This window comes from Arachis ipaensis, chromosome B7, assembly GCF_059453495.1.
Source record: "Arachis ipaensis isolate K30076 ecotype BB chromosome B7, ASM5945349v1, whole genome shotgun sequence".
NCBI lineage: Eukaryota > Viridiplantae > Streptophyta > Magnoliopsida > Fabales > Fabaceae > Arachis > Arachis ipaensis.
The window spans coordinates 131,177,332-131,317,445 of NC_142442.1; the positions used below are offsets into that span (position 1 = coordinate 131,177,332).

The 140,114-nt window shown below is 34.5% G+C and overlaps 12 protein-coding genes and 3 pseudogenes across 17 annotated transcripts; 10 read left to right on the forward strand and 5 right to left on the reverse strand.

The window, feature by feature from the left end:
* Positions 1-4,851: 4,851 nt before the first annotated feature.
* LOC107605919 (RING/U-box superfamily protein) lies at positions 4,852-7,776 on the forward strand. Of its 2 annotated transcripts, XM_088492470.1 has the most exons (3): positions 4,852-5,654; positions 6,718-7,196; positions 7,690-7,776. In XM_088492470.1, exons 1-2 carry the CDS (start codon positions 4,943-4,945, stop codon positions 7,149-7,151), a joined length of 1,146 nt encoding a protein of 381 aa, XP_088348596.1. In that variant the 5' UTR covers positions 4,852-4,942; the 3' UTR covers positions 7,152-7,196; positions 7,690-7,776. The 2 variants fall into 2 exon arrangements, with proteins under 2 accessions (XP_088348596.1, XP_016163352.1); XM_016307866.3 differs by lacking the exon at positions 7,690-7,776 and having other exon boundaries at positions 4,853-5,654; positions 6,718-7,336.
* On the forward strand, positions 7,563-11,397 carry LOC107605921 (GHMP kinase family protein). 2 transcript variants are annotated; one of them, XM_016307869.3, is made up of 11 exons: positions 7,581-7,793; positions 7,871-8,021; positions 8,093-8,193; positions 8,294-8,403; positions 8,485-8,537; positions 8,688-9,062; positions 9,436-9,540; positions 9,660-9,887; positions 10,301-10,423; positions 10,541-10,831; positions 11,161-11,397. In XM_016307869.3, exons 1-10 carry the CDS (start codon positions 7,786-7,788, stop codon positions 10,805-10,807), a joined length of 1,521 nt encoding a protein of 506 aa, XP_016163355.1. In that variant the 5' UTR covers positions 7,581-7,785; the 3' UTR covers positions 10,808-10,831; positions 11,161-11,397. The 2 variants fall into 2 exon arrangements, with proteins under 2 accessions (XP_088348595.1, XP_016163355.1); XM_088492469.1 differs by lacking the exon at positions 11,161-11,397 and having other exon boundaries at positions 7,563-7,793; positions 10,541-11,073.
* Positions 11,398-11,415: 18 nt separating this feature from the next.
* LOC107605920 (uncharacterized) lies at positions 11,416-15,280 on the reverse strand. Its single transcript, XM_016307867.3, has 2 exons — positions 15,077-15,280; positions 11,416-13,699 (listed from the first exon to the last, which is right to left on the reverse strand). The coding sequence occupies exon 2, from the start codon at positions 13,640-13,642 to the stop codon at positions 11,810-11,812; it is 1,833 nt and encodes a 610-aa protein (XP_016163353.1). The 5' UTR covers positions 13,643-13,699; positions 15,077-15,280; the 3' UTR covers positions 11,416-11,809.
* Positions 15,281-21,901: 6,621 nt separating this feature from the next.
* On the reverse strand, positions 21,902-23,650 carry LOC148554151 (uncharacterized). Its single transcript, XM_088495013.1, has one exon. The coding sequence runs from the start codon at positions 23,231-23,233 to the stop codon at positions 21,902-21,904; it is 1,332 nt and encodes a 443-aa protein (XP_088351139.1). The 5' UTR covers positions 23,234-23,650.
* Positions 23,651-26,567: 2,917 nt separating this feature from the next.
* On the reverse strand, positions 26,568-31,482 carry LOC107605923 (S-adenosyl-L-methionine-dependent methyltransferases superfamily protein). Its single transcript, XM_088493937.1, has 10 exons — positions 31,344-31,482; positions 31,100-31,273; positions 30,363-30,431; positions 30,088-30,197; positions 29,241-29,363; positions 29,071-29,163; positions 28,787-28,855; positions 28,555-28,643; positions 28,350-28,447; positions 26,568-27,135 (listed from the first exon to the last, which is right to left on the reverse strand). The coding sequence occupies exons 1-10, from the start codon at positions 31,434-31,436 to the stop codon at positions 26,959-26,961; spliced, it is 1,095 nt and encodes a 364-aa protein (XP_088350063.1). The 5' UTR covers positions 31,437-31,482; the 3' UTR covers positions 26,568-26,958.
* A 368-nt stretch (positions 31,483-31,850) lies between these two features.
* LOC107607702 (3-oxoacyl-acyl-carrier synthase-like protein (Protein of unknown function DUF455)) lies at positions 31,851-33,620 on the forward strand. The gene is made up of 4 exons (XM_088493938.1): positions 31,851-32,036; positions 32,151-32,270; positions 32,526-32,756; positions 33,104-33,620. Exons 1-4 carry the CDS (start codon positions 31,851-31,853, stop codon positions 33,479-33,481), a joined length of 915 nt encoding a protein of 304 aa, XP_088350064.1. The 3' UTR covers positions 33,482-33,620.
* Positions 33,621-33,854: 234 nt separating this feature from the next.
* On the forward strand, positions 33,855-37,596 carry LOC107605922 (LEAF RUST 10 DISEASE-RESISTANCE LOCUS RECEPTOR-LIKE PROTEIN KINASE-like 2.5; annotated as a pseudogene). The gene is made up of 3 exons (XR_015891957.1): positions 33,855-34,949; positions 35,916-35,963; positions 36,231-37,596. The product of XR_015891957.1 is annotated as an LEAF RUST 10 DISEASE-RESISTANCE LOCUS RECEPTOR-LIKE PROTEIN KINASE-like 2.5 (transcript).
* On the forward strand, positions 37,485-68,275 carry LOC107608246 (uncharacterized; annotated as a pseudogene). Its single transcript, XR_015892437.1, has 5 exons — positions 37,485-37,540; positions 37,840-37,918; positions 38,031-38,144; positions 50,844-51,074; positions 67,898-68,275. The product of XR_015892437.1 is annotated as an uncharacterized LOC107608246 (transcript).
* A 447-nt stretch (positions 68,276-68,722) lies between these two features.
* Positions 68,723-72,068, forward strand: LOC148554152 (LEAF RUST 10 DISEASE-RESISTANCE LOCUS RECEPTOR-LIKE PROTEIN KINASE-like 2.1). Its single transcript, XM_016307871.3, has 3 exons — positions 68,723-69,681; positions 70,393-70,434; positions 70,693-72,068. Exons 1-3 carry the CDS (start codon positions 68,862-68,864, stop codon positions 71,820-71,822), a joined length of 1,992 nt encoding a protein of 663 aa, XP_016163357.1. The 5' UTR covers positions 68,723-68,861; the 3' UTR covers positions 71,823-72,068.
* Positions 72,069-72,498: 430 nt separating this feature from the next.
* Positions 72,499-74,321, forward strand: LOC148554153 (uncharacterized). Its single transcript, XM_021106291.2, has 3 exons — positions 72,499-73,228; positions 73,545-73,586; positions 73,968-74,321. Exons 1-3 carry the CDS (start codon positions 72,499-72,501, stop codon positions 74,219-74,221), a joined length of 1,026 nt encoding a protein of 341 aa, XP_020961950.2. The 3' UTR covers positions 74,222-74,321.
* A 10,725-nt stretch (positions 74,322-85,046) lies between these two features.
* LOC107605924 (rust resistance kinase Lr10-like) lies at positions 85,047-88,492 on the forward strand. The gene is made up of 3 exons (XM_016309627.3): positions 85,047-85,928; positions 86,689-86,730; positions 87,174-88,492. Exons 1-3 carry the CDS (start codon positions 85,109-85,111, stop codon positions 88,301-88,303), a joined length of 1,992 nt encoding a protein of 663 aa, XP_016165113.2. The 5' UTR covers positions 85,047-85,108; the 3' UTR covers positions 88,304-88,492.
* A 409-nt stretch (positions 88,493-88,901) lies between these two features.
* LOC107605926 (rust resistance kinase Lr10-like) lies at positions 88,902-91,542 on the reverse strand. Its single transcript, XM_016307873.3, has 3 exons — positions 90,779-91,542; positions 90,483-90,518; positions 88,902-90,121 (listed from the first exon to the last, which is right to left on the reverse strand). Exons 1-3 carry the CDS (start codon positions 91,503-91,505, stop codon positions 88,989-88,991), a joined length of 1,896 nt encoding a protein of 631 aa, XP_016163359.1. The 5' UTR covers positions 91,506-91,542; the 3' UTR covers positions 88,902-88,988.
* Positions 91,543-106,512: 14,970 nt separating this feature from the next.
* On the forward strand, positions 106,513-110,489 carry LOC107607706 (LEAF RUST 10 DISEASE-RESISTANCE LOCUS RECEPTOR-LIKE PROTEIN KINASE-like 2.5). The gene is made up of 3 exons (XM_016309628.3): positions 106,513-107,348; positions 108,903-108,944; positions 109,194-110,489. The coding sequence occupies exons 1-3, from the start codon at positions 106,538-106,540 to the stop codon at positions 110,327-110,329; spliced, it is 1,989 nt and encodes a 662-aa protein (XP_016165114.2). The 5' UTR covers positions 106,513-106,537; the 3' UTR covers positions 110,330-110,489.
* Positions 110,490-113,786: 3,297 nt separating this feature from the next.
* LOC148554154 (LEAF RUST 10 DISEASE-RESISTANCE LOCUS RECEPTOR-LIKE PROTEIN KINASE-like 2.5) lies at positions 113,787-116,945 on the forward strand (annotated as a pseudogene). Its single transcript, XR_015892067.1, has 3 exons — positions 113,787-114,865; positions 115,408-115,449; positions 115,695-116,945. The product of XR_015892067.1 is annotated as an LEAF RUST 10 DISEASE-RESISTANCE LOCUS RECEPTOR-LIKE PROTEIN KINASE-like 2.5 (transcript).
* A 681-nt stretch (positions 116,946-117,626) lies between these two features.
* LOC107607707 (rust resistance kinase Lr10-like) lies at positions 117,627-118,724 on the reverse strand. Its single transcript, XM_021107935.2, has one exon. It carries the CDS (start codon positions 118,662-118,664, stop codon positions 117,801-117,803), a length of 864 nt encoding a protein of 287 aa, XP_020963594.2. The 5' UTR covers positions 118,665-118,724; the 3' UTR covers positions 117,627-117,800.
* Between the last annotated feature and the right edge of the window lie 21,390 nt (positions 118,725-140,114).

Sequence of the window (140,114 nt, forward strand, 5' to 3'; positions counted from 1 at the left end):
ACTATATAGAGAAGCAGAATCATGAATCATAGTTAAAAGGCTTAATTTATTGGTGCATCTTAATTTGCAAGTTAACTTTCTAGATCGGTCCAACTAGTGTTAATGAATTTGGCGACAGATCTACATCCAGAATCAAAACACCTTATTCTTGATTTTATAATAAGGCTAGCACCTTATTTAAATAAAATAAATAATCAAAACACGTTATTCTTGCAACAAAACAACATAAAATATCAACAATTTAGTCAAGTAGTTTCCAAACAAAATCAGCAGCAATGTTCAGCAATTCAGATTAACAATCTAAATATTTCTCAGCTATTCAGAATCAAAACCTAATATAATCAAAACCTAAAAATTCACTAATCAAAAAACAAATCTCACTAAACTAATTACTAAAATCAAACTAACTAAACAAAATTAATTGAATTTAACATAAATTAAAAGAATTTTGAAACCAAAACCTGGAAGCATTGACTGTAGGAGATGATGGCTGCGGCACTGAGAAGATATGCGAGCCAGAACTGAGGGTGGATAAAAGGAGAGAGAGAGAGAGAGAGAGGTGTGGCGGTGGTGGGGCAGACGCTGCTACAGGTGGCACCGCGCGTGCTGGAGCTCACCTGAGACAAAGAGAACAAGAGTTTGAGCTTGATTTGTTCTGCGAACGAAAAAGAACGAGAGAAACAAGGGCTGTGTTCTACTGGTTCAGTGTTTAAAAGAGATGAGAAGAATGAGAAGGTAGCTCCGGTGGTTAGGGTGGCCGGCGGTGGCGCTGTGAGTGAGGAAAGGAGAAGAAGAAACTCGTGCGACAGAGAGAAGAAGCAGCTCGTTGAAGGAGAGAGGATCAAGCTCGTTTGATTTGTGATTTTGTGTGTGTGTGAAAGAAGCTCGATAGGGGGCGCGGGGTTGGTGTTTTTAGCCATAAAAATCGACGGTATATTTGTTGATTTTAATTTGAAAAAGAAGCAACGTCTTTAGCGTCTATTTTATACATTAAATTCACACTATTTATTTGGTTTCCAAAAGCGATTTGGACTGTTTAAATTTATTAACGGAAAGGTTGTCGATATTTTAAATATAAAAATAGACGTCATGTTCGTCGATTTTAAAATAAAAGTATTTTTGACTCCTATTTCGCCGACAATATGACGATAGTTAAAAGGGATTTAATGCATCATCAAAAAATCGACGATCAGGCTGTCGATTTTATTATTTTATTTTTAATTATTTTTTTAAACTATCGACAGCAAGCCATCGAAAAATATTGACAGGAGAGATAGCCGTTAATTTTTTGCGTCGATAAATACGCTTTTTCTTGTAGGGTGAGAGAGGCATACATCAATGGTCTCACCCGTACCAAGAGAATCAGTCAGGTATCTATTTCACCCGGAAGAGTGTTGCTTGGCGGGGTTGGCAACGTGTTGCGTGGCGGCGGCAGCAGCAGGTTGCGCGGCAGCGGAAGCAGGTTGCAGCGGCGATGATAAGCGAACAAGAGATACAACAAAGGAAGAGGATGAGAGAATGACAGTAATTGAAAGAGGAGAAAAAATCCTATTAGACCAAATGCTTCTCTTCTCTAAATCTGAAATTAAAAAGAAAATAGAAAAAAAGTGTAAAAAGCAAAAATTAGATGGATTAATATCTAATATTAATTTTTTTCAAAAAAAAAGGATGGGATATATTTTATAATTATTTTATGAGAAAATTCCACTCCCCTCCCTTGCGAGATGCTAAAATGACACTCCCCTCCCCTCTATTTTATAAATGTACATTCTCCTCCTTTCTAACTTTTAAAAAACATCATCTTTAATCCATTTTAAATTTTTTGTGTTAACTAATATTAACTTTATCCATTTTTTAAGAAAAAATAAATTATTTTTTGAAAAAATACTCATAGCAAAAATTTTATTTTTTATTATTAAATTTTTCTTACCAAAATATCTTTTAATAATTTTTTTATTGATTAAATTGTATTTCTACTAAAATATTTTTAAAAAATTAATAATTAAATTATTTTTTTCTAAGATACCTACCCTCAATAATTTTTTAATTATTAAATTATGATTTTACCAAAATTTTTGTTAACAATTATTTTTATATTTTACTATTAATTTTTTGATATCAATATATATTATTTTAACATTAAATAAAAAAATCTTACCACTGTTAATATGTTAATATGTATAACAACTAATATATATTGATATTGAAAAATAATCTTACTAAAATTTTTTATTTAATGTTAAAATAATATATATAAATATCGAAAAATTAATAGTAAAATATAAAAAAAATTGTTAACGAAAATTTTGGTAAAATTATAATTTAATAATTTAAAAATTATCGAAAGATATTTTAGAAAAAAATAATATAATTATTAAATTTTTTTAAAAATACAATTTAACCAATAAAAGAATAATTTATTAAAGGGTATTTTGGTAAGTAAATTTAATGATATAAAATAAAATTTTTGCTAATGCGTATTTTTTCTTAAAAAATGGATAAAGTTAACATTAGTTAACAGTTAACATTAGCTAACACAAAAAATTTAAAATGGATTAAAAATGAGGTTTTTTAAAAATTAGAAGGGATGAGAATGTACATTTATAAAATAGAGGGGAGGGAGTGTCATTTTAACATCTCGCAGGAAAGGAAAGTGGAATTTTCTCTTATTTTATTGATGGTTAATCATACTTTTACATAAAAGTAGGAGTAAAGAATTCATGGCCAATTTTTATAAGTATTTTTAACTTTTCAAAACTATAATTACCTATATATATTTTTTTTTATAGTTGACATGCAACTATCTTAACTTTACATGAAAATAACTACACGTAAATTTTTATTTTTTTGAATTTACCAAATTAAAAAAAAACTATTTAAAAACTTAAGGCTAGTTTAATTTGTATTTTTATTTTTAGTATTTTTTATTTTCTGGATTTTATAAAAAAAATGAAACATGATGTGAAAATGAAAAATAAAATTTTATTATTTTTATTTTTTCACAAAATTAAAAAATAAAAAATACTAAAAATAAAAAAATGAACCAAATACACTTTTAATATTTTTAAAAAGTATAAACACTTCTCTAAAAAGCTATACGAACCCGTGGTGCCCACGCATTACCTGAAATCACCCGATATATTCCATCGTTTCTTAAATACATTTAAAAGGTTAAAATTAAATACTACCTGCTTCAAGTCATCCTAATGAGCTCACTAAATTTATTATTTTAGTTTACAACTAAAAAGACAGTGACGTTCCAGTGAAGCCCTTCCCCAGAATATCATCCGCCTGAACAACATTTTTAATTGATTGGAATCCACTCTAACATATTTAGTCAGACTATAATATTTGGGAGATCAAAGCTAAAAAAATCTAAATTTATCTTATTTAGTATATATTAATTATTGTTAAATTAATAAATAATAAATAAAATAAATTTGAGTTAATTTTTTTATCTTTATAGTATTACTGTTCTTATTTTTTGACTCTTCTTACATTTACCATTTAAGTTAAGTTCTTTTGTATCTATTATTTTAGGATTAAATATGATTTTAATTTTCAACGTAGAAGTAAAAAATTTATTTCGTTTTTGGTCTTTTTTTCGCTACAAAATAATTCCAAAGATTTCAATTAATTTTAAAATCATCTTTTTTATCAAATTTTTAATTTTTATTCCAAAAATACCCTTAACTAAGAATATTTCATTTTGTAAGTGGGGAAAGGGGAAAGGGGGAAGGGATTCGCAGGGAGAAGGGGAAAGGATCTCGCCGCTCCAATTCGCCGCCGCTGCTCCAATCCCATTGCCGCTTCTCGTTGTCGTTCGGTGGCTGGATCTCGCCGCTGCTCCTCTGGTCTCGGTGGAGGTGCTCGATGGTGGTGGGTTCTGGTTCGAGGCAAGAACAGGACCGTCGCTGCTCTTCGTCGTTCAGTGGCTGGATCTCACCGCTGCTCCTCTGGGCTCGGCGGAGGTGCTCGATGGCGGTGGGTTCTGGTTCGAGGCAAGAACAGGGGAAGGCTTCGGTGGTGAGCCGAGAGAGGAGAAGAGCTCGCGCTGTGACGGTGCGCTAGGGTAGCGCGAAGAGATAAGAAGAAAAGGGTTGCGGCGCTTTGATGGCAGATCGGCCCTATGATGGCTGTGATGGCGGTTTCGGGTGGCTCGCCGGCATCTGCTTCTGCTTCCATTCTTCTTTTGCTTTTGCTTCTATTCTACTTTTGCTTCTATTATGTTGTTATTTTTTATTATTGTTGTTTCTGGTTGCTTCTGCTTCTGATTGATTATGTTGTTTCATTGTTGTTGTTGTTTTGCTCCTGCTTCTGTTTCTGCTTGATTCCATTGTTGATACATTGGTAATTCATTGTTGTTGTTGTTGTTGTTGTTGTTGTTGCCCTGTTCCTGCTTCTGCTTGATTACATTGTTGATTCATTGTTTATGTTACTTCTGGTTCTGTTTCTGCTTGTGTTTGTGCTTCTGCTGGTGCTTGATTTTGGGAAAAAAAGGGAAAGGGGTATTTTGGTTCGAATGACGGTTTTAAAACAAATTGAAACTTTCGAGACCATTTTATAGCAAAAAAAAAGTCGAAGACGAAATAAATTTTCGACCTCTACGTTAGGAACCAAAATCATAGTTAACCTATTATTTTATTTATCACTTTGAACACATCTTAACTATGATGTCTATACATCTATTCACTATTCAGCAGCATGGATATAAATAATATTTCACATTTACATAATATCCACCACAGTTACCTCATCATATTTGGTGGCAAAACAAAAGTTGCTTTCTGTGGTGCACCCCACTAATAGGTTCAATCATGCACCCATTTGCATTAAGGGAGGTGCACCTAAGTGCAGATGCACCTAAGACAACACCCCCAAAGTAATAATACCGAAAGAAGCTAAGGTTAACCCAAACCCCAAAACCCAATTAACTCCAAACATGAGCTTTCCCATAATCCTCCTCCTTCTTTTCTTCGTCTCCTTCAAGCCTCCTCAAAAACACGTTATTGTGTCATCAACCACACAAGACACATGCTTGGATGCTGTTTGCAATCTAAGGGAGCCAGTAATTCGATTCCCTTTCCAAATAGAACCAAACTCATCATCATCATGTGGGTACCCAGGTTTCACAGTAACATGCAACAACCGTGGCCAAACACTCCTCAACCTACCTCATTCAGGAGGAGAATTCAGCATCAAAGGGATAGACTACGACACTCAACAAGTGTGGGTAAACGACCCTGACAATTGCCTTCCAAAACGCATACTCTCTCTCAACCTCTCTTCATCCCCATTCGAAGCCGTTTACAACCAAGAATTCACGTTCTTCAACTGTTCCATGAACTTGGAGTATCTCAAGCATAGGTACAATCCCATAGCTTGTCTCAGTGATCCAAAGCACGTGCTTTTTGCAACGTCTTCGTCAACCGTTGTTGTTTACTTGTCGTCGATTTGTAACGTGGTTAAGAGGGTGAAAGTGCCGGTTGGGGTGCCGTTTTACGAACATGTTGTGTCGTCTAACCTCAGCGATGATTTGAGGTTGTCGTGGGAATGGCCAGAGTGTGGGAGGTGTGAGTTACACGGTGGAAGATGTGGCTTTGAGAGCAACACCACTTCGCATGTTGTGTGTTTCAACGATTTCCCTTCAAAAGGTACCACACTGCCACACACACTCCATTAACTATTATATTTGTTGTTTGGTTTGAGTTTTTTTTTTTCTTTCCAATTTTAAAATTTTATAAAAAAATTAAATCAACAACATTGTTACGTAAAAAAAAAAAAGTATAGATTTTGCTAGGTAGATAATAACTTTTGTAAATAATTTTTGTAAATACTCCATTCCAAATTACCTCCTAAACCTAGTATTAGAATAACAATCTGTACACTTGGTGAATTAAACATCCAATTATGGTTAATTGTGTATGAGTAAATCGAATCAAAAGAAATAACTATCCAATTAAAAATAATAAACATAATCATCTGCATACCTATTAAATTTAACATCTGACAAATCTATTGTTCATATTATTTAGTATTCTCATTGTTTATCTATATTTTTTCAAAAAATATATACTAAATTAGACATTCGTATAGTGTATGTATTAATATATAAAATATATATTAAAAATAAATTATATAATATATATTTACAAATAAATACATAATAATTAATTTAATAGTTAATTTTTTAATGTTAATATAGTATTTTTGTGAAATCAAATAGGCCCTTAGAATCTAACTCATTTCATGCAAGCTTCAACTTTTTTATGCATTTATTGCCTATGCTTAATTACAATTTGATTTTCCTAGGTAAATTTTGAACTCCTTTCCTCTAGGAGATCTATAATTTAATTCGAGAAAATATTAGTATTTGTGTTTAAATAATTCATGGTTGGAAAAACTTGTGGTGGTGGGTGATTGGGTTAGTGGTCACGTCAAAGGGGTTAGAATAGGAGTATAATTTCTTTTTTCTTTGTAATATCCATGTTATGAAAATATTATTATTGTGGTCATTATCAACATTAAACAATGGAGACGTGGACATGTAAACAAAAACAGATGAAATAATGCAAATAGAACGGTTCCACTCAGCTTATAAAATGTAAAAGGATAATAATATCTATAAAATGAAACATGAAGTACAATTAAACATGAAAATTTACAAAATTTGCCACGGATTTTTCTCTCTTATTTATATATTTATTTTTTTGACAGGGTTTTCTCGTTGTGCACAATATGCAATAGTTATAGGCTTAGGAGTACCAGCATTATTGTGCTTCATTGGGATATTGAGTTGCCTGTGCAGCAAGCTCAAAATCTTAGCCCACCGTTGGGTCTGGGACCGTCAAACTGTACCAGATTTCGAGCCCCTTATTAGCCCACAACAAACTATCATTTTGGGCCTAGATGGGCCAACTATTGAGTCGTACCCAAAAATGGTTGTGGGGGAGAGCCCAAATATTCTTCCGAAGCCCAATGACAACACATGCCCAATATGCTTGTCGGAGTACAAGCCCAAAGAGACAGTGAAAAGAATACCTGAATGTCTTCATTGCTTTCACGCTCAATGTATTGATGAGTGGCTTCCATTGAATGCTTCTTGCCCAATTTGCCGAACTTCTCCCAACAAGTTACCTGCAGCAGCTTAATCCATCATTAGACTCTCATACTTAATAGTTAATACTAGTTTACCAGTAATTAATACTTCTACCACTTCAATTCTTTGTCTCTCCCTACTCCCTAGTTTTTTTGCTTCAAATTTGTAGCATGTGTAATACTTTCTTTTTTGCTTTAAATAAAATGTTGAAACTAACCAACCCCTGAACTACCTAAACTATTCTAGTGTTTGTAATCAGCTGGAGATTGGAGAGCAAATTAGTATGAACAGATTTTAGAACAGTTTGAAAAATTTTTACATGTACACAAAAGATTAGTCACTAATCAGTTACGATGATGTATCTACATTGATTTAAATATTTTATATTGAGTTACATATTTTTTCAAGTAAATAATTAATTATCGAAATAATTAAACCTAATATAATAGAATAAATCCTACACACATTTGCAGATCTTACTGCATGCAGGGAACACGTGCAACGCGAGCCCAATATTACCATTTACTAATTATTTATTTTTAATATTTATAATTGATTATCTTTCATTTACATTTTCTGAAACAAAGCAGAATGCAAGAGATCGATCGCATTAATGACTGTGTAGAAGATCACTGATCCGCACTCATAAATCATAATTGAGGCATTCCGAATTCCGCACTAACACGATGGCCGTGTAAGTTAATCCACCACTTCTTCCCAACTTACCAACTAAACTTGGCTTAATTAAGTTTGTTTATTCACTAATGACAGGGTTGCATCGGCACCTGGGAAGGTGTTAATCACCGGTGGTTACCTGATTTTGGAGAGACCCAACGCAGGTCTCGTGCTTAGTACGAATGCTCGCTTTTACGCCATCGTTAAGCCTCTTCACAACGAAATCCAACCTGATAGCTGGGCTTGGGTGCGGTTTAATTCCTTAATTTTAATTAAATTACTTAATTAAGTTAATTAATTGGTTCTTTCTTCGTTCAGGCTTGGGCAGACGTCAGATTAACGTCTCCGCAGCTCGGCAGAGAAGGACACTACAAGCTCGCGCTCAAGAATCTCACTGTCCAAAGTGTTTCTTCCTCAAGGCACGTTTTTTATTTTTTTATTTCGCATTATTATATTTGTTTGATTAGTGGCTTCAGTGGAATAAATAGTTAGGTGCTTAATTTGTTTTGTTTTTTTCAGTGAAGGGGGAAATCCTTTTGTGGAATATGCAGTGCAGTATTCTGTGGCTGCTGCTTATGCAACATTGGATAACAATAAAAAGGAAGTGTTGCACAAGCTTCTCTTACAAGGTAGTAACCGGTGCTGATTTTGTTAACTCTTTCAGTCAACTACTTCACATTTCAATTTTTGTAACTGAATTGGTCTTGTAGGACTTGACATCACCATTTTGGGTTGCAATGATTTCTATTCATATAGAAATGAGGTAATTTACCCCTACCCAATTTTGTTTGTACGTAATTTCTACCATTAGATGTGTTTAACACTTGATTTAAGGATTGAATGATGTGTGCTAGCTTAGTGTACAAAGTAGAATGATCATGAGTGAAGTTTTGATGTTGCAAAACTTGTGCAGATTGAGAGACGTGGACTCCCTTTGACACCGGAGTCATTGGCGAGTATTCCTCCTTTTGCATCCATAACATTCAATACTGATGATGGTGGAGATTGCAAGCCTGAAGTAGCTAAGACTGGTTTGGGCTCATCTGCTGCTATGACAACTGCTGTAATTGGTGCTTTACTTCATTACCTTGGTGTCATAAAGCTTTCCTCTTCTAAAGATCAACAGGATAGGAAGGATTACACAGATATTGATTTGTTGCATAAAATAGCTCAAACTGCTCATTGTATTGCCCAAGGAAAAGTTGGCAGTGGGTTTGATGTCAGTTCAGCTGTGTATGGCAGTCAACGTTATGTGCGGTTTTCACCGGAAGTGATTTCCTCCGTACAGGTATTCAGCACTTACCCTTTTAATGTGTCTTGTGTTTTAGGCAAAAAATGCTTTAATTATGTTGATTCCTGTTGCACACTTTTGTGTGTATATATATATATATATATATATGCATTTCAACTGGTCATGCTGGTATTGTGAATATTTATCGACTAAATATGTAACTGGTATGAATGACTCTCCAGATTTGTTTGGCCTAAATATACTCAATTACAAGAACATTAGTTTTCCTTGATGTACAACAAAACTTGAGCTCTCTAACTCTTGCTACTAGCCCCATCATTTTAGTTTGCCATTCCAGTTGCTAAACATGTTAGGATCTTCTATTGGTTATCTCTTACAGTGACTAGATATTGTTTTGCTGACATTGCAGGTTGCAGCACAAGTATTGCCTGTACCAGAAGTTATCAGTGACATTCTGAATGGAAACTGGGACCATGAGAGGACTGAGTTCTCTTTACCACCTTTGATGACTCTGGTAAGCAATTTAAATCTCTTATACCCCCACATTTTCCTTTTACTTCAGGTTGAATGACTTTCTTATCAGAAGAATATGAAGTCTATTGGTTAATATTCTGACTATATATCGTTTTTTAGTTACTAGGAGAACCAGGAACTGGTGGTTCATCTACGCCATCAATGGTTGGTGCTGTAAAAAAATGGCAAAAGTCTGACCCTCAGAAATCCCTGGACACATGGAGAAGACTGTCAGAGGCGAATTCGCAGTTAGAAATTCAACTGAACTTTTTGAGTAAATTAGCAAAGGAACAATGGGATGCATATAAATCTGTGATTGATAGCTGCAGCAAGCTCAGATCAGAAAAGGTATTTCTTTCAAATCATTTGTGGTTGTTTAATTAATGGAAGTAACATCAAAATTAGAATTTTTACTCCTGTGGATGTAGAGTAAACTGATTGATAATGCTCACTGTTAAATAACTAGAACATTTTGGCCTTATGGTATGCCTTGCATTAGATTAAATTTCTACATTCCTGTTTATTAGTTATTTTAATGAGATAGGACATCTTTACTATTAGACTTATACAATTAAGTTGACTTTTGATGGGTTTGAAAGAGATTATATATCCAATTTTACTGTTTGCCTGGTTTTCAGTTTCAAGTGGTGTGACTGAATTTCTAATGCACATATGTGATATCATGTTCTTGAGACTATACTTCAGGCTCTCATGTTCTTGCTTTTCTTCTTGTGTTGATGTTGAAAATACAATTCTCACAGTGGATAGAGCAAGCTTCTGAACCTAACAAGGAAGCAGTTATTAAAGCATTGCTAGGTGCAAAAGAAGCTATGCTTGGGATTAGATATCATATGCGCCTAATGGGTGAGGCTGCAGGTGTTCCTGTAAGTTCCTTTCATTGATTTGGCACTTATTATTAGGCTTCTTCTGTTTGAAAGATGTTGATTATAAATTATATCTGCTGGTAGAATATCACTACTCTTTCCTTGCAATTCATGCAGATTGAACCAGAATCACAAACAAAACTTTTAGATGCTACACTGAACTTGGAAGGAGTGTTGTTGGCTGGAGTTCCAGGAGCAGGAGGATTTGATGCTGTCTTTGCTGTTACTTTGGGAGATTCAAGCAGCAATGTGTCAAAAACATGGAGCTCACTCAATGTTCTTGCCCTTCTGGTTAAAGAAGATCCTTGTGGCGTTTCTTTAGAAAGTGCTGACCCAAGAACAAATGAAATCACTTCAGCTGTATCTTCAATTCATATTGAATAATTTCATTTCCATCAATTAAATATTGTAAGTCACCATAAAATTAAATCGTGTAATGTGTCTTATAGACTAGGCTTAGTTTCTTTTCAATTTCAGGCTGGGGAAAAAAAATTTAGTGGACGATTTAAAATAATAAGGCTGTGTGTATTATTTTTTCTTTTGGTTTCAGTGTCCGCCACCAATTTGTCTGTATTGCTGAGTAGGAAATATTTTAAACTTAAAATTTTTCTACAACCAGAGGAAAATAAAAAGGATTATAAAGTCTCCAATTCATTGCTTATTAGAATGTTTCTGTTTCTATATTGCTGGTTGAGAGCATATGTTAAATAACACTCTGTTCCTCGCTTTATTTGCAGATGAAATGATTATTGCATCTCCCAAGATACAGATTCCCTTTGGTACCCAGAGCCCAGAGGATTTGTTTCATTTGATAAATTTACCTAAACCGTAAATTGAGTTATCATTTTTGACAAGTTTTATGTGATGTAATTGGGATTATTAAATTTTATGTAAAACGTAACTTGGCACATTAGTGTTTGTTATATTTTAAGGGAGCCATGAAAAGCTAAAAAAGTATAGTATTTATTTACCATAAGTACTATGACAAAGGCTTTTCATTCCTGACAATTCAGAAGATATTATATTTGATAAATAACCATTCACCATTGTGTAATAGAACTATACAATTAAGTACGCAAACAATGCTCATTAATATACACACCCTAAACGTCTTGTAGGAGCTCAGCAAAGGTACGAAGAAGAGTAAAGGGAGCAGCTTTGCAAAGATGAAGCAGTCATCTAAAGTTCTATCTCGGAACTCATCAAAGAGAATAAAGTGACTGTAAAAAAAATCCCTCACCATCAACTCATTCTGATAATTTAGTTGTCGTGAGTGTGGTACTTCTTTCATACTTGAGCTAGCATCTGATTCACACTGATTTTGGTGTTTTCTGCAACGAACTGGACTCATGTTGGAAATGGCTGAGACCAAAACTGAGAATTGTGCTATCCACCCAGATTAGGATATTCATTGTCTATCCTAAAACTGACACACTCTGCCAGAGCTTTTGCATTCAGCTCCCTAGCATATCTCCAGACATAGTTCAGACCTACAAGAAGCTCAGTGATTGCTTCTTCTGTCTTCTCTTGATCCGCAAAGTAAAGGGTTTGTACGAGAAGCACGTTTGTCCGGGAAACAAAGCTCTGCTGTTCGAAACTTCTCTCAGACTGCCATCTTATCATATTATGAGCAAGTGGTGCCAGCCACTCCAATATGCTTGTCATTGCTTCATTCCATTCTTCAGCAAGACTTGTGTCATAGACCAATGATGACGCCGACATAGACTTGGTATACGGCTTTAACTTCGCTCTAAGTGCAGTTCTAACACGACCAGGGAGCATGCTGTATAGGTCATCTCTTGCATCAGGACCAATCAGGTTGGAAGAAGCTGCTAGCTTCTCAATCACAATGATAACATTTGCATAGTGCAACGCCAATGCAGCAGCACCAAGAGTTTCGGGTGGAGGCTTTAGTAGCTTGCATAAGGATTTGAAGACTGATTGACCATGATGAAATAGTCTTCCAGGGAGAATATTTGAATGAGCCTCTTTGGGATTATTGGTTCCATAAAGAACACTCTTTGTGCTTGAGTGGCATTCGGAAACTGAAGTGTCTGAAGCCATGCATCCTTTGAAAGGTCCTACTTGAGTCAGTCGACTTGGTCGTGAGTGACTTTCCTTCCCAGTTAAAGCTGCCGAGTGTCCATAAAACTTCCAAATCTTGCTCTTTTTAGTTTTTCCAGAAACTGGGGCTGATTGATTCAGATTCCTTCCAAGAGGACCTGAATAAAAATTAACACTTGGATGCTTTGCTGAAATTGGTCCTGATTTTGTTGACGAGTCACCAAGAGGACCGGAACGGAAAATGCTGGTTTTGTTTGTTCCACCAATTGGACCTGATCTACCAATAGGACCTGATCTAGCAGTAAGAGCATGGAGATTAAGGGGCCCTGAAGAAAATCTTGGAATGCTGTTCTGCGATGGGTTGCCTGTAGATTGCAACAATGTAGAAACTGATTGACTTCTATAAATAAACTCTGAATTCAAGACACCTGAATTATTGGTTCCATCAGCTTCTACCACCTCTTGAATTCCAAACACCTGGTTGATCCGATGGAATATCGTGAACAAGGATCTTGCTAAAAGATTTATCGTGTAGTCATATGTCCTGTTCCATAAAGAAACCTCCCGTAACTCCTTTAACTCCTGCCTCTTCCACCCAACCTTCTTTTGAAACTCAATTAAAGTTATGGCATCTGACTCACCGCTCGCCTTCATTCTTGTAAGAGTTTGCTCAAGATCAGCAAGCACTTCCATTTCTTGATACAAACTTGCATTAGCTGATATGAACTTCTCCATCCTTTTGATCTTTTTTTCCATCTTCTTGAAAGAGAATTCCCACCCATATGGATCGAAACTCATAACGATGAAGTCATAAAAGGCATTCTCAAAACCTTTAAGTCTCGGATCACTGCATTTCTTACCAAGTCTGGACACAGATTCAGCCACATGTGCCATGTTCTCGAGTATCTCTGCACAGATCAAACGTTCAATGAAATGATCATCCTCAGAAACTAGCTTTCTTATGCCAACCGAATTTGTGATCTCCTCTCTCAACTTAGCAATCTGTTTATCACTCAAAGTCTGCCATAGATTAACCAGCTTGGACATCAAGCTTGCCACTTCAAATGCTAATACTTCAACCACAACCTTCTCAGCATTAGCATCATGCTTCCGAGGAACCTTCCAGAGAGTGCGAAACCATGATTCTGCAACCATTTTTTACGAAAGAATGGTAAAACAATGCACTCTTAAGACAAATCCTTCGTCATAGCTCTGTATTACATGGAAAATAAAATACAAAATGAAGATTGTTAAAATAGGCATTAAATATGCAATACATTTATCAGATAAATTTCAACAAGTATCAAATAATTTCATATTCTCAGTGCAAAAACCTCAAGAAAAAGAATACTAAAGAAGCACTTGCCTGCTACTCCAAGTGTTTTAGTGGGAAATAGTTTCACATTATTATTTGTATTATTGAAAGACTTGCATGTTTCAGGTACAAAACTAGATGATTTATTAAATCAAAAGCATGTGTTTCCTAGTCTTTACTATTCTATTTCTATCTTTGCTCCCCCTTTTTTTATGTGGTTCATATTTATTCCCCATGTTATGCAAATAATGGATAGATGAAAAGAACAAAATATTTGAAGTTTGAAATGCATATATCACAGGGAATGATGAAGTGACAATTTATCAATTAGAAAAATTGTTTTAGGAATTAAACAGGGATACAATGCACCAAAAGTTTTTGACTATGTGACATCAAATCTATCTTGGTTGATGAAAACTTCGACTGAAAATACAACTAAAGAAAGCTTAACTTTATAAATTAAAAAAATAAGGGAAAAAAGAAAACGAAGACAAAAGTTTCATGTTTAACTGAATTTGTCAAAGAATATAATTCTAACAGATGTATTAATTCCTTGAATCAAATCTTCAAAATCAAACAAGCATAAGCTGGGTCCAGTGCCTCTGAAAAAACTACATATGATAAGTAAAAAAATAATGTTTATATTCCCCCTCCTTCTTACTCTCTTTGGGGCTTGTCCTAGCTCCTCTAATTTCTGATGGATTGAAATGCTTAGTTGAGAAGCTAGACAAAAAGAGAATATGAATTTTCTTTTATGGTACACATTGCTGAAGAATATATACCGAGGAGAAAGAAAGCTACATGACATAAAAACCTAAATCTGGATCCTATTCTCTACTTACTCATTCAATAAATCAAGAATCAATCAAATTTCAAAGTTGAAAGAGACTCCAATTTTTTCCCTTTCCTTCTCTTGGGGTCAGTTTAAAACTTTAAAAATAGTTTCATATCCATTCACACAACTAAAAGGAAAACGACATTTTAAACCAAATCAATCCTTAGCAAAACCCAGATTCCAAAATTATTTATTTCCTTGAAAAACACACAAATTTACAATCTTTTTGGCAAAATGACCACACTTTATATCACTTCACCAGCTTGTTTGCTTATTATATAGAGAAAAAAAAATGCTTTTGCAATCAAAACTCAAATCCTAGCAGCATAAAGTGATTCTATTTAGAAAAATGGCACACAAAAAATATAATCAATAAAATCAAAGGAGGAGCATGATGAAGTGAATAGAGTTGCATACAGGGAGGCCCAAGGAAACTCACCAATCACAGAAGGCAGAACTATCCCAAGAATCTTTGAGCTGGGAACAACACAATAGAGCAAGAAGATGAAGAGAGAGAGAGAGAGAGAGAGAGAGAGAGAGAGAGAGAGAGAGAGGTTAGATGGGAAGCTGCAGTGTAAGGAAATAAGGTGCACATGGAATGGAAACAAAGCATGAATTGGACAGACACATATGCAGAGAAAGCGAGTGAAAAACTAAGGACATCCTAAATAAATGTAACATAATTTTTAATTTTTTAACAAATTTTCATACCTCATTCTAAATAATATTAATATAAATATTTAATTTATATGTACTTTCTTGTGTAAAACAATTTAGACAGATTTTAATTATGAATTATTATAGCAATATAAATATTTAACTCAAACATCTATTATAATTGTAAAACAATTTAATTAAATAATAGTGTATAAATATGATTAAATAAGGGTGTAATTATATAACGATTAGTAAACTCTTAATATAACAATAAATGTATCAACTCTTGTTTTTAAGTTGTTAACTTATTATTACTATATGTGGAAAACTTGGAAACCAATCCTGATTTGGATCCCCTAAGGATTTTAGTTAGTGAATACTAGAACTAGATGATGGTCAATTGTTGTTGAAATTTGTCCTTTTAAGAACTAGGAAGTAAGAGTTGTTAGAATTGTAACTATTTTATGTTAATTATTTCTGAAGTTTTCAGTTCAATAGTGAATGAAATATCGGACTACTAAAAAAAATTAGTGTGTTTTCTTTTTTATTTTTTTTCTGTTTCGGGTTATATGGTTGGTCTTTTATTTTTCATATTTTAAAACATCTTTTTATGTGAAGGCTATGCAGCTTTAAATAAGAAAAATACAAACTCTATTATAGGATTTATAGAGGAAATGGATCCTCTCCAGTTTTTTTAACACTTGAGAGAATAAAGTGTGATATCTCACCTTTAACTTTACAAATGGGACTAAAACTAAAGAGGAGAGAGAACAATAAAATGTGAGATTAAACACTGGATACCATCCAGTTTTTTTCTACTGGAGAGAATCCACTCTCATTTATAGGTACGTCAACCTAACCATTTACGTTGTATTTTCTAAAATCACTTTTTTTTGTGACTAAACAGAAAAAGAAAAACAGAGACAAAATCAAATTAATTGGTTAGATTCATATCTAAATTTATTAGACGTTGAAACTCCCTCCATAGTTGACTTCAATTCCAGTGAATGTTCGCACCAGAAGTAGCTGCTCTAGCCATACAATTTGTAGCACTATTTGTATTCCTTTGAATCAAAAGAATAGAAACTCTCCAATTTCAATTCATAACCTCATGTATATGCTTTGTCAAATTTCATTCTGAAATATCCTTACCAAGAAAAGAGCTTCTAAACCGTCTGTTTTACAAATAACATCACGAAATCCACTATCCCAAACTAGAAATAAACCTCTCCAAATCGCATACAATTCAGCAAAAAAATACTGCACACTTCAATTTTTCCAGTACAACCTTTCAACCAACATCCATCAGAATTGCGAATGATACAATCAAAACCAGCATAGCCAAAAGGAGCAAAATAACTAGCATCGCAATTCAATTTAACAGAATGAATTGGAGGTGGAACCCAATGCAAACAAAGCGAAGGAGGAGACAAAGATTGATGCATAGCAAAAATAGGGTGGAACTCCCTTACTGAACTACGAATCAAACTCACCACTTTACTAGCACTCCAAGAGTCATCTGTATTAAATAAGTTATGATTCCTGCTTCTCCAAAGAAACCAGATGGTCGAAAAGAAAAGAAAAACATCTCCACTCCTTGTACCTCTGTAGAGCCAATCACGTAAATCCGAGTTATCTGAATACAGGCCTAAAAGGTTCCAGACCTCCTTGGCACTAGGGCACTCATGAAGACAATGAAGAATGGATTCAAAACCATTTTGACACCGATGACAAGTGCTAGATAAAGTTAAGCCACGACTCAAACGAAACTTTGCCGTAGGAATAGCGTTATGAAGACTGAGCCAAATCAAGAACTTGTACTTCTTAGGAATATGCAGTCGCCATACCCACAACCAATTATCACGCTCATTCCAGTCAAACTTTCTTTTGGTTAGCCAACTGTACCCACTCCTAACTGAGTAGAGTCTAGAAGATACCACACCCCACGACCAACCCGAACTCTCTCCAGCATCCAAATCCGGATTATAAGCATTCAAATGCTGTTTGACATCTTCTGAAATGTTAGAGAAAACATCATGGAGATTCCATTGACCATCTTTTCAAACGTTTCTAATAGTTAATCAGAGTCAGATATATGTATAAAAGGGACATCTTGAGCAATTGGACCCTCAATACTCCAATTGTCAAACCAAAAAGAATGATCAAGTGATCCAATACACCAAGAGAAGGCATCCTTAAGAGTACCAAAAGCCTTTGAGATACTCTTCCAAACATGAGAAGCGTTGCAAGGGATAGGGCCATCTAAAATTCTCTCATTCCTCAGATACTTCAACCTCAATAGAACAACCCAAGGCTTGTCCTGACAATGAAAAAGTTGTCAAACCAATTTACCAAGTAAAGATATATTAACACACGCAGGATCTCTAACACCCAGTCCACCAAATTTCTTTGGAGTGACCACGGTCCTCCAATTAACAAGAGAAAGACCTCTGCTATTAACTTGACCCTTCCAAAGGAACTGTCTCATCATAAAAGACAATTTATCGCAAACCCAATTTGGGAAAAAAAGATACCTGCATACGATAGACAGGAATGGATGCTGCAACAGAATTGATCAGGCAAAGTCTCCCTACTTTATTTAAAAGCCTTCCTTTCCAATTAGCTAATCTTCCACTCACCTTTTCAATCACCGAATGAAAAGAAGCCCTACTTGTATAGGAATGATTAAGGTTAACTCCAAGATATCGTCTTAAGTCCAAAGCAAAACGTATTGAAGAAACACTAATAAAAATATCTCTTCTACGAGTAGTCACATTTTTTGAACAAAAAGCTTTAGACTTTTCAAGATTTACTTTTATGTCAGATGTCTTACAAAAAATGTTAAGAGAACGCATGACCATTTAAACCTGACTCTTTGTAGCCTGACAGAAAAGTAAGAGATCATTTGCAAGCATCAAATGAGAGAATTTCGGATCACCCCTAGTGACAGAAAATGGTTTCACACACTCTCAACCACCTTATGAAATATATAGTAAACCAGTCTTTTCATACAAAGCACAAATAAGTAAGGAGACATTGGATCATTCTGTCTAAGCCCCTTTATAGGAGCAAAATTATCCAATCTATTCCCATTTCACATAATAGAAAGAGATGATGCACGGACACAATTCATAATCAAATTATCAGTAATGATAGAAAAATCAAAAGCAATGAGAGTACTCTCCAAAAATTTTCAATTCATCTTATCATAAACTTTTTTAAGATTAATTTTAAAAGCAAGAATACATTTTCTTAAATTTTGTGTGCTTCATAAAATTCAAAATTTTTTGGACCACAATAATATTATCAGGAATATCACTACCCAAAATAAAACTTTCTTTTTAAGGACTAAATCACTTTAATTATGTTGTTGCATTGATTCATCAGCATATACATATTTATTTATGAAATTGTATAATTAAAAAGGAAGATGTTTAGCGTATGCATTTCAAGTTGTATAATTAAAAGCCATTTAATTCACATAAGGCTTTTGAAAGTTATTGTATTGGAAAAAGATGACATAGTTTTTTTTTTCTTTTATGGAAACTGACATTGTATTTTTTTTCCCTAAAACAGTACACTAATGTAACGAAAAAATAAAGGTTTAATTATTACGTTAGTTTTTATAGTTTTATCAAATTTTTAGTTAAATTTTTATAATTTTTTTAATTAAATTTTTATATTATTTTTAATTTTATAATTAAATCTCTTTTATGTTAAAAATATTAAAATTAATAGAATATTTATTTTAAAATATATGTGTTCAAAAATCTAATTAAATTTTTAATTATGAATATCTTTAATTTATAAAAAAATATTTAATTAATTATAACATTTTTTATATTAAAAAAAATTTAATTATAAAATTAAAAATAATATAAAAATTTAATTAAAAAAATATAAAATTTAATTATAAATTTAATAAAACTACATTTAAAAACAAAATAATTAAATAAAAAAATAAATAAATAAACAGTACTCTAATATAGTTCCAAAACATATCACCTGTCTATAACTTTCTATTTTTAAGACCAACTTAGTATTTTGGTAATCTTTCAAACGCCAAGTTTAGAGTTTACTCTAAAATAGGTTTTCAACAAATATAGAGTAAAATTCTTCTTAAGTCCCTAACCATTTATGAAATTGACCTAGCGTCTCTTCACCATTAGAAATTAACAACGCAGTCCTTATCCATTCTTTCGGTGTGACCAAAAAGACCCTCTTACCGGTACTTCCAGTTATTTTTTACTAAGAGGTCCTTTCGGTCACATGGAGAGAATGGATAAGGACCGTGTTATTATTTTTTAATGGTGAGGAGACGCCAGATCCTTTTCTAAATGGTTAGGGACCAAGGAGGGATTTTACTTAAAATTCAATTACATATCCATAAATAATAAATTAAACTGTTTTTTTTATTAGTGGAGTTAAATTCATCAACCATAATTTTAATAGTAGGGTTACACGTAGAGACTAAATATTCTTTTTAGATTTTTAGAAGTGATATTTACTTCATCCAAATGTTCGTGATATGACGAATTAATTTTAATTTAATTTTATGTATTTTAATTTTATTTATTTAGTTACTAATTTGAATTTTATGTCAGAGGATTTAGAATTTATTTTATTTAACTTAAGTTGATTGAGTTTTTTCGATTTAATTTTCAAAACAGTGAACAAATTAGATTGAGGTATTTCTTTTTTGTTGCATCGAGAAATTGAATAAAAAGTCAACTGATTCTCTTTGTATTCAATTTTAAGTAAAATTTTTTCCCGATCCCTAACCATCTAGAAAAGGACCTGGCGCCCCCTCACCATTAGAAAATAACAACACAGTTCTTATCCATTCTCTCCGTGTGACTGGAAGGACCCTCTTATCGATTTTTGGGTAAAAAGTAACCGAAAGTACCAGTAAAAAGGTCTTTTTGGTCATACAAAAAAAATAAATAAAGACTGCATTGTTAATTTCTAATGATGAGAGAGTGATAGGTCAATTTCATAAATAGTTAGGAATAAAAAAAAATTTTACTCACAAATATATTGCTAACGAGAATTCTTGTTTTCTTATACTCATTTGTTTTCCTTATTTATTATTATTTTTTAATAGGTTAGCCCTTCCACTAAAACAATTTACGTCGGTTAATAAGTTGAATTTGACTACGAAGATGGTTCACAAGGCAAAATTATTCATCCCATTATTAGTTTATTACATAATAAACAAATTAAATACTTCTACTAAAATATGTTTTTAATTTTTTTTTATTGATAGAGTTTGCAATGGATAAAGTAGGGGTAGAATTTGGATTCTATTTTAATTCTATTCGCGAGTTGTGTATTAAAATTTTATCCTATTTTATTTGCGGATTGAAAATCTTTCAACCCTAATTACCTGTACCTTAAAGTTCTAAATTCTACCATATCCTATTCTACCTGTAGAAATATTAAATTTTTTCAAAACAAATATAAAACTCAACTATTTCAAATTTCATACATATTAATAAAATAAAAAATTAAAAATTAAATTCAAATTAAAATTAAAAACAATAAAATCTTTAAAAAATTTATATGGTTGCTTACTTATTGCAAATTATTACAAAAAGAAGACTGTGAATTTAATTCTCACTTTCTTTATTATATATCTAATTTTTATAAAATAATATGTGCTATATATTAAGTGCGGGTAGAAAAAGATAGGTTACACCCTAAATCCGTATCCTATCCTATGCACAGATATATCCGGATCGATCTCTACTATACTTACAGTGGATCGGGTAGTCTATCCTATTCGAACGAATTGAGTCAAATTAAGTATTCACGGGTAGAATATATATTGACAGTCCTAAATTCATTGACCTGCCTCGTTGAGTGAATTTGTATTTCTTGAGTAGAAAGTATTTCTCATGGAATTAAGAAGAAATCCTTGTTATATATATATATATATATATAAAGAAAACAGATACTTGGAAGTGAGCTGGTACTGCCTTTGTAAGGAACTTAGTTTTTAGAGTAAAAGACATATCGGTCCCTGACCTTTTTAAAATTGGACATTTTCGTCCCTTAAGATTTGAAAATACTTTTAACCCCCTCACCTTGTAAAATCTGGGACAATTGAACCCCTCCGTTGATTTGGGTTGGAAAACGTCACCAGAGAAGGCTGATGTGGCTGGAGGGAGTGTGACCTGTCCGTTTAGGTTGCTGAACTGGATGAGATACTAAAATTCGTAGGACAGATCGATCCCTCACACATAAAACGACGTCGTCCCCTTCCACACTTCGCACATATTTTTGAAAACAAATAAACACCAACAACTAAACACAATTATAGCCTACCCTAACAAACCCTACAACTAAACACATTATAGCCTACCCTAACAAACCCAACAACTAAACAGGGTATATGCTAATTCAATAAACACCAACAAATAAACAGATTATAGGCTATCTCAATAAACACCAACAACTAATCATATTATAGGCTATTTCAATAAACACCAACAACTAAACACATAAAGGAAAGTAAGAGTCTTACCTTTTGCTGGTCGGACATAAAATTCTAACCGAATTGGGAGGCATCACCCAGATCTTCCTAAAGTAGTGTCAGGAACCATTTCTATGACTCTTTGGTCTCAGATCTTGCAACAGCAAATGCCACAACATAGAACTGGTTGTTGGCATGCTGGGTCACTACTGACAGTAACTGGCCTCCATGGTATGTCTTAAGAAAGGCTCCGTCTAGATGGATGAAAGGCCTACATCCATTCTTGAAGCCTTGCTTATAGTCCTCGAAGCAGATATATATCTTGTCAAAGACAGGGAGGGACTGAGGGATAGGCTTCACATCAATTCTTGCTATCGACCCAGAATTACTCTTGAGAATCTCCATCCCATAATCCCTGAGCTTTTCATATTGTTCTTTTTCGTTTTTCACTAGCCTTTCCTTTGCTTCCTTTACTGCTCTATATACCATCTTTGGATGCACAACTAAGTTAAACTCTTCTCTGAGGAAATCAATTGCCTCATCAGTTGTCATATGAGGTTGACTTCCCTTTCTCTTTTCCACCTTCTTACTGATCCAGTGTTGATCAGCAGCATTACTATCCAGATCTCTTGCGCATGTGTGCTCAGACTTGTAAGTCTTAACCTGGAAGCATAGCAGTGTCTTGTTGTAAGATAGATGTGCCAGCCATGGACAGCTTTCACCTCTGCAGGCAACTCTCACCCTTTCCTTGTCATTTTTTATCCACAACAGTTCTCTCCCCTCAGCTATGAACATATCTTTGACAACCTCTTTGAAGCCATCAATGGTTGCAAACTTGGTACCCACCTCAAATCTCCCCTTTCCAAACTCATACTCTTCATTAAAGATTGGAAATTCATGCTTGTCTCCCTTATCCTCTGAGGATACTGGTGTGTGAAGGTCCTCAGATGCATACTCATAAACCGGGTCATCATCATCTGAATCCTTCTCATTCACATAGAGCCCTATTGGAGGCTTGTCATTGGGCTGCACAGATGGGACATCTTCTTCAGCATGCACAGCAGCACCAGTTCTTTGGGGATTGACATTAGGCACACTTCCTTTGGGCTTGGCTGTAGGCCTGTTTCTTTTCGGCTTCGCACTAGGCCTAGTTCCTTTGGGCTTGGCAGCTGGCCTGGTACCTTTGCCATCAGGCACACCTGCAGTCTTTTTTCCAGCACCTCTCTTGTTCCCACTTGACTCTGTCCCTAGCCCTTCCTTGACAGTGACCCTTCTTTTTGGCAGCATTTTCTCCTTTCCTTTCAGAGTTCTTCTTTTCTTCATAACATCATTCTCCTCATCACAGCTAGAAGAGTCGTCATCAGAAATAGTTCCAGTGCCATTCGGAGGAGGTTTATACAGCTCGTCCTCCCCACTACCATTCCCATCCCCTGCTGTTGATGGTGATGAGTGAAGCTCCCACATGATACTGTCCACATCAACTGCATCATCAAATTCTTCCAGCCCCTGTTCGGCAGCAGCATCTTCTTCCACAATCTATGGCTCATCAACAGGGTGATCGAAGTAAATGTAGAACTCGTTGCTAGTTGAATTCCTCATCTTGTTCTCTCGCATTTCATTGATTCCTGCATCCCCTCTCAGAATGTGCAGTCCAGACTCAAGATCATTGCTGGTTGGGTCATATCAATACACTGCCTTGTATGTTGCATAGCCTAGACCCTTAAATAGTGTAACCAAATCCCCAAAATTCACAAAGTCCAAATCCATCTCTGGAAAATTTTCAACCTTCCCACCAATATACTGAAGAGTGCCACTGGGTCTTCTACCAAAATGACCTCCATGGTGAAAAACAGGTACAACATATATATCAACCATCTGCATTATGCACAGATATAGCAATCACACATACCCTAGATCAAGTGCCTGAGAAATTTAAATCAGTTAAATCCTTATAGAATTTTTTCCAGTCTCATCCCCGAAACAGAGCATGCGATCATGACTAACCCCAACCCCATGCATTATATTCTACCAAATAGTTAAACACGAACAAACAGTATATTCCACTAATACCCTTACCTCTGTAGCAGACGGCAGCTTCTTGCCAGACGAAGCATGTCAAACCCTTCGCCACCCGCAACGTCCACTGAGCACACAACACCTTCTCAACGAGTTGAAGACGTTCTTTTTTCAGAGGGAGAAAGAAACTGTTTGTCTTCTGATAGGGTTTTCAGTAATTACAGGTGTGGCTTCTGGGTGTTATGGGAATAACATTATCTGAATAGGAGTAAGGGAAGGGGACAACGTTGTTTTGTGTGTGAGGGATCGATCTGTCCTACGAATTTTAGTATCCCATTCAACTCAGCAACCTAAACGGACAGGTCACACTCCCTGCAGCCACATCAACCTTCTCGGGTGATGTTTTCCAACCTAAATCAACGGAGAAGTTCAATGATTTTACAAGGTGAGGGGGTTAAAAGTATTTTCAAATCTTAAGGGACGAAAATGTCCAATTTTAAAAAGGTCAGAAACCGATATATCTTTTACTCTAATTTTTAAGATTTTCATCCAACTATGATTTCAGAGAACATAATTTCCCTTCCTATTTGTCATTTTTTTCCCTTTCTTTTCTTTTTAGTGATATAATTTTCCTCCCCATTTTCATGGCTTTACCTATATGGCTTTATGATTTTTTATCTTTCGGAAAACATAAATAAGTAATCAGTGTTATCTATCATATTATATTTAGAATTTAATTAGTATATGTTTTAATTAAACAAATTATTATAAAACAATGCATAAAATTTAATTTTAAAATTAATAATAAAAAATTTAATTTAAAACACATATTAATTAAATCTAGTATATTATTCATATATTGTCAACATAAATACGATTGAAAAATCTAAATTATTTTTTAATTATTTTTTAATTATAAATAAAAAATTAAAATTTTATTTTGAATATTTTTTAAAAATAATATATATTTAACATTTTATTCTTTTAAACATTAAAAAAATAAATTAAAACTCTAAATCATTATTCTAATGATTTAACCAAAAAGGAGATCGGATTTGGTTGGAAGATTTTCTTCAATTTAAGGACACATTCACCGAAAAGCCTTAAAGGATATCACACAACAAATGACATGAATTTTAAGGGCAGCAATTTGGTTCCTCAGCAATGGAGAGAGTCCCATCACAATCATTAATGCCAACCACGCGCAATTGCCCTGATTTACCAATATACCCTTTGATCTGCATTATTAACTCTGATCTAAAAACATTACAATGAAAATCTTCCAAAACGATTATACCCCACTACCCTCTAACACGGGCTTGGAAAGAAGAAAAAGTTGAGTGATTGATTGTGAAATTGTTATTAATAAGTGTACTAAAATATTAACAAACTTGAATTGACTTAATAATTAGTTCACTAATTCATTTAAATAAATATCAGGATTTGATTTTCGTCTTGTGCATCTAACAATTTATTAGTCAATAACAAATTCTTAAATAGAATTTCGATCTGTGACGTCTTAATCAGTTGGACTGAAGAATACCATGAAAAATAAAAAAAAATGTACTAAAATATTTATTTTAAAATTATTTAAGATATACAATTTTAGAAAAAAATGTATTTTTTAACAATGTTTTTATGTTAATCCACTTATTAACTACGTTGTGTTTTTTTAAGTCTTCAACTAGCAAATTGGGTTGTTAGAGTAACATTTATCTATTTATTTTTATTGACTCAAGAATCAACCAGGAGTTTGGATATGTTGGTTGATTTCTCACCCATGTACATGCCTATGTGTTTATGACACATTTCTTATTCTTTAGTCTTTTTTATTTTATAATTTTTTTAACCAATGTTTGTAATGATTAGCGTACAGCTGTTTGATGACAAGAATTTCATTAGCTTTGACTAAATTAGGTGGGTGTTAAAGCAGTCTTGGCATTTGCTTTGGCAATTTCCTTTACCCAACTAAATCAACCCAAGTAAATAATGAATAAAAAGAATAAACAAATTACACTGTGCAATTACTAACATAGTTATGAAAATTATCTTTATACAGAGGTAAACATTTATCTAAAGAGTCTCAATGAGCTTATGCTATAAATAAGAGTCAAATTATTTTATAATCTATAAACATGATTCTTTTTCGTTCACTGTATAATTCATTCAAACTCGTGCCTCATATTTCTAACACTTTTAGAGTCTGACACAATGGGGACAGAAAAACCCAACAAAAAGCTAACAAGCACAATATGCAAATTAACGATAAACTAAACCCCGGCATGATGATTACATAGTAAACAATGTTAGTAATGGAAACCTAACTGCAATTTCTACTTTAGCCAATATATAGTATGAACACTAAAAAACAAAGAAAGGCAAATAGGGTTAGGGGTGCACATGGGCCGGGTGAAGCCGGGTTTGATGTGACCTAGACCCGACTCGAAATATACACCGGGTCTATTTATTAGACCCGAACCCGGCCCTAGACCCGATGAAACCAATACACTTTCGGGCCACAATTATACTGGGTAAAAACTGGGTAAAAACCGGGCCGTTAACATTACATTACGTTGATACCTTCTTGTAAGCTAGCATGTAAAAATATCCAAATTTCCAAGACTCCAACCATTATTTAACATGGTAAAATTCACTTAGAAAAATATAACAAGAACCAACCATTCTTCAAAATTAAAGCATAACCACAATCAATACTAAAGTATAACCACAATCAATACTAATATTATCTAATAATACCAAATATTTAAATCAATACAAATAACACAATATTATGCATTAGTCTAAAGTCTTATACATTTTAAATATAAAACATTAACTTATAGTTTTATAATGACTAATAACACAAAATATTAAGATTTATAATACTTAAATTCCACATAAGAATAGTCATGATCCATCACTAATAACACAAAATATTAATTGTGTATGATGACCGGGTCACCGGACCGACTTCGGGTGACCCGAGCTATGGCCCGGACCCGACCCGAAATAATGACCGGGTCTATTTTTGAGACCCTTACCCGGCCCTAAACCCGATGAAATCACACCAAATTAGCCCCAAAATTGTTCGGGACCGGGACGGGCCTTCGGGCCGGGCCGGGCCGGGTCTGTGCACCCCTAAATAGGGTAAACCCCCCAGACCATAGGATTAGTCAAAGTGCCTCTGGAAAACGTAAATCAGGAGGGCCAGGGCCCAATATCCCTTTTTGTTCGCTAATCATGCCCAGCCCAAGAGTAGGAGGAGGAGGCGGTGGTGGAGGTGGTGGTGGTGGTGGTGGAGGTGGTGGCTCCATCTGTGCATTTATTTCATCATCTCTCCAACTTGTTCCCTGTAAAATAAAGGATGACTACCACTCTCCCTCCAAAGTATATTATTATTACAAATAAGAAAATGGATGCCAAATAATAATATTTTTTTAATTGCAAAATGAAATGAGTAATTTAATTAGAAGTCACATCTACACAAATGAGAAGAAATTTCTTGTATGTCATTCTGAAAACGAAATAAGGTCAGTAGTTGCTTTCGGTGTGGAAAGTATTGGGATCATACATGAACATAGGATGTACTGATGTAGCTTATAGCCTATGGGTCACAGCTTCAGTTGATTATTATTTATTTTATAATTTAGGTTGATGAAGTAATTACTTCTTAACTAATTTATCGCTCTTGGGAGGAAGCTATGCCACTTATTATTACCGACTTTAAGACTTTATGCTTTCTTTAATTATGTATTTATGTTGAAGTCAAAATAGTGTGACACCACCCACCAGGCCACTGGAACTTTACTTTACGTTTTCATTTTTGACATTTTATTATAGTTTAATTTATATAAATTTTTTGAAAGTTTAATTAATTTTTTCATGTTTCTTTAAGGTATGTTCCCACTTCCCAGCATGTACGACACGCCACAAAACATGCAGAAGAGGATTCATTAAAAGCAAAGGAATAATTCATACACTTTTTAAAAATATCGGTGTTAAAAAATGGAAACTTTTTACTGATACAAAAAAGGTTTTAAACTATGACCACAAAACATGTTCATCATAAGCTTTTTCCTTTAACCAGAAACCCTTTTAAAAAGCAGGGTATGAACGAGTTAGAATAAGGGCCCAAAAAAAAAAGAATAATATCTAAAGTCAGTTCTCAAGAAATTTTTAATATAACATTTTAATCCTCTATGAATTTTGATCACCAAATCAGTCTCTAATCTTCTATTTTGTTAGACAAATCAATCTTTACATCAAATTTTGGTAAAAAGTTAAACAATTCACTCCCTATCATTATTTCATTATTTAATAAAGACATATCAGTTCCTAAAAACTTTTAAAATTCTCAAATTAGTCCCTCCGTATAAACGAAAAACCTAATGTGAAGGCTGATTTGTCAAACGTAATAAAGTTTGGAGACTAATTTGATAATTAAAATTTGTAAAGTGTCCGACTAAATATTTCCAGGGACTAATTTAGGGTATTACTCAAAATAATAAACAAAACCTAGCGTGACATATGCTGAAAAATAATATTCAAAATTATTGATAATTACCTCATCAAGATTATAAATTGGTTCTTGGATTAATGGACTGGCAATTGGAGGTGCAATATCTGGATCAGGCTTTTGAAATATAAATGTTGTATAGAGACCTGCATTTGAATGGAAACTCAGTTCTCCGTTTAACTACAGGTGAAAGTGAAACCAAGAAACTTTGTACTAGGTAATTCATGGTCAAGAGAAACAACTAATGCATTACCTAGAGCATCATATGATCGAGGAAGAAGTCTTCCCCTAGGATCCAATAGGCTTGGAACATAGTTCATTAGCAACCCTGCCAATTGTGCTCTTTGAGCAATTAGAAAGATGAAGAAGGAAGTTATATAAACAAAACAGTCTTAACTACAAAATTGCGAATAACACACTATGTATACTACAGTTGAAGGATTTGGAAAAATCATTATTCCTACATACAAGAATGCAAAGCCAACCTGTTGTCATCATAAAACTCGGTTAGGTTTTGTATCTCCACATACTCAAGACCAGCTTCTCTGGCCAACCTGAGTTTCATAAGAACACAAGTCGAATCAGTCTAAAAGTGGAAATTGATTATATGAATGTAACAAGTACAAAAAATACTGAAGTCAATGTTGTTCCTTCATGAAAACAGGTTTGGTAGGTAGTATTAGAGATTGACATCAATATGGTGCATTGGCAGCAATCAATGCAACAACTCACAGAGTATCAATCTTAGGTTATTAAGTAAGATGAAAACCTGATGAAGCTTGGAAAATGAACCAAGCAATGGGTTTCAGCAGAGGCATCACTGGCAAATTTCAGCTGGTATTTCTTCCCAAATAAGGGAAACCTGGAAAGATCGGACAGGTTACATAGCGAAAGAGAAGAATTGGTAACATAAAGTTGAACAATTGTGGAGATATATACTTTTCTTCTTCAACCTCAAAAGTGATCATGTAATTCTCTGTCCGAATGCAATTGGGAACAATATTTGGCTTCATGCTGCTGCCTTTGTTGTGATATGCTTCAACATTCTTCTGATACTTGGCCCTATATGGCTACAATGTTACCAGAATCCAGCATATTTTGGTATAAAGACCTCATGCAGACTTCAATCAATGCTCAGAAATGTCATACATGGATGGAAGTATGGAAGCACCATAAGAAAATAGACGGAAGCAACTACAAATAGAAGAAAACACAAATGTCTCATAAATAAATCATTCATTGTCTAAATCTGGACCTCTTCTGTGCACTTCTCCTAGACACTAGATGATTCTTCTCCTTTTCTATTAGGCAGAGAGTTTTCATCATATGTATAAAGGTTGAAACTAATTAAGGTTGAAACTACTTAGAGCATTTATAAGGGCATAATAAAGAAGAAAGAAGACTGAGATATCTAGGACATAATTGTTGCAAACCAAAGACACGGTTTATAGACCTACTATTTATTGTCACTGATAAACAGGTACTCCAATGCTGCTACTAGGAAAATCAGGCCAAACAATCTAGGCGCAATTGCGCAAACATTAGACCAAAGACAAGGAAATATTAGTGTTCTCAGTAACAATCTAAGAGCAGATATGTCGGTGAAAACTTCATAGGTGTTTTGGCTTCACTTAATAACTACTTAACACATCAAATCACCAATCCAGTTCTCATATTGTGTGAATTTCATTTGGACAGCAGACCAAATAAAAAAATACAAAACAAGAAAGAGAGCACATGCAATTACATTCAAGAATATTAGACCGTTGACAAATAAGTCTCATACCATATGGTAGATGAGTCAGGAGTAATACCAAGAAAATAACCCCCTGGCTTCAGTAGAGATGACACATTATGCAGGAGTCTCCGTGCTTTCTCTTCAGTTTCAAAACACAGCTGCATTAGAGATATTAATCAGAAGTGGAGCAGCAACTAAATTTTAGTGGAATAACTAAAATAGAAATAGTGTAAGGACAAATGTTAGAAAATAAGATATCATCCATAATGATCCAATCAGCAACTATAATGCTTCAAACCATCATTTGGGAGTGAATATCAAACCTGCAAATGCTGCAAACAGCAGACAAAATCAGCCACATTGGTCTTCTCCAAATGCACTTCTAAATTCTCCTGTTAGAAAAGAAAATGCACAATATAAGATCAAAAAGACTAATGGATTAGGCTCATTTTTACTCCAACTTAAGGTGGTAAAATAAAGTATGAAACAACCTCAGGAAAAAGGTGTCAAAAAGCACATATCTCACACAATACAGATCTTAGCAACAATTAGCTTTTATCTGTCCTTTTAAATTCTGCCTAGTTTACACCCTTTAGAATCACAGTTGCCTCAGTGCACTCAACCACACTAGTTCAATTTTTTCCTTTGGCAATTTATCCGTGTGCTCCACATAAAAGTTTGTAGTTTTGAAATCCTCATATATCATACATACTAAAACAAAGTTCCATTCTGCTTATACATTGACAACATTATCCTATAGAACCACAAAATTCCCCCCTAAAAGGGAAATATGAATACGCAACACAAAAAATATACTCTATGCAACAAAACAAAGATGAAAATCAAATTCAACGAAGAAGGTAAGAATACATGTTCCCCCTGGCTTCTCAGCTGAAAAAGGTTACTACAAAATTACTATGAGAAAGGAATAAACAGTGACAATTCCGTGTGCCCTAAATTCATGTACCATGTAAACAGCTCAAATGAAAGCTATGCTAAATAAGCGAGAATAAGAAACATACAAACATAACTGTGTAGAAGAAGAAGAAAGAAAGCTCACTGTGCAAGGGTCAAGGTCAAAGAACTCGGCAGTGAAGGATTTGCGGTGAGAGTCCCAGGCTTCCCGCAAATTGTCGAGAGAAGAGGAAGAGGCATCGATTCCAATGTAGTGGCCAATTTGTGCCTCCATCCATTTCTCAGAGTCGCCGCCTCCGCCGCAGTACAAGTCACAGACCTTCAACGAAGAGAGCGAGTGAGTGATGAGAGAAAGAGAATGATGAGAAAGCGAGTGAGAGAATGCTAACCGTGGCGTAGGGGTGAGCGAAGATCTTGATAAGAGCCATCTTCGCAAAATCGTAGAGGCGTTGCAGCGTCGACTCGCTCCTCGAAGAAGTCATTCTTCATCCACCATGCAAAAGGAACCACCACTCTCTCCCCCACCAGTCCACCACCCTCCACCGCCAAGCACTTTCCGGTTACCGGTGTGTTTTGTGCCTTGTAGTCAAACACCTTCAAATATATTTACTTATTGTTTAGTGAATTAGGTAATATTGAATCAGGTATTAACGTAATTTCAAATATTTTATTATTTTAATCTATAAAAAAATGATTAATAAACATTTTAATACCAATAAAAATTAGAATGAAAAATCGAGATTCAAACTTACACAATAAAAAATTCACTTTAAAAGTTTACCTCATGTTTTGACTCAACATCACCGTCGTAGTGAGACGTTGACGAAGCATATTATTTCCCAGAACGAAGCTAACAAAACTCGAAATTTGATTGGCAACGAAGGAGGAGAAACCAGATGAGCTCGCACGAAGAAGAAACCTTAGTGGAAGCAGCGCTTCGAGTTCTGAACACTGCCGACCCTTTCGAGAAGGCTCGACTCGGCGACTCCGTCGCTTCACGGTGGCTCCACGGTGCCATCGCTCTTCCCTACCACCCTTCTCGAAACCTACCCGTCCCTGATCGCCCCGCAAGGCTATCCAATGTAAGGGTTCTCTCGTTCTTCTGTTTTTGGGGTGCCACTGCCATGTGTTTGATGAAATGCCTCACTCGTATTACGTCGCTGATTTTGTTTCTTTTGTTTGATTATTGTTGGCAGGTGAAGTTGGTGGCGCCGAGTCTGATGCCGAAGCTTGGCAAAGCCGGCAGCTTGCAGAGCAGGATAGCCATTGTGCATAGTCTTGCTCACACTGAAAGCTGGGCCATTGACCTCTCTTGGGTATTCTTCTCTAACTTCTTCCATTGCCTTATCTTTCATTTTAGAGTTTAATTAACTTTTTATGTGGCAGAATATGTATGTTCACGGTAGATAATATACGTTATAAACTTTGTGACACTCAGTTTATGAATATTTTATATTTAACTAAATGTGTTTCACCCTCCTTCCAAAGCATTTGTTATTGTGTTTTCTGGAAGACATTTGCTTTGAGTTTGCACGCAGCTGCGAAGATATATATAAAATTATTTTTTGCAGGATATAATAGCTCGATTTGGCAAACAAGAAGCGATGCCTAGAGAATTCTTCACAGATTTTGTGAAGGTCGCACAAGATGAAGGGCGACACTTCACCCTTCTTGCTGCAAGACTTGAGGAGCTAGGGTCTTATTATGGAGCATTGCCAGCTCATGATGGCCTTTGGGATTCTGCTACTGCTACTTCCAAGGATTTACTATCACGATTAGCAGTTGAACATTGTGTCCATGAGGTGTGTCTCACATTGAGCTGTGGTATTTTATGGATATGTTTTATATTTGATGCTTGGATTTGTCATTCTAGAAACCAAGATTGAGTCAATAGGTCGCTTATGAATAATTTTGTTGGCAGGGGAGTGATGGAGTGCATGAGGAATCATCAGATTTATTTATTTTTATTGTATTTTTATTTTATTTTTCTAATTTTAGCAGCTCTGACTATATATTTTTTTAATTAAATTGGTGTTTCAAATAGTTTGTTAATGCCTGTAGTGATATGTAGGTTTGTCCTACTTCCTTTATTTATATCTCCCTCTCCCTTTCTATCTAAAATATAGTACCTTTGTGAGTTTGAACACAGGCCAGAGGACTTGATGTGCTGCCTACAACAATCTCTCGTTTCCGCAATGGTGGGGATGACACTACAGCAGAGCTACTAGAAAGAGTAGTTTACCCAGAAGAGATTACACATTGTGCTGCTGGAGTGAAGTGGTTCAAGTATCTATGCCAGAGGTCCAGAAAGCTGGCCCCAGACACAGAAGAGCAAGAAGTTTGTTCATTACAAAATGAAATGACCACAGAGCAGAATGAAGTGATTCAAAAGTTTCATGAAATAGTGAGGACATATTTCAGAGGACCTTTAAAACCACCTTTTAATGAGACAGCAAGAAAAGCTGCTGGATTTGGTCCAGAATGGTATGAACCGCTTGCTGTTAAAGAGGCCAACCAATCATTGTAACCAACATATTTCCTGATTTAATTAGGTTTCTTACTGTTTATATTTGGCAGGTAACTGTGAATCTTATAACACATAAGGTCATTTATGTGCTTTTCTTTTTCTGTTTCTTTTATTCATATATTGTATTTTGAATTTGCCCTGATTCTGCCTTCTCTTTAACTTAAGTTTTTAATCCATAAAATTAAGAATGCTGAATTTTTATTTTATTTCCTCCAAAATATGTTCTAAAAGCTAAAAAGTCAAAGGATAAGTAAAAGTCAGTATCATAAGCTTAAAAGATAAGAATACTTAATGGGACATACCTAGAACGAGTCCAAATTATGTATATGTCAATGTACAAAAGAGTGATACATATTGTGTGATTAGATTAATTAAAGTAGTTTCTAGGAAATTTCTGAAGCTGGAAGGTCTCATAAGTCACATTACAAAATATGGTCAAAACAACATATGTATGATGACTTGTGAATAGAGTTGTGAGACAGTGATGGTCAACTCCTCTGTGGAGCACATACGTTTCCCGGAGACTTCGTTGTAAGTCCTTGTGAATAAGTGGTGCTGCGATGTGAAGCAAGTGAATTCTTGTTATATATGTTTTTAAATCTATATCTGTAGTCTATTGTTATTGATGTGTACACCAAATTAAAGAAAATGTTATCCCTTTGTTCATTTTTGTTACCCCTTCTACTGCTGCTGGGGATCTCTTTATATATTTTCAATAATATTCATTACTCCCGGTGGGATAGCAAGGTGGCAATTGATGCAGACAAAAGAATGTGTTCATCTGGGTGGTGTGGGAGGCATGACATAAGGTACCCTTTCAGGCTGAATAATAGTAGTCCAAGCCACTGTGGTGATCACAGGTACACCCTCTCTTGCGAGAATGATAACCAACTCTTTCTCTATCTCAAATCAATCAAGCTCAAAGTGCAGTCAATTAACTACAACAACTACACAATCCGACTAGTAGATGCCAATGTTGCCCTGCATACCCATAATCACTCTTCTCTCCTTCCTTATTCTTTGACCTCCTCCAATTTCAGCAGAATGGGTTATGAGCAATATCAATATCGGTTCTATACACACCATTTTAATGATGGTATAAGCTTGATAAAGCAGATGTTATATGTGAGGTGCCCACCATATGGAGTAGAATCTTCTGCTGCTGCAAGCTGCATGAATGGATCTTATGCGCTTGGGAGTACAATCTATGTCAGTGATATTGATAAAACTCTCCAGGATTTGGCATTCGGAGACTCGTGTCAGATAGAGTGGATATATCTGACTTCATGGCCTACCGAAATCAAACACAAAAACATTTCATGCACAGACATCCATCATATGCTGCTTTCTGGCTTTGAACTGTCTTGGTTGCAAGCATATTGCAATAATGAGACATTCTTTGCCATGCTAGGTGATCATAACAACATCGTTTGTTTTAACAATCACATAAGCTCTCTGCATCAAAATTGTAAGTGTGTTTCTACTAATTTAACTAATATCTACTTATTCGTATATTTGATTTGTTATAGTATTCTTGTATCTTCTTTTTATAAAGTTTCTCATACTTTTAATTTAATCATTGGTTTAAAATTTGTTTTCATTTTTTTTTATCTAAATTTTGAAAGTATTAAAAAAAAGGCAGCTTAATGCACAAGTATCCCGCGTTAACGCAGAATTTGAAAAAGGACTGCACCCAAATAGTATAATGTATGCAGCCTAACTTAATAACCACGACTTGAACCCGATCATAGGGAGTTGCTCCAAGGCTCCCAAAATTTTAAAAGTAACTAATTTTAGTTAATAAGACACCTACCAATTTCACAATAACAGATTATGTGAATACTCATTCTATAATCTTATAACGTATCGTAACAATTCCCTTTTTGTACAAGTTCTCTTCTGTGCTGTTGTTCAACATTGCCTTGTCTAATTTTCTTCTTCTACATTTCTAAGAAAATAAAAAACTTCATATTCCTTGTACTAAACAATTCACGAGTATGTTGATATAATGATGAAACGAAAGTGTAACTTTTGTATTCGCATGTATTGTTTATTTATTGAAAAAGTAAACTATAAAATATGAGAACAATGTCTTCATTTAAACTTAATTTCTTAAACTAAATTATCCTTTTGACTCATAGCTGGATAATTTTTGCTAACACGTGATAAGGTATGTGTTTTTCATTACAAAAACAATTAGCCATTAAATTAGCATTATTATATAATTGTATATATTCACACATTTTTTAATTAAACAATCAGCTACTAGAATAATTAAACTTGCTAAAATAGAATAATTAAACATGTATGTAGTAGTATACTAAAAATTTTGTATAAAATACAAAATCTATATATTTATAAAATAGTTAATAGATGATTATTTTTTATGTATATTTAATTTGATCGTTTATCTTTTCACTTTTTATTTCTACAGTTGCAGTTGTACTTTCAATGATTGCTTTTGGTCTAGCGGATGGAGCGAGTAAGCCTTGCTTTCCCTTTGCGGCTTGAACCTACGTACTTATTTTGTTTTATTTTATGCATAGGTTTATAATGACATCGTGGAATTTATGAAGGGAACACCATTAGAATTTAGCAGTAAAAATGAGAGAGGAAAAAAAAAACTACCATAGTTTTAAAGGCTTTTCTTAAAATAGCATATTAAGTTTAAAATCTTGCCATTCAAATTTAAACGTGTTAAACTGAGCGAAGTTATGATTTCTCAACTATTTTTCCATCTTCTTTACAGTTTTGTTTGTTCTTGCCAAATTTGTACTTGGAGCTCCATGCATTGTTATCTTCTGCATATATAAATGGAGACGAAGACATTTATCGATATATGACAGTATCGAAGATTTTCTGCGAAGTGACAACAACATCATGCCAATTAGATACTCCTACAAAGAAATCAAGAACATAACTGGAAAATTCAAGACTAAACTAGGAAATGGAGGCTATGGCTCTGTCTTCCAAGGAAAACTTCGAAGCAGTCGTCTTGTAGCTGTTAAGGTATTGAATAAGGCCAAATCCAATGGCCAGGAGTTCATCAATGAAGTTGCTACCATTGGAAGAATTCACCATGTTAATGTGGTGCAACTCATTGGTTTCTGTGTGGAGGGATCAAAGCATTGTTTGGTGTATGAGTTAATGCAAAATGGCTCTTTAGAAAAATACATATTTTCACCTCAAGAGAGTGCTTTAAATTCCTTAAGTTGTGAAAAACTGTACAACATTTCTCTTGGAGTGGCACGTGGTATTGAGTATCTGCATAATGGTTGCGACATTAAAATTCTGCACTTTGACATTAAGCCTCATAACATTCTTTTGGATGAGAAATTCAATCCAAAAGTCTCTGATTTTGGACTTGCAAGGCTTTATCCCACTGATAAAAGCATTGTGTCTCTGACCGCAGCAAGAGGAACCATAGGGTACATGGCTCCTGAGTCTTCTATAGAAACGTCGGCGCAATCTCATACAAAGCAGATGTTTATAGCTTTGGGATGTTGTTGATGGAAATGGCTAGTAGAAGGAGGAATTTGAATGCTTTGACTGAAAATTCCAGCCAAATATATTTCCCTTTCTGGGTTTATGATCAATTGCAAGATGGGAGGGAAATAACAATAGAAAATGACACAGATGAAGAGATGAAGTTGGCAAAGAAAATGATGATTGTGGCATTGTGGTGTATACAGACAAAGCCTAATGATCGACCTTCAATGAAGAAAGTTGTAGAGATGCTGGAACAAGATGAAGAGTTATTAGAAATACCCCCTAAGCCTTATTTCTATCCACTTGATGAACCTGCCCATGAAGTTGGAGAAGATAGCAGTTCAAGGGTATCCTCTGATATGTCATCAGTTGGTGGTTCCAAAGAATAGAACTGTTCTGTTTGGACTCTGATCCGATATAAATTTGCAGGATCTGCATCTATCTTTTTTCCTTGGCTTTCATATATATGTGTATTTCTGAGGTATATGACAGAATCAATTGATTTGATTACTATATGTTGAATTTGATAGAATCAATTGTTCAAGAGGTTTGTGTTGGTCTCAGATTTTGGTAATAAAAACTCACTACTTATAAGAGACCAAGTACAAAATTAAATTATGTATTAGGATTCCCCATTTCTTCCAATAAATGTATTTTCTTTTGGATTCAATGCTACTAGGATTATGATTTTATTTAATTTGTTGCTAGCTAGGCTACCGGCAGAGTTGCTAGAATTAGTAGTTTACACAGAAGAAATTACAAATTTGTTGTATTAAAGTGGTTCAAGTATGTATCTCAAAGTTTCATGCAATAGCGAGAACAAATTTTGGAGAACAAAGTTTCTGAACACTGCCGACCCTTCCGAGAAGGCTCGACTCAGCGACTCCGTCGCTTCACGGTGTCATCGCTCTCTCCTACCTCCCTGATCGCCCCGCGAGGCTCTCCAATGTAAGCATTCTCTCGCTCTTCTGTTTTCGGTTGCCACTGTCATGTGTTTGATGAAATGCCTCACTCATATTACGGGATAATATTTTTTCTTTCCTTTGATTATTGTTGGCAGGTGAAGTTGGTGGCGCCGAGGCTGATGCCGAAGCTCGGCAAAAAGCCGGCAGCTTGCAGAGCAGGATAGCCATTGTGCCTAGTCTTGCTCGCCTTGGCCATTGACCTCTCTTGGGTATTCTTCTCTAACTTCTTCTATTGTCTTTCTATTGTCTTACCTTTTGTTTTGTTGATTTTTAGTAAATCGATAGTTTTTCCATATCTAGTGGTCTAAACCTACTCCTACATACGAGTACCAGTTTTTTAAAAGTGTATCAAAGCGTCTTCGATTAGACAAGTTTTGACAATAAAAATAAAATAAATTTGTAAAATATTAAATGAAATTTAAAAATAAAAGTTTTCAAAAAGTAAAGACATGATAAATGAAAAGGCTTGTACCAAAATCAAAAGGGAATAGTAAAAGCGCCTTCAATTAAATCAAAGAACTTTAAAGTAAGTAATAGAATGTTAAAAGATAAATTAAACAGGGAAAATAAAGAATGTAAATAACATAAGATTAAATGAAATATGAAGTTTACAAACATAATTAAAATTAAAAGAAAGAAGAAGGTGGAAGGAACCATATAAAAAAAGGAAACTCGATCGCAAACTCAGGGATTTGCTGGGATGTGAGAGTGCTAGAGTGTTTTTCTGAGTAAAAGTTTCAACCCTTATTCCCTAACACTTCATAGTATTTATAGATTATCTTACATAACGGTTAATTTGACTACAATTAATTACAATTAAATGAAGAATTATAAATTTGAAATACAATCACTCTTGATAACCGTTCCTACTGCGTGATTGTAGATATTTTCAATATTTTCCTCGTGTGATTTAAGCCACAAACTTTCCTGCTTCCACAATTATTCGATCAACTTTTCGAAAGCTTTATTCGATTTTCTCGAATCGAATCTCTTACTCGATTTAGCTTACTCGATCGAAATCCAACTTGATGCTAATTACTTCCAATGTTGTACCCACATGCGTGTAACCTTCGAGAAACTACACTTAACTTTTTAATCCAACTCATTCGTATCGAGAACATTTTTCGATCAACAAATTGTCCCATTGAATTAATGTGATTGTTTTCGACAATATTATCGAAAAAATAAAGCACTTAATCCAAAAATAAATTAGCAATAATTATCATTAAAACCTCCATTACTACTGTTTAACTCGACACGTCTCCCGAGGCTTACGCTCTCTCTCTCACCACTTCATCTTCCCCACGAAGTTACTTTTATTCACATTTCCTCTACAGTAACGACTACAGTGACACTTTAAATCCATCATTCTTACCTTCGTTCAAACTTCCTGAACCCCATCATTCTCTGAGTTTTCTCTATACCCTAAGATTTCTTCACAAAATCTTCAGTCTTTATTCTTGCTGAAAATGCCTGGTTCTTCTTCTCAAACTACCACCCAAGATAAGGGAAAAGGACACGAAATAATACCGCCATTCCCACCAGCTCTTCGCATTCTCAACCAAGTCAATGACGAAGTCATCGACGATCCTCATTTATCATCCAAAGACACCAGAATCCTAATCCCTTTCACCATTGGAGCCGAGACACACTGTTTTCTTGGACCAATTGAATCTCAAGAAAGGGCAAACAAAAAACTCTCTTTCTTCCCAAGTGCCAAAGAGGAAGATTTGTTGATAAACCAATCTTTCAATATTTCTCATTTTATCAACCAAAAAACTTTCAGGAATAATCCGAAGATTAGTCCTAGTGGCTACGATTTCACAGCCTGGTATCGACGTCTTGAGCCCACTAAAAATGATGATTGGAGATCTTCAGGAATTCATGAACTACTAAGCCTCTCCCACTTCTCACTTATCACACACCCTTGGATGATTGGGGCTGCGACCTGTTTCTGGAATAGGACAACTAACAACTTCCACCTTCCATATGGAATGATTGGAATGTCCCTTCTGGATGTGGCTGCTATTACAGGGCTTCCGATCAATTCCCCAGACTGTACTCCTGACATGCAGTCAAAGCGTCAATACAATGTGGTCCTGACAAACTCTTACAGTGACTTCATTGCCCACAACATGGGTGCAGAAGGTACAAAAATCACTGATAATGAACATGTTGCCTTCTTATTTTACTGGTTGAATGCTATCTTATTCTGCTCTCAAAGTATCCAAATGTCGAAAATTTACCTTCCTTTAGCCATTCTTCTTCACGAAGGAAAAGCCCTCAATTTGGCCAAGCTTATTCTAGGACACATTTTTTAAGAGCTTGGTCAATTTGTTTGTGACCTCCGAGATAATAAAATCATGAGTGCAGGAGGCCCTCTATGGCTTCTCCAACTATGGCTTAACGCCATTTTCGAAAATTTTATGACAAACAATACATTGATGGTTTTCGATTGTCTGAATACAAACCAAATTTTCCAGACACTGAATCAGATGAAGATAGATTTTGGGCTGTTTTCTCCCTTCTCTATTCTTGCAAAGATTTCGACAATAACCAACTCAATTTCACTCCCTTCTTGCGTCACAACCGTGGTCCTGCTTGGTTGGACCGTTTACTCTTCCGTGACACCAATGAAGCAAATGAACTTGCAAATCGAAGTTGGAAAAACATGCTGGCTCTACAAGTAATACCAATAGGATTACCTTTACACAAAAAGGAAAAATTCAAAATCACCATGTGTGCTCCGAACATGACAGCCAGACAGTTTGGATTTTCTCAAGCCATCCCAACACCACAACCTCGAAATGATGAGCCTTTCTTCCACTTTGCTTTAACCACTCAAGAGGATTTTGATTCTTGCCTCTTAAAGAATCAACAGCGTAGGGACCGTTTCAATTACGTGGTGTACAATCGCAGCTTCTATATCACCAAATCCTGTTTTGAGTGGTGGGCTGCTTATTACTCCAGGTACACTCGTTTCTTTGAAGAAATCCAACAAACTGCGATTCGAACTACCCCTGTTGCTGAGGGTTCTTCGAAAAGAACTCAAAAAAGAAAAGCCGAGGCTGCTCGACCACCACCATCTAAAAGTAAAAGAACTCCTACCAGAACTTCTCGAAAGGTGATTTTATAATTCCCATCTTTAACTTAAGATGTACTTTAACTTATATTTTTTAACCATACTTAATTTTGGATTTCTTATTAGCTGATATTGCCATCATCAATTGAGAGTTCTGAAGAAAGTGAACCGGTCAACAAGGACACTCCTACTATCTCCTCTCAATCGGAAGATGTAGCCGACTCTGACTCTAGCTCCCAATTAAGACAAAGGTCCAGAATCTCCCAGGTAACACAACCATCACTACACACTTAATTTAAAATAAAGTTTAAACTCAAAACTGATGTGTACCTTTTGTACTAGTTTGTCCATGTTAGCCACTCGATTCCAACTGCTGAAGCACTTGGCCAATCAATTTTGCCACAACAACATGGTCAAGAACAATCCACATCACATGACTCCATTCAATTCACAGGACCCACTCAACCAATTCCGGCTGCTTTTCCACCTGCTTTTCATTCAACACAGGTGATTGATTCCACAACAAATCCCCTGCAGCATTTTCTAGAAGAAAGCCATAGACTTGAGTCATCCTCACCAAATCATCAAGTTGCCTTTACTGAAGAAAATCAAGCGATTCCAGATTCTGATTCTGCTTCTAAAGCCGCTGACACTACCAACTCAGATTCCTCTCGATCCAAAGTTTTTGAAATCCCTCCAGAATTGCAACCTGATCCTTCACTCCAGGCTAATCTCCAGACTCCTCTAGGGCCAAGACTGGATACATCGAATGCTCTTACAACTCCAACCAGTGCTACCTTGGATGATTTGATTTCTGTTTTGAATAAAGTTATTCAAGAAAACAAAGTACCAGTGCCTGCACCAGCAATCTCTAGGCCTACTATATCAAGGTCTTCAGTCGAATTAGATCCTAATACTCGGGAGCAACTTCGATCGCTTATCAAGCTCTTGGATCATCCACCTACCACATGGGTCAATGATCCAATTCTCAACAAACTCCTGGAAGATTGTTTGAATTCTTCTTTTGAATTCCCAACCAACACACCATATTCTGCTTCCATCCAAGAATTCAGACAACTACTCAATGATAGCGTTGCATCTCAGTTTCAATTTCAAGAAACTGAAAATGAAGAAGCCACAGCCAAATCAAAAATAGAAAGTTGTCTTGCAACTGCTCAACCAATCCAATCCTCACGTGAGGAGTTTGATGTAAGAATCTCCCTCATGCCATTTCAGTTCAGGCTTTCCATGATCAAGAGGAAGCGAGAATCGAAGCAGAATTGGCTCAACTTCAAAAACAACTTGCCACCATATGCCAAAATCGAGCCACCTTAGCCAAACCTCTGGCTGCAGCCCAACAGGAGCAACATCTTCTTATCCAGAAACTTGTCTCGATTGACATTGAACAGGGAGAATATGAAAAACAACTCGAGAAAATTCAGGCTGACAAGTTCAAGCAAATTGAAATGCTTACAATTCTGGAAAACAAAAGGACAAAGCTGCGCTCTGATTTGGCAAAACTATTGGCATCTTGAACTTTTTTTTTTAACTTTTGTAATGACTATTTCCTTCTCTGAACTTGTGCCTGTTGAATTTCTATATTTGCCAACAATAGAAATGTTTCAGATATTTTCCATTAATCGAATTAACTACTTTTTCTGACTCAATGTCTTTAATCTTATAGGCATTTTCAGAAAATACCCTTATCACTTGAAAGGGACCTTCCCAGTTATGGGATCATTTACCAAGAAATTTTGATTTCTTTTCCATTAGTAAAATAACTTTCAAAACTAACTCACCTATCTTGAAAGATTTCTCCTTAATTCGACGATTATAACTTCGAGCAATACTTTCTTTTTGTCGAATTACGTTATCAAGTGCTAGAATTTGCTCTGAATCTAACTCATTTAATTCATCAAACATGGTATTCCAATAGTCATCGACTGGAAACTCACTCTGTTTCGATACTCTTAGGGTATTCAAATTAATTTTCAATGGTAGTACTGCATCATGACCATAGACCAACTTATAAGGTGAAGTTCCTGTCGAACCTCTTGGTGAATTCCGATAAGCCCATAACACTTGACTTAAGGTCTCATGTCATGTTCGAGGCCTATTCCCGATATGCTTTTTAATCAAGCCAATTAATATTTTATTTGCTGTCTCCACTTGCCCATTAGCCTGTGCATAATAAGGAGTTGAAGTAACCATACTAATGTTTCTTGAAACCACAAAATTTTTGATTCGCTGACCAATAAATATAGTTCTCTGGTCAGTACTTAGCGCCTGAGGAATTCCAAATCGATGAATGATATTTTTCTCGACAAAATCAATTATCTCTATTTGACCAACTTCTATCAAAGGAACTGCTTCAACCCATTTCGTGAAATAATCAATGGCTACTAAAATAAATTTATGCTACTTCGATGAAGGGGGGTGAATTAATCCAATTAAATCTAAAGCCCAACCTCTAAATGGCCATGTCTTTATTATCGAATGTAATTCAGCCGCTGAAATCTGTTGTATCGAACCACGTTTTTGACATTCTTGACATGCCTTTGCATAATCAATATAATCTTTTATCATAGATGGCCAAAATACATGGTTATGATATAACACCCATCTCATTTTCTTTCCTGCCTGATGAGCACCACATATTCCATTATGAACTTCCCCCAAAGCAATATTTTGATCTTCTCGACTCAAGCATCTCAACAAACTTCCATCAATCCCTTTTTTGTATAACTCATCGGCCAATAAAACGAAGTTCATTGCTTTTAACTTTAGTTTTCTATCAACTGTAATATTGGAATCTTTCAAATATCGAGCAATAGGTTTTCTCCAATCGGAATCATCCCATTCGCTCATGCATAGCACCTCTCTCTCATTTGCTGGTACCAAAATTTGATGGATACTAGATAATTTCTTAATAGTTTCTGGACCAATCCGATACTTCGAAGCAATTTGGGCTAACTCATTAGCAATCTCATTATGAACTCGAGGGATATGCACTTAAGAAACTTTTCGAAAAGACGTCAATAACTCCCAAGCAGTTACTAAGTATTTTTGTAACGTCTCATTATTACACTTAAACTCCTTCGACAACTGCTTTAAAACTAACTGTGAATCCCCCAAAATTTGAACTTCTAAAGCTCCTTTGTCGATTAAAATTTCTAGACCCAGAATCAAAGCCTCATATTCTGCTACATTATTGGAACAATGATACTTTAATTCGAACAAGAATTCTGATGGAATACCCTCTGGTGAGATAATAAGGATTCCAACCCCCGCGCCATCTTTATGTTTGGATCCATCGAAATACAATTTCAAATAATTAACTTCTACATCGACTATATTTGTCCCCTGGTCATTCAGATCTTTCGAATTGTCTACAAGAAAATCTGCAATGACCTGTCCTTTCACAGCCTTAGCCGGGACATATTGTAAATCAAATTCCATTAATGTCAGCATCCATTTTCCCAAATGTCCTCTTAACATAGGGAAACTTAGCATATATTTAATAAGATCGATTTGTGCTATTACTTTCACCGATTTAGCCACCATATAACATTTTAACTTCATACAAGCATGATATAGTGACAAGCATACTTTTTCAATCGGAGAATACCTTGTCTCGATATCAGTTAGAACTCGACTAAGGTAATAAACCGCTTGTTCATGCCCAATTTCATCATCCTGGGCTAACATACACCCTATAGTGTTTTCAGATGCTGCAATATATAATTTTAAAGGTTCAAATGGACGCACATTTGCCATAATTGGAGCTTTTGATAAATATGACTTAATCGAATCAAACACCGATTGATGTTCTGTGGTCCATTCGAATTTCGAACCATTCCTTAATTTCACCAGAGGCGCAAATACCCTAGTTCGATCCGAAAGATTCGAGATGAATCTTCGAAGGTAATTTACTTTTTCCAAAAACGACTGTACTTCTTTTTTCGATTTGGGTGCAGACAATGCTAGTATCGCATCTGCTTTATTTTTATCAATAGCTATTCCCTTTTTATGAACAACAAAACCTAGGAAGTTTTCAGCTGATACTCCGAAAGCACATTTCAAAGGATTCATTTTTAATCCTTTCTTTCTCATAGTAAGGAATGCTTTTCTTAAATGGTCTATATGCTGACTCACAGAAATCGATTTTACCATTACATCATCGATATATACTTCTATAAACTTTTCAATAAACTCATAAAAAATAGCATTCATGGCACGTTGATATGTTGCCCCAGCATTTTTCAAACTGAAAGGCATAACCACCCACTCATACGTACCTAATGCCCCAGGACAACGGAAAGCAGTTTTAGCCACATCATCTTCCACAATAAAAATTTGGTTATATCCAGAATAACCATCCATGAAACTAAGAATTTCATTCCCCGCTGCAAAATCGATTAACATATTTGCAATTGGCATGAAATATTCATCCTTTGGAGTAGCATTATTTAAATCGCGAAAATCGATACATACCCTCAATTTTTCATTTTTCTTCATCACTAGAACAATATTCGACACCCACTCCACATAACGAGCAGTTCGAATAAATTTTGCTTTGATCAAGCATTCTATTTCTTCTTTAATTTTCACATTGATTTCAGGAGCAAAACGTCTTGGGGTTTGCTTCACAGGCCGAGCATTGGGTTTCAATGCTAATTGATGTTCTACTAATGAATGATCGAGACCAAGTATTTCATGATAGTCCCATGCGAAACAATCCTTAAACTCATGCAACAAATCGAAAAGCTTAGTTCGAAAAGGATCAACAAGATCTTTACAAATATATGTAATTCGAACATCATCATGAGTCCCCAAATTAATTTCTTCTAAAGGATCCTGAGATTCGAACCCCTTATAATGATAATCTTCGATTGAATATTTTTCAAACCCCAAAGGCTCCAAATCATAAATACAATCGAAAGTAAAATCAATGGAATTATTAGAGATCGAAGAAACTTGATCTTTGATTAATTCATCACTACATTTATTTTCCACACAATAAGCCTCTACTATTAAATCGGCAGTCCGACTCACATCATTAATATCATTACAAGTAATAGAAAAATCATAACTACAACTAGCTTAGTAGATTTACTAATCCTATCTGATTCAACTTTATCAGAAGAATCATCTTTATTTTCTAAAACTTGGAAATTATTTAAATAATTATGCAAAGTTACCAGGTAATTGGAAACTTCCTCAACCTGGTCCATAGTTCAACCTTCGAGGTCTTTAAGAAAGACAATTCCAACCTGTTGGCTCGTAGCCCAAATCTGGATAGCGCAACTTCACCGAAAGTCCTTCAGAAGTCAAATAACACCCTTCAAAATTGTAAGGATTCAGAGATCGATCAACATTAAAAGGCTTCAATTTACGATTATATATCCTAAAATCGACGTGCATTTTCTCGACGTATAGACTCGAATCTGCTTTGATAATTTCAGATTTGCCTTCTTTAGTACACAGAAGCACGCTCTGATGCACTGTAGATGGTACAACACCTACTCCATGGATCCAATCTCTCCCAAGTAAGGCGTTATAACTAGCCTTCGATGGCACCACCATAAATACAGAGTGTCTCTCCGAAGACCCCACCTTTATAGTCAAGGTAACCAACCCTCTCGTTGGTGTAGAATTCCCACTAAAATCAGTCACAATAATATTTGTAGGGACCAACTCGTCAACATGTTTCCCTACTTTTCCCAACATCCTTTCAGGTAGGAGGCTAATCGCTGCCCCACCATCAATCAGCACCTTGTTTATTTTGAACCCATTCATAACAGCAACAATATGAAGGGGACGCAGATGAGACATTTGTCTCTCAGTAGGCCGAGGAAAGAAACCCGGCTCATCTTCTATGCGAATGAAAGAGAAAGCCTCTTCATCTTCTTGATCATAATCCTCATCCGGATTACTTTCGCATTCTCCAAGGTACTCAGTGGGAATTATCGAAATCGTCCCTACCATGTCATCATCTCCTTCATCAAAGTATTCCTCATCGACATCAACATCTTTATGTTTATCGATCCCAGAGGACTAAGCAACTGCCTTCCCTTTTTCCATCTTTGCTGGTGATGGAATTTCCTTGGGATAAGTCTCTCCATCAGAAGGGAAAACAATCCGGGAATGCACAGAGGGAGTTTCCCCTTGCTTGCTTTCTTCCCTGTCTCAATTTGAAGTTTCTTATTTTGATTGAAACTTCTTCTTCCACCTCTTCCTCGTAGGTATCCTCTGGCTCGCCCTTGATAGGAAGCATATTGATTTCGAGACGGTGCTCGATGCCCCCATTGAGGATTGCGTCGATACAGGTGATCACGCCTCTGGAACTCTTGACAGTTCCTAATCCACTGAACACCTATAGCCTGAGATCGGCTCAAAGGTGTAGTCACATCATGTTGAGGGATTTTTGAACCAGAACCCTCTACACGTCGAATTGGCTGCCTCTGACGTGCTTGCTCCTCCTTGTGAGCCAATTCTTTCTTCATCCTCTCTTTTTCGAAGATTGTTGCTGCTTCAACATCAAAAACAGCATTGCATCACAGACATAGTGATACATCCCGGTCTTTGATCTTTTGCTGCACCAAGAAATCCAGCAAGTCATCCCCTGTCCTTGGGTATACAAACCTTACCTGTGATTCAAAATCATCAAGAGCCACATCAAAATCATAAGACATACCAACCATATTCACCCCTAAGTAGGGCTCGACACAATTGGCATCGACTTCGAAAGGATCTACATCAACCTTCATCTCTTTCTTGACATCATCAAATTTCAAACGACCTTCCATGATTGCTTCTTGAATCAAGTCCCTGAAACGGACACAACTGTTAGTCGAATGACTTGTTGCTTGATGAAATTTACAGTAAGGCTTTCCTTTTAAATCTTTTACAGAAAGCAAAGTTCTACCCTCAGGCAAAACTAATTGTTTATCTTTAAGCAACACATCAAAATCTGATCAGATTTCGAGATATCAAAACTATATTTCTTTTCACTTTTAAGTTTTGAATCATTCGACTTTTCACTACCAGGAAGTTTTTTCAGTAAAGAGAAAACATCTGGAGGACCTTTCTTAAGTTCAGCCAAATCGACTTCCGCTTCGAAATCGAATTCCTCCTCTGAGGATTCCATGGTTACATAGGCAACCTTTTCTTTTCGAGTAAACGGTTTACTCTTCGACCTCTATTCAATTCTATGTTTTTCTTTCTCCTTTTTCATAAGCTCAGTCTGCCGAAGCTTTTCAGCCAGATGAGCCAAATCAGGAACATGCACATTAAGCAATTTCTTGCGCATATAGAATCCCAACCCCATAGTTGCTATTTTCACTATCTCACTTTCAGGTAACGTCACATAGCATCTACTTCTAGCATTTTTAAAACGTATTAAATAATCATCGATGATTTCATCATCTTCACATTTCAAAGCTACTAGATCAGTAACTGCTACGTTCATTTCTCCTCGACAAAAATGAGCGTGAAAAACAGTTTCCAACTGATTCCATGTTGTAATCGAATTTGGTCTAAGATTCGAAAATCAGGTAAATGCATTCTTCGTCAATGACGAAGGAAAAATTTCATTTTCAAGTTTTCATCATTAGCTAGGTTCCCAATCTCGACCAAATAACGAGCAACATGTTCAGTTGTCAATTCTCCAATTTCTCCAGCAAATTTTGATGTTATTTTCGGATTTTTCACCCCTATTGGCACTTCATCCATTTGAACTACTTGGGAAAAAGTAGACACAAAATGTGGTTGATTCATAAAACCAACATTCAGGTCAACCCGATTTAAAACCTCCTCTACAATTCGAGTGACCTGATAACGATCACCACGCAATCCATGTACAACATCATCAGCATTTTCACCTCGACGAACCACGCGAGGATTTTCTCGATTTGGAATATGATTTTCATTTTGAAAAATATTTTCCATCTCCTCGTTATTTCCTCGAGCGTTATGCCTCTCACCTTCATCATAATCGACGATTCGAGCAATCCTCTCGACTTGTCTAGCAAGACGCTCAAATCTCGATTCATGATCTGCCATCATGGGATTCAGAATTGTAGTCATTTGCTGAGTCAATAAATTAACCAAGTCATGATGACTTTCCTCCACTTGTTGTCGATATACTGCCATTGAATTCGCAGCATTCGAAGTGGAGCCCACATGATACTCACGAGAATATTCAGAGTGTTGTTGTGGGTTTTGCATATTATTCACTCCATTTGCATTCCCAAAGCAGATAGGCAGCATAAATCCACCCACCGGTGGGGTATAACCAGCAAGAAGACCATAAGGGGGCCATCCAGCAGTTAATGGAGGTTGATTCGGTGGCACAGGGCCACGTGGACGAGTATTGCGTCCAACATTTCCAGTTTGAATAGTCATAACGACTATGCTTTCAGTCTCAATTGCACCTTCCGAACGTGAAGATACGTCGGCTTGTGGCATAGAAACCGGTATGCTATCATTGGTGGATGAACCACCATTCACATTCGATAACTCATCAGCCATGTGAATGATTTTCCCAATTCATAATCGTATACACTAACAATTACGGGAAAAAGACTTATTTGACACACTTCGATTTAAAACTGTCCCACTGGGTGTGCCAATTTGTTTTGTCGATTTTTAGCAAATCGATGGTGGTTCGATATCTAGTGGTCTGGGAGCGAAACCTACTCCTCTGTGCGAGTACCAGTTTTCTAGAAGTGCATCAAAGCGTCTTCGATTAGACAAGTTTTGACAATAAAAATAAAATAAATTTGTAAAATGTTAAATGAAATTTAGAAATCAAAGTTTTCAAAAAGTAAAGACATGGTAAATGAAAAGACTTGTACCAAAATCAAAAGGAAACAGTAAAAGCGCCTTCAATTAAATCAAAGAATTTTAAAGTAAGTAATAGAATGCTGAAAGATAAATTAACATTAAAAATAAGGAATGTAAATAACACTTAGTGAATAAGATTAAATGAAATATGAAGTTTACAAACAGAATTGAAATTAAAAGAAAGAAGAAGGTGGAAGGAACCCTATAGAAAAAGAAAACTCGATCGCAAACTCAGAGATTCGCTGGGATGTGAGAGTGCTAGAGTGTTTTTCTGAGTAAAAGTTCCAACCCTTATTCCCTAACACTTCACAGTATTTATAGACTATCTTACATAACGGTTAATTTGACTATAATTAATTACAATTAAATGAAGAATTACAAATTTAAAATACAATCACTACTCTTGATAACTGTCCCCACTGCGTGATTGTAGATATTTCCAATATTTTTCTCATGTGATAAAAACCACGAACTTTTCCGCTTTCACAATTATTCGATCAGCTTTTCGAAAGCTTTATTCGATTTTCTCGAATCGAATCTCTTACTCGATTTAGTTTACTTGATCGAAATCCAACTCGACACTAATTACTTCCAATGTTGTACCCATATGCGTGTAACCTTCGAAAAACTACACTTAACTTTTTAATACAACTCATTCGTATCGAAAACATTTTTTCGATTAACACCTTTCTTTGAGTTTAGAGTTTAATCTTGTTAAACTTTAATGTGGCAGAATATATATATATATATATATATATATATATATATATATATATTCACGGTAGATAACGTAAGTTATAGACTTTGTGACATTCATATTTTATATTTAACTAAAATGTGTTTCCCGTCCTTCCAAAGCATTCGTTATTGTGTTTTCTGGAAGACATTTGCTTTGAGTTTGCATGCAGCTGCAAAGATAGATTGGTATATATATATATATATATATATATATATATATATATATATATATATTTTGCAGGATATAATAGCTCGATTTGGCAAACAAGAAGCGATGCCTAGAGAATTCTTCACAGATTTTGTGAAGGTCGCACAAGATGAAGGGCGACACTTCATCCTTCTTTCTGCGAGGCCTGAGGAGCTAGGTTCTTATTAAGGAGCATTGCCAGCTCATGATGGCCTTTGGGATTCTGCTACTGCTACTTCCAAGGATTTACTATCACGATTAGCCGTTGAACATTGTGTCCATGAGGTGTGTCTCACATTGAGCTATGGTTTTTTACGGATATGTTTTATATTTGATGCTTGGATTTGTCATTCTAGAAACCAAGATTGAGTCAATAGGATGCTTATGAATAATTTTATTGGCAGGGGAGTGATGGAGGAATCATCAGATTTATTTTATTTTATTTTTCTAAGTTTAGCAGCTCTGAATATATTTTTTTTAATTAAATTGTTGTTTCAAATAGTTTGTCAATGCTTGTAGTGAGAGGTAGGTTTGTGTTGACTAGACCAAATCAAAATCAGATTCTTAATTCATTTTATGAATCTTTTATGTAAATAGAATTAATTATAAATCTTTTCTTTTTTTGGTTTAGCTTAATTTTAGAGATTTTATGATTAGAAATCTTTTCTTTATTTTAGGCTAGTATTTTTTCCTTTTTTCCTATTTTATAGTTATTTCTATTTCTGTAATTCCTCTATAAAGAGGCTGATTCTTTGTACATTTAATAATACAATATATTCAAACACTTCAACTTGGTATCAGAGCAGGATCTCTACACTGTGCGTCTGATTTATAGCTATGACTGACAGTTCCTCAGTCATTAATCCTGAACAGAAGAAAAACACCACTCCTACTCCATCAGATTTAAAATTTGAGCAACGGGTATTAGTTAGTGGTGATTCCCATTCAGTTTAGATCACCACATTTCGACTCAATGGGTCAAACTACCTTAGGTGGTCTCAATCAGTTCAGATGTATATCCGTGGAAGAGGAAAAATTGGATATCTCACCGGTGAGCGAAGCCAGCCTAACATTACTGACCCACAATATAATGTGTGGGATACCGAAAATTCCATGGTGATGACATGGCTGGTGAACTTAATGGAGGAGGATATCAGTAGTAATTACATGTACCATACCACTGCCAAAGAATTGTGGGATAGTGTCAAGGAGATGTGAAGGTTGTAAAAGACTTAGAGAAGGGGGGTTGAATCTATGGCCTTCTTTCACGTTAATGAAATGAACCTTTAAAACAAACTTTCTTTCTGAATCTGTTTGAACTCAGTAGTGAAAAATTTATGAGACAATTTCATTTTGTCTCATGAATATCAGAAAACAGAACAGAGCAGGGAAGATAGAAGCTGACACCATCATGTATCCTAGTTCGGTTGGCTTGTGCAATGTAACCTACGTCCAGTCTCCACCACAACAGTGGTGGAATTTCCACTATAGTTAAAGTATTACATACACCAATTCCACAGGATTGACATAATCCTTTCTCTCTCAAGTTCTAACTTAACTTGACTTGGTTATGCTAATACTTAACTCTTCACTCTTAGTGCTCACCCAACTAAGAAAGGGGTACCTCACTGGTACAAGATACAAGATACAGAATCAACCTAAAGAAATCTAAAATAACTCTAGGCTTTTCACTCAAGTGTATCTCTCTGTTTTTTTTCACTCTTAGGCTTTTTCAATGACTCACTCATTCAGCCTTTTACCTCAAGAAATTACAGAAAGATAAACATTAAAAAGAACATTACAATCTATAAAACATGAAGGAGATTGATGCTTCAACAGCCTCTTTGCTATGTGATAAACCAGATTTGCTTGCCTCTGATTCAGTTCTTTATTTTGGCAGAATGCTCCTTTGACTAGGAAGCACTGTCCAAGTTGATGAACTTCTTCAGAGAACTCTTCTCAGAACATAAACCTCAAAACACTAGTTATCTTTCCTTGGCTTCTGAATGATGAAAAATCTTCTTTTGTACCTCCTTGCATGTTGCTGAGTTGCTCTCTCTTAGGTCAACCCTCGAGCTGTGTGCTTCACCAACTCACTTTTTCACTTTCTTCCACTTTTCCTCAAAATAGGAACTTTGGCTCTGACCTTCTTTGTTAACCGAAAGCCACAGGACAGCAGAAATAAATATTTTCAATGGTAAATCCAAATCTTAGCCATTGAAACACTACTTAGTCCCCAAGACACACTTTTGACCATAGATTCACAACAGTGTTAAACAGAGATCATCTTTCCCATGTATCCCAATTTGGAGTGGCAGAGAGTTGAAGATGAAGAAAAGAAAATGAGATGCATGTAGAAGAAAATAAATCACCTTTAGCTTCTGACTTCTCTTGATACAGTTTGATGTGGGTGATTAGACTTCAACCTTTTTGCTAAACCTTCTCTTTCTTGCTTCTTTGGTGAACAGCTTAGGAGCTAAGCTTTCTCTCTCTCTTTCTCTGAGTTCTGACCGAAATAGGAAAAAGTGAACGTTACTATGGAAGAAGCAACTTGGAGGGATCAACTTGAGTGATATTAAATCAGGCTTGGGTTGGTTCTATTCAAGTTCAGCCCGTTTGTTTTCTATTCATCACCTTTGGGCTTCTATTGTTTTTGTGGCCCATTAAAATAGATTCTGCTTGTTTTGTATTGGGCTGCTGCAACAATGAATTTTAGCCTGCAACACTTAATCACAAATAATTAACATTAATTAGATAATTGTCTAATAAAATAATATTTGTCATCATTAACTAATTTAGTTGATTTCTTAACTTAACAATCTTCCCCTTGATGACAAACATAATTAACAATTAACCAAAAGGTATTGAATTTAAATTGAGTTGAGAAACTTCCCTTTGATTTTATGTTACTTGCTTTAGTGTTGCTCCCCCTTTCCTTTTCAAGGGTAGCTCCCCCTGGATTTATGTTCTTTTCTTCCTTCCTATTTTTTATACTTGTAGAGAACACAATAATGAACTATACACAATACAACTTGACTAAGGGATATTACATAACCAGCAGCACAAATCCAGCTCAATATTTAACATATCATGTCAGCACCAAAACAGAGCATCAAGTTTAATAAGGGCAAACTAGCAACATATCATATAAAGCAAGTTCCAATTTTCATGCCAAAAAATCACAATCGTAGCAAAATTTGCAAATCAAATTTTCATGCAAAAAAAAAATCACAGTAGTAGCAAAATTTGCAAATCAAATTTTCATGTCGAAAACATTGTAGTAGCAGGAATAAAAAATCACAGCTAAAATTTACAATATTCATGCTACTCATGCTACTACTCAAGCTATTACTCTCCTTTTTTTCATCAAGGGTGGAAAATAGGCAAGATCAAGAAAAAAACCGTACCTTAAAATCTGCAAGAAAGTGTTAATGCATAGTTTAAACATCAAATTAATTGAAAGTAAGTGCAGCAGTAGTTAAAGTATTACAGTCATCCGGAATAATAAAAAGTAGTTCAAAAACACAAGAGAAACAGTTTTCATGAGACAAAAGCGAGCAGATAGCAGCAGCAACATGAGACAAATCTAGGCATCTGAACCATTTTCTTCAGAATCAGCTTCCTCTTCAGCATCAGTGGCATGATCTTCATCTTGTTGAAGATTATCAATGAGCTTCATGAACACAGCCACTCGATCTCTTGATTTACGAAGGAAATTCTCATGCTTGCTTGCCAGTTTCCTTTGTTCCTTACTCATCGCGATCATATGATTGGATTGAGAGACAAATTATTGGACTACATCTCGAACAACATTAAACATAGCAGATTTTTGTCCAGTGGAGATGGAAGTGCCCTCAGTGGAAGGAGGAGGAGATTCCTCAGGAATGAACTCATCATCTTCATCATCTAGAACCACTCTCTCAGAACGAGTAGGTCCTTTTTGCTGTTTTACTGCACCACCTCCTTTTAGATATGAATGTCTATTTTCATAATCCTCATTGGACAAGTCAACACCAAAATGCTCAAAAATACAAGTTAGAAACATGCCATAAGGAAGGACTTTGTCTTTCTCACTTCTAACAGAGTCAAACATGTATCTTATCATCAAATAAGCAAAAGAAATTTCTATTTTAGTAAGCAGGGCATACAAAACAAGAGTGTCAGTATAAGATACCCTTTGATATGAACCACTTTGAGGAAGTATGATGTGATTTACAATTCGGTGCAACTGAGCATGTTTATATCCTAGGACTTTGTGAGTGGGGGTAATGCCATCAATCAAGGAAACATGTTCACAAATATGAGCCAAAGCATCATTGAAAGAAATACCAACTCCTTCATCCCACTTAACAGAAGTATAAGCACAAGCCCCAACATCAGTGTATTTCAATGAATCACTGATGGTTTCATTGTTTAGCACAATGTCTCGGCCCTTGACATAAGAATGAACACTACCCTCATGATATGTCATGTTAGCATAAAACTCTTTGACCAAAAGAGGATACACTGGTTTTTTGATGTTAAAAAGGTGATTCCAGTTTAGAAATTCTAAATTTTCAAAAAAAAAGAAAAATCTTTCTTTTTCAAAGTTGGTAAATCAGCATGAAAAGAGGGAGACAAGGTACGATACTTAATAACTCCTTCATAAAAGTCATTATTCATGGCAGACTTAAATCTGTAAGGTTTATAGTTGGAATGAGATGTCATGAAGTGGGATTTATGAGTAAAGGGATCAATGTCTGGTTCTCTAACAGATTTAAGAGGGAGTCGAGGTTTAGCTCTCTGAGAACGCAAGGGAACAGACCTTGTCTTAGGTTGAGTGGGCTCAGAGGTAGGTTCGGTAGCGGCTGGGCGTTTCCCTTTCGATGAACTCGGCTTCAACGAACCAGGTTTAGATGGAGGTTCCTTAGGTGGTGGCGTCTGCTTGGCTGAAGGTGGAAACCTTGAGGGGTTCTTAGTGCGAGCCATTGGATCTGACCGAGGAGGTGAGGTAGGAGGAGAATGAGATGGAGTGAAGGTTTGGTCTTGAGAGCGAGTGGAAGGTTTTTGTTTTGCAGGAAGCTTGAAGATCTTTTCATGAGGGGGCTTTTGTGAAACAGTTTTCTTCCTCATTTGGTTGGTTTCTGGTTTTGAACAAAGAGAAGCAATAAAGGTAGTGGGAGAAATCGAAGAGTTTGAGGAGTTATGGAGGGAGAAGAAGAAGTATTGGTAACCGTATCCAAAAGAAATTTTCTTAAACTATGCAACTACATCATCTCTGATTTGACTTGAAAGGACTTGACATCATAAAGAGAAAGATTTAATTTTATTAAAAATTAAAATGGAAATTAATTTTTTAAATTTGAAACTTTTTGGACTTAAAGATAAAAAGAAATAAACTAAAACACACAAGCCAACAAAAACAAAAAGAATATGTAGCATTCATATTGGGTCCAGGAGTGGTTTGGTTTAAGAAAACATATTGGACCATCCCATGTTCAGATTTTTTAGGTTGGCTCAGATGATTCTGCTCGTCCAACAAGGCTAGAGAACGTTGATTGGAGAGAAGGTTCTTCATTTGCCCAGAATTGTCTCATACCTGTTTATGAGACAAAAACTCCAACAAACACATCAACAACTTTCAAACAATGAATCATAGCTTAAAATCCCTAGACTAGTCCTAAGCATGCAAAATCTGTCCTTAGCTAGTGGTTTAGTGAAAATATCAGCTAATTGCTCCTCTGATTTAACAAATTAAATGCTAATATCCCCTTTTGAACATGTTCTCTTATTGAGTGAAATCTCATTTTAATATGTTTAGTCCTAGAGTGCAAAACTGGATTTTTAGAAATATTAATGACACTCATATTATCACACAACAAAGGAATATTTTCAGCATTTAATTTGTAATCAGCAAGCTGTGTTTTTAACCACATAAGCTGAGAACAACAAGAAGAAGCAGCTATATACTCAGCCTCTGCAGTGGATAAAGCCACTGTCGACTGTTTCTTACTTGACCAAACATTCAGAGACTTTCCAAGGAAGCAACATAGGCCTGATGTGCTCCTTCTATCAACTCTATCACCAGCAAAATCTGCATCACAATAATCAACTGCAGAAAAATCATCAATCTTAGGATACCATAGACCAAAGTTGGATGTGCCATGAACATATCTAATAATCCTCTTAACTGCAGAAAGATGAGACTCTTTTGGTTTTGATTGGAATCTTGAACACATTCCAACACTTTGCACAATATCAAGTCTACAGGAAGTTAAGTATATAAGAGAGCCAATCATTCCTCTATACCTAGTCTCATCTACATTTTTTTCCGTTTCTTCCTTATCTAATTTTGAATTAGGGTGCATGGGAGTTCCCATGGGTTTGGCATTTTTCATACCAAATTTCTTAACTAGTTCCTTGGCATACTTCTCTTGATGAATAAAAATACCATTTTTAGTTTGCTTAATTTGAAGCTCAAGAAAAAAATTAAGTTCACTCATAATACTCATGTCAAATTCACTTGTCATGAGTTTTCCAAATTTATAACAAAGGGATTCATTGGCTGATCCAAAAATAATGTCATCAACATATATTTGGACTAGAATAAAAGAATCATTAGAATTCTTGATAAATAGGGTAGTGTCTGTGGTGCCTCTTTGAAAATCATTTTTCAAAAGAAAAGAGCTAAGTCTCTCATACCAAGCTCTAGGAGCTTATCTTAAACCATAAAGAGCTTTTGATAATTTGAAAACATGGTTAGGAAATTATTTATTTTCAAAACCAGGTGGCTGCTCCATATACACTTCTCTATCTATCACACCATTTAAGAATGCACATTTCACATCCATTTGATATAATTTAAAACCACAAAAACAGCATAAGCTAAAAGAAGTCTTGTGGCTTCCATTCAGGCAACATGGGCAAATGATTCATCAAAGTCTATTCCTTCTTCTTGGTTATATCCTTGTGCCACTAGCCTTGCTTTGTTTCTTGTAATGTTACCATCCTCTCCTAACTTGTTCCGAAATATCCACTTGGTGCCGCTCACTTTTCTTCCATTCGGCCTTGAAACCAATGTCCAAACTTGGTTCTTCTCAAACTCATGAAGCTCATCCTCCATTGCCTTTACCCAAGAAGGGTCATCATGGGCTTCTTTGACATTTTGAGGCTCCATTTGAGAGAGAAGAGCAATGTTTGACTCTTCACTTTCCTTTCTAGTTGAATACCGAGTTTTAACACCATGAGAGACATCTCCAATGACAAATTCCTCAGGATAATTCTTCAAAAATCTCTATTCACAAGGTCTGGTGGACTTGGAGGCAGATTCAGTCACCATGGGATTCAAGGAACTGTTGGTTTCAGGATTTTCTTCAGATTCATGAGACAAAATGGAATTGTCTCTTGTTGGATTTTCAGCAGCTGCAGTTTCTGGTTCAGTTTATCCATATTTTTTATTTTCATGATTTTGTGCTGTTTCATCGTCCTTTTGCGCCTGATTTCCTGCATCACAGTCTTCTAAAATACTTTGAACCAAGTTAGTATCACAAAATGTAACATGTATGGACTCCTCAATTATTCTAGCATCTTGATGATAAACTCTATATGCTTTACTAGTTGTGGAATATCCTACAAATAAACACTCATACGCCTTTGGATTAAATTTACCCAAATTATCTTTGTTATTTAGAACAAAATATTTGCATCCAAAGATATGCAAGTAGTTCAAGTTTGGAGGGTGACCTTTCCAAAGTTCATAAGGAGTTTTCTTCAAAAATTTTCTTATGATGGTTCTATTCAAAATGTGGCAAGCTGTGTTAACCGCTTCAGCCCAAAGAAATTTTGGAACATTGCTCTCACAAAGCATAGCTCTTGTCATTTTTTGAATGCTTCTATTTCTTCTTTCCACAAAACCATTTTATTGTGGCGTCCTTGGACAAGAGAAGTTGTGAGATATTCCAAATTCCTCACAAAAAGATTCAAAAGATTGGTTTTCAAATTCAGTCCCATGATCACTTCTTATAAAAGAGATCTTTAAATCCTTTTCATTTTGAATTTTCTCGCTAAAAATTTTAAATGCCGAAAAAACTTCATTTTTGTGTGCAAAAAATAAAACCCAACCAAACCTAGAGTAGTCATCCACAATTACTAAACCATAATGTTAACCACCTAGGCTTTGAGTTCTTGTTAGACCAAATAAATCAATATGTAGCAATTCAAGTGGTCTTTTAGTTGAGATGTCTTCCTTTGATTTAAATGAACTCTTTGTTTGTTTTCCCATTTGACAAGCATCACATGTGATGTCTTTGTCAAATCTTATCAAAGGAAGACCTCTTACTAATCTTTTCTTTACAAGTTTGTTTATTTGAAACATACTTGCATGGCCCAATCTCTTGTGCCATAGCCACTTTTTAGATTCTTTAGAATGAAAACAAACCACATTTTGATCCTTTAGTTCATCAAGGGTAAGTCTATAAACATTATTACAATGCTTAGCAATAAACAACACTTCATTGGTCTTTTCATTTACAACACAGCATTCAAGTCTTTTGAAAGTCACCAAATAACCCAAATCACACAATTGACTTATACTCAAAAGATTATGCCTCAAGCCATTTATCAAAAAGACATCATCAATGAAGGTAGAATGATTATTACCTACTTTTCCAATAGCAACTATTTTACCTTTTTCATCATCTCCAAAGGTCACAAAACCTCCATCATACTTGTTTAGTTTGATGAAGAAAGTTGACCTTCTAGTCATGTGCCTTGAGCATCCACTATCCAAGTACCACATATCCCTTTTGTTCTTGGATGCTAGGCAAATCTACAATAACAACTTCAAGTAACCTTAGGTATTCAAATTAATTTGGATCCTTTGAAATTAATCCATCTTGGTTGTCCAAGTGCATTGAAATCACAAACAACATTGTAAATTTGGTTTCCTACAACTCTTTTTTCAATGAAGCATTGTGCATATGAGTGACCAAATTTCTTACCGTTAAAGCAATGATTTTCTGATGCATATTTCTGAAATTGATGTGAGTTATTATGCTGAAAATGATTAAAGGACTGAAATTTTCTGGTTTTTGGAGGAGGTGTATTTCTTTTGACAAACTGATTTTTGTTATTATTTTTCCTCTTTGCAAAAGCATTCCAGCCAGAATTTTTGAAAGCTTTTGGAATTTTTGAATGTGAGGTTTTGTTGTAAAATGGTGGATTTTTGAAAGCAACCTCATTATTCGAAATGTATGCCAGACCTGACCTATTTGAAGTAGGTTCAGTTTTTTATGATGACTCAGTTTTATTGGTGTAAAATTCATCAAATTCCTCCTCATGTGTGGGAGCATACCTAAGACTAGGTTTGTTGGAATTGGATTTGGTTTTTGATGAAGAAGCCACAAATTTCATAGAAGAATCATTAAAAACTGCACTTTCCTTGGTTACATAACCTAAACCATATTTTTCAAATAATGGTCTTTGACTTGCAAGTAATTTGTCTAAGTTACTAGAACTTTGAGCAAATTTTGCTAAATCACCATTCAGCCTTTTAATCATTTCATTTAATCTTTTGTTTTCAGCAATAAGCTCTTGAGAAGGATCCACAATGTACTTTCCCTTTAATTTTTCAAGTTTAGATTTTAAAAATCTGTTTTCTTCAATAATATCCAAAGCATATTCAGTTTTCTTCACCGTTTCTCTCAAAAAATCATTTTTAGCTTTCAACATATCTTTTTCGGATTTGCATTTAGTGTACTTATCCAACATTTTTGAGGAATTTAGTGTAATATCATCAATTATAGCATGTAAATCATCTATGGACAAGTCATAATAATTTACCTCATCAAGATGATCATTACCAGCCATGAAGCAGATTTTATCTTCACCTTTAGAATCTTCTTCCTTATTTGAGTCATTCTCAAGCTCCTCCCAAGATGCCCTGAGCACTCTCTTCTTTTCTTTCTTCCATTTGTCCTCCTTCTTGAGCTTTGGACAGTTGAACTTAAAATGTCTAGCCTCCTTGCAATGATGACACGTCACCTTGCTCAAGTCCTTCTTGTAATCCTTTGAGCCTGAACCCTTGTATTTGCCTTTGTTCTTCATTATCCTTCTAAGTCTCCTAACAAAAAACATAAGTTCATCATCCGAAATATCCTCACTAGACTCACTCTCTTTTGATTCTATTTTTGACTTGAGGGCTATTCCCTTTTTCTTTGAGTCTGGCTTTGTGTGTGTGGCTTCATAGGCAAGAAGTTTTCCTCTCGGCTCATCATAGGTTATAGAGCTTAGGTTATTGCTCTCGGCTAGGATAGTGGCAGTTGTTTCCCATTCCTTTGTGAGGCTTCTAAGGAGTTTTTTCACTAGGGTTTATTCTGAATAGGTTGTTCCCATAGCATCAAGGTTGTTGATTATGATTGAGAATCTCTCAAACACTTCATCAACGCTTTCTCCATCCTTCATATTAAACATCTCGTACTCTTTTTGCAACATATCAATCCTCGTTTCTTTAACTTGTTTAGTGCCTTCATGTGTAACCTGGAGTTTCTTCCAGATTTCTTTGGCTGTCTTGCATCTCGACACCTTTCGGTACTCTTCAAAGCTGATATCACAGTGAAGAAGGTTGGTGGCTTTAGCATTCAGCTCCATGTTCTTCTTATCGTCATCATTCCATTCACCTTCTTCTTTTGGAGTCACCACTCCATCAGTACTTGTTTTTATTGGAATCTTGGGACCACTCACAATAATTTTCCATATGTTGTAGTCAATGGATTGGATGAAGATCCTCATCCTCTCTTTTCAGTAGGCATAGTTCTTCTCGTTGAAGAAGTGAGGCCTATTGTTTGACTGACCTTCAGTTAGAGTGTAGGAAACCGTGGTTGTGCCCAAGTTGTTCGCCATTGGACCTTTGCTCCAAGTGGTGAAGCTTGATTCTTAAGACCAAGGCTCCTGATACCAATTGAAGATTGTAGAAGACTTAGAGAAGGAGGGTTGAATCTATAGCCTTCTTTCACGTTAATGAAATGACCTTTAAAACAAACTTTCTTTCTGAATCTGTTTGAACTCAGTAGCGGAAAATTTATGACACAATTTTATTTTGTCTCGTGAATATCAGAAAACAGAACAAAACAGGAAAGAGAGAAGCTGACACCATCATGTATCCTGGTTTGGTTGCCTTGTGCAATGCAACCTACGTTGTGGTGGAATTTCCACTATAGTTAAACTATTACATACACCAACTTCACAAGATTGACACAATCCTTTCTCTCTCAAGTTCTAACCTAACTTGACTTGGTTATGCTAATACCTAACTCTTCACTCTTAGTGCTGACCCAACTAAGAAAGGGGTACCTCACTGGTACAAGATACAAGACACAGAATCAACCTAAAAAAATCTGAAATAACTATAGGCTTTTCACTCAAGTGTATCTCTCTGCCTCTTTCCACTCTTAGGCTTTTTCAATGACTCTCTCATTCAGCCTTTTACCTCAAAAAATTATAGAAAGATAAACATTAAAAAGAAAATTACAATATGTAAAACATGAAGGAGATTGATGCTTCAACAACCTCTTTGCTATGTGATAAACCAGATTTGCTTGCCTCTGATTCAGTTTTTCATTCTGGCGGAATGCTCCTTTGACTAAGAAGCACTGTCCAAGTTAATGAACTTCTTCAGAGAACTCTTCTCAAAACATACATCTCAAAACACTGGTTATCTCTCCTTGGCTTCTAAATGATGAAAAATCTTCTTTTGTATCTCCTTGCATGTTACTGAGTTGCTCTCTCCTAGGTCAACCCTCGAGCTGTGTGCTTCACCAACTCACTTTTTCACTTTCTTCTATTTTTCCTCAAAATAGGAACTTTGGCTCTGACCTTCTTTGTTGACCGAAAGCCATAGGACAGCAGAAACAAATATTTTCAATGGTAAACCCAGATCTTAGACATTGAAACACTACTTGGTCCCCAAGACACACTTTTAACCATATATTCACAGCAGTGTTGAACAGAGATCATCTTTCCCTTGTATTCCAATTCGGAGTGGCAGAGAGTTGAAGATGAAGAGAAGAAAATGAGATGCATGTAGAAGGAAATAAATCACCTTTAGCTTCTGAATTCTCTTGATACAACTTGATGTGGGTGATTAGACTTCAACCTTTTTTCTAAACCTTCTCTTTCTTGCTTCTTTGGTGAACAACTTAGGAGCTAAGCTTTCTCTCTCTCTCTCTCTCTCTCTCTCTCTCTCTCTCTGAGTTTTGACCGAGATAGGAAAAAGTGAACATTGCTATGGAAGAAGTAACTTGGAGGGATCAACTTGAGTGATATCAAATCGGGCTTGGGTTGGTTCTATTCAAGTTCAACCCGTTTGCTTTCTTTTCATCACCTTTGGGCTTCTATTATTTTTGTGGCCCATTAGAATAGATTCTGTTTGTTTTGTATTCAGCTGCTGCAACAATAAATTTTAGCCTACAACACTTAATCACAAATAATTAACATTAATTAGATAATTGTCTAATAAAATAATATTTGTCATCATTAATTAATTTAGTTAATTTTTTTAACTCAACAAGATATACTCTGATCTTGGGAATAAATCCCAGATTTATGAACTTACTCTAAAAGCTAGAGAAATTCAACAAGGGAGTGACAATATCACCAAATATTTTCACACATTGAAGCGGTTGTGGTAGGATCTTGACCACTTCAATAACTACAAGTGAAATTCAGCCGCTGATGCCAAACACCACCAACAAACAGTGGAAGAAGGGAGGATATTCCAGTTTCTTGCAGCCTCAACGTGGAGCTAGATGAAGTTCATGGCAGAATTATTGGAAGAGCAATCATACCCTCAATTAGAGAAGTATTTACTAAAGTTAGAAGAGAGGAAACTCGTAGAGCTGTGATGATGGGGAAAAGCAAAACTGAACAGACTTCTTTGGAGTCTAGTGCACTCTTAGTGGCACCTGCTACACTTAAAAGTTCATCAAATCAGAGGCACCCCTCCAATCTTTGGTGTGACCACTGCAATAAACCTCGTCACACCCGAGAAACCTGCTGGAAGATTCATGGAAAACTGACACATCTTAAAGGCAGCAAACCTGGTCCCAAAATACGCTCTACCCCAACTACTCATGAGACTGAAAAATTATCATTGAGTAAGAAACATGTTGAGCAGCTCATAAGACTGTTAAATTCCAGTTCTGTGTCTAGTACTCCTAGTGGTTCTTTGGCTTAAACAGGTAATTTTAGTATTCCTATGTCCGTTAACTACACCTCAAACTTGAATGCACCATGGATTGTCGATTCAGGTGTATCTGATAATATGACCAGCCTCTCCCCTTTATTTAAAACTTATTCTCCTTGCTTTGAAAATGAGAAAATTAAAGTTGCTGATGGTAGTTTTTCATCTATTGCCGAAAAAGGTACAATTAAACTGTCCAAAAATATTGACCTAAGAAATGTCCTACATGTACCAAAGCTTTCTTGTAATCTCCTCTCTATTAGTGAAATTTGCAAAGATTCTAATTGTGTTGTGACATTCTTTAACACTCATTGTAGTTTTCAGGACCGGACCTCGGAGAAGATGATTGGCAGTGCTAAGATGATGGATGGGCTTTATCATTTTGAGAATATTTCGGAAGATAAAATAGCTCAAGGATTTAGTGGTATAAGTTCTATGCCTATAAGGGACCAAATAATGCTCTGGCACAATAGACTAGGACACCCTAGTTTTTCATATCTCAAACATTTGTTTCCAAGTTTGTTTAAGAATATTGATTCTTCCTTACTTAAATGTGAAAGTTGTATTCGTTCAAAGAGTCATAGAGCTCCTTATTACTCTCAACCTTATCATGCATCTAAACCTTTCCACTTAATTCATAGTGATGTATGGGGTCCATCGAAAATATCAACTCAATTTGAAAAAAAGGTTTGTAACTTTTATCGATGACCACACACGACTATGTTGGATCAATCTCATGCATGAAAAATCTGAGGTTTCAAAAAATTTTCAGTATTTTTCAACAATGGTAGAAGCACAATTTGACACAAAAACTTTAATATTAAGAAGTGATAATGGTACTGAATACTTTAATAAAAATCTTAGTGAATTTCTTCAAAAGAAAGGTATTCAACATCAATCTACATGTCCCAATACACCCCAACAAAATGGTATTGCTGAAAGAAAGAATAAATATCTTCTTGAAGTAGCATGTGCCATTATGTTTGAGGGTAAAGTTTCAAAGTATTTATGGGGAGATGCTGTCCTAACAGCAACCTATCTCATAAATCGAATGTCCACACGTGTGTTAAATTACTTTACGCCGTTGGATACTTTCAAAAAGAATTTTCTAGCATGTAGGTTGCATTCTGACTTACCTTTAAAAGTATTTGGTTGCACTGTGTTTTTACATACAACTTCATATCAAAGTAAACTTGATCCAAGGGTAAAAAAATACATTTTTATTAGCTATTTCCTAAGTCAAAAGGGTTATAAATGTTTCAATTCACATACCAAGAAATTTCATGTAAGCATGGATGTTACTTTTTTGGAACATGAAACTTTTTTTTAGAAAAATTCTCTTCAGGGGGAGAGTCTAAGGGAAGAAAATTTTTTGCATGAACCTTTACCCACTCCTATCTTACATATTGAGGATACAACTTTCACTAATCAAGTAAATTCTGAAACAATTGCAAAACAAGATGTGGAAACCAATTCTGAAATTGTGCCAGAATTAGTTGGAATCCAAACAGGAAAAGAAATACCACAACAGAAAAGGAGCTTCGGTGTTATGTTCGAAAATATCCCAAGAAGACTAGAGACCAGCCCATCATCTCTATACCAGCCCAATCTGAAAACCTAGAAGACGGCCTAACTGTAGTACTTCAGGAACTTCCAGGTAAATCTAAAATTGTCACTTTCTAATAATAACTTGCCAATAGCCCTTAGGAAAGAAATCAGAACCTGCACCAAAAAGGTACTCAAAACCAGCACCAACCATCCTATTTCCAATTATGTCTCACCAAAATCTCTCTCAAAAACATCGAGCTTTTACTTCTAAAATTACAAATCTGTTTGAGCCTAGGAACATAGAGTAAGTACTAAATGATCCCAACTGAAAATGAGTAGTGATGGAAGAGTGGCATGCACTCAAGAAGAATGGAACTTGGGAGATTGTAGATCTGCCACAGAACACAAAATTGGTTGCCTGCAGGTGGGTTTTTACCATCAAGTGCAACGCTGATGGAAGCATAGAGAGGTATAAAGCTAGGTTAGTAGCTAGGGGATATACACAAACCTATGGAGTAGACTATTGAGAAACTTTTGCTCCAGTTGCCAAACTCAGCTCTGTGCGGATTCTCTTATCTCTTACTGTGAATTACAATTGGCCTTTACATCAATTGGATATAAAGAATGCTTTCTTGAATGGGGAGCTAGAGGAAGAGGTGTTCATGAAACTTCCACTTGGATTTGAGGCTGAACTAGGGAGGAATAAAGTATGCAAACTAAAGAAATCTCTCTATGGATTGAAACAATACCCAAGAACTTGGTTTGAACGACTTGGAATGGTGGTGAAGGGACTTGGTTATACTCAAAGCCAAACTGACCATACACTTTTCTATAAACATTCAATAGCTAATAAAACTACCATCTTAATTGTATATGTGGATGACATTATTCTGACAAGTGATGATTTTTTGGAGCTAAAAGACTTGAAGGAGAAGCTTGCATAGCATTTGAAATCAAAGAACTTGGCTCATTAAAATACTTCCTTGGAATTGAATTTGCAAGGTCTAAGGAAGGCATTTTTATAAACCAACGAAAGTACATCCTAGATCTTTTAAAAGAGACGGGATTACTTGGTTGTAAAGCTGCTAAAACACCTATAAAGCCTAATTTAAAATTAAAGCCAGCTGAACCAGAAAATGTAATGGACAAAGGGAGATATCAGCGGTTGGTAGGGAGGCTAATCTATTTATCTCATACACGCCTGGATATAGCCTTTTGCTATGAGTATGGTAAGCCAGTTTATGCATTCACCTGGTCAAGAACACATGGATGGTATTTTTAGAATCCTAAGGTACTTGAAGGGGTCGCTTGGGAAAGGTTACTCTACAAAAAGCATGGATATCTTCAAGTAGAAGCTTATACAGATGCGGATTGGACTGGGAATGTCATGGATAGAAGGTCAACATCTGGATATTGTACTTTTGTTGGCAGAAACCTGGTTAGTTGGAGGAGTAAAAAACAAAGTGTTGTGGCACGAAGTAGTGCAGAAGCTGAGTTTAGAGCAGTGACTCATGGAATATGTGAAGCACTATGGGTAGAGAAAATCCTACAAGAACTAAAAGTTTTCATTTCTCCACCAATGAGGTTGTATTGTGACAACAAATCTGCAATTTCGATTTCTCATAATCCAGTGTTGCATGATAGAACTAAACATGTTGAAGTTGACAAGCATTTTATCAGAGAAAAGATTGAGAGAGGACAGATTTGCATCTCATATGTTTCAACTACAGAACAATTAGCAGATGTTCTAACTAAAGAATTACCCAAGAAGACTTTTGATAGAATAATAAGCAAGCTGTCAATGAATGATATCTTCAAGCCAGCTTGGGGGGAGTGTTGACTAGATCAAATCAAAATCAGATTCCTAATTACTTTCATGAATCTTTTATGTAAATAGAATTAATTATAATTATTTTTCTTTTTTGATTTAGCTTAATTTTAGGGATTTTATGATTAGAAATCTTTCCTATTTTATAGTTATTTTTATTTTTGTAATTCCTCTATAAAGAGGCTAATTCCCTGTATATTTGATAATACAATATATAACAATGTTTGGGAACCAAAAGCCTGTCAGCTAAAAACCAGCCAAATCATGCATCGCGCTACCAAAGGAAAAAGGAAGTTTGAATTGGGTTTGATTTTCTGCTCCGTGATCCCAGGAGCAATTTTTGAAATTTAAATTAATGTGGTTTTGTTTACTTTTTGGTTGGTCACCTCTTGGTTTCGTATACTTTTCCTACAATATATTCAAATACTTCAACTGTTTGTCCTACTTCCTTTATTTATATATATCTCTCTCTCCCTTTCTATCTAAAATATAGTACCTTTGTGAGTTTGAACACAGGCCAGAGGACTTGATGTGCTGCCTACAACAATCTCTCGTTTCCGCAATGGTGGGGATGACACTACAGCAGAGCTACTAGAAAGAGTAGTTTACCCAGAAGAGATTACACATTGTGCTGCTGGAGTGAAGTGGTTCAAGTATCTATGCCAGAGGTCCAGAAAGCTGGCCCCAGACACAAAAGAGCAAGAAGTTTGTTCATTACAAAATGAAATGACCACAGAGCAGAATGAAGTGATTCCAAAGTTTCATGAAATAGTGAAGACATATTTCAGAGAACCTTTAAAACCACCTTTTAATGAGACAACAAGAAAAGCTGCTGGATTTGGTCCAGAATGGTATGAACCGCTTGCTGTTAAAGAGGCCAACCAATCACTGTAACCAACATATTTCCTGATTTAATTAGGTTTCTTACTGTTTATATTTGGCAGATAACTATAAATCTATAACACGAGGTTATTTATGTGCTTTTTTTTTATTCATATATTGTATTTTGAATTTCCCTGATTCTGCCTTCTCTTTAACTTATAAGTTTTTAATCCATAAAATTAAGAATGTTGATTTTTTATTTTATTTCCTCCAAAATATGTTCTAATAGCTAAAGGTCAAAGGATAAGTAAAAGTCAGTATCAAGCTTCAAAGATAAGGATGACATACCTAGAACGAGTCCAAGTTATGTATATGCCATGTACAAAGGAGTGATAATGTGTGATTAGATTAATTAAAGTAGTTTCTAGGAAATTTCTGTTGCTGGCAGCCTGGCAGGTCTCATTAGTCACATTTCACATATTAATGCTGGTGACTACTAGTGAGTTGACTACTGGACTTGTGTGATAGTGATAGTCAACTCCTCCTTTTGGAAAATTATTGATGCTGCTGCCCTGTGAAGCAAGTAAATTCTTGTTATATGTGTTTAAATCTGTATCTGTGGTCTGTTGTTATTGATGTGTAGACCAAATTAAAGAAAATGTTGTCCCTTTGTTCATTTTTGGTACCCCTTCTACTGCTGCTGGGGATCTCCTTAAACGTTTTCAATTATAGACCCCGGTGGGATAGCCTGGTGGCAATTGATGCAGACAAAAGAATGTGTTCATCTGGGTTGTGTGGGAGGCATGACATAAGGTACCAGTTCAGGCTGAATAATAGTAGTCCAAGCCACTGTGGTGAGCACAGGTACACCCTCTCTTGCGAGAATGATAACCAACTCTTTCTCTATCTCAAATCAATCAAGTTCCAAGTGCAGTCAATTAACTATAACAACTACACAATTCGACTTGTTGACGTCAATGTTCCCCTGCATACCCATAATCACTCTTCTCTCCCTAGTTATTCTTTGACCTCCTCCAACTTCACCAGAGATGATCCATATCAATATTGGTTCTATACACAGCATTTTAAAGATGTTATTAGATTGACAAAGCAGATGGTATATTTGATGAGGTGCCCACCATATGGAGTAGAATCTTCTACTGCTGTTGCAACTTGCACGAATGGATCCTATGCAATTGGGAGTACATTCTATGTCAGTGATCTTGACAAGCGTCTCCAGGATTTGGCGTTCAGAGACTCGTGTCATATAGATTGGATGTATTTGACTTCATGGCCTGCTGAAATCAAGCAGATCAACATTTCATGCACAGACATCCATCATATGCTGCTCTACGGGTTTGAACTTTCCTGGATGAAAGGATATTGCTATAATGACACAGACTATGCCATGCTCGGTGATCACAACAACATCGTTTGTTATAACAATTATTACGAAAGGTTATCTCCATTTCAAAATTGTAAGTGTGTATCTTACTAATTTAACTCAGATATTTACTTATTCTTATATGAGATTTGTTATTGTTTTCTTGTATCTTCTCTTTATGGAGGTACCTTTTAATTTAATCAATGTTTTAAAATTTGTTTTCAATTTTTTATAAAATTTTTTTAAAGTAACTGATTTTAGTTAATAAGACACCTGCCAATTTCACAATAACAGATTATGTGAATACTCATATTCTATAATCTTATAAAGTATCATAATAATTCCCTTTTTGTATAAGTTCTCTTTTGTGCTGTTGTTCAACATTGCCTTGTCTAATTTTCTTCTTCTACATTTCTAAGAAAATAAAAAACTTCCTATTACTTAATGTACTAAACAGTTCACAGGTATGTTGATATAATGATTAAACTAAATTATCCTTTTGACTCATAGCTAGATAATTTTCACTAACACGTGATAAGGTATTATTTTTTATTATAAAAATAATTAGCCATTAAACTAGTGTTATGATGTAATTGTATATATTCACACAACTTTTTTAACTAAACAATCACCTACTAGAATAATTAAACTTGCTAAAGTAGAATAATTAAAAACGTATATAGTAGTATACTAAAAATTTTGTATAAAATACCAAATTTATATATTTATATAATAGTTAATTGATGATCATTTTTTATATCCGTATACCATGATTGTTTATATTTACCCTTTTTATTTCTTGCAGATGTACTTTCATGGATTGTTCTTTGTCTAACGGATGGAACGAGTAAGCCTTGTCTTTCCCTTTGCGGCTTGAACCTACGTACTTATTTTGTTTTATTTTATGCATAGGTCTATGATGACATCGTGGAATTTATGAAGGGAACACCATTAGAATTTAGCAGTAAAAATGAGAAACACTACCATAGTTTTAAAGGCTTTTCTTAAAATAGCATATTAAGTTTAAAATTTTGCCATTCAAATCTAAAGGTGTTAAACTGAGCGATTTTATGATTTCTCAACTGTTTTCCCATCTTCTTTACAGTTTTCTTTGTTCTTGGCAAATTTGGACTTGGAGCTCTATTCATCGTTATTTTCTGCATATGTAAATGGAGACGAAGACATTTATCCATATACGACAGTATTGAAGATTTTCTGCGAAGTGACAATAACATCATGCCAATTAGATACTCCTATAAAGAAATCAAGAACATAACTGGAAAGTTCAAGACTAAACTAGGAAATGGAGGCTATGGCTCTGTCTTCCAAGGAAAACTTCGAAGCGGTCGTCTTGTAGCTGTTAAGGTATTGAATAAGGCCAAATCCAATGGCCAGGAGTTCATCAATGAAGTTGCTACTATTGGAAGAATTCACCATGTTAATGTGGTGCAACTCATTGGTTTCTGTGTGGAGGGATCAAAGCGTTGTTTGGTGTATGAGTTAATGCAAAATGGCTCTTTAGAGAAATACATATTTTCACCTCAAGAGGGTGCTTCAAATTCCTTAAATTGTGAAAAACTGTACAACATTTCTCTTGGAGTGGCCCGTGGTATTGAGTATCTGCATAATGGTTGCCACATTAAAATTCTGCACTTTGACATTAAGCCTCATAACATTCTTTTGGATGAGAACTTCAATCCAAAAGTCTCTGATTTTGGACTTGCAAGGCTTTATCCCACTGATAAAAGCATTGTGTCTCTGACCGCAGCAAGAGGAACCATAGGGTACATGGCTCCTGAGCTCTTCTATAGAAACGTCGGCACAATCTCATACAAAGCAGATGTTTATAGCTTTGGGATGTTGTTGATGGAAATGGCTAGTAGAAGGAAGAATTTGAATGCTTTGACTGAAAATTCCAGCCAAATATATTTTCCTTTCTGGGTTTATGATCAATTGCTTGATGGAAGGGAAATAACAATAGAGAATGACACAGATGAAGAGATGAAGTTGGCAAGAAAAATGATGATTGTGGCATTGTGGTGTATACAGACAAAGCCTAATGATCGACCTTCAATGAAGAAAGTTGTGGAGATCCTAGAACAAGATGAGGACTTATTAGAAATGCCTCCTAAGCCTTACTTCTATCCACTTGATGAACCTGCAGACGAAGTTGGAGAAGAAAACAGTTCAAGGCTATCCTCTGTTATCTCATCAGTTACTGGTTCCAAAGAATAGAACTCTGCTATTTGGACTGTGATCTGATATAAATTTGCAAGATCTGCATCTAGCTTTTTTCTTTGGCAATGTCATATGTGTGTGAGGTATATGATAGAATCAATTGATTTGATTACTATATGTTGAATATGATAGAATCAATTGCTCAAGAGGTTTGTGTTTGTCTCATATTTGGTAACAAAAACGCACATTCTACTTATTAGAGATCAAGTACAAAATTAAATATTAAGATTCCCAATTTTTTCCTGTAAATGTATTTTCTTTTGGATTCAATGCTACTAGTATTGGGATTTTCTTTATTTTTTGCTAGCTAGGCTACCAGCAGAGTTAGTACAAGAGGTAGTTTACAAAGAAGAAATTACAATTTTTGTTGTTAGATTAAAATGGTTCAACCGTTCAAGTATCTATTTCAAAGTTTCATGCAATAGTGAGAACATATTTCAGAGGACTTCTAAGACCACCTTTTAAGTACTTCCATATGCACTTATTGAAACTAGGATCAATTTTTAAAGTACCAAACTCAATTTTATACAATTCAGTGTGTAACCCAAATAAATTTTAATACTTGAATGTACCAAAATAGAAAAGTAGCCAACCATAACAGACATATCCCTTTGTTCATTTTTGGTACCCCTTCTACTGCTGCTGGGGATCTCCTTATACGTTTCCATTATTTATGACAACCAAGGTGGCAACGGATTCAGACAAAAGAATGTGTTCATCTGGGTGGTGTGGGAGGCATGAGATAAGGTATCCTTTCAGGCTGAATAATAGTAGTCAAAGCCACTGTGGTGAGCACAGGTACACCCTCTCTTGCGAGAATGATAACCAACTCTTTCTGTATCTCAAATCAATCAAGTTCCAAGTGCAATCAATTAACTACAACAACTACACAATTCGACTAGTAGATGCCAATGTTGCTCTGCATAGCCGTGATCACTCATACCTCCTTCCTTATTCTTTAGCCTCCTACAACTTCACCCATGCCAAAGATGAACCATATGATTGGTTCTATAAACAGCATAATGATGTTATTATATTGACAAAGCAGATGTTATATTTGAAGTGCCCACCATATGGAGTAAAATCTTCTGCTACTGCTGGTGCAACAACCTGCATGAATGGATCTTATTCGCTTGGGAGTACATTCTATGTCAGTGATATTGATAAAACTCTCCAGGATTTGGCGTTTGGAGACTCATGTCATATAGAGTGGATGTATCTAACTTCATGGCCTACTGAAATCAAACACACATATATTTCATGCACAGACAACCATCATATGCTGCTCTACGGGTTTGAACTTTCTTGGTTGAAAGCATATTGCAAGAATGATGATCCAGGATATGCCATGCTCAGTGATCATAAAGTCATTTGTTATAAGCCTCCACTTATGCCGAAAATTTGTAAGTGTGTATCTATGAATTTAACTCGATATTTACCTGTTCATATATGGGTTTCGTTATCGTAACCTTACGCCTTCTTAAGGTACCTGTACTTTAATTTAATCAACGGTTTGCGACTTGTTTTCAATTTTCAATTTTTTATTTTTTTATTTTAGAAGCAATTAATTTTAGTAAATGCTGGTATTCTATAATCTTATAAAATATCACAAGAATTCCCTCTTTCTTTAATCTTAAGAATTTATAGAAAACTTAAGAATTTAGGTGTCATTAGCTTATATAATACTAATTTAATCTTTTCCCTGTTTGTTTCTTGCAGTCCTACTTCCACTGATTGTTGGGTGTCTGGTGTATGGAACGAGTAAGCCTTGTCTTTCCCTTTGCGCTATGTACTTATTTTTTTTGGCATTGAAATCTAGGCATAGGTCTATGATGCCCTCATGGAGTTTACTAAGGAACACCATTAGAATTTAGCGGCAAAAATGAGGAGGAAAAAAAGAATAAAACACTACCACAGTTTGAAATTGGGTAAACAATGTAGGAAATAGTAATATTATGATGATGATGATGATGACATCATGGAATTTATGAAGGGAACACCATTAAAATTTAGCAGTAAAAATGAGAAACAACAACAATGAAACATAGCATAAATAAGTTTAAAAATTTTGTCATTCAACTCTAAAGTTGTTAAACTGAATAATTTTATGATTTCTCAACTATTTTCCCATCTTCTTTACAGTTTTATTTTTTCTTGGCAAATTTGGACTTGGAGCTTTATTCATCGTTATTTTCTGCATATGTAAATGGAGACGAAGACATTTATCCATATACGACAGTATCGAAGATTTTCTGCGAAGTGACAATAACATCATGCCTATTAGATACTCCTACAAAGAAATCAAGAACATAACTGGAAAGTTCAAGACTAAACTAGGAAATGGAGGCTATGGCTCTGACCGCAGCAAGAGGAACCATAGGATACATGGCTCCTGAGCTCTTCTATAGAAACGTCGGCGCAATCTCATACAAAGCAGATGTTTATAGCTTTGGGATGTTGTTGATGGAAATGGCTAGTAGAAGGAAGAATTTGAATGCTTTGACTGAAAATTCCAGCCAAATTTATTTTCCTTTCTGGGTTTATGATCAATTGCATGATGGAAGGGAAATAACAATAGAAAATGACACAGATGAAGAGATGAAGTTGGCAAAGAAAATGATGATTGTGGCATTGTGGTGTATACAGACAAAGCCTAATGATCGACCTTCAATGAAGAAAGTTGTGGAGATCCTAGAACAAGATGAAGACTTATTAGAAATGCCTCCTAAGCCTTACTTCTATCCACTTGATGAACCTGCAGACGAAGTCGGAGAAGAAAACAGTTCAAGGCTATCCTCTGTTATCTCATCAGTTACTGGTTCCAAAGAATAGAACTCTGCTATTTGGACTCTGATCTGATATAAATTTGAAAGATCTGCATCTAGCTTTTTTCCTTGGCTATGTCATGTATGTGTGTATCTCTGAGGTATATGGTAGAATCAATTGTTCAAGAGGTTTGTGTTTGTCTCATATTTGGTAACAAAAACGCACATTCTACTTATTAGAGATCGAGTACAAAATTAAATATTAAGATTCCCAATTTCTTCCAATATGTATTTTCTTTTGGATTCAATGCTACTAGGATTTGTTGTAAAATAAATATCAAATAAAGAAGTATAAATAGAAGATTCTAGTATTATAATTACTATCTCAATATAATAAAGATGATTAATATTGCTATTAATATTATATGTAAAGAGTAATAGAAAAGAGTGTTTAAGATACTTATAAAATAAAAGAAGAGAAAGAATTGTAGTAGAAATATAAAGAGAAGAGTATTTGATTGCAACATAAAGAGAGAATTGATTTCTTATTACTTGCTTGTGTATCAAAGCCTCAGCCTTATTCCCCTATTTATACGAGTAAAAAAATTCACTTTACAAATATTGGGAAAGCATGCACCGCATATCCTTTAATATTTGTGCTTCCCAATAGAACTTCAAAGGAAGAATAAATCATGCTGAGTAGATGGATATGGACATCCATATCGTAACACTCCTCCTTGGATGTCCATTTAGGATTATGCCTCATTAAAACCTTACTAAAGAAAAACCCAGTGGAAAAAAACCTTAGTGAAGGAAAAAGAGTACATATATCTCAAGATACCTCACTATAGAGGGAGAATCATATCCAACATATATCCCCAATTTTCTTTGGGGTCCCATTTTGGTGCGATTAGGTGGTGCAATGGGAACATATATCGCACACCCAAATATTCTTAAATGGGAAACATTTGGCTGCTGGCCAAAAGCTAATTGTATAGGAGAGAACTGATGGTAATTCGTTGGCCTCAAACGAATAAGTGCTGCGGCATGTAAAACTGCATGCCCCCAAACCAAGGTTGGGAGATTTGTTCTCATAAGCAAGGGTCTAGCAATTAATTGGAGGCGCTTAATAAGTGATTCTGCTAACCCATTTTGTGTGTGAACATAAGCCACTGGATGTTCAACACTTATTCCATTAGCCATACAATAAGCATCAAAAGCTTGGGAAGTAAATTCACCAGCATTATCAATGCGAATTGCTTTGATTGGATTTTGTGGAAATTGTGCTTTTAATCGAATAATTTGAGCCAGTAATCTCGCAAACGCCAGGTTGCGAGAAGATAATAAGCACACATGAGACCATCTCGAAGATGCGTCTATCACGACCATAAAATATCTAAAAGATCCACATAGTGGATGAATAGGTCCACATATATCACCTTGAATTCTTTCTAGAAATTCAGGAGACTCAAATCCAATCTTTACTGGTGATGGCTTTAAAATTAACTTCCCTTGAGAACATGCAGCACAACAAAATTCACTAGATTTAAGAATCTTCTGGTTCTTTAGTGAATGTCCATGAGAGTTTTCAATAATTCTCCTCATCATGGTTGTTCCCGGATGACCCAATCTATCATGCCAAGTTATGAATTCATTTGGGCTAGTAAACTTCTGGTTTACAATGGTATGTGATTCAATTGCACTAATCTTGGTATAATACAACCAAGATGAAAGTGAGGGTAATTTTTTTAATATTACCTTTTTATTTAAATAATGAGTTGTGATACATAAATACTCATGATTTCCCTCATTCATAGTCTCAATATGATATCCATTTTGGCGAATATCTTTAAAACTCAACAAGTTTCTTCGAGACTTGGTAGACAACAGTGCATTATTTATTATAAATTTTGTTTCTCCGGAAAACAAAATTATAGCTCTTCCAGAGCCTTCAATCACATTGCTTGAGCCAATAATAGTATTAACACATTCTTCTTTTGGCACAAGATGGGTAAAATATATATCACTTTTAAGAATGGTGTGCGAACTTGCACTATCCGCAAGGCATACATCTTCATTACATATCCTTGCCATTCTCTTCAAAAACAAATAATAATAAAATGAGTAGTATGCACAGTTTAAATTGAATTCTTGATCGAAATTATTTTCTAAGAAATACTGTTCAAAATAATGCTATATACTAAAATTTTATTTTAAAATTTGACACATTTAATAACTTTAAAATTCATAAACATTAATATTTCATTATTTATATACATCACATTTGAAACTTAAATACATAGAAAATAAAACTTAACAATAAGTTCTTTACATCATAGATACTTCACAATCTCACATATTAAACTATTCCATCATTGATCAAATGGCCAATATTTTCTTCAAGGTCCTCAAAGAAATAAGATACATCATAATGAGTGGTGGAATTTTCAACATCATTTGAAACAAAATTTGTTTCCTTTCCTTTGTCATCCTTTTTCAAAGATGCCTGGTAAAGATCGACTAGGTGCCTTGGGGTACGACAGGTACGTGACCAATGGCCCTTTCCACCACAACGGAAACACTTATCCTCTGTTGATTTACTCTGCCCGATATTTCTTTCTTTATCCCACTTCTGGTGAGATTCTTTCTTTTGAATATAATTCTTTTTCCTTCCATAATTTTTCTTGACCTCTTCTGGGGTAATTTGCCACATTTACTTCAGGAAATGGGGCGGCGCCAGCTGGGCACGCTTCGTGATTCTTTAAAAGCAACTCATTGTTGCGTTCAGCAACAAGAAGGCAAGAAATTAACTCAGAATATTTTTTAAACCCTTTTTCTCGATACTGCTGCTGCAGGAGCACATTCGAGGCATGGAAGGTTGAGAAAGTTTTCTCCAACATATCATGATCAGTTATCTTTTCCCCACATAATTTCATTCGTGAGGTGATTCGAAACATCGCAGAATTATATTCATTTATAAATTTAAAATCTTGTAGACGCAGGTACGTCCATTCATATCGAGCTTGAGGAAGTATTACCGTTTTTTGATGATTGTACCTTTCTTCAAGGTCTTTCCAAAGATTTGCAGGATCTTTTAATGTGAGATATTCATTTTTCAATCCTTCGTCAAGATGACGACGAAGAAAAATAATGGCTTTGACTTTATCCTTTTGGGATGCATTATTTTCAGCCTTAATGGTATCTCCAAGATCCATTGAATCAAGATGAATTTCAGCATCTAATATCCATGATAAATAATTGTTTCCAGATATATCAAGAGCATTGAATTCAAGATGAGAGAGTTTCGACATAATGAAAAATTGTTACCTGAGTCTTCCTAAAAATTTGATCAGAGTCTCGTGCTGATAACGTGTTGTAAAATAAATATCAAATAAAGAAGTATAAATAGAAGACTCTAGTACTATAATTACTATCTCAATATAATAAAGATGATTAATATTTCTATTAATATTATATGTAAAGAGTAATAGAAAAGAGTATTTAAAATACTTATAAAATAAAAGAAGAGAAAGAATTGTAGTAGAAATATAAAGAGAAGAGTATTTGATTGCAACATAAAGAGAGAATTGATTTCTTATTACTTGCTTGTGTATCAAAGCCTCAGCCTTATTCCCCTATTTATACTAGTAAAAAGATTCACTTTACAAATATTGGAAAAGCATGCACCGCATATCCTTTAATATTTGTGCTTCCCAATAGAACTTCAAAGGAAGAATAAATCATGCTGAGTAGATGGATATGGACATCCATATCGTAACAGGATTGGAATTTTCTTTATTTTTTGCTAGCTAGGCTACCAGCAAAGTTAGTAGAAGAGGTAGTTTACAAAGAAGAAATTACAATTTTTGTTGTTGGATTAAAGTAGTTCAAGTAGGGTTGGAAGTGAGTCAAGTTAGATCATGAGCCGAGTTTGAGCTTGGATAAGCTCAGCTCATTAGCTTATGAGTTTGCTCGATTATATATATAATATTAAAAATATAGATTAAATGCATATAGGATATGCGTATTAATAATTTAATATATATTAATGTTCTTAATTATTTAAAATTTTATAGTAATTTTTTATATATAATTTTGATATAGGACATAAATAAAAAATTTATAATTGATAGATAGACAATATATAAAATTTATCTATTTTTAATATTTTTCGACATATATAAGTTATAATTTATTGATATAAAATTATAGAATATGTTTCTATTATTTGATCCAACTCGTAAGCCCGAGCCAATCAGTGAGATTTCGTTGAGTCGAGTTTAAACTTATGAAATATGCTCGATTGTTAATAAATTGAATTATGAGCCAAGCTTGATTTTAGTGAGTCGAGCTTGAGCTTGGTCTAGCTTGGCTCAACTCGACTCACTTCCAGCCCTAGGTTTAAGTATCTATTTCGAAATTTCATGCAAAAACTAGAACATATTTCAAAGGACTTCTAAGACAACCTTTTAAGTACTTGCATATGCACTTATTGAAACTAGAATCAAATTTTTAAAGTTCCAAACTCAATTTTATACAATTTAGTGTGTGTTTGGATTCACGTTGGTCAAACTGGAGTTTGAATGAAAGTGATTTTATAGAATTGATTTAGACTAGAAGTGAGTTTGTGCCAACATGATTTATGTTTATCAATTTTTACTAAAATTGATTTTGATAAAATAAATATTATTTGAATAATATTAGTTAAAATCATTTCTAGATAAATAATTAATTAATTACTAAAAAAATATAATATTAAATTATAATATTATTTTTTTAAGTATATTTAATCTTTTTTTATATTTTTTAATATTTTTTATATAATATTTTTTTATAATACTCTATTTTAGTATATTATAATTTTTTATTATTATAATAAAAATTAATATTTATTTATAAAATTAAAAATAACATATAAAAATTGACAACTTTTTAAGTATTTTTTATAGTAAATTAATATTTATTTATTAAATTAAAAATAATATATAAAATAACATATTTTAGTACTCTTTTTAAGTATTTTTAATAATCTTATTTTTATTATTATTTTAGGTTCTAACTGTTTACTAGTTATATTTTTATTATTATTTATAATTAATTTTTTATTTAATTTATCATTTCTAATAACAATAATACATATTATAAAAAATTAGAATAATAAATAGTGCACAAAAATTAGAATAATTGTTTTAATACTCTCAATATTTTTTATTTAAAAAAATTATGGAAAAAATCAATAATGAGTAGTAACAAACATAAACGTACGTTGAGTAAATGCAAAGCTATAATTTTTTGGGATGCGAAATTTCATAAAGTTGCCAAACATCAAAGAACAACGTTCAAAGGATTAAACGCATTTTTATCCTCTTAAACGTGTTTAACAAACACACCCTTAGTGTCTAACCCAAATAAATTTTAATACTTGAATGTACCAAAATAGAAAAGTAGCCAACCATAATAACAGACATATCTCTTGATGTAATGTGTTTCTTTTTCAGCTCTTAGCCAGATCATCAATTATGGGTTATTTGGCAGGTAACTATAAGTCTATAACACATGAGGTCATTTATGTGCTTTTTTTTTTGTTTTTTATTCATATATTGTATTTTGAATTTGCTCCGATTCTCCCTTCTCTTTAACTAGTTTTTAATCCATAAAATTAATAATGTTGCATTTTTATTTTGATTTCCTCCAAAATATTTTCTAAAAGGTAAAAGGTCAAAGGATAAGTAAATGTCAGTATCAGAATAACAAACATATTTGCGTATGAACTTGAAAGATAAGAATGCTTAATGGGACATACCTAGAATGAGACCAAGTTATGTATATGTCATGTACAAAAGAGTGGTATATATTGTGTGATTAGATTAATTAAAGTAGTTTCTAGGAAATTTCTGTAGCTGGAAGGTCTCATCAGTCACATTACAAAGTATGGTCAAAACAACATATGTATGATGACTTGTGAATGAAGTTGTGAGACAGTAATAGTCAACTCCTCTTTGGAGCACATACATTTCCCAGAGACTTCGTTGCAAGTCCTTGTGAATAAGTGGTGCTTTGCTGTGAAGCAAGTGAATTCTTGTTATATATGTTTTTAAAACTATATCTGTATTCTGTAGTCTCTTGTTATTGATGTCTAGACCCAGTTAAATTAAATATAAAATGTTATCCCTTTGTTCATTTTTGGTACACCAACCTTCTACTGCTGCTGGGGATCTCCTTAAACATTTCCATTGTTATTTATGGCAACCGGTGGAATACCAAGGTGGCAACGGATTCAGACATAAGGCACCCTTTCAGGCTGAATAATAGGTAATGTAGGAATAAGGTGATACATACTTTAAATTTTCGTAATAGAAAGAGTTTAAGTGTTATTTAGAAGATATTAGTTTACATTTTTAAGAGATGTTTTAATTTAATTTGTTGTATTTTGATTTTATTTATTTAATTACTAGATTGGGCTTTATGTTTATGGGCTTAAGATTTTCTATATTTTAACCTAATAAGAGGTTATAAATCCTCCTTAGCTATTGTAGTCATAGTATAGAATGATTTAGAGGTTTCAAAACCCCTTTTTGGTTTCGTGATGAAATCATGATGTGGATAACTGAGGTTGAGGAGTCCCTCTCTTGTTGCATCGGGGAATTGGGTAGAAGGTTGAGGAGTCCCTTCGATTCAATTCCCAAACTTTGGCGTTGACAAATTAGGTTGAGGAGTCCCTTTCTTATTGCGTCAAGAAATTGGGTAGAAAGTAGAGTGATTCTCTTTGTATTCAATTTCAATCTATCATTTTTGTTTCTATTTTAATTTCAATGTATCTTTTATATTCAGTTTGAGTCCTTGTCTTTATGTTTATCTTTTATTTCCTTATCAAAGGGAGAAGGGAATAAGGGTAATGTATGAATTTTAATAAAATTAAAGGAATGGGTAGTAATAAAAAAAATCAAATATAAAATGTTTCAAAAAAAATTCAAGATGTTACATTCATTATAAAAAAAATTTTAATAAAACAACTTAATTTTAATTCATGTTACAAATTAATTTAGGTTGGTCTAGTTATTAACTCATTAGTTTATATTAAAGATTTAAATTTCGTCTTATACATGTCGATAAATTAGTCCTTGATCTACCGACGGAAGGATGTGATAAAAAATTAAAACAACACAAACCGTCGCAATATGTGAATAAGCTGCTACAGAGTGCAATGGATTATCCTAGACAACATATTAACATAAGTTGCTGTTCTCTGCAGCGATTTATGCATTTAACAACTCCTTCAAAAATTGTTAGACTATATAGTTTATGTAAATATATGAAAAAGATCAAACGTGTAACATTTTTAAAAAAAATTGTAATTGAGTAATTTTAAAATTCATTCATTTTTTTTAAGTAATTTGTCCTATTTTTTATTAGTAATTGGTCAATAATAATTTATATATATATATATTTATAATTACAAATATTTTATACATAAAAAATATATAAATTATATTTATATTTATTAGAATTTACACAAATAAATTAATATAATTTTTATCTATATTTCTTAAAATTTATACATTATAAATTAATAAAATTTATTTATTAAAAATAATTTAATATTTATATTGATCAAATAATATAAAAAATATTAAAAATTACATAAAATTTTCAGAGGTTAATATGTCTTGTAATGTAAAACATTTTGGAACTAACAACTAAACAAAAATTAGAGACTCCCTCGGAGGAAAATTTGGGTGGGGACCAAATTATTGGAGTTTTATTCTTTATTAGTTTATTTTTAGATAAAAGCACGAAGAAAGTTTTTCTTGTGTAATTTTTTTGTAACGAAAAAAAAAAACAAATAATAACTTAGAAGAAAAATAAAAAAATTGCTTAAAAAATTCAGTTTTGTTGAATATTATTCTCAAATTTTTTTAAGGCAATGGAAGTTCCACCTAAAAAAGAATGGTTTTTATTGCCGTCTTTGTTATGGTGTCTACTACTATATTTGTATCTCTCAAGATTAATAGAAGGTCAACACGCCATTTTCAAGACATGATATCTCAGATTTTCAATAATAAATGATCAATAAAATTAGAGCAATTCTGTAAATTATTCACAGTAATAAAAACCTCCACGCAGTCTGTCTCACATATAATATTTATTTAGCCTGAGTTTCAGGTTAAAAGAAAAGTCTCTCCAAATAGTAAATAACTCTCCTTAAAAGATACTATGACTTTTAATTGCTCACAGACAACTTCGTTGTTACCTTCCCTTCCAATTTCTGCCAACACAAGCAAAACCAATTCGAGTACCATTGTCAAGATAGCTAGCATCACAATTAATCTTAAAGGTACCCACCAAGGGGGAATCCAAGAGTCACTAATGGTGGAAGGGATAAACACTCCTTGCAACTCAAAAATATTTTGGAGCTCCTTTTCTAAGGACAAAGCCATACCAGTTACCTTGTCCGTGGTCCAAGACTCGTGGGGATGAAAGATCTCGTTATTCCTCGAACGTCAAATCCACCAGAAACCTGAAAAGAATCTAAAGGGACGCTGTTTGCTATTATGTAAGAACCAACTCATCAATCCAGTGGTTGACCGGAAATTCCCAAAGCTTGCCAAACTAGCTGGGTATTTGGACAATCTCGAATGTAATATAAAACCGATTTCTGACCTGAGAAACATCGTGGACAGTTATTCGTGTGCAAAATGCTCTTCCTAAAACGAAATGTAGCAATCTACTGAAGACACATAGCCAGACTAAAAATTTGTGCTTTTTTAAAATATGTTGACGCTAAAACCAAATTGTTCTCCCAATTAAACATCTTCTTACTAAGCTACAAATTGTTCACACCCTGATTATTAAACTATTCTAACAATTGAAAAAATCACCATCCTAAATTAATTATTACCATGATTTTTCTTTCTAAAATAAAATAAAAAAATTATTATTTTCTTATTTTTGGACTTTAAGTCCTCAAATACTATTTTTTTTTTCTGTATTTGGGCAAGTTTGCCGAAGACCCCGGTGAACTCTATAAAAATTAACAAGTTTGCCTTACTCGGCTCCACTCTATAAAAATACACACACAACAAGCATGATTTCTTCAAGATTTTTTTTTAATTATAAATTAAAAAATAAGCAATATTTAACAATGACAACCATTATTATCGTCTCAAAAAATACACAAATATATCAGAATAAGCCATATTTAACCAAGATTTTTTTAATTATAAATTAAAAAAATAACTATTTCTCCAAAATAAAATACGATTTATTCTTGTGTACTCTTAGACTGCGTTTGTTTACAAAGATAGGACATTGAGACACGAACACAGACATAAAAAATCATGTTTGACAGAGGAGATCTGGACAGAGACATTGTGTCCAGAGACACTGAATCCGTGTTGTGTCTATCCTGACAGGAAAGACACGGAGACACTAATAAGGGACACAACTTATTTTTTATTTTTTCTTTTATTATTCTTGTTAATTTTTTATAATTATATTTTTCATTATTATTTTTTTCGTCTCAAATTTTTGAATGAAAAAAATGAGAATAAATTGGATTTTTATAATTTTTTCTAGTTTGTCATCAAACAGAATACAAGAACACAAAATTTTGTGTCTCTATCCTTTTATGTCTTATTGTCAGTGTCTTATCTTGTTCTGTTCTCATAAACAAAAGCAGTCTTATATAATCTGGAGACGATGATAATGGTTACCATTGTTAATTTTTCAAACTCAATCTAATGTATTTTAAGTGGAGTTTGCCGGGAGTGCAACAAACTTGTCCAAATACAAAAAAAAAATCATACTTAAAGAATTAGAGTCAAAAAATTATGTTTAAAAAAATAAAATTTTTTTTATTTTATTTTAGCAAAAAAACCTATTATCATGCTATGACTGAAAAAAAATAACTTTTTAACGCGCATAGAAATAATAATACAGAGTACAGTATTTGAGTTGCATATCAAACCGCAAAATAATTTTTGAAAAATAATGAAGGATTAACATTAGAAATAAATTTATTTTTCTCGTAAATAAAGTGTTCTAAATATTCTTTTGGTTATTATTATTTTGTTATTGAAAATCATTGTTAATGGAATAAAATAATACAAAAAATTTTATAAATCTAAATTTTTTTAATTTATTAATTATATTTAGATATAATAATATAAAAATATTTAAAAAAATATAAATAATTTTTAAAAATTTTTTTATTTTTTTAATATTTTTACTTTTTACATTTCACATTATAATGAAGCAAAAGTAAGAATGCTTAATGGGAGGTACCTAAATGAGTGAGTATTACTTGGCTATCTTGATGTGTAAGTGTGTGTATGTGATTCACAAAAGAGTAATAATGTTGCGTGAACAAATTAACGGTGATGACTAGTAAGCGGACTTATGTGACAGTGATAGTCAACTCCTCCTTATGAACAATTATTGGTGCTGCTATCCTGTGAAGCAAGTGAATTCTTGTTATATCTGTACTCTCTTGTTATTGATGTGTAAACCAAATTAAAGATGTTATCCCTTTATTCATCTTTGGTACCCCTTCTACTGCTGGTGGGGATCTCCTTATACGTTTTCAATGCTTTTAGTAGTGACAACATGTGGACTACCAAGGTAACATATGCAGACAAAACAATGTGTTCACCTGGGTGGTGTGGGAGGCATCACATAAGGTACCCTTTCAGGCTGAATAATAGTAGTCCAAGCTACTGTGGTGACCACAGGTACACCCTCTCTTGCGAGAGTGATAACCAACTCTTTCTCTATCTCAAATCAATCAAGCTCAAAGTGCACTCAATTAACTACAACAACTACACAATCCGACTAGTGGATGCCAGTGTTGCCCTGCATACCCATGATCACTCTTCTCTTCTTCCTTATTCTTTGACCTCCTCTAATTTCAGCAGTGGCAAAGATGAACCATACCATGATTGGTTCCGTTACTTCCATAACCGGCATCTTGATCTTATTAGATTGACAAAGCAGATGGTATATTTGATGAGGTGCCCACCATATGGAGCAGAAGAATCTTCTTCTGCTTCTGCAACTTGCATGAATGGATCCTATGCACTTGGGAGTACATTCTATGTCAGTGATCTTGGTAAAAGTCTCCAGGATTTGGCGTTTGGAGACTCGTGTCATATAGAGTGGATGTATATGACTTCATGGCCTGCTGAAATCAAAGACAGAAATATTTCATGCACAGACATCCATCATATGCTGCTCTACGGCTTTGAACTTTCTTGGTTGAAAGTATATTGCAAGAATGATGCCATCCTCAGTGATCGTAACAAAGTCATTTGTTATAAGCCTGCACTTATACTTAAAAGTTGTAAGTGTATATCTACAAGCTGAAATGATGGAGGGTGATCCAAATTTATTATTTTTGTTATCAATTAGTCATCAATATTTAAAAGTATGAATTAAAATATATTGTTAAATTATTAAACTAAAAAAATTAAGTTAATGGCTAAAAATGATGAACAAAAATAATAAATTCTGATAATTGTCTACTAATATTTTTCTATCTACTAATTTAACTCGATATATATCTGTTCATATATCATAACCTTATGTCTGCTTAAGGTACATGTACGTTAATTTATGAGTATCATTTAATATTTGTTTTCAATTTTTTTAATTTTAAAAGTAATTAATTTTAGTTAATAAGGTATTTGACAATTTCTAATAACATGTTATGTGAACTAGAATGAGAGTCGCACTATGCACAAAAGGTAAATTAATTATACTATATAATATATTTTAATATGAGGAGCGTTTGGGGTCAGCAATTTTTGTGATTTATAGTCATCAAATAGCCATTAATGATGTTTTTAATGGTGTGAGATTTCATCCAACAGTATGGGATTACTCACTTTTCTTTTGCTGATTACGTATTGACCCGAATTTAATAAAATTGTTGGTCCTAGACTTTTTCTTTTAATATTTTTTAGAAATTAAAAATTAATTATACTATATAATATATTATTAAATTTAAGCACTGAGCAAAGACTGATTTTTGACAAATAGTATTTTTTTTTTTATCTGCATTTACTATGATTGTTTATCTTTTCCCTTTCTATTTCTTGCAGATGTACTTTCATGGATTGTTATTTGTCTAGTGGACGGAACAAGTAAGCCTTGTCTTTCCCTTTGCGGCTTGAACCTACGTACTTATTTTGTTTTATTTTATGCATAAGTCTATAATGACATCGTGGAATTTATGAAGGGAACACCATTAGAATTTAGCAGTAAAAATGAGAAACACTACCATAGTTTTAAAGGCTTTTCTTAAAATAGCATATTAAGTATAAAACAAAAATGTTATATTTACATCAAAATCAATCACTAAAATCAGCCATCAATATATTTGTGTATAAATATATATATGTGATTTAATTTATTTTTAATGTGTATTTATATTTCAACATGTATTGTATACTAGTAGTTGACTTTAGTGGCTAAATTTGGTGTATACGCTAGCATAACTCAGTATAAAATTTTGCCATTCAAATCTAAAGGTGTTAAACTGAGCGGTTTTATTGATATCTGAACTATTTTTCCATCTTCTTTACAGTTTTATTTGTTCTTGCCAAATTTGTACTTGGTGCTCCATGCATTGTTATCCTCTGCATATATAAATGGAGACGAAGACATTTATCGATATATGACAGTATCGAAGATTTTCTGCGAAGTGACAACAACATCATGCCAATTAGATACTCCTACAAAGAAATCAAGAACATAACTGAAAAGTTCAAGACTAAACTAGGAAATGGAGGCTATGGCTCTGTCTTCCAAGGAAAACTTCGAAGCGGTCGTCTAGCAGCTGTTAAGGTATTGAACGAGGCCAAATCCAATGGCCAAGAATTCATCAATGAAGTTGCTACTATTGGAAGAATTCACCATGTTAATGTGGTGCAACTCATTGGTTTCTGTGTGGAGGGATCAAAGCGTTGTTTGGTGTATGAGTTAATGCAAAATGGCTCTTTAGAAAAATACATATTTTCACCTCAAGAGAGTGCTTCAAATTCCTTAAGTTGTGAAAAACTGTACAACATTTCTCTTGGAGTGGCACGTGGTATTGAGTATCTGCATAATGGTTGCGACATTAAAATTCTGCACTTTGACATTAAGCCTCATAACATTCTTTTGGATGAGAACTTCAATCCAAAAGTCTCTGATTTTGGACTTGCGAGGTTATGTCCCACTGATAAAAGCATTGTGTCTCTGACTGCAGCAAGAGGAACCATAGGATACATGGCTCCTGAGCTTTTCTACAGAAATGTTGGCGCAATCTCGTACAAAGCCGATGTCTATAGCTTTGGGATGTTGTTAATGGAGATGGCTAGTAGAAGGAAGAATTTGAATGCACAGACTGAAAATTCCAGCCGGATATATTTTCCCTTTTGGGTTTATGATCAATTGCATGATGGAAGGGAAATAACAATAGAAAATGACACGGCTGACGAGATGAAGTTGGCAAAGAAAATGATGATTGTGGCATTGTGGTGTATACAGACAAAGCCTAATGATCGACCATCAATGAAGAAAGTTGTGGAGATGCTTGAACAAGATGATGAAGAATTGGAAATGTCTCCCAAGCCTTACTTCTATCCACTTGATGAACCTGAAGGCGAAGTTGGAGAAGATAGCAGTTCAAGGGTATCCTCTGATATGTCATCAGTTAGTGGTTCCAAAGAATAGAACTGTTCTGTTTGGACTGTGATCTGATATAAATTTGCAAGATCTGCATCTAGCTTTTTTCCTTGGCTATGTCATATATATGTGTATTTCTGAGGTATATGATAGAATCAATTGATTTGATTAATATGTGTTGAATATGATAGAATCAATTGTTCAAGAGCTTTGTGTTTGTCTCAGATTCTGCTAACAAAAAACACTCATTCTACTTATTAGAGATCAAGAACAAAATTCAATATTAGGATTCCCAGTTTCTTTCATAAATGTATTTTCCTTTGGATTCAATGCTCCTAGATTAGGATTTTCTTTTGTTTTTTGCTGGCTAGGCTACCAGCGGAGTTAGTAGAAGTGGTAGTTTACATAGAAGAAATCATAATTTTTGTTGTTGGATTAAAGTGGTTCAAGTATCTATTTCAAAGTTTCATGCAATTTCGATAACAAATTTCGGAGAACTTCTAAAACCACTTTTTGATGAGGTAGCAAGAAAAGTTGCTGGATTTGGTCCTGAATGATAAAAAAAACATGTATTTATAAGAATTAAGATGGTGACTTGTTAGTTTTGCTTTAACAAATATTCTATTAGAAAAATTACAAAAAGCACTGCTCATGAATATATATTTATTTATACACACCCATTATTGAATAAAAATAATACAAGTTTTATAGGGGAATAACCCTCTAAAATTTGTTAAGGGGAATACACAATTTTTTTAGAATCACTAACTGATGATACATCAGAGAATAGCATTGAAGTGCTAAAATCTCCAACATCTTGTGCAGGTATATCATGTGAATATATGTAAGGCTTAGGAGATATTTCCAATTCTTCATCATCTTGTTCTAGCATCTCCACAACTCTCTTCATTGAAGGACGATCACTAGGCTTTGTTTGTATACACCATAATGCCACAATCATCATCTTTTTGGCCAACTTCATCTCCTCATCTGTGTCATTTTCAATTACAATTTCACTTCCATCATGTAACTGATTATAAACCCAGAAAGGGAAATAAATTTGGCTAGAATTTTTAGCCGATGTATTTAGATTCTTTTTCCTACTTGCCATCTCCATTAACAACATTCCAAAACTATAGACATCAGCTTTATCGGAAATTGTTCCAATGTTTCTGTAGAATAGCTCAGGAGCCATGTATCCTATAGTTCCTCTTGCTGCAGTCAAAGACACTTTGCTATCACTAGTGGGACATAGCTTTGCAAGTCCAAAATCAGAGACTTTCGGATTGAAATTCTCATCAAGAAGAATGTTTTGAGGCTTGATATCAAAATGCAGAATCTTCATGTCACAACCATTATGCATGAACTCGATGCCACGTGCCACCCCAAGGGAAATTTTGTACAATTTTTCACAAGTTAAGAAAACACCTTTTTCATGTGAAAATATGTACTTTTCTAGAGACCCATTTTCCATTAACTCATATATAAGAGCACGTGTTAGTCCTTCCACACAGAAACCAATGAGTTGCACTACATTGACATGGTAAATTCTACCAATAGTAGCAACTTCACTGATAAATTCTTCTTCATTAGATCTGGTCTTAGTGTTATTCAACACTTTGACAGCTACAAGACGACCACTTGGAAGTTTTCCTTGAAAGACAGAGCCATAGCCTCCATTTCCCAGTTTTGTTTTGAATCCTTTGGTTATGTTCTTGATGTCTTTGTAAGAGTATCTAAATGGCAAGATTTCATTGTTATTTCGCAGAAAATCTTCAATGGTGTAATACGTGCCTAAATTCTTCTGTCGCCATTCGCAGAAAATGACAAATGCAATTCCAAGCATGAATTTGCCAACCAAGAACACTAGAAATTAAAGGAAATGCAACAAGAGAAAACCAATCATAAGGAATTTAATTGACTGAGATAGTGAGATGAAATAAAAGAAAAACTGGTTACATTTTAGATTTTAAAATTAAATCTAACAATAGGTTATACTTATTATAACTTTTTTGGTACGTATTAAACTTCAAATTAAATAAGTTCGACACTAGTCATTTTGTCAAGATTGGAGGATACGACACTTGAGATTTTTTTTCTTTTTCAAGGTTAGCTTCTTCTCTGTTCATGCATTTAGTATGAGTTGATTCTAGTATTCCAATGCACTCACAAATCCAAAGTTAAACAAACAATTAAAGATACATAAAAGAGAAAGACAAGGACTTACATATTATATAGTATATCCATTCTCCAATGACTTCCACTGCAAGAAACATACAAGCAACAAGAAAATTGTTAAATAATAACATTAATGTATGCACACACATAGTAAGAGCATATATTGTGGTTGAAATTATACTAAGAGCAAGGTGGAAACTCGGATGCAGTTCTCTTCATGTGAAGGTGATAATTGAATATCATTAGATGACAATTTAGTCCAACACGCCAAATCGTCTCATAATTTTTAACTATCAACTTTATACGAGTTTGCCTCTGCATCTGAGTCTCTGCCTAAGAACAAACCTAAAGGAGTGGGTGAGTGTTGACTTAAACAACGAAGGTTGTTATTTTGATCATCGAAGACAGCATGTTGGCAAAAACACAAGCCCCAGGGAATTTCAAACCCGTAAAGCAGCATTGTACGGATATCTACGCAAGAGATGTTTCCACCGTCGATTTCACCCGGCCACGAACTTGGATACATCCACTCTACGCGACACGTGTCTTGCAGTCCCAACTCTTGCAAAGTCTTGTTACCATCATAGACATGGAAGCTGCTACTTCCACGCGCATAAGAACCGTTGATGCAAGTTGCAGCAGGAGGGTCATCAACTTCGGATCCCACCGCGTTTGGACACGTCACGTATAGAATCTGCTTGTGATGGTGTTGATATGATTTGTAAGAGTTGAAATTATAGGAGGCCAGAAAATAAGAAGAATTATTAATAATGGTGGAATCTACTAATCGGATTGTGGAGTTGTTGTAATTAATAGACTGAACATAGAATTTTCGTGATTTGAAGTAAAGAAAGAGTTGGTTATGATTGTCGCAAGAGAGGGTGTTGTTGAAGGTGGGATCACCGCAGTTAGGTGGAGTGTTAGTTAGTGTGAATGGATAGCTTATGTTATGCGTTCCGCACCACTGACTGGAACACGTAACAGAATCCGTTACTCTGCTGTAACCGTTTCCACAAGATAGGAGTAAGGCCAACACCAACACCAACACCCACACCACCATGACAGGTTTCATTTCTTCCTTGGTTACAATAAACGATAGAGTAAGTGGAAATGATGAAGATTGTTATGTCAGTTTCTCCATATATACTTATATATTACACTAATTATTATTTGAAATAATGAAAAAATGTGCGAAACTGACTTTGAAAGTAGCCAGTCAAACATATAAAACATATGGACCACGGCGGCACTTGTAACAGTGAATGTATATCACGTTCTTCTTTAGTTTCTTTATCATGGAATCTCTCCTTCTCCGAAATAGACATTGCAAGTTGCAGCACCGTACCATTGTCGAACTATGAAGGATATTGCGAGTTTGCTACATATCACCAATAAAATTATTATATATATACAAAAAAAATTAATTATCATACCAGTCATTTTATTTATTTATCTATTTATAGTTTATTAGCTAATTTTTAATATATATATGTGTGTGTGTGAGAGAATCACGATTTAACGTGTAGTGGAGTCAACATCATGGTCATGAATCTTATTGGTTTCTATGAATATGTACTATCGGACTGTCAAATTCATAAGTCAAAGTCAGCCACAGTCAGCTTCTTTATTTATTTAATTTTGATCATATACCAACTTTTTTAGATCATGATGCTCTAAGAGAATTATTACAGAAGTTCATTCTGAGTAGCTTCTTAATACAATTTTTCCACATTTTATAGCCATGACTAACGAACTTTGGACCCAAAAAGGCAAAACCAAACAAGAAAACGGAATCATAAATATTCTCACTCGGTCACACCTTTAACATTATATTGTTTATCACTTTATCCATGAAAATTCCAAATCAATCTTCAAACTTTTTTGAGCGACTCTTTTTATAGTTTGATTCTATCTTTTTTATTTGAAAAATTTTTACTCTCCTTTTTTGAGAAATATTAAAATAGTACTTCTCTTATTTTTATCTATAAAATATATACTTTTCTCTTTTATTTATTAGTAGTATCTAAATTTTTAACTTGTAAAATAATTGAGTTTTCAATAAATTTATAAAAAAAATTATCAAACTTATTACTAAGAAAAAAGTTTGAGAACAATAACCAATAAATATTATTATTTTTTATTAGTATTTGATCACTAATAATTAATATATATATATATATATAATATGATTTATATCTATATTTATTAGAATTTATACAAATAAATTAATATAATTTTTATTCATATTTTTTAAAATTTATAAATATAAATTAATAAAATTTATTTATTAAAAATAATTTAATATTTATACTGATTAAATAATAACAAAAAATATTAAAAATTACTGACCTATATCCATGAGTTTTTAGAGACTCATTCAGAGAAAATTTGGGTGGGGACCAAATTATTGAAGTTTTATTCTTTATTAGTTTATTTTTAAATAGAAGCATGAAGAATTCTTTTTTTTTTTGTGTAATTAATCTCCTTTAACATTCTTTTGATTAATCTCACACGGTCATCACACCTATTATTTTTACAATATTATTTGTTCACACCCTGATTATTAAACTATTTTAACAATTGAAAAAACCACCATCCTAAATTAATTAGTTATTACCATGCTATGATTGAGTGAGAAATGGTCTTCATCTTGTTAGTTTCTTGACCTCGACCTGAGTGACAATATTTGCAGAAAAACAAAAGAAAACAAAAAATATGACCTTTTAACGCGCATCTGTGAAAAAATAATACAGTATTTGAGTTGCATATCAAACCCCAAATATGGTTTTTGAAAAATGATGAATAATTAACATTAGAAATAAATTTATTTTCCTCATAAATAAAGTATTCTGAATATCCTTTTAGTTATTATTTTGCTGTTGAAAATAATTGTTAATGGGATAAAAAAAATTTTATGGACCTAAAAAATATCTTTTTCTAAATAAAAAAATATAAATTATAGTTTTTAAAAGTTTTTTATTTTTTTAATATTTTTACTTTTTACATTTTACATTATAATTGTCACAGCCCAAAATGAGCCATGACTGGCGCTCAGGAAAAAGAGTTCCCTAGTAAGCCTAACAGATTCGAATATAAGATAAATAAAAATGTTACAAATAATTTTTGATAAATTTAAATTTTCTAGAATGAATAATTACATAATTGAACAAAAATAAAATAAATAAATATAGATGGATCCTGCCTGTGACATATGGAGCAGATGACGCCTAAGAACTCAACAAGGAATAGAACCCATTACAGATCATTACTCTTGAATAGAAAGGCTCATATAATCAAATACTTTTTCCTAAAAAATATTTTTTTAAAAAAAGGGTGAGTTTTGCAACTCAGTGACTAGACAGTACATCTATAATTCACATAAGACTATCTAAACATTATTATGAAAATAATTTTAGTTAGAAAATAATAATTTATATGAATAAGTGAATCAATAAGGGAGTTCTCATACAGAAATCAAATCAAATAGTCCACACTTGGGCGGCTCCACCTCTAAAGGTAGCCCTTTCCTCTAGCGTGTCCGTACGGAATAACAGATCCAACGTGTGGCCTACACGTTAGGCTAGCAACGCCCCTGCTAGGTGAGGTCTGAGCCAGATGCATCTAGGTTAACGTCATAACCGCCGTTAACTACGGTTTTCTAATACGAGCCTCCCAAACCAATTCAAAACATATAATTTCAAATACAACCAATCTTTGATCTTTCAAATATATACAGTATCAAATCAAATCAAATAATACTCTCTTATCAAAAATCCTTTTCAATCATATGAAATGTCAAATATACTTTACAAATTCATAGTATATGAGTGAGTATTTACAATACTTTAATGTTTCAAAAACACATATTCAATAAAATCGAATATTCTACAATAATACAAAACTTCATCAAACATGTATATAGTCTCATGTACAGATTAAAAATTCGAATTTCACAAAAATAATATTTAGTTCAAATAAATCCATTACTAAAATCAAATTCAAATCCTTTGTTAATAACTTGTAAGTATAGTCATAAATTCAAGCAGCATATATCAAAATAATTATAGATGTAAAGCCAAATAATTATAAATATAAAGCCTACTCACAACTTGGTTCTGAAGGACCGAAAAGACCAAATCCGGAGTGCCAAATTAAAAGATGAGGATGGTTGGAATAGGATAGATTGAAAGAACACAGTGATGGCAACAACTCGGACTAATCCCGCAGCAACATTGTAATAATCACAGCTATAGCGGCTGAAACAGAACAGAACGGAAACAAGGTAGCATAAATGGAATAGTAGCAGAGCAAAAGTGAAAACGAGGCAAGTTAAAGAAAATGACCTAGAACAGAATAAATGCACTTCAACAGTAACGGCAACATAAGCTCCGGTAGGATGCTTAAACCGGAAGCAGAGGCAACTTTACCCGCAGCCGCGTGCAACTCGACGGTGACCTCCTTCCCTAGCAACGACAGCAGCAGCGACAACATGCACCACCGGTACCCCTTTTCCCGGCGACAAGCTCTGCCACGTTCTCCTTTCCCCTTCGCAAAGTCCCTCTCTGTCTCTCTCTCTCTCTCTCCGGCCTCCTCGGTGGCACAGTGGTTTGATGACGGCGAAGCTAGCTTCAACGGCGGCGGCTAGGCTCCGGCAGTGACGGCGACGAAACCTCCCTCCTCTTTCGTCACGGCTCTCTCTTCCCCGTGCGTTCTCTTCTCTCTCCTCGGGCTCCCCTCAGCCACGGCGACGGTCTTCCTCGCGCAACCACCATGACGACAACAACAACAGTGTGGCCCTAACCGGCGTCGTCCTCCTTTCCCTTCTTCTTCCTTTCTTCTCCCCCTCCGTTTCCCCTCTCTGTTTTCCCTTCTTTCCTTCTCAGCTGTGTGTGTGTGTTAGAAGAGGTTTAGTATAGACAAAAATTAGGGTTAGGGTTGGGAAGAAGGAATAAGGGTAATTTTGGAATTTTGATAAAATTAGAGGGTACGGTAGTAAAAAAAAACTTGGGACATTACATTCTACCCTCCTTACAAAAATTTTCGCCCTCAAAAATTGATAAAGTATGCAAAATGTTACATGGTTTTAGCCTTTACCGAACATGAGAAAGAAGTATAAAAAAGGCACAAAAAGGTTACAAGATAGGTTTGTGTTAGAAAGATGTGGTTAACATTTACACAGTCTTATTCTCTTGATAAGTGAAACACATATGACGCTTTTCACTTTGTTCATCACTCCCAAAGTACATCCGAAAGTCAAACATTACGACTAATTTTTCAACTTGTACCAAAATCTCCTTAACTTCCTCCTCATAATACTCCTATTTCATAATCTTCTTGACCTCGCACACTTACAAGTTTCACCTTCCGGGTCTACGAGCCATGTCCTAAAAACTAATACATCGCTTGCTATATCTAGGGATTACACGTTAACCATAGAATCTCGAGTTTACTCAAAGGAATATAAAACTTAGGAAGAGAAGAACAAGCATCCCAAATGATGTTCGCAAGAATTCGGAAGGATGCATAAGGTCACAATTAAACAAGGATGTTCAGAAATAGCAAAGTGTACTAGAAGGAGAGTCAAATCGCATCTTAACAAAGAAACCTGAATAAAAGAATTTCGATAGAAACAATAAAAGAAAGATAGAGTATTAGGTCAAAACAAATTCAAGATGAATGGAAAGAGTACATAGCTCACAAGAGATGGACACTAAAGTCGATGACAATGTTCACAAGGGTTTAAAAGAATGGTTAAAAACACAATCAGGTAGGATATCCATCAACAATGGATACAACTAAGAGAGAATCATTTCACAATTTCAAAGAAAAGATATGAGACGAACATTTCAAAAGAAATGATAAAAGCATAAATACTATCACGTCAAACAAATTCAAGTTGAAACAAAGATGAAAGGTTTATGAAGTGAAAATTAATAGGAGTCACGCGCAAAATATTTTTCCTCAAAAATCCTAGAGAATACTTAAGTGTACAATCAAGTAAGGATATGCATAAACAAAAAGATAAAATCAACAATAGAGAAAACAAAGCAAAACATAAATCAAGAATATGACAACACAATTTAGAATCTGCAACTTAACCGTCATAAAAAATGAATCAAAAACAATAACTATCACAAATATTAGTATGCTACTTTTCCTTTTCTATAAAAACCTTCAACTAAGTATCTTTGAGATTATTATCATGACTATAGACATTAAATAATTTTATCAATATAAAATTTGATATCTCCTAATTCAAAATAGTAGATAGATTACGTAAAACATGACAAGAAATGTAATTGAACTCTTTGTTATCCCTTAAGCCAAGATTTACATATACATTTAGGTATTTAACTCATTATAGTCACTGTTGGTAAAATACAGTCATATGATTTTCTATGTTCATGTAGCTAGACTTGGTATGTAGTTACAAATAAATTGACATATAAAATAATGATAATAATAAAACTAAAATTTGAAGTACTACCAATTAATATACTAAAATCAGTTAAAATAACTACTTTTTTTTAAACATAATCCAAACACATAGTAAAAGAATTTTAGAAAATTGGTATGAGGTCATATTTCTTATAAAGATAAAACACCAAAAAGAAAATTCACCTTCATAAATAGTTAAGTGAACTTAAAGCTCATAAACTAAGGTCAAACTCAAATACATATATTGAATCTAAATATTTGAAAATATATCTCCCAAATCCTTGCCGTATCTTAGAAAATATATCATTTTTTTTTTGTATATACAGAGCCTTTCTCAAATTTCCAACCCAGAAGTGAGACTAAGAAATCCAAAAATAACCGTTACATACAAATCAAGAAACTCAGCAATCCAATCACCAAAGAAATTGACTTGCTTGTTATTTAGAAAATCTCAATGATCTCTATTAATATTAGTCATATAACCACATTTTGGGTTCAATCATAGTAGAAATCTATTTATCACTCTTCTCTTCATATATATTATTGTCTTGAGTGCCCCATGTATACAAATTGTAGGCTTGTAGCTTTCTAGAAAACATTTAGCTCATGTTAGATTTTATTATCTTATTATCAGAATATATAAGAAAAATCAGTCAAAATTGCAAAATTAACATTTAGGATTCTATAATAAAATTGATGTAAAATGTCAGTTAAATTATCAAAATCGAGGTACAAGATCTGGCAAGACAAACTGAAAAGGATGCAATTTCAGTGTATTAAAAAGTATAACAGATTTATTGGCAACTCTCTATTTCAGGTCAAACGTTCTTGTATTCTCTGTCACAAGAATAGCATTTAAGTATATGCACAAAATACAAAAATAAAAAAAGCAACTATATCACATGAATGGCAAGAGACATGACAAGTGTGGTCCGTGTCAATGTTTTTGTTGTAAGAATTAATAAGAAGAAAAGAAAAAAAATGTTTTTTTTTTTTGAAAAGATTACACCAATTAATTCATGGCGATAAAAATCATAAAAAGTAGTATTATCCCATGCACTCCATTAACATAACACTTAACAGTAAAACCCCCAACATATGCAACAATTCAAGGTTCAAACTAGAATATGGTTAACTTGCACATGGTAAAGTAACTTCAAGCAAAATGCCATTTTTTTTTGGGATCATAAATTTAAAACAAAGAAGCAACTGAAAATCAGAAAACGAATTAAGAACTTGTGAATAAAGGGTCTTCAATGAAAATCCAAACAAACAAAGCATTGCAGAAGTGCGAGGGTAAAACTTGCATTAATTAAAAGTTTAAAACAAAGGTCTATAAAGGAAGGAATCTTGAACATTCAAAGCACTTTTCCATAAAATAAATAATGTTATAGTATTCAAAAATCAAACAAATAAAATGCATAAAAAGGGAGAACTAACCAACAAGTATAAGTTCAAAACTTTTGAAAGGTATTGAAAACAATGCTCAACCCGGGTGTTGAAAAACAACAAAAAATTTTAGATTTCAAAACATGATTGAAAAACAAACGAAGGAGGAAAGAAAGACCTTTCTTCAAAATTCAATACAATATTCAGTACGCAATAAACTAAACTGGTTTGAATTATTTTTCACTTAGTCCAAAGCAGCATCAACCAGTAGGAAAACGAAAAAGAAAAAGAAAAAGAAAGCACGAGTTTTGAAGAAGTGATTACTACACAGAAATTTCTATGCACAAAATTCATGTCCCATAATTTGCATGCTATTTTAAGTCTTTTTATCATGAAAAATATGAAGTGTTGTCCGTAACTGAAAAGAAGTAAAATGAGTCAAAATTGAAATCCAAAAATTTCATAATCAGAGGAACCATAAGATTGAAAAGGGAAGAACTTGAAGGTTCCCAGAAGAAATAGTACCCTAAAAAAAAAAAACCACGTTCAACAAACAAAACCATACCAGAACAAATTATCAAACAAAAAGCTCAATTAAACTTTCAGATCGGAAAAGATCTTCAAATCAGCTAACACATCATAAAAAAAAATTTGCCACACCTAAACAGAGAAAATTATAATTCCAATCTAGCAAACAAGAATAACACTCCATGCATATGTTTGTCACGTAGTTTTTCTACCTGAGCAACCGAATAACAGTTTTTTAAATTTATTGATTCGAGTGGTTCAAAATTATGTTAACTTCAAAGATCATCAACATAAGAAAAACAAACTTGTTTTATCGAAATCCAGAACAAAGCATCTCAATCAACAGCTAAGTAAATCTACAATCCACAAATTCAAATACAGTTCTATAAAAGGAATAAGATAATAATTTACAGCAAAACATATCGAATCTTCTAGATAATGGATATCTTGAAATCGAAAACCATAGAAAACAACATGAAAATAAAGAAGATTAAAGCAAATATTCATAAAAGCGAGGAAGATTAGAACTAGCTACAAGGTAGGAGTCGCGAACCGGAACTGAAACTAAAGCTACTGCAAAAACACGTTTGAGAAAATCTACCAAAGGATAAGTCAAAATTGGGTACAAAAGGACAAGAGTAGTAAGAAGTGACAGAGGACAGATGATCACAGTAATCAGAAGACAACAATGATATAGAGGACAAAGAGGACATTCCTATAGGCCTTTGATAGTCCCACAATTTGTACAAATAGGCGCGCTTCTATTTATACAATTGTGATCCTACCATAGGACACTTGCTCCATATTACACAGATTAAACCTAAGCTCTGATACCATTCTGTCACAGCCCAAAATGAGCCATGACTAGCGCTCAGGAAAAAGAGTTCCCTAGCAAGCCTAACAGATTCGAATATAAGATAAATAAAAATGTTACAAATAATTTTTGATAAATTTAAACTTTCTATAATGAATAATTACATAATTGAACAAAAATAAAATAAATAAATATAGATGGATCCTGCCTGTGACATATGGAGCAGATGACGCCTAAGAACTCAACAAGGAATAGAACCCATTGCAGATCATTACTCTTGAATAGAAAGGCTCACATAATCAAATACTTTTTCCTGAAAAATATTTTTTAAAAAAAAAGGTGATTTTTGCAACTCAATGACTAGACAGTACATCTATAATTCACATGAGACCATCTAAACATTATTATGAAAATAATTTTAGTTAGAAAATAATAATTTATATGAATAAGTGAATCAATAAGGGAGTTCTCATACAGAAATCAAATCAAATAGTCCACACTTGGGCGGCTCCACCTCTAAGGGTAGCCCTTTCCTCTAGCGTGTCCGTACGGAATAACAGATCCAACGTGTGGCCTACACGTTAGGCTAGCAACGCCCCTGCTAGGTGAGGTTTGAGCCAGATGCATCTAGGTTAACGTCATAACCGCCGTTAACTACGGTTTTCTAATACGAGCCTCCCAAACCAATTCAAAACATATAATTTCAAATACAACCAATCTTTGATCTTTCAAATATATACAGTATCAAATCAAATCAAATAATACTCTCTTATCAAAAATCCTTTTCAATCATATGAAATGTCAAATATACTTTACAAATTCATAGTATATGAGTATTTACAATACTTTAATGTTTCAAAAACACATATTCAATAAAATCAAATATTCTACAATAATACAAAACTTCATCAAATATGTATATAGTCTCATGTACAGATTAAAAATTCGAATTTCACAAAAATAATATTTAGTTCAAATAAATCCATTACTAAAATCAAATTCAAATCCTTTGTTAATAACTTGTAAGTATAGTCATAAATTCAAGCAGCATATATCAAAATAATTATAGATGTAAAGCCAAATAATTATAAATATAAAGCCTACTCACAACTTGGTCCTGAAGGACCGAAAAGACCAAATCCGGAGTGCCAAATTAAAAGATGAGGATGGTTGGAATAGGATAGATTGAAAGAACACAGTGATGGCAACAACTCGGACTAATCCCGCAGCAACATTGTAATAATCACAGCTATAGCGGCTGAAACAGAACAGAACGGAAACAAGGTAGCATAAATGGAATAGTAGCAGAGCAAAAGTGAAAACGAGGCAAGTTAAAGAAAATGACCTAGAACAGAATAAATGCACTTCAACAGTAACGGCAACATAAGCTCCGGTAGGATGCTTAAACCGGAAGCAGAGGCAACTTTACCCGCAGCCGCGTGCAACTCGACGGTGACCTCCTTCCCTAGCAACGACAACAGCAGTGACAACATGCACCACCGGTACCCCTTTTCCCGGCGACAAGCTCTGCCACGTTCTCCTTTCCCCTTCGCAAAGTCCCTCTCTGTCTCTCTCTCTCTCTCCGGCCTCCTCGGTGGCACAGTGGTTTGATGACGGCGAAGCTAGCTTCAACGGCGGCAGCTAGGCTCCGGCAGTGACGTCGACGAAACCTCCCTCCTCTTTCGTCACGGCTCTCTCTTCCCCGTGCGTTCTCTTCTCTCTACTCGGGCTCCCCTCAGCCACGGCGACGGTCTTCCTCGCGCAGCCACCATGACGACAGCAACAACAGTGTGGCCCTAACTGGCGTCGTCCTCCTGCCCCCTCTTCTTCCTTTCTTCTCCCCCTCTGTTTCCCCTCTCTGTTTTCCCTTCTTTCCTTCTCAGCTGTGTGTGTGTTAGAAGAGGTTTATTATGGACAAAAATTAGAGTTAGGGTTGGAAAGAAGGAATAAAGATAATTTAGAAATTTTGATAAAATTAGAGGGTACTGTAGTAAAAAAAACTCGGGACATTATAATAATGATGCAAAGGTAAGTGTGTGTATTACTTGGGTATCTTGATGTGTATGTGTGTGTATGTGATTCGCAAAAGAGTGATAATATTGTGTGAACAAATTAATGGTGATGACTAGTGAGTGGACTTGTGTGATAGTGTTAGTCAACCCCTCTTGTTATATGTGTTTATTTATTGGGTCACACTAGTGTAAAGATTCACTGTATACAGATTTTGTACAAATATATTTTATAATTAAAATTAGTGATATGTATCTTTTTTTTCTATTAGACTAAATTCTAATGCAAATGTGAAGGCTGTAATTATAGTACAGTACAAATATTTGCAGATTATTAAATGTTAACTACTAACTCCTTTTAAAAATAGTTGACGCAGTTAAAATTGTTACTAATTACACTTCCTTTTTCGTAATACAACGATTATGACTTTCTCTATTTGGACTATCGACTCAAGTTTATTTTCTTTAATTTTTTTTCCTAATGTAATAATATACTAGTAGATAAAATAATTTATAGCTATATGGTGGTAAAATATATATATATATATATATTACAAAATGTTTTATTTTAGTAAACCAATTATTTTTTCATTTAGCTAGTATGTTGTTTAAAAAACGGAAAGATAATTTAAATAGTAATTTTGGAATGTTGATTATGTTATTTGTGGATAAATTTGTGATTACAAGATTTATCTATTATAGTAAATTTAGAATATTAGTAGATTAAGAATTTATTTGGGTGAGTTTATAAAAAAAATAGTTATTTTTATTTAAAAGATTATTTAAAAAAATAATTTTACGTTTGAATATTTTATATAAAAAATATTTTTATTTATTAATTATATTTAAATATAATTATATAAAAATATTTTTTTAAGTAAAGTAATTTTAAATTGTGCAATCTTTTAGTCGAATAACAGAAGAAGAACACAAAAATTTTGTTAAAAGACACAGGAAATTTAGTTGATTCCATAATACATAAATTATTTTTAATTATGCAGATTGTTTAGTTGAATAATACAAAAAAAATCCATAAATTTTAATAAAAATTCAAAATAATTAATTGAAAAATATAGAAAATTTAGTTGAATAATACAAAAATATATTTTAAGTAAAACAAAAATTACAATCATAAGTTTTCAATTTTGTTGTATATATGATAGAAGATATTGTATAAGATATATTTTATATTATATTAAAGAATTATTATGACAACTATGATATTTTTTATAAAGAACGGCTAAAACCAACAAAATAAAAAATTATTATATTTACTGAAAATTTTAAATTTTTCTTATATTATGTATGTATATGTAATTTTAGATTTAATTTAACTCAATAAGATAGAACTCAAAGAAGGTATGCTCGTCCCAATGTGTATAATCTACAAGTAATTACTATTACAATTTAAACTTTGTACATATCTATGAAATTATTATTAAATTTTAAATATAAAAAATATTTAATTATTATAAAAATTATATAAGAATCTTAATTAATTTAAATCTAGATTTTTTAAATTTAATTTAATTATCTTTAATAAAATAATTTTTAAAAATAAAATTAATTTTTATACACACAATCTTGTTAAAATTATGCATAAATTGTTACTCTCTTCATATAAAGAGTACTAAATTATTAATAATTAATGAGATCAAAAATTATTTATATATTTTATGATTTACAATTTCAGAATGATAGTATCAATAAAAAAATATTTATTATTTAACTAATAACTTTTGAGTTTGTATTTTAATAAGATCGTAAGATTTTTGTTGATGTAATGCTTTAAATTTGAATAATATTTTAAGATTTATATTAAACTATAATTATATTTTAGTGTATTTATTTATATTTTATTTATTATATAATTATAAAACAGTTATTTCAGTTGAACCATAGTTGAACCAATTGGACTAATAAACTAATAAATCAATAATTAAAATAGTTTGATGACCGATTTGATTTTCAGAACCTTGCTTTTAAGACTAGTTAATATAGTAGGCTAGTTGATTAGTTAGAATGTTAAATCTAATTTAATTCAATATAATCTAATTTAAATTTAATTATAAAATATATCAAAATTAAAAATAATTTGTATTGAACTTAAATTAAATTTTAGGTTTAACTTTTAAAATTTATCTAATTTAATTCAAATAAATTATTTTTTTTATTTTATAATTAAATTTATATCTCATTTATAATATATTTTTATTTTACGAAGTAATCCTATTAAATTTTAAAAAATTAAGAAAAATATAAGAAAAACAGATAAATAAATAAATATTATTTAAAAATAATATTTTTTATAAACTATATATATATCCCGAATACAGTGTTAAAAATTTTGTTATAATTATATTTTAGGTATAATTCACTCGATTTATACATAGATTTTTAAACGGTATCTTAATTGTAGTATTTTAATAGTTGACTATTTTTGTTGCTTATATTTTTTTATCTGTAATATTGAATATTCAAAATAAATATTTTCCATTAATATTATAAAAATTGAGAGCCTTAGTGTATTTTACGTCATAGTTCACATTAGTTATAAATTTTCTTACTAAAAACAATAGCTATTGCCTATGAGTATGATATTAAAATTCAAATTCAACTTGAAAAAAAAAATATAAAGTATAAACTAAAGAAAGGTTAACAAACTGTAGTAGTACAATTCTGTTATCTGTTTAGTGTAATTGTCTTTTATTTTTACCTTAATAAAATAACAAATCTATTATACACACTGCAAAAGAAAGCTAATTAACATTTTCTTTTTCTTATATCATTCTCCTAAGAGACACAACACAACACGCGTCAATAATTTCATGACTCAAATGGAATATCTGTATATTTGAATTTACACCGTATAATTCATCATATATTATAAAGGTGACTATATAAATAGATGTCATTTTTTATATTATAATAAAATAAATTTAATATTGATATAATATATTTATGTATTTAGAAACTTAGCTGCTGTCATTAATTCATTATAACATTAATTTGATATCTTTTATATAATTCCATAAAATGAAGTTTGCTCAACCTTTAATATGAGCTAATATCTTCTATAATATAGCTTTCTATATAAGTCAAGAATTTAATATGAGAAATTAATATTAGCAAATACCGTTACCATAAAAAAATGACACCCACGACCCTGTCTAAAATATCGAACAAACTCCACCAATCAGTAAGCTAATCATTTATATAAACGAGAACTCAAACTTGACAAAGACATGTTCTACAAGTTTTTGTTTTGAATGCTTTTTAATATTTTTAAAGATTTCTTTTTATATGAGTATCGAAATATCTTTTGTAGGTATTTTTACTGTGGGGTTCGAATCAGGTCGATTTATAACTCTCCAAATCAAGTAACTCATTGTTCGAAAGAAATCATTGTAGTTCGGCAGTTTCACACAGAACGGAATACATGCGAATTTAAAATTCTTATAAGACATAGAGACACGATATATATAAAAAATATAACGTATTTTTTTAAATAAATTGTAATGATATTTTGGTATTTTATTGATATTAAAACATAAATTAATTTTTAATTATTTTTCATATTTTTTGTTTTAATAATTAATAATATATATTATTACTAAACTCATTTTAAGAATACACATTTAGAATAAGACTAGACACACTAACACGTGATTGTATTTAGGTGTGTCCAAACGTGTCCGAAAAAAATTTTTTTTCCTTTTTATTTTTTATTAAGACACGGTTGAACACAAAAAACACACGTATCTAACGAGTGTCAATGAATGTTGTGTCCAAAATATATCCAACATGTGACACGACAAATAAAAAAAGTGTGTGCTTCATAGATTTTAACAATTGAAAAAACCACCATCCTAAATTAAGGTGATTGCTATGGTACCTATAAATGTTTGTCTAACTTCTTAAAAGGGTTAAAAATTAATATTTAATTTTAAAAGCATAAAAATAAATAATTATTAAATATTCAAAATTTACCATAACAAATAAATTAGGCACACCATACTATAGGTACCATAGAATTCACGCTTTATATTTTTAATATGGGGTGATAATGGTGTTTTTTAATTAGGTGAAAAGTTTGTGTGTTTGATTTGTATGGTCAGATTTATGGTGTTTTAATTTTTTTTGTTGATATCACAAATCTAAAAGTTAGATTTGTGGTTTTTATTTTTTATTTTTTTAAATGCAAATATGAAAATCAGATTTGAGTTTTTTTGTTTTAAATTTTTTTGAATATACAAATTTGACCCTCAAATTTGTAACACTATAAAATTTGGCCCTCAAATTTTTCTACTTCTTTAAATTTGAGGGTCCCGTTTGTTACTTAAAATTAAAAAAAAAATTAATCCATAAAAAAAAGTATACCAATTATCCATAATGATAAATTACACACGATCTTTTTTCATATTAAAAAAATTAGCCTGGAATTCACCTCTAAATTAATTATTAACATGGTATGACGACTGAGTGAGAAATGGTCTTCATCTTATTAATTTCTTAACCTCCACCTGACTGACAATGTTTGCAGAAAAACAAAAGATCACTTCAACAAAAAAAGTATAAGAAAACAAAAAACATGACCTTTCAACGCGCCTGTGTAAAAATAATAAATGTACAGTATTACTTGGCGATCTTGATGTGTGTATGTGAATCACAAAAGAGTGATAATGTTGCGGGAACAAATTAATTAAGAGTGGTTTGTAGGAAATTTCTGCAGCTGGCAGGTCTCATCAGTCACATTTCACATATTAATGCTGGTGACTACTAGTGAGTTGACTATTGGACTTGTGTGATAGTGATAGTCTAACTCCTCCTTATGGAAAATTATTGATGCTGCTGCCCTGTGAAGCAAGTAAATTCTTGTTATATCTGTAGTCTCTTGTTATTGACGTGTAGACCAAATCAAAGACAATGTTAAACCTTTGTACATTTTTTATACACCTTCTACCGCTGCTGTGGATCTCCTTACAAGTTTTCGATTTTTATGCCACCCGGTGGAATACCAAGGTGGCAAAGGATTCAGACAAAACAATGTGTTCATCTGAATGGTGTGGGAGGCATGACATAAGGCATCCTTTCAGGCTGAATAATAGTAGTCCAAGCTATTGTGGTGACCACAGGTACACCCTCTCTTGCGAGAATGATAACCAACTCTTTCTCTATCTCAAATCAATCAAGTTCCAAGTGCAATCAATTAACTACAACAACTACACAATTCGACTAGTAGATGCCAATGTTGCCCTGCATAGCCATGATCACTCATACCTCCTTCCTTATTCTTTAACCTCCTCCAACTTCACCAGTGCCCAAGATGAACCATATGATGATTGGTTCTATAAACAGCATCATTTAGTTGATGTTATTAGATTGACAAAGCAGATGGTATATTTGATGAGGTGCCCACCATATGGAGTAGAATCTTCTTCTGCTGTTGCAACTTGCATGAATGGATCCTATGCGCTTGGGAGTACATTCTATGTAAGTGATATTGATAAAACTCTCCAGGATTTGGCGGTCAGAGACTCGTGTCATATAGAGTGCATATATCTGACTTCATGGCCTGCTGAAATCAAACACAGAAATAATTCATGCACAGACATCCATCATATGCTGCTCTACGGGTTTGAACTTTCTTGGTTGAAAGTATATTGCAAGTTTAAGGCCATGCTCACTGATCATAACAAAGTCATTTGTTATAAGCCTTCACTTATACCTAAAAGTTGTAAGTGTATATCTACTAATTTAACTACCTATTCATATATCGTACCCCTGTGTCTTCTTAGGGTACCTGTACTTTAATTTATGACTATTATTTAAGATTTATTTTCAATTTTTATTTTAATTTTGAAAGGAGGTAAAAATTCGAATGCAGTTAACTTTATATGAAATTAATAGCTAAAAATCATTAAATATCAATTTAATCAAACCTATTAAATTATTTAAAGACTCTCGTCTATTAATTTTACATAAAATAAACTACATATGTGTTTTCACTTTTAGTTAATAAGACATACAATTTCTCAATAACACATTATGTGGATACTATATTGATATTCTATAATCTTATGAAGTACATACCATAAAAATTCCCCTTTTGTATAAGTTTTCTTTTTTGTGTCGTTCAACATTTCCTTGTTTAATTTTCTTCTACATTTCTAAGAAACAAAACTATTTTACTATTCCTTTATGTAATAAACTGTTAACAATTATGTTGATATAGTGATGATGAAAGAAAGTGAAACTTTGTATTTGTATTTATTGTTTAGTTATTGAAAAATATAACTAAAAAATATGAGAGCAATGGGTTCTTTTTAAACTTAATTTTCCTTTTGAATCCTAGCTGGATAATTTTGACAGCTAACATGTGAGAACATATTACATATGTGTTTTTAACGTAATTAAATTAATGCTTAGTTTGGTAAAATTTAAAAAAAAAAAGTGGTTATGTTTTTCTAAAAAAGAAACATCTTGTTATTAAGATCTTTTAAATGAATACAATATTTTCCTCATTTGAATTATGTAATGACTATTATTTTCTTGTATACATGGCCATATATTGCAAATTAGAATTAGCGTTATATCTATTAAAATTAGAAAAAGATTATTCATTCTTGATATGATTATATACGACTTTTATAGAAGTGAAAATTTATGAGATTGGCGTTATGACCGTTAAGTTTATGTATGTTATTTTCTATAATATTATAAAGGTGACTATATTGATAGATGTCATTTTTTATATTATAATAAAATAAATTTAATATTGATATAATATATATTTATGTATTTAAAAACTTAGCTGTCATTAATTCATTATAACACTAATTTGATATCTTTTATATGATTTTCATAAAATGAAGTTTTCTTTTTTTTTTTTTTTATCAAAGATATGAGACTCGAACCCGTAACCTCTTAATTGAGTATGAGAAGACTATGCTATTTGAGCTATTACTCATTGGCTCATAAAATGAAGTTTGCTCAACCTTTGATATGAACTAATATCTTCTATAATATAGCTTTCTATATAAGTGAAGAATTTAATATGAGAAATTAACATTGAAGAATTTAATGTGAAAAATTATAAAATTGATGCTAGATTTATTATATAGATATTATTTTATATAATATTATAAATATAGTTATATAGATAGATGTTTTCCTCTATGCTGATATAAGCTAAATTTAATATTGACATATTTATAGAAAACTTAAGAATTTAGGTCTCATTAGCATACTATAATACTAATTTAATATTTTCCCTGTTTCTTTTTTGCAGTCCTAGACTCAATGTATGTTGAGGTTCTAATGGCTGGAACGGGTAAGCCTCGTCTTTTCCTTTGCGCTACGTACTTATTTTATTTCGGATTGAAATCTATGGATAGGTCTATGATGATGACAACATGAAATTTATAAGGGAACACCATTAGAATTTAGCAGCAAAAAGAAGAAACAACAACAAAAAAAAATAGCATAAATAATTTTTAAAATTTTGTTATTCAAATCTAAAGGTGCTATGCTAAACTGAGTGACTTTTATGATTTCTCTACTCTTTCCATCTCCTTTACAGTTTTATTTGCTCTTGCCAAATTTGCACTTGGAGCTCCAAGCATCATTATCTTCTGCATATATAAATGGAGACGGAGGCATTTATCCATATATGATAGTATCGAAGATTTTCTGCGAAGTGACAATAACATTATGCCAATTAGATACTCCTACAAAGAAATCAAGAACATAACTGGAAAGTTCAAGACTAAACTAGGAAATGGAGGCTATGGCTCTGTCTTCCAAGGAAAACTTCGAAGCGGTCGTCTTGTAGCTGTTAAGGTATTGAATAAGGCCGAATCCAATGGCCAGGAGTTCATCAATGAAGTTGCTACTATTGGAAGAATTCACCATGTTAATGTGGTGCAACTCATTGGTTTCTGTGTGGAGGGATCAAAGCGTGCTCTCATATACGAGTTGATGGAAAATGGATCACTAGAAAAATACATATTTTCCCCTCAAGACAAGGCTTCCTTAAGTTGTAAAGAGCTCCACTCCATTTCCCTTGGAGTAGCACGTGGTATTGAATACTTGCATAATGGCTGTGACATGAAAATTCTGCACTTTGACATCAAACCTCACAACATTCTTTTGGATGAGAACTTTAATCCAAAAGTCTCTGATTTTGGACTTGCAAGGCTATCTCCCACTGATAAAAGCATTGTGTCTCTGACTGCGGCAAGAGGAACCATAGGGTACATGGCTCCTGAGCTTTTCTACAGAAATGTTGGCGCAATCTCATACAAAGCCGATGTCTATAGCTTTGGGATGTTGTTAATGGAGATGGCTAGCAGAAGGAAGAATTTGAATACACAGACTGAAAATTCGAGCCAAATATATTTTCCCTTTTGGGTTTATGATGAATTGCAGGATGGAAGGGAAATAACAATAGAAAATGATTCAGATGAAGAGATGAAGTTGGCAAAAAGAATGATGATTGCGGCATTGTGGTGTATACAAACAAAGCCTAATGATCGACCTTCAATGAAGAGAGTTGTGGAGATGCTAGAACAAGATGATGACTTAGAAATGCCTCCAAAACCATACTTCTACCCACTTGATGCACCCACAGAAGAGAATGGTGAAGATAATACAACTCAAAACAGTTCAAAATTATCCTCTGATGACGTCTCTTCAGTCAGTGATTCAAAGGAATAGAAATGATCTATTTGGACTCTACTTTGATATAATGTTGCATGCTCTGTATTTAACTAGCTTGTGTCTTTGGCTATGTTGTCTATATAAGTATCTCTGATGTATATGATGACAATAAATTCGGTCCTATGTCCTCTAGATTATATTATTATCTTCACATTTTAATCAGTGTCTCTTTAATTAGTTGAGATATCCATCAAAAGTATATAAAATAAAATACGCAACTAAAACTATAAAAACCTGTCCGAAAAAAGGTAAACATCACAATTTAATGAAACTATTATAGCTTATAGGTTAAGCGCGTAGAATGTGCAAAGAACATTATTGTATAAGAAAGACTCATAAATTAGGCTGGAGACTTTACCCATGAAAGCAAAGCACTTGTTCTTCATGGAACCTGGTTGGCATTGTCACTCTTTATCTATCTCTCTGAAGTTGACATTGCAAGTTGCAGCACGACCTTGTCAAAGTCTTTGATTTTTGTTTTATAGGTCAGGCACAACGCAAGTCAACTTCTGTTGATTAATCTCACACGGTCACACCTATTATTTTTACAATATTATTTTTTCGCACCCTGATTATTAAACTATTTAAACAATTGAAAAAACCCCATCCTAAATTAATTATTACCGTGCTAAGACTGAGTGAGAAATGGTCTTCATCTTGTTAGACCATCTCCCATTTCTGTTTATGGCCTACCTGTCATAAAAAGTAATTTCACATCAGCTTTTGCGTCATAAATAATAAATAGGAACTCAAAATATCTCTCTCTTTTCCATTAGGAGGAACTAACTTTAGTCCCTATTGTGGTCCCACTTAATTAATTAATTAAAATACTTAAAATTAATGTAATTAATTTTTTTAATAATATTATTTAAATTTATAAATTTAAAAATAATTCACTATTAAAAGATATTAATATTAAATAAATTCATATATAATAATAATACACAATATATAATTCGGAATTACACTAATTTATAGTGTTGTGTTTACAACTGCTAATTTTAATAATATCTTTAGCATTTTAAATTTTAAAAATAAAAATAACCAACTCAACTAAAAATTATTTTATAAGGTATAAAAATTAAATTTATTTTTTAATGTAAGTAAATTTAATTAATTATAATTTAATATAATAATATAAATAAAATTCAATATTAATTATGATATAAATAATTAATATAAATTATTAATTAAATAAAAATATAATTATTTAATATAATTATTTAATTATTTTATATTTTATATTATTATTTTTTTTATAATAACTTGCCAAATGGCAAATTATTATTGGTTAATTTGAGTCCCTGCTTAGAGGGACTCTCTCATCTTGAGACCCGTGCGAAAACTCATTCTTTCTCCTCTCTAATGGTTAGAGTTTTTATGTGTCAGAAAAAAATGAAAGAAAAACTCACCATTGAAGATACTCTTAGATTCTTGACCTCGACCTGAGTGACAAGGTTTGCAGAAAAACAAAAGAAAACAAAAATATGACCTATTAACGCGCATCTGTGGAAAAATAATAACTGTAGAGTATTTGAGTTGCATATCAAGGTTATTTTTTTTGGATATGGGATAAAAATTGGTGTAATTCTTTAATATTGGAAGTTATGGTGTTTTACAAAATTCTGGGAGCTATAAAATACGCAGAGTGCGAATTGCCAAATCAATTTATTTTTAATTTATAAAGACAATACACAGTCTGCGTATTGTATTATTTTAATATTAAATTACAATACGCAGTCTGCGTATTGTAAATACACAGTTTGCGTATTGTCAGTACAATACGTGTTCTGCGTATTGTGTTTGCCCAGAACAGCGCCCCCATAACACTGTAAAACTCTATTTTTTGTAACATTAACGTAAAACTCACTTTTCTCTTCCATATTAAAATAAAAAATCCGCATATCAAACCCCAAATATGATTTTTGAAAAATGCTGAATAATTAACATTAGAAATAAATAATTCCTCGTAAATAAGATATTCTAAATATCTTTTGGTTATTATTTTTCTGTTGAAAAATAATTGTTAATGGGATAACATAATACGAAAATTTTAGTGGGCCTAAAAAATCTATTAGCAAGATACATTGATTTTTAATGTATTATTTTTTAAAAAATGGATAGTTATTTTAAAATGAATTCTGTATCAACAAAAACTCATGTTTCTATATGATAAAAAACATATAGTAGTGATGAATCGTTAAAATAATAGAAAACCATTGGAAACTAATCCTTCTTGAAACCATTGCAAAAAATAAAATAATAAAAAGGTCAATGATATTAGGCCTAGGATTTCTTTAATCTGCTTCTATGCTACCAGAAGGAGCAATTTACCGAAAAGAATAATGTACACATTATATTTCACATTATATCCTATAAAGAGACCACTTTGATAAAGACAAGAAAAATATTTTTTTTAAAGACGTTTACATATGTCATGATATTATTGGACATTTTTATTAAAGAGGAGTGTTAGGGACCAGCACTTTTGTTAAATTCTGACTAGCACTTAACTATCAAAAAGAAATTGAATGATTCTATACCATTAGATGCAATCTCACATTATTAAAAACATCATTGATGGGTAATTGATAGCTAAAAACCACAAAATCTGCTGGTCCCCTAGATTTTTTCTTTATTAAATTGGTTAATAATTTATTTTTTAATAAATCAAAACAAAATCGGTTTATTATAACAACAATAATAAGCTCAATTGTCTGCATTATTATAATTATTAGACCCCATTTGATCCAATCGATTTCCACAATTTGAATCGAATCATGTTTAAATTTTTTTGATAAAAGACAAATATATCTCTGATTTTTGTTTAAAAAAAACCATGGTCAAGTGAATTTTATAAATTTCTGATAACAATTAAATTTATTGTTATTGTTATAAAAAAATCGATTTTATTCTAATTTGTTAAGAAATTAAAAAATAACCAGTTCATTAATACGTCAAGTAATAATACGTTTTACGTATCTTTATGGGATTATCCTCCATATTATAATCATGCAAAGGAAAGAATGCTTAATGGGACATACCTAAATGAATGTGAGTATTACTTGGCGATCTTGATGTGTATCTGTGTGTATGTGATTCATCGAAGAGTGATAATGTTGCGTGAACAAATTAAGAGTAGTTTGTAGGAAATTTCTGCAGCTGGCAGGTCTCACTCTCATCAGTAACATTTCATAACAAACCACACCACAAAGCCAGTACAAGACAAAAAGAAAGAATCACCCAAAACCAACCTACAACTCAGCAACACAATTCCAACCTTATCAGAAACTGTACCACCATAATTCTAGAAACATCTTTTTTGCCTTGCTGTAAAAGATGTTGCCAATCATAGAATTACCCAAGTTTCACCACTCAATAATGAGCTGTAATTTCAGCCCTATTGTATATATATAGCTACCATTTTCATTTGCAATGCAAGAAGCATATAACTTTCTTTTCACTCATTGGTCATTGTCTTTTGCTCTCTCTATTTTTCTGCACTTTTAGTGTTCTGTCTTTGATTTCACATATTAGTGCTGGTGACTACGAGTGAGTGCACTACTGGACTTGTGTGATAGTGATAGTCAACTCCTCCTTATGGAATATTATTGATGCTGCTGCCCTGTGAAGCAAGTGAATTCTTGTTATATCTGTAGTCTCTTGTTATTGATGCGTAGACCAAATTAAAGAAAATGTTAAACCTTTGTTCATTTTTTATACCCCTTCTACTGCTTCTGGGGATCTTCTTAAACATTTTGAATATTTATAATGACATCCGGCGGAGTAACAAGGTGGCAACCGATGCAGACAAAATGTGTTCATCTGGGTGGTGTGGGAGGCATGACATAAGGCACCCTTTCAGGCTGAATAATAGTACTCCAAGCCCCTGTGGTGACCTCAGGTACACCCTCTCTTGCGAGAATGATAACCAACTCTTTCTCTATCTCAAATCAATCAAGCTCAAAGTGCACTCAATTAACTACAACAACTACACAATCCGACTAGTAGATTCCAATGTTGCCCTGCATAGTCATGATCACTCTTACCCCCTTCCTTGTTCTTTAACCTCCTACAACTTCACCCGCGCCCAAGATGAACTATATCAAGATCGCTTCTATACACAGCATCATTCTATTGAAGTTATTAGATTGACAAAGCAGATGTTATATTTGGTGAGGTGTCCACCATATGGAGTTGAATCTTCTGCTGCTGCTGAAACTTGCATGAATAATGGATCATCCTATGTGCTTGGGAGTACATTCTATGTCAGTGATCTTGACAAGCGTCTCCAGGATTTGGCATTCGGAGACTCGTGTCATATAGAGTGGATGTATGTGACTTCATGGCCTACTGAAATCAAACACAGCAATATTTCATACTCAGACATCCATCATATGCTGCTCTATGGGTTTGAACTTTCTTGGTTGAAAGGATATTGCAATAACGAGACATTATTTGCCATGCTCGCTGATCATCATAACAACATCATTTGTTTTAACAATTATTACCAAAGCTCCCCACTTCAAAATTGTAAGTGTGTATCTTACTAATTTAACTAGATATTTACTTATTCTTATATTAACTCCGAGTCTTATATGCTGCTCTACAGGTTTGAACTTTCTTGGTTGAAAGTATATTGCAAGTATGATGCTATGCTCAGTCATCATAACAAAGTCATTAATTTTATGTATTTATGTATTTAAAAACTTAGCTGTCATTAATTCAGTATAACACTAATTTGATATCTTTTGTATAATTTTCATAAAATGAAGTTTGCTCAACCTTTGATATGAACTAATATCTTCTATAATATAGCTTTCTCTATAAGTGAAGAATTTAATATGAGAAATTAACATTGAAAAATTTAATGTGAAAAATTATAAAATTGATGTTAGATTTATTATATAGATATTATTTTCTATCATATTATAGATATAGTTATATAGATATATGTTTTTCTCTGTGTTGATATAAACTAAATTTAATGTTGACGTATTTATAGAGTTAAGAATTTAGGTCTCATTAGCTTACTATAATACTAATTTAACATTTTCCCTGTTTATTTCTTGCAGTCCTATTCTCAATGTATGTTGTGGTTCTAAGGGCTGGAACGAGTAAGCCTTGTCTTTCCCTTTGCGCAACGTACTTATTTTATTTCGGATTGAAATCTATGGACAGGTCTATGATGATGACATCATGGAATTTATAAGGGAACACCATTAGAATTAGCAGTAAAAAGGAAAACAATAACAACAAAGAAACATAGCATAAATAAGTTTTAAAATTTTGCCATTCAAATTTAAAAGTGCTAAACTGAGTGACTTTTATGATTTCTCTACTCTTCCCATCTTCTTTACAGTTTTATTTGTTCCTGCCAAATTTTCACTTGGAGCTCCATGCATCATTATCTTCTGCATATATAAATGGAGACGAAGGCATTTATCCATATATGACAGTATCGAAGATTTTCTGCGAAGCGACAATAACATTATGCCAATTAGATACTCCTACAAAGAAATCAAGAACATAACTGGAAAGTTCAAGACTAAACTAGGAAATGGAGGCTATGGCTCTGTCTTCCAAGGAAAACTTCGAAGCTGTCGTCTAGCAGCAGTCAAGGTATTGAATGAGGCCAAATCCAATGGCCAAGAATTCATCAATGAAGTTGCTACTATTGGAAGAATTCACCATGTTAATGTGGTGCAACTCATTGGTTTCTGTGTAGAGGGATCAAAGCGTGCTCTCATATACGAGTTGATGGAAAATGGATCACTAGAAAAATACATATTTTCCCCTCAAGACAAGGCTTCCTTAAGTTGTGAAGAGCTCCACACCATTTCCCTTGGAGTAGCACATGGTACTGAATACTTGCATAATGGGTGTGACATGAAAATTCTGCACTTTGACATCAAGCCTCACAACATTCTTTTGGATGAGAACTTCAATCCAAAAGTCTCTGACTTTGGACTTGCAAGGCTATCTCCCACTGATAAAAGCATTGTGTCTATGACTGCAGCAAGAGGAACCATAGGATACATGGCTCCTGAGCTCTTCTACAGAAATGTTAGGCGCAATCTCGTACAAAGCTGATGTCTATAGCTTTGGGATGTTGTTAATGGAGATGGCTAGTAGAAGGAAGAATTTGAATGCACAGACTGAAAATTCCAGCCAGATATATTTTCCCTTTTGGGTTTATGATGAATTGCAGGATGGAAGGGAAATAACAATAGAAAATGATTCAGATGAAGAGATGAAGTTGGCAAAAAGAATGATGATTGTGGCATTGTGGTGTATACAAACAAGGCTTAATGATCGACCTTCAATGAAGAGAGTTGTGGAGATGCTAGAACAAGACGATGACTTAGAAATGCCTCCAAAACCATACTTCTACCCACTTGATGCACCCACAGAAGAGAATGTTGAACATACTACATCTCATAATAGTTCAAAGTTATCCTCTGATGACATCTCTTCAGTCAGTGATTCAAAGGAATAGAAATGATCTATTGTTGCTTGCTCTGTATCTAACTAGCTTGTGTCTTTGGCTATGTCATCTATATTAGTATTTCTGATGTATATGATGACAATAAATTCGTTCTTATGTCCTCTAGATTACATTATTATCTTCACATTTTAATTAGTGTCTCTTTAATTAGTTGAGATATCCATCAAAAGTATATAAAATAAAATAAACAACTAAAACTATAAAAACCTGTCCGAAAAAAGGTAAACATCACAATTTAATGAAACTATTATAGATTATAGGTTAAGCGCGTAGAATGTGCAAAGAACATTATTGTATAAGAAATACCCATAAATTAGGCTGGAGACTTTACCCATGAAAGCAAAGCACTTGTTCTTCATGGAACCTGGTTGGCATTGTCACTCTTTATCTATCTCTTTGAAGTTGACATTGCAAGTTGCAGCACGACCTTGTCAAAGTCTTTGATTTTTGTTTTATCGGTCAGGCACAACACAAGTCAACTCCTTTATTAAGTGAATAGATTAAGAGTCACGTTTCATATGTACGGTGACTGGTGAATGTGAACCTTTCAAAGCCAAAATAATCTATAACTTATATAGTGCAAAAATATATGTGTGATTCGATGAGCAAACTAAAGTCTTCATATACAGTTGTTACTGTTACATACAGAATTACAGACATTTGACACTCGCATAAAAGTGTAAGAACACCATACTTGTTGCAAAAACAGAAAAGTAATTATTGGAACAGAGTTTAAAACAAAAAGAGAAAGAGAAGGAGTTCTAAAGAAGACCTCACCATCTGCTAGAAAATATGAGGGCAAACTACCAAACTAGGCTAACATAACAGTACATACAATTTACTCCATGTAGCTAACTATAATACAAGCCAATTAGCCAAATATATTTGGATGATATCAAGTGAGTTTTATTTGACTAGTTAAAGAAAATACAAACTTTTCATACCACTCCAAGTTAAAAGTTAATCTAACTCTTGGATCACTTCTAAATCTTGGGTAATTTGTCTTGCAGGCACACTAATTTTAGCATATTTTCTTGAAGGCCCTGTGGAAGCAAAAGGATTAGGAGGTATTGCTAATGTGTCTTGGTCTCCCTCCAACATTTGAAGCACTGTCTGCATTGATGGTCGATCCACTGCATGCCATTGGATGCACCAAAGTCCCACTGTTGCTAGTTTCTTAGCAATTTTAGCATCTTCTTCATCTTCAATATGAATTCTGATTTCATCAGTCTCTTCTAAAATACTATGCATCCATTCTGGATAGTAAACATGGCTACTGTTTTCTTCTATATCCTCTGTGATCTTCTTCCCTCCAATTGTTTCTAGCAGCATCATTCCATAACTGTAAACATCATACTTGTAAGATACATTTCCAAAGTTTCTTGAGAAAACTTCGGGCGCAATGTACCCCAAAGTTCCTCTAGCTGCTGTCATTGACATTACACTTTGATCCTTGGAACATAATTTAGCTAGACCGAAATCACAAATTTTTGGAGTAAAGTTGTGATCTAGCAACACATTTTGAGGTTTGATATCAAAATGGAGAATGCGTTGATCACAACCTTGGTGAAGATACTCAATTCCTTTAGCTACATCTAGAGCAATCTCTTGCAACTTCTTCCAGCCCAAAAAGTTTTGCTTGTTGTCGGGCGAATTTATGAACTTCTGGAGTGAAGAATTTGGCAAGAACTCATAGACAAGAGCTCTTCTGAACCCATCAGCACAGAAACCAATCAACCGGACAATATTGACATGGGGGATTCTACCAATTATACCAACTTCATTGACCAACTCCTCCCCATTCCCCTGGGAATTATTCAGCATTTTCACAGCAATAGGAAATTTGTGTGTGTGATCACGATTTAACGTGTAGTGGAGTCAACATCATGGTCATGAATCTTATTGGTTTCTATGAATATGTACTATCGGACTGTTAAATTCATAAGTCAAAGTCAGCTTCTTTATTTATTTAATTTTGATCGTATACCAACTTCTTTAGATCATGATGTTCTAAGAGAATTATTACAGAACTTCATTCTGAGAAGCTTCTTAATACAATTTTTCCACATTTTATAGCCATGATTAACGAACTTTGGAACCAAACAAGAAAACGGAATCATAAATATTCGCACACGGTCACAGCTTCAATATTGTTTATCGACGAAAACTCCAAACTAGTCTTCAAACATTTCTAAGTGACTCTTTTATAGTTTGATTCTATTATTTTTATTTGAAAAAATTCTACTCTCCTCTCTTAAAATATGTTAAATGATATTTTTTAAAGGTACATTTTCGTCTTATTTATGGCTATGAATGCCTTACTACCATTTTTATGTGGGACTATCATTAACCATTTTAAAAATATTTATAAAAAGAACTTTGTTTTTTTTATTTTTAGAAGAATTCATAATTAGACATTTACCTCTCTGTTTATATTTTTTACACATTCCTCCTTTTCTTTTCTAATCACAGTTTCAAGAGAGGAAACATTTGTCTCTGCTAGAGTTCTTGCCTCCTTCTACCACCGTCGCTTGTTCTCTGCTCCTCTCCTTCTGCGGTCGTTCGTTCTCTGATCCTTGCCATGAGGTTGTTGCTCCTCACCGTGCACCGTCGTTGCTATTTTGCTTCTCCCTGTGTCTCACCGTATCTCGCCGTCGCTGATGGGTGGTCTCGTCATGTCTCTCTTCTGTGTCTGCTCGAAATCAAAGCAACATTTCTTCTCCTTTTTGGACTCGCTGTCTCCAGCTCTCTGCTTTAGTCCGGTAACTCAGTTTAGATATATCTTTCAATTTAATTTCTTTCTTTTTAAAGTTTCGATTCCAATTTAGAAATAGAAATAATATGAGAAAGTCTGCTGATATTTTTTTTAGCATTTGTGAAATTATAGCATTGATTAGTTTTAGCAATTTAAGCACTTCAGAAAGTTATGTTTTTCTTTTTTTCAGATAGCGTTGGTTAGTTTTAGCAATTTTGACTAGTTATGTGTTTTGTCAGTAAAAGATAAAAATTTTGCAAAACCGTTTACATTTGTTGTTGAGAAGCATTGCTATGTCATTATTATGCATGGACTAGGGTTCAAGTTCAGAAGATATTATAGTAGATTCTTAGAAGTTATTGCATGTCAATTTAATCTATTATGTTCGTATTATATTTTAATATTTTATTACTGTCAAGCGATTACTTGGCTTGGGAGTGTGCTATTCTTGATTCTTGTATCTGACATTGTCCTACCACGTTAGTGTATTATTATGTTCAAAACACAATTCTTAGCCTTTTCACGTGTTTATGCATATTAGATTATTAACATTGTAATTGAATATCTATTTTTTTTTGTTTAGCTTGGAGTTGAAATTGTCCTTGTCCTCAATGGCCCAATTTCATACTTGTTGGATATGTATGAAAAAATCATATAAAAGCTTTTACAAAGAGTTCACTTCATCCAATGCTTCTTCTTCTGAGATTAGTTTGACTCTTGGATTTAATGAGACTTACCAAGGGCTTGAATCCGATCTTGGAATTCCTTTCATTACTTACATCGAAAAACTAAGTGCAAGAGAAAAAGATACATTTCATGAACCTGATTTAGTAACACAAATTGATGAACCTAGTTTGTGACAAATTGTTAAATGTAACTTATACCTAACAACAACATAGTTTGCATCAGAGGTAACAACTAGCAAGGTTTCTTTTAAATCTTTTGTACTTGAATTATTGAGCACACTGTTTCACTTATGTGATTACTAATTTGGTATGCTATTTGTATTATGAGCACAACTGTGATGAGTTCCACATCAAGCCTCTTTACCCTTTTATTCGTAGCTCTTTTCATGCAGGACTCGCTAACTACCGCCAGGATGGTTGCATGTTAATCAAGCATAGTTAGTATTTATATTACAACAGTTGAAAAAACTTGGGCAGCAGATGACTATATCATTAACAATAGTTGAAAATATTATGTTTCACTCTATATTTACATCATTGTTGCTTCGATTTCTAAAAATAGATAGTCTCTCTAAGGACTGGAAAGCATTCTTTAAATGGTGACATTTTTTGTTTAGTTTCATCAATATTGCATTGATTGTACTACTGTAGCATTGTCTTAAATAAATAATATTTTGACTGTATTGGTGAACATTTGTATTTTTTATTTATATTTGTTACTTACCCTCATTAGCTTGGTGATTATAAATGGTGAAGCAATGCTGCCTTATTTTTATGCTTACATATATCTAAGAGATGCTATTTTTAATTATGTGCAACATGGTCGTATAAGGGTGCGTTAAATCACAAAAAAACTCAATTCAATCAAGAAGCTAAATTAGCTGTTTCCATAATATCGCATAAAATGATGACGAAAAAGCATAATGATAAATCAGAACTTGTCACACAATTCATAGCATGTTGATCTATCTAATGAATTCATAAACTATTTCGTGCACTAAAACCAAATGATATTGATACAAGAGTAATTATTGTAGAAAACCATACTAGTTTATAAAAGTGTTTTAAAGCATTGGTGAGAATTATGTAAATTAGATTATGGTTGAGAAACAAAAATGTACTTTTAAGTAATTACCTAATTTAATTGTTTACTTATCTTTCAGAAAATGAGTTTGGGTCTAAATGGTTGATGAGGTAGTTCTTTTTTAGGAAAAATTCTGTGAGAGCTAGCAGCTAACTTTAATTAACAACCAGAATATTAGATGATCTTTATAATCAATAAAAAGACAAACACTTACAGCCTTCTGAACAGCTTCATTGGTCACTCTTGGGGATGAGTTTCTTAAAACTTGAGCTTCAGTTTGAAAACAGACATATTAAGTGGCTATATTAGAAGCAAAGGCCTTTGGAAATTTCATATAGAATGTGCATCAATATCTACCTTTGCCGACAATGCTTTCAAGAGTAGGGGTGTATGCGGATCGGATATGGCTGAAAATTTGATCCGATCCGCACAATTCTCATCGGATCGGATCGGATATATCACGGATCGGATATCGGATATATCCGCATAATTGAATCTTCTCTTTTTAATCATATTTCTATGTAAAATATTCAATAAAAATATTTCTTTCACAATTTTAAACTTCTTTATTCCTAAAATACTTTTAATCAAACTTTTTCTAAATAACAAAAATAAAATAATACAATATATGAATAATAATTACTAACTAAAACATACAAACAAGTAAATATAATACCAAACATATATATATATATATATATATATATATATATATATATATTATTTATTATTGTGCGGATCTGCGGATCCGTGGACCGGATACGCGGATGTAGAGTGTAAGAGCCGCAAATTAAATTAACCGATTAATTAACGTAAAATAATAATAATTTAATTTTCCGGAATAGGTCCAAAATTTTAAAATATTAATTAGGAAATATAAATATTATATTTGGACTCAGCAGATTTTTCTGAGCTGGAAAATGTAATTTTCTTCGAAAAATTGCGTAAAAATGCGTACCAGTAAATTAACCGGTAGTACCGGCTTAAGTCTATCAGATGCTGTGTGAGAAAAATAAAAACAGTAGAAAATCTTAGGAAAACATTTAGAATTGAAAATCGGGCACTAAGTTTGGCTCAAAATTGGACCAAACGGGCCAAAAACGCTAACGGGTTGGATCGGGCCTGTTCATACCTTGGGTCGAGCTGTCTGACCCGGGATGTTTAGCGACAAGACGACCGACCTCTTCAGGTCAGACTATCCGATCTCTTCTCAAAGAGTTCGGCCAAATCACCAGAAAAGCCCAATAAGGGCCCGAATAGAGGAACACGACCCAAATCCAAAGGCAGCCCAAGCCTACAGAGATAAGGGCAGTTCCCTTGAAGATAATATGACCTCACCCAAAGATAAGATAAGATAAGATAACTATCTTATCTCTAGAAAGGTCACTCCTCATCATTATAAATATACTGGAGCACCCAAGTATAACTCATACTCTGATTCAACTAAAAAACCTGCTTAATACCCTTGCTAACTTAAGAATCGGAGTCCCTTGCAGGTACCCCCACCCTCCGGTGACAAAGGATCAGCAGCATAGCCAGGCCAACAAGTCGGACACGACAGCTCCGGCCACCACCCACCAGCCGGACACGTCATCGCCGACTAGTACAGAAGATCTCGTCCGAGATCGACCTACAGTTTCAGGTAACCCTCGAAACATTGGCGCCGTTGCCGGAGAACCTGGAAGTCATCCCCTCATCATGGCGGACAACCTTGACAACGATCACGACTCTGATCTAGAAGATAGGACGCCGCACAAGAGTGCAGACACCACACCAAAAGATACTCCTCAACCTAACAACGACAAGAATTCACCAAATACGGGAGCCATGGAGGCACTTCAAGATCGCTTAAAACATCTCGAAGAGGAGGTGGAGCACCAACGAGAAACTGGGAGAGACCTACGAAGGGAAGTTACGCGACGCCGCGAGTTAGAGGATAAGCTCTTAAAACTCGAAGCAGATCTCAAGTCCAAAACTACTGGATCCGGTCACGAAGATAGCTCTCGTAAGGATCAAGACCCATTCACCAAGGAGATCATGAGGACCAAAATCCCAAAAGACTTCAAACTTCCCGACATAACTTTATACGATGGCACAGTAGACCCCAACCATCATCTCAGTAATTTCAGAAGTAGAATGTACCTCACTGACGCCTCAGATGCAGTCCGCTGCAAAGCCTTCCCAACTACCTTAACAAAGACAGCCATTAAATGGTTCGACAATCTATACCCTAGGTCCATCTCAAGCTTCGACGATTTAGCCCAGAAGTTTCTGGCCAGATTCTCTATCCAAAAAGATAAAGATAAACACGCCCCAAGCCTATTAAGAATTAAGCAAGGAGATTGGAAAAGTCTACGCAGCTACATGGAAAGATTCAACAAAGCATGTCTGGACATACAAAGTCTGCCAACAGAAGCCGCCATTATGGGTTTCATTAATGGCTTACGAGAGGGACCTTTTAGCCACTCTATATCAAAAAAACATCCCACATCTTTAAATGAAGTGCAAGAACGAGCAGAGAAGTACATCAACATGGAGAAAAACTCTCGACTAGGATAGACCTCAAAATCCGAATTCTCCTACTCCTCCCGAGATAAGGACAAAGAATCCAAGAAAAAAGAGGATCAACATGGGAAAAAGATAAAAAAATACCATAATTATACCCCTCTTCGGGTATCTCTTGTAGATGTCTACCGAGAAGTATGCCATACTGAAAAGATACCCCCAGCTCGACCACTTAAAAGCAAAAAAGGAGGAGGAAACCGGGCTGAATATTGTGAATATCATCGAATCTATGGACATTCCACCAACGAATGTTTCGACCTAAAAAATATCATAGAAAAATTGGTAAGAGAAGGAAAGTTAGATCGGTACTTAGCCAGCCGAGCAGACGATCCAAGAAAAAGAAGAAGGGATGAAGATGTCGGACGGGCTAAACGACCACCTCGTACACCAGAGAGACATGTCCACATGATACATGGAGGATTTATGGGAGGAGGTATCTCCAAATCATCTTGCAAAAGACATCTTAAAGATGTATATCATGTAGAGGGAAAAGAGGAAGCACCCGATATCCCCACAATCACTTTTACTAAAGAGGACGCAGCCAGCATTATCGCGGGACATGACGATCCCATGGTCATCACTATCATATTAGCCAACGCAAATCTCCACCGCACTCTGGTAGACCAAGGAAGCTCGGCCGACATCTTGTTCAAAACCGCCTTCGACAAGCTTGGCCTGGAAGAAAAAGAACTCAGAGCATATCCGAACAGCCTGTTTGGGCTGGGAGACACTCCAATCCAACCCCTGGGGTACATCTCATTACACACGACCTTTAGAAAAGGAAACCGGTCAAGGACACTCAATATAGACTACATCATGGTCGACGTGAGTTCAACCTACAATGCCCTAATAGGTCGGACAACGTTAAATCAACTCGGCGCAGTAGTCTCGACTCCACATCTATGCATGAAGTTCCCAACCACAGAAGGAATAGCTACAATAAAAGCATACCAGAAGACGGCGCGCCGCTGTTATAACGAAAGTCTAAACCTCAGAGGCAGAGGAGAAGAATGCCACACCATCGAACTTGGTGGAGTTCGAGGGCGGGAAGAACTCCGTCCACAACCCGAAGGTGAAGTAGAAAAAGTCCAGATCGGAGATGTCCCAGACAAAACAACGAATATTGGCACGATCTTAAAAGGAGACATAAAAGAGTCACTCGTACAATTCTTACGAGATAATGTCGACCTCTTTGCATGGAAGGCCGCAGACATGTCGGGCATAGACCCTAAGTTAATGTGCCACAAGCTGGCAGTTTACCCAGGATCTCGGCCAGTACAGCAGAGGCGTAGAAAGCTCAGACCAGAACGATCCCAAGCTGTGGAAGAGCAGGTACAGGCTCTACTAGAGGCAGGATTCATAAGAGAAGTCAAGTACCCACTATGACTAGCTAACGTCGTCTTGGTGAAAAAATCAAATGGAAAGTGACGGATGTGCACCGACTACACTAATCTCAACAAAGCCTGTCCAAAGGACCCATATCCACTCCCAAGTATCGACGCTCTGGTGGATGCCTCCTCCGGATACAAATACCTTTCGTTTATGGACGCCTACTCAGGATACGATCAAATTCCGAAGTACCCACCCGACCAAGAAAAAATTTCATTCTTAACCCCAAAAGCAAACTACTGCTACATCATCATGCCTTTTGGACTCAAAAATGCGGGAGCTACTTATCAAAAATTAATGAATAAGGTTTTTGCATACCACATCAGGAAAATCATGGAAGTCTATGTGGACGACATGTTAATAAAGACACAAAGTGAAGAGACGTTACTGTCCGACCTCACCCAAGTATTCGATACTATAAGAAGGCATGGCATGCGGCTTAAACCGGCAAAATGTACCTTCGCAGTAGAAGCTGGCAAATTCTTGGGTTTTATGCTCACACAAAGAGGAAATCGAGGCAAATCCGGATAAATGCCAGGCCATACTCGATATGAAGAGCCCGACTTGCGTCAAAGAGGTACAACAACTCAATAGAAGATTGGCAGCCTTGTCCAGATTTCTAGCTGGATCAGCAATAAGATCTCTCCCCTTCTATGCCACTCTAAAGAAGGGAAAGAGGTTCAAATGGACAACGGAGTGCGAGCAGGCCTTCCAAGATTTCAAAAAGTTCATAGGACAACCTCTTATCCTAACTCGGCCACGGGAAGGAGAACCCCTTATATTATACCTCTCAGTTGGAAGTCAGGCAGTAGCCTCAGCATTGGTCCGAGAAGACGACAGTGGGCAACTACCTATATACTTCATCAGCAAAGCACTACAAGGATCCGAACTGAACTATCAAAAAATAGAAAAATTTGCCTATGCTCTCATACTAACATCTCGACGACTTCGTCCATATTTCCAAGCCCACATTATCAGGGTTCGGACCAACCAGCCAATAAAAGGCATTCTGCAGAAAACAGATTTAGCAGGAAGAATCTTACAATGGGCAGTCGAGTTGTCTGAATTCGACCTTCAATATGAAGCTCAGACAGCCATCAAATCGCAATATTTGGCCGACTTCATTGCAGAATTTACAGACACCCCAGAAATTCCTACAGAATAGAATCTCTATGTAGACGATTCCTCAAACAAAACTGAAAGCGGCGTGGGTGTGATAATTGAAAGCGACCAGGGAACCCAAATCGAACTTTCCCTCAAATTCGGGTTCTCTGCCTCAAACAACCAAGCTGAGTATGAGGCACTACTGGCTGGTTTGAAGCTGGCTAAAGAGGTTGGAGCTCAAAAGCTCATCATCTTCAGCAACTCACAGGTGGTCACTTCACAAATAGCAGGGAGCTACCAAGCCAAGGATCCCACCATGAAAAAGTACTTGGACAAAACCAGGGAACAGCTCGGACAACTCGGGAAATATGAGGTCCGCCACATACCCCGAGAACAGAATGGCCGAGCTGATGCACTTTCAAAACTAGCCAGCACCAAACCAGGGGGCAACAATAGAAGCCTCATCCAGGAAATATTGCAGAACCCGTCAATCTCGGAAAAAGAAAAAGTCCTAACCATAACAGGTCTGGATCAAGGATGGATGACTCCCATAATTAACTACCTCAAAACAGAAACACTCCCCACAGATAAGAAGGAGGCAAAGAGGTTAAAACGGGAGGCATAATACTACACTATCATAAACAATACTCTATACAAAAGAGGGATTTCAATACCATTGTTAAAATGTGTGCTGACTTCCAACACAAAGAAAGTGTTAAAAGAAGTACACAGTGGCATCTGTGGCAATCATCTCGGAGCGTAGGCACTTACCAAAAAAGTACTCCGGGCCAGATTTTATTGGCCAACTCTACAAAAAGAAGCCACAGAGTTTGTAAAGACGTGTCCACTATGTTAGAAACATGCCAACTTTCACATCGCCCCGCCAGAGGAGCTCATCAGCGTAACCTCACCCTGGCCATTCGCAAAATGGGGACTCAACCTTCTCGGACCTTTCCCGCAGGGATCAGGACAAGTCAAATTCCTCATAGTAGGGGTAGACTATTTCACAAAATGGATAGAGGCAGAACCTCTAACTAATGCCACTGCTCAAAGAAGTCGAAAATTCCTATATAGAAACATTGTCACAAGGTTTGGGGTTTCATACTCCATCACCACAGACAATGGCACCCAATTCACAGATGCAAGCTTCAGAAAGTTAGTGGCCGACTTGAACATAAAACACCAATTCACTTCCGTAGAACATCTCCAGGCCAATGGACAAGCCGAAGCTGCCAACAAAGTCATATTGGCTGGGCTAAAACGGAGATTACAGGACGCAAATGGAGCCTGGGCTGAAGAGCTTCTACAAGTCCTATGGGAATACCGGACAACGCCACATTCCACCACAAAGGAATCACCCTTCCAATTAGCTTACGAAATGGAGGCAATGATCCTAGTGGAGGTCAAAGAAGGGTCGCCCAGAGTGATCCACTATAATGAAGAAGCCAACTCCCAACTTCAAAGGGAAGAACTCGACCTACTTCCAGAAATCCGAGAAAGAGCTCGGATCAGGGAAGAGGCATTAAAACGTCGAATGGCTTCAAGATACAATCAAAAGGTAGTGCCGCGAGGTTTTACCGAGAACGACGTCATCCTAATCCGAAATGATATCGGAACAACTCGACCTGGAGAAGGAAAGCTGGAAGCAAACTGGAAAGGACCATACCGAGTCATAGAAGTACTTGGAAAGGGCTACTATAGACTGTCCAAACTCGAAGGGCGAGAGCTTCCAAGGTCATGGCACACCTGCAACCTAAGAATGTACTATAGTTAGAGGTAATAAAGATCTTAGGATGAGGCGCACTCTTTTTCCTGAAAAGGTTTTTTAATGAGGTGCCAAGCCAAGATCTACAAATTGCCCGACTTAGAGGGATAAAACACCCACATGTATATATCTGCATTCTCTTTGAATAAAGTTTTAGATTTTCTACAAATTCTCAAGACGCATTAATCTGAAACGCTAAAAATTCATCGCCCGATTATAAAGCTACAAGGTCAGCAGAAAGTGAAAATCAAATTCACTGCTCGATCACGATAAAGACCAAAGAAGATGAAAACCAAATTCATCAAAAGGTCGACCAAACGGGGAACAAAATCTGATCTCTACAATGTTGGCAAAGATGAAAAAGTGACAAAAATAAAATAATGCAAGAAGTTATCGAAAGTGATCCATAGAAAGGACCTGACGAGGTCTTAGTAAAATGGGTTGCTAAAAATAACTTAAAAGACAGGCCGACATAAAGAAGTCGGACCAGTCGACCACAATAACCAAAGTTATAAAAATTCAATCCCTGAAAAGAGGCCTGACCAGCCCTAAAAAAGAGGATTACTAAAAATAACTCAGAAGGGACCGACGTAAAGAAGTCGGCCCCAAAACCAAAAATTTATAAAAAGTAATCCCTAAAAGAGACCTGACAAAGGTCCAAGAAAGAGGATTACTAAAAATAACTTAGAAGGGACCGACGTAAAGAAGTCGGCCCCAAAACCAAAAAGTTATAAAAAGTAATCCCTGAAAGAGACCTGACAAAGGTCCAAGAAAGAGGATTACTAAAAATAACTTAGAAGGGACCGACGTAAAGAAGTCGGCCCCAAAACCAAGAAGTTATAAAAAGTAATCCCTGAAAAAGACCTGACAAAGGTCCAAGAAAGAGGATTACTAAAAATAACTTAGAAGGGACCGACGTAAAGAAGTCGGCCCCAAAACCAAGAAGTTATAAAAAGTAATCCCTAAAAGAGACCTGACAAAGGTCCAAGAAAGAGGATTACTAGAAATAACTTAGAAGGGACCGACGTAAAGAAGTCGGCCTAAAACCAAAAAAGTTATAAAAAGTAATCCCTAAAAGAGACCTGACAAATAGAGGATTACTAGAGATAACTTAGAAGGGACCGACATGATGAAGTCGGCCTGACCAAGATGCCAAAATTAAAGGTAAATCCATGGAAGAGACCTAACAAAGGTCCAAACAAAATGGATTACTACAAAATAATTTCAGGCTGAGATAAAGAAGTCGGCTAACAGAAGGCATATGAGTTGGACCCAGAAATCCACAACCACAAAAGAATCAAGCTGCAAAGTATGAAAATACAAAGGCAATCAAAAGAGGTCAAACGACAAGGCTCCAACACTCCCAAAAACATAAAAGTTGTCAGAAAAGGTGCAGACAAACACATCATTCAAGAAAAAGGTTATAATAATAACAGGACTCAAGAGGCTACCTGATGTCAACCCCAAAGTGCCTGAAAAGCTACCTTTGTTTTTTCAAAAATAAAGTTGCTAACAGAGAAGCAACTAAAAAGTATCCAACAGTTACCACAGACTACAAAAGATAAAAAGTTTAAAGCCCACAAGCCAGGCTATACACAAAAACACTAAAGAAATAATCATTGAGGATCCGAAGAATTCTCAGCTGCATCATCACGGGGTGAAGGAGGGCGAGTCTGGAGAGGCACCGCATCTACCGTCCCATCATCCCGGTTCAAGATCCGACAACCAGGATCCAACTCGGGACGAACAACTGCAGGGGTTGAAGAAGTCAGTGCAACAGAGACCTTGGCGGCAGGCACAGGAGGAGGCTCAATGTCGTCATCATCATCAGGGTTATCAGGGACAATTTTACCATCCTTTACAATATTGTCCAAGCTGAAGAAAGAGAGGTCAAGATCGGGCGCAAGAACTCGAACTTGATCCTTCAAATTCTCATAGGCAGCATTGAAACTGCCCACAAGATGACCCTGGAGCTCGGCATAATTAGCTCAGGCAGACTCCAAATCTTCCCTAAGACGCATCATTTCTCTATAGTTCGTAACATAGCTCTCCTTGTGCTTCAACGCCGTATCCTCAGCCAACTTTGCAGAAGCCGCGAAGGCAATAGCTCTGGTCTTTTCACCCTCCAATTCTTTCTCCAACTTGGTCACCTTCACCTCGAGCTCCTCCTTTAAACCCTTAATCCGGTCAAACTCTGATTTGGCCTCCTCCATAAAAGCCTTCATTGCATGGATAGGTAGATCTTGGGCAGTTCGATACAGAGCCGCGCCCATATGGGGCCATCTTGATGCTACTCCGAGTTATGAAATCCAAATGACGAAGAAGAGAAACATCATCCATAGGAAGGGCACCATAGAGACCAATCTGTTGGTCGACAAACCCAATGGCATCAAAATTAGGAGCGTCCAGATTGAACGGCTCAACAGTCCGAGGTCTTTTTGAAGGAGGAACGGCCGAAGGAGAAGAAACGGCAGCAGAAGACTGGGGAGGGTCGAGCACAAGGACCCGTGGGGTTGGAATCATTCTCTTCGGTCCAGGAGAGCTCGGTACTGACGGCTTCGGCAGAACATGAGAGGATCCCTCCCCAGCCACCTTGGCCGAGATGATCTGGGCAGCAGTAGGTTTCATCGCCTTTTTGAAAGCCCTCATGGAGTCATTATTTTTAACCATCTCTGAAAAATGAAATCAACCACAGAAGCAGATTACAAACTGGAAAACGAAGAAAGTGTAAGGCCCACATCGGTTGGAGAGGGGAACGAAGCATGCCTTATAAGGGTGTGGATACCTCTCCCTAGCATGACGCGTTTTGACGAGTGAGTGTGGGGGGCTTTGGCTATCATCCCTATCGTCAAAGCCAAAACCGTGAGGCCTTGTGTGCCAAAGCGGACAATATCGTGCTAGCGGGTGGTCTGGGCTGTTACAGAAAGCAAAATAAAGTGGAGCAAAATATAATGAATACCCAGCACAGTTCGGACAAGGGATGGATTCCCCAAAAATTTCTTGGTATCAAGATGGGGAGGTTCCCCCCAAATATCCTCCAAGACAGTGACAAAAGCCTACTCGACCTCGTCCAACATTTTCCAAGTATACCTAGACACCACTACATTCTTCTGCCATTCTAAGGGAAAACGGGGCTCGCCATTCTCATCCAAAAAGAAAGGACGAGCTCCTTCAATAGCTCGGATCTTAAAAAAGTAATTCTTAAAATCCTTGAAGGACTCATCATACATGAAAAAAACTTTATATCCCTGGGCAGACCTAAAAGAAATCCAAGAAGCTTTCTTTTTGGTAGTCCCAGGCTTGGTCAACACAAAGAGATATAGAAAAAGAGTTTGAGAAGGTTTAACATCAAATTCTTGACAAACCAGCTGAAAAATCTTAACAAAACCCCAAGAATTCGGATGAAGCTGAGATTGGGCCACATTACACGACCATAACAAGTCGGTTTTAAAAGGAGTGAAGGGAAGGGTGATGTTAATCTGGCTAAAAAAGAAGTCGTATGCGTAGAAAAAGGGACGCTCCCCTTGGGTCAGAACGGGGAAGCAAACCCTTTCATCAGAATCAGGTGCTACCAGCTCATAGTTGTTTTCCTGATCCCTACTACTACAGATTCAGTGATGTTTCCTAAGCTCCACACAAAATTCAGAGTTGGCTAGAGAAACACACAGCAATACAAGGGAGTCCAAGCAGTCGGATATCCCCTCAGGAACCTTAGAAGACGCCTCGACAATATTTTTGCGAGAAGACATGGCCAACTAGTCCTACAAACAAGAAAAGAAAATGGATTACTAACCAAATATAGCTCGGGCGATATCAAAACAACTCGGACAATATGACTCAGAGCAAAACAAACAGTAAAAGGAAAGCCCCAAGACACACACCAAGGTCCAGGGGCATCCTTTGGAGGCAGTGATACAGAGCAAAAGACTCAGAAAAGGTGACAGAGGCTAAAACATCCCAGCAAAAGACTCTAGGCAGCGAGAAAGACGCAAATCAAAGCAAGATTATCAAAAGCCCATCGTCCTCTACAAAGCTATCCCAAAAAAAGAAGAAACCTCTCACAACCAACACTCCGCAAAGAAAAAACCAAATAAAAGTCACCTCTCAACTACAGTTTCAGTCTATCAGCAAAAAAGAAACTGACGAGCAAGCAGAACATGCCAAGGAAGATGCAACCTTTTTTCAGAATCAAACAAGCCATTTATCCCAAAAAGCCACAAAATCTACAGAAGCAGTAAAACAAACATGCAAAGCCCTAAAGAAGCTTCAATCATCAGAAGAAATACCAAAATATACACAAGGTTGAAAGAAAGCTAGAAAGGTACATCACAATGACAGGCAGGCACAAAAACACGAAAAGGTTCAAGCTTTCCAACAATGCACTCAAACAAAAATTTAAAAGAAATAAAAGGAGCAACGAAAGAAGTAACGAAATGAAAGCCAACCTGAAGAAAAAGGAGAAAGCTCTGAAGAAGTTGAAAGATGGAGCAACAAAATCCGGAATCGCCTTTCGAGCAAAGCATCCACAATCACAGCGTTGCAGAGAAAAACGCGAAACAGAAAGACAGAGAGAAAATGGGGGAAGTTACAGAGAAGAGAAAACCATTTTTGTGTGTAAAGTTCAAAATAAAAGAGCCAAGAGAAATAAGGCTTTAAAAATCAATTAATGAGGGTATTAAACCCTCGCACATTCCCAAGACCAGAACGCTAATGCAAAGCGCGTGCTTTTAGAAGAAGCGAAAGGGAAAACGTTCCGCATTCAAAAAGAAAACTCTACAAAGAAGAAGTCGACAGATGCTCGAGTTCGGCTTCACCAGAGAAGGATCGAAGTCCTAAAACTAAGACTCGACCTCAGAAAGAAAGACCGAGCTCGAGCAGGGGCACTGTTCATACCCTGGGTCGAGCTGTCCGACCCGGGATGTTTAGCGACAAGATGACCGACCTCTTCAGGTCAGACTATCCGACCTCTTCTCAAAGAGCTCGGCCAAATCACCAGAAAAGCCCAATAAGGGCCCGAACAGAGGAGCACGACCCAAATCCAAAGGCAGCCCAAGCCTACAGAGATAAGGGCGGTTCCCTTGAAGATAAGATGACCTCACCCAAAGATAAGATAAGATAAGATAACTATCTTATATCCAGAAAGGTCACGCCTCATCATTATAAATACACTGGAGTACCCAGGTATAACTCATACTCTGATTCTTCTAAAAAACCTGCTTAATACCCTTGTTAACTTAAGCATCAGAGTCCCTTGCAGGTACCCCCACCTTCCGGTGACAAAAGATCAGCAGCATAGCTAGGCCAACAAGTTGGACATGACGGCTCCGGCCACCACCCACCAGCCGGACACGTCATCGCCGACCAGTACATAAGATCTCGTCCGAGATCGACCTATAGTTTCAGGTAACCCTCGGAACAGGGCCCAAGTTGGGTCAAAGCCCAACAATATATAAGATCATTAATGAAGCTCATTCAGCACATAACATCACAAAACCCAAGTTCGCATGCTGAGATGAGTTGAGAGGAGAAAGGAGCAAGTTTACTATTCATATACAACTTCCGGTGGCCATAACTCGAGCTACAGTGCTTCAATTCGCGTGCCGTCAGAGGCTACGCAAAGCTCTTGCCAAACTTGTTAGTTCTATCTAACCTTTGTTAGTAAGATTTTGAATTTTTATCTCCTTTTCTCTGCCCTAAAAATCCAAAAATATGGGTGATGATTTTGAAGGAAATTTTGTGTTTTGATTGTTTAGGTGGTACTTAAGGTTGGGCAATTGGTGGTTTGTGCTCCAAACACCATCGAAAAAGGTAAGGAAGCTTTTTACCTTGTGAAGTTGAGATTTTGATGAACCCTAGGTTGATTTGGTTGTAAATTATGTGTATATAACTTGATGTTGTGATTGTTGGCACTCATTTGGAGCTTTGGATTGATTGTTGGTGATTGGAAGCTTGAGTTGGACTCATTTTGGTGATTTAGTGCATATTGGGAATCGGCCAAGGTATGATTTTGGTTTACTCTATGTAATATATAATATTTCTGGACACTTAGACTAGTAGACCTTAGGATAGGATTGAATTGGTTGGTAATGAATGTTGATATGTGAAGATTTTGATGAATGTTGAAGTTAATTTATGATGTGGGATTGAAAATGATGAATTTAGATATTGATAATGATTTATGAAGTGTATTGATGTTGACAAATAATGTGAATAATAAAATGATGCTTTGAGTTGTAATAACTGAGAATTGGAGGCTTAAAAGTGGGAATTTTGGATGGAAATGGGTGAACTTGTATATTAATAGGTTGAGGAATGATTTGAGAGTATATGCATATGGTTTAGGTACATTAGGACTCTTTTGAAAGTGGAATAAGTAATTTTGGATTGAAAGTTTGGTAAAATTGAGGTTTAGGAATTTCTGGTAAAAATGGATTTTTGGCTAAATTCGACGGATCATATCTTGAGCTACGGTTTTTGAAATTGAATGATTTTTATATCAAATTAAAGATAATTCAATAAGCTTTAAAATGGTTTAAACTTTGTGGAAATCCTAATTTTGTAAAAAAAGATATGATCGTTGAAAGTTGGTGTTTGAAATCTGAATTCTGTGAATGCTGCAGAATTTGTGATTTCTGGTTTGTGTGCACACGCACAACCCTGTGCGCACGCACACCCTGTGAATTTTTGAAACTGTGCACACGCACAGCCTTGTGCGTACGTACACACGGGGATATGGCTACTGCTGGGAGCGCTAGCATGCTTTGTGCGCACACACAACCAACGAAGCTTTGCAAGATGTGCGCACGCACAGCCTTGTGCGTACGCACATGTTGGAAGGTGTATTCTGTTGAGGGCGTTCGCACGCCTTATGCGAGCAAACAGAATTGGAAAATTTTACTCCTGTGTGTACGCACACCTCTATGCGTATGCACACATCTTAAAAATGCTCCTGAGCGTGCGCACGCACACCCCTGTGCGTACGCAAATGTCCTGTTTTTTAACTAAAATCTTGTTTTTAACTGTTTCACCTTCCCAACAAGCTTGTAAACTTCTGTGATGCCTATTTAAGACTTTTTGGATTGTTTTTGGATGTTAAAACATAGAGAAGGTCTTGGGTGGAATTATTTGGTATTTCCTTAAAAAGTTAGAGAACGGAGGTTTAGATTTCTGGTGTGCTGTGGATGAGTTTGGTTGAGTGAGAAGGAAGAATAGTATATTGGTGATTAATAATAAGGAATTGTGAAAGTGGTGAACTGATGAGTTCGGAATGGAATTTAGGAATTGGAAGTGGTTGAGATGAGTATGGGACTCAGAATGGAATGATAGATCCATGATATATTGAAAAATGATTTCTGAAAATCACAGAATCACTGTTTTATATTGAGATTGTTGAGACGCTATGCGCCTGGCAGGGACGGTTTGGTTGGATCCCGCCTGTCGAGGTAGCAGCGGCGGCGTAAGGGTAGTGGTTCGTCCCGCTTACGTTAAGATGTGAGGTCCGTGGCAATAGTATCCCGCTCGCATCCCTTTGGATCACTAGAGTGTGCAGGCACAAAATCCTGGACGGTGTTCCGAGTACCATATCTCGGGGGTTCCCATTATGATTCCGAAGGGCGACATCTCCATGGAGATGTGTCGGGTTGGCAGTTGAACTGACGATGTGATATCACAGCTAAATAGGATAGGCATTCATCATGTGCATCTTCTATCTGTTTGTTTGCTTTGTCGACTTGAATTTTCTTGCCTAATTGTATAACATGCCTAATTGTCTATGTGAATTACTTGATATACATGCTTATACTTGTGCTTTACTTGTATTGTATTAATTGTGCTTTCTATTGGGATTGAGGAGGTTGGAAAGGCGGTGGCGATGGGATCACACGGAGGATAGGTTGGTGAAGGCTGTGGGACAACGGAGAACTGTTAGTCTAGAAAATCCACTAGGTTAGATTACCCCTTTGTTGTATTAATATTTTAAGTTATGCTCTAATATTTTAGTTATACTTTAAGATGAATCTCGTGATGGATATGAAGTTCTAGGATTGCCTCTGACATCCAGGAGTCTTATATCTTACATCACTGGGCACTGTTACCATACTGAGAACCTCCAGTTCTCATTCCATACTTTGTTGTTGTTTTTCAGATGCAGTCGCAACCCACCTCGGTGAGTTGCTTGTTGGTGACAAAGCGGAGGACCTTTATCCTATTTTGAAGTCCTTTGATTTATTATTAGTACTCTTACTTTTGTATTTACTTTTGCCTTAGAGGCTTACTTTGAGAGTGATATTTTGTATAAGCTATTTTACTTTCAAAACTCTGTTTGTTTGTATATAACTAGCCGGCTTAAGCTCCGCGAGCTGCGACTAGATCTTTATACTATTATACTCTTAGATTTTGTTATATTTTATTTATATCTTGTGCCTCGTTTAGTGCAGCTTCGTGTGAACGTTTTGCGTTTTTCAAACTCTGTTTTTGAGCTTTTTTTCTCATCGGGTTTCTAGAACTTTTATTCCTACTATATATATTTATGCATAAGCCTTAGAATTGTCAAGACCTTTGATTAACCTTTTCTTTACGGCATGAGGTAAGGCTTAGGGTAATTAGGGTGTTACATAGAGCAGATATCTGCGATCCGATCCTTAAAGGGTGAGGATTGGATCCTATTTGATCCAATCAATCTGCGGATCGGATCGTATCCGGAATTTTCGGATCAAATGCCGATATTTACCGTGGATTTGGGGATACGATCCGATCCATGAACACCCCTATTCAAGAGAAACGAATTTCCTAATTTTACAAATATGAGCAAGTTAGAGACAAATCTCACATAAAAATAGTAATAATCACGATACAAAAGTTAAAGTTCTTACTTGCAGAAAGCGAGAACCTTAGGGAGAAGTAAGAGGAGGTATTCTCAACACCTTTTACAGGCTTGGAGAGCAACTAGTATGAAACTGGGCCATTGAGGATAGGGACAATTTCACCTCCAAGCCAAACAAAAGAAAATAGATACTCAATCACAATGTTAATAATCTAATCTGCATAAACACGCAAAAAGACTAAAAATTGTGTTTTGAACATAATGATACACCAACGTGGTAAGACAATGTCAGATACAAGAATCAAGAGTAGCACACTCCCAAGCCAAGTAATCGCTTGACAGTAATAAAATATAATACGAACATAATAGATCGAATTGACATGCAATAACTTGAACCCTACTGTAGTATCTTCTAACAAATATAAACAGTTTTGCAAAATTTTTATCTTCCACTGACAAAAAACATAACTAGTCAAAATTGCTAAAACTAACCAATGCAATCTGAAAGAAAGAAAAACATAACTTTCTGAAGTGCTAAAATTGCTAAAACTAACCAATGCTATAATTCCACACATGTTAAAAAAATATCAGCAGACTTTCTCATATTATTTCCATTTCTAAATTGGAATTGAAACTTTGAAAAGAAAGAAACTAAATTGAGAGATATATCTAAACTGAGTTACCGAACTAAAGTAGAAAGCCGAAGACAGCGAGTCCAGAATGGAGAAAAAATGTTGCTTCAACTTCGAGCAGACACGGAAGAGAGACATGGTAAGACCACCCATCAGCGACGGCGAGATACAGCGAGACATGAGGAGAAGCAGAGTATCAACGACGGTGCACAGTGAGGAGCAGAGAACCAGCCATGGCTAAGAGCGAGGATTAGAGAATGAGCGACCGCAGAAGGAGAAGAACAGAGAACGAGCGACGGTGGTAGAAGGAGGCAAGAACCCTAGTAGAGGCAAATGTCTCCTCTCTTGAAATTGTGATTAAAAAAAGAAAAGGAGGAATGTCTAAAAAACATAAACATAGAGATAAAAATATAATTATGAATTTTTCTAAAAACAAAATAACGGGGTTCTTCTTATAAATATTATTAGGATGGTTAACGATACTCCCACATAAAAATGGGAGTAACGAATCTATGGCCCTTATTTATTAGTAGTATCTAGATTTCTAACTTTTGAAGTAAATAAGTTCTCAATAAATTTAGGAAAAGTATATGGAACTAACTTCTAATCAGCCAAGAATGGAACAACTCAATTAACTATAATTATCTTAATTAATTTTATTCATTTATAATTTAAAATATTTGTTATTAATGGTTTTTAATGCCAAAATCAGGCTTGAAGGAATACGTTGAGAACCTCCCGACGGAAATCACGGTGAAAGCCCACAACCTTCCTGAGCCTTCACTCTCTCTCCCTCTTTCGAGTCTTCACTTTTGCTCCCTCTCCACGGTTGCTGTCATGACCCGAACCAAGCTATGACTGGCGCTCAAGGGACAAGTCCTCAGCAAGCCAAACAACCAAATTTTCAGAAAAATGGACAGAATCTCCTCTGTTTCTAGGACCTTACCCACATAAAAATTATCTTCCTGTATCAATAATAAACATCCATTTCCAGAGACAACAACAACATATACCAATCATATCCACAACTAAATAGATCCAATATATATATACAAGTTCATAACTAGAGTATATAGTTAAATCCATAAGTCTTACATAACCAAATTATAATTACTATCTAAACAGTTCGAGGTTCAAAATAACATAGCCCACATAAGGATCCTGCCTGTGGCATATGGAGCAACGACATAATCTAAATTTTTAGCAAAGGTTCCATCACATAATTACTTAGCCCTTGGAAAGAAGAAGAGCTACCAAAATGACTAAGATCTACTGAGGGACAGGTGGAATGGAACCTGGAATGACTCCTGTATCTGAAAAACATGGAAATATAATAGGGTGAGTTTTGCAACTCAGTGGGCAAACATTATATCTATAACCCACACGAGACAATACAAGTTTTACCATGAAAATTATATTTCTTTCCAAAGATGAGGAATCCATATTAAGTAACTATGCAAATAAATAGATAAATAAGTAAGCAGAATGAACTGAAATGCGAGTTCTCATTTCAGAAGTCAAATCAAATCGAATATTACACACCTAGGGCGGCTCCACCTCTAAGGGTAGCCCTTTCCTCTAGTGTGCTCGTACGTATAACACATCCAATGTGTGGCCTATACGTTAGGCTAGCAACGCCCCTGCTAACTGAGGTCTGAGCCAGATGCATCTAGGTTAACGTCATAACCACCGTTAACTACGGTTTTCTAGTCAGAGTCTCCCAAACCAATCCAAACTAACTCGCTTATAAAAATCTCTAATGCTTTAACATATTACTAAATTCCATAGTAAATCAAATATATATAAGAATGCATACTAAAATTTAATTAAAATTCAATAAAGTCAAATAAGAAAACAGATATGCTTTACAAAATATATAAATATCATCTCGTGTGTATTTTTATAAAATTATAGGTTTCACAAATCAATATTTATTTCAAAAATTTAAAAATCACAATAATCGAATATTTCCAAAGTCCTAAATAATGATCCAATTTAAATATTGATAATAATACACTTAAAAACAATTATAGACATAATATCCACTCACAACTTGGTTCTAAAGAACTGGAAGCAACTCTGAGCGCGCCACTGAGCTACCAATTGATGTCCAATAACCTTACAACTCTAGAAATATGACAATAATAATATTTGTGAGCTACTAATGTTGTCAATTAACATAATCTTACTCACTTTGACAAAAGTCCCAAATTTTCTAACCCTAATGACCCTAATTCAGATTTATATATACCCATAAATATAGAGATGACAAAAATTGGGGATATGGCTAATTATTGAGTCAAAGAGTTACCTTGAAGTCTTAATAATAACCGAGACTCAAAGTTGAATGCTTCCTTCACTCATCAAGTTGAAATTCCCTGATTTGGAGATTTTGAGAAAATAAGATTTGAATAAATGGAGATAGAATAGAGAAGAAAAGGAAGTAAGATGATGAAGGTGAATTTGATGATAT

Coding starts and splice junctions, on each gene's coding strand:
- LOC107605923 (XM_088493937.1), bottom strand. CDS start 31,436: ATGACTTCTTCGAGGAGCGAGTCGACGCTGCAACGCCTCTACGATTTT. Junction 29,164..29,240: donor TTTGAGGTTGAAGAAGAAAA/GTATATATCTCC, acceptor CGATCTTTCCAG/GTTTCCCTTATTTGGGAAGA. Junction 28,856..29,070: donor CATTTTCCAAGCTTCATCAG/GTTTTCATCTTA, acceptor TATGAAACTCAG/GTTGGCCAGAGAAGCTGGTC.
- LOC107605919 (XM_088492470.1), top strand. CDS start 4,943: ATGAGCTTTCCCATAATCCTCCTCCTTCTTTTCTTCGTCTCCTTCAAG. Junction 5,655..6,717: donor CAACGATTTCCCTTCAAAAG/GTACCACACTGC, acceptor TTTTTTTGACAG/GGTTTTCTCGTTGTGCACAA.
- LOC148554151 (XM_088495013.1), bottom strand. CDS start 23,233: ATGTGGGAGCTTCACTCATCACCATCAACAGCAGGGGATGGGAATGGT.
- LOC107607707 (XM_021107935.2), bottom strand. CDS start 118,664: ATGCTGAATAATTCCCAGGGGAATGGGGAGGAGTTGGTCAATGAAGTT.
- LOC107605921 (XM_088492469.1), top strand. Junction 9,888..10,300: donor GCAAGCTCAGATCAGAAAAG/GTATTTCTTTCA, acceptor CAATTCTCACAG/TGGATAGAGCAAGCTTCTGA. Junction 10,424..10,540: donor GTGAGGCTGCAGGTGTTCCT/GTAAGTTCCTTT, acceptor CAATTCATGCAG/ATTGAACCAGAATCACAAAC.
- LOC107607702 (XM_088493938.1), top strand. CDS start 31,851: ATGAGCTCGCACGAAGAAGAAACCTTAGTGGAAGCAGCGCTTCGAGTT. Junction 32,037..32,150: donor GCCCCGCAAGGCTATCCAAT/GTAAGGGTTCTC, acceptor TATTGTTGGCAG/GTGAAGTTGGTGGCGCCGAG. Junction 32,757..33,103: donor TTGAACATTGTGTCCATGAG/GTGTGTCTCACA, acceptor GTTTGAACACAG/GCCAGAGGACTTGATGTGCT.
- LOC107605924 (XM_016309627.3), top strand. CDS start 85,109: ATGTTATCCCTTTATTCATCTTTGGTACCCCTTCTACTGCTGGTGGGG. Junction 85,929..86,688: donor TGCACTTATACTTAAAAGTT/GTAAGTGTATAT, acceptor TATTTCTTGCAG/ATGTACTTTCATGGATTGTT. Junction 86,731..87,173: donor TTGTCTAGTGGACGGAACAA/GTAAGCCTTGTC, acceptor TCTTCTTTACAG/TTTTATTTGTTCTTGCCAAA.
- LOC107607706 (XM_016309628.3), top strand. CDS start 106,538: ATGTTAAACCTTTGTACATTTTTTATACACCTTCTACCGCTGCTGTGG. Junction 107,349..108,902: donor TTCACTTATACCTAAAAGTT/GTAAGTGTATAT, acceptor TCTTTTTTGCAG/TCCTAGACTCAATGTATGTT. Junction 108,945..109,193: donor GGTTCTAATGGCTGGAACGG/GTAAGCCTCGTC, acceptor TCTCCTTTACAG/TTTTATTTGCTCTTGCCAAA.
- LOC148554152 (XM_016307871.3), top strand. CDS start 68,862: ATGTTGTCCCTTTGTTCATTTTTGGTACCCCTTCTACTGCTGCTGGGG. Junction 69,682..70,392: donor GTTATCTCCATTTCAAAATT/GTAAGTGTGTAT, acceptor TATTTCTTGCAG/ATGTACTTTCATGGATTGTT. Junction 70,435..70,692: donor TTGTCTAACGGATGGAACGA/GTAAGCCTTGTC, acceptor TCTTCTTTACAG/TTTTCTTTGTTCTTGGCAAA.
- LOC148554153 (XM_021106291.2), top strand. CDS start 72,499: ATGACAACCAAGGTGGCAACGGATTCAGACAAAAGAATGTGTTCATCT. Junction 73,229..73,544: donor TCCACTTATGCCGAAAATTT/GTAAGTGTGTAT, acceptor TGTTTCTTGCAG/TCCTACTTCCACTGATTGTT. Junction 73,587..73,967: donor GTGTCTGGTGTATGGAACGA/GTAAGCCTTGTC, acceptor TCTTCTTTACAG/TTTTATTTTTTCTTGGCAAA.
- LOC107605920 (XM_016307867.3), bottom strand. CDS start 13,642: ATGGTTGCAGAATCATGGTTTCGCACTCTCTGGAAGGTTCCTCGGAAG.
- LOC107605926 (XM_016307873.3), bottom strand. CDS start 91,505: ATGAAACCTGTCATGGTGGTGTGGGTGTTGGTGTTGGTGTTGGCCTTA. Junction 90,519..90,778: donor ACACTCACCCACTCCTTTAG/GTTTGTTCTTAG, acceptor TGTTTCTTGCAG/TGGAAGTCATTGGAGAATGG. Junction 90,122..90,482: donor ATGGATATACTATATAATAT/GTAAGTCCTTGT, acceptor TTTAATTTCTAG/TGTTCTTGGTTGGCAAATTC.